Source organism: Periplaneta americana, chromosome 7 (assembly GCF_040183065.1).
Source record: "Periplaneta americana isolate PAMFEO1 chromosome 7, P.americana_PAMFEO1_priV1, whole genome shotgun sequence".
Classification (NCBI taxonomy): domain Eukaryota; kingdom Metazoa; phylum Arthropoda; class Insecta; order Blattodea; family Blattidae; genus Periplaneta; species Periplaneta americana.
Genome location: NC_091123.1, coordinates 131,556,648 through 131,678,543, shown reverse-complemented (window position 1 = coordinate 131,678,543; position 121,896 = coordinate 131,556,648). Strand labels below are relative to the sequence as shown.

The following is a 121,896-nucleotide window of genomic DNA, read 5'->3' as shown; positions in this document are numbered from 1 at the left end:
TGTTACATAAGAGGATTTTCATAATTACAATTTTAAATCTTAGATCATGAGGTATTTTTTAAAACAGCTTTGTACATGTCAACTAAATATAAAATAAAATGATTATATTCGAGAAACACAAAGAAAGCAGTTGAAATCTAAAAGGATCTTTGATTGGAATCCCTGCTCAGCATCACGAAAGCACAAATACTAAGAATGTAGAAAGTTACAAAGTTATACAGTTTTCATCACTTCTTTTGTAACAACTTTAGAGTTCCTATTCCAGACTTGTATCTTTAGCACCAAATCATGAATAATTGCATGTTTTAAGAAAGATCATACCTGTATTATGCAACCGAAAAAAAGAAAAAATGCATTTCAAAGCTCGTCTAAAGAGACATGTATACCGAGTTAAGCTACAAATCTGATATGAAGAGTACATAAATTTTTTCAAGCCACACTTGTTTAGCACGATGATGATGATGATGATGATGATGATGATGATGATGATGATGACGATGAGGATGATGGTGATGGTAAAGACGACAATCAACATCTTGAAAATTCAATTTCAGGAAGAGGATAGGGGTTACCACTAAAATTCAATCTGATGAAACTAAATTTTATACTGATTAACTTTACAAATTTATTTACCGTGATAACTTTTTAGGAAATTACCTGACTGACTAGTTTCGAAGTGCTATTCTTCATTGTCCAAAGCTTAGTCAAGATCCCGTGCTATCTTCTGGTTTCTTGTTGTGTTCATGATTGTGTCGAAAAAGGTGTGTATTTTGAAATTGAGTTGAGTGTTCAGGATGTGCTGGGGGTGTGTTTTTGTATGTTTGTAAATTTCATATTGTTCTAGGGGTCAAGTTTCTGGTTTTTTGGTTGGATGTGTAATATATCTATGCCTGTGTCTATGTTGCTGTAGTTGTGATTGGAGTTTGTGATGTGTTCTGCATAGGTTGAATTGTTATGTAGTTTGGTTATGGCTGTGTTATGTTCCTTGTAACATGTTTGAAATGATCTTCCAGTCTGCCCAATTTAGAAGTTGTTGCAACTATTGCATGATTGTTTATATACTCCTGTTAAGTTGTATTAATTTGTGTGTCTTGTCTGTGTGTTAAGATGTTTTTGTAGTGTGTTCTGTGTTCTGTATACAATGTTGTATTTTAGTTTCTTGAAAGATGATGTAATCTTGTATCTGTTATTGTTTTCGTATGTTAGTGTGATGTATGTGTTTTGTTCTTGTGTTTTCTTGTTTGCGTTTAGTCTTTCTTATGATGTTGTCTATTATATTGAGGTTGTATCCATTTTTCTGTGCTATGTATTTGATTGTATTTCTTTCTTATAGTCTTGTTGGCTCATAGGAATGTTGATGAGTCTGTGTATCATGGATCGAAATGCTGCGTGTTTGTGTAAATGGATATGTGCACTGTAGCTCGTAGTAAGAACCTTATGGTGGGGGTAAGTGAGCTCGCTATCTACAAGTGGGAGCATAGCGAGGGAGGGAAGCATCCCAGTCCACTTTAGTAGTAGTAATAGTAGTAGTAGTAGTAGTAGTAGTAGTAATACACAAATGAGACTGTTATTTTAAATATGATGATTATTTTTTATATCCTTTTTCCGCCTAAAAACATGCACTAGTTTGGTAAAAGAGAACTCCAAATGAAATAGAGGAAATTCTAAACAAAACAAAAACTTACTCTAAGAACAAGTATATCTTATATTTCCTAGATATGTATCATATGACATAGTTATAATTTACATATGACGAAACAATAGAATTACTATATGCACCAGTCATATCAAATACAATAGTTCATCTATTTGAAATATAAACACCTTCACACTCAGTTTATTTCACTCCAATTCAGTAAAATTGTCTTCATAGTGTTTTGGCAGATTCTCTACAATATATACATGTAACAACAGAACTATTTCATGCACACTATTGAAAAAATATACACAGTTCATTCATTGTACTTACACACAAATGTAAAGAGTTGCAGCAAGAGAGAAGCTCCTCAATCAGTTCATATGTATATAAACAAATAGGATGTAATTACAGTAACTATATCACACACTCTGCACTCTTACAAAGAATTCCACTATAATCTTCAATTATTTTACACCAATCATATGGTCTCAAGTTATTAAGAGCAAATGTCTGTAAACTCTTAAGCGTAAGTGACGATGGAAAAATAGTTGGAATGCAGTTTCACGATAAATTACATAAGAAATAACTACGGTATGTTATTAAAAGTAATTTCATGTTATTAATCAGTATCTCTGCGACTCTCAGATTTATAAAATTGCGAGGACTAGCCATTACTGTTTTGTTTAAGTTTTACATGATTTTATTCTTTCTCCAGGAGCAGATAGAGAACGATTATCTAAAAAATTAGTAGGCCTAATGACCATTTCTGAAACTTTCAAGGCATGAAAATTAAGTAATCCCACATAAGTATACAGTGTGGGCCACTAGAATGTACCTAATTTCAATTGTATGTGACTGGTGAACGGCTGAAGATAGAGCCTTACGGTAACGTTTATATGAAAGGAAAACTCAACAAGTTTCGAATTTCTGTTGGTACTGGCTACGGACTGGGAGGTCCGGGGTTCGATCCCAGGTGGTGACAGGATTTTTTCTCGTTGCCAAACTTTCAGAACGGCCCCGAGGTTCACTCAGCCTCCTATAAAATTGAGTACCGGGTCTTTCCCGGGGGTAAAAGGCGGTCAGAGCGTGGTGCCGACCACACCACCTCATTCTAGTGCCGAGGTCATGGAAAGCATGGGGCTCTACCTCCATGCCCCCCAAGTGCCTTCATGGCATGTTACGGGGATACCTTTACCTTTTTTACTGTAGATGGTGCGCAGACACAGTTTCTTTTCGTAGATTGTATCGATTGTCAAAATGGCGACACCTCAAATGAAAGCGCAAACTGTGTTGCATGCAGAGTTTAAATCAATTGTTAGAGTTCAAAGGGAGTATCGGCGAGTGTTTAACCATGATGCTCCAACTGCTAAAAGCATTAAGAAGTGGCACGATACATTTTTAGCTACAGGACCGGTGTTGAAGAAGCATGGTGGTGGTGGTAGAACATCCGACGAAATGGTTGCAAATGTTCAAGCCACGTATGAGTGAAGCCCGCAGAAGTCATTAAGAAGTGTTTCGCAGGAACTTCAAGTACCAAAATCAACATTGCAACGAATTGTCCACAAACATCTCAAACTGTATGCATACAAAGTGCAGTTAATGCAAAGTCTGGAGCCGGATAACAAACCCAAACGAGTGGAATTTGCCAATATGGTGCTAGACCATCTCGGTGCTGATCCTGATTTTATGTCCAAGATTTTCTTCTCGGACGAAGACACGTTCCATGCATCAGGTAAAGTAAAGATAAAGTGTACGCCACTCCAGTCAGAGATCTTCGTGATCTTCAGGAGCACATCATAGAGGCTATTGAGAGCATTCCAAAAGACATGCTCCAATGTGCTTGGCAAGAAACCGTTTATCACCTCGATATCATCACAGTGACAGCTGGAGCTCACGTAGAGATATGGTGATGTGCATATCGAAACTTGTTGAGTTTCCCTTTCATATAAACGTTACTGTAGGTTTCTATCTTCAACCATTTACCAGTCACATACAATTGAATTTAGGTACATTCGAGCGGTCCACCCTGTGCAATTTTTACCAAATAATAGTTCGGAAATTTATAGTTTATTAGATACGATTTTTGTAAATAAAGAAACTATAAACAGATAGCAAATATATTTGCATGAAATGTTCGAGAACGTCATGCCTAATTCTGAGATGCATACAAACATCAATTTTCTATTTATTTTTTTTATTTTCCTACCTTCTTAGCTACAGCTTCATTGAATATCAATGAAGTGTCTTTATATTAAATTTTAATGAATATAATAATAAACTCTGGCAATAGACGTTAATAGCAATTTTTAATCGGAAATATCCATTACGCAATGTTAAAGTGAACTTATGTATCTTTCAAATTTAACAACCTAAACTACCTAAACATTGGGAAACCTGAATTGTATTTTCATCATGTACAAAGGATACTGAAATTCATGCTTTTATTTTATTATTTTATACGATTTACTAAGAGTTCACAGACATGTACAAGACTTAAGAAAATTCTATCAATACCGATAATTAGCTTCGACATGTCACTGAGAATATGGGCAGCATATTTAAATCGAAGATCTCAAATACACATTCGAGAAGCAGTATCTGTAGTAAATGCACAACTGACCATAAAATTGGTGATTTCTTTGAAAAATATTTTATTTTAGGCTATACTACAAAGTTTAACCTTATCATAAATTAATTCTGTAACAGTCTTTCCCATCAAAGACGCAGTTAAATCAATATACCATATACTAGCACAATTCCTAACATTTTAAATAACAGATCATCTAGTGATGAACTTTCCTGTCACATTGAAATTCAGATATTGTATTTTATTATAGAGCACCCAGACTTTCTTTTAGATAGGTATGCTTTTTATAAGAGGGTTCATTACAACAGAACTCATATTCACAAAGTTTTTATTTAAAGTAAACTGCACGACATTCAGATGTGAAGAAAATTTTGTAGAAACTTTATTATCAGAATGATAAGAAAGTCTAATCTGAAAGTTATATTTTCCAGAGCTTCTGACAGCTCACATAAATTCAAATGTGACTTACATCATTCAAAACTGACGGAAAATTCTTCTTCAAAGATTTTATGTTTGTCTTGCGACTTGCTATTTCTTTTCTCAAAATCATTGTGTTGAGAAAGAAAATTCTCAAAATTATAGCAGCTTTAAACAAATTTGAAAATATGCAACAACGCTTATCAAATTACTGACGAATGTTTTGTAGTCTCTATATTAGCCACATTGTGCCATGCATGTATGCATGTAACTATGTATGTATGTATGTATGTATGTAATGTTCTTGATTTAGCAATAAAGCCATTATTCATCATGCTTACCAGTATTCTGATACAAGATCATAATGTGTATGAAGAGCTTGGCAGGTCTCTTGTGCCAAACATAACCCTAATTAATTATCAGTAATTACTATCTGAGGATGTAAATTGTTTTCTATTCTTCATTCACTCCAAGCAAAAAGTTGAAGTAAACACTGAAGTCCCATGACGAATGCTTTGTTTGATTCCTGACTGGAATATCAGTAGAGCTATTCATATATATCGGATTTATAAAATAAAAACCTTCTGCCCTTCAATAAGGGTGACCACAAGGATCCAGAAAACAAATACATATATAAAAGTTTACAATGAAAATACATACAATAATTTTCAAAAGTAAATTAAAGTGAATCATATTACTTGAAATAGAGATGAAATTGCAAAATTTGAATCGAATCCTTTAGAATTTTTCTAAGGATTTTCTCAACAATGTAAAATGTGAATCGCTTTGATTTTAAAAGGTTATAGATGTATTTGGAGATGGCACCACGAACTACAAAAAGAAGTCCGTGTACTGACCAATGATTAGCCATAATGTTATACTGCTTGCTAAAATAAGAAATGCAAGGTTTATAGATGATTCTCTTTTCATCATCAATAAGTTTTGGGTGTTGTGCATCTCTTTCAAACCTGATAATAGGCTCTAGTATTGTTCCTGTGTTCTTTTTTTCTATCAATAACAACAATATCTGCTCGTCTTGTTATCATTATGTTTTAATAAATCTTTTCCAAATGTTAGTTTCATATTTAATTTATATAGCTCACTCTGTTATTTCGAAGGTATTCCTGCACACACTACTGTCAGATACCAGACTATAAGAAATTCATTTACCACATAGTTGTAAGAATTTCATTTACCGCACAGACTATCTATAATGTTCAGGCAGTGACTCAAAGCTTAAGTCCATATTACACACTAGTGACTAGTAAATAGGTGACTTGTAAACTACACACTACGGAGTTTTGGACATGTATGCTTGAAACATGGCCTTCTTCATAGACTATTTTTCTAAAAACCATGACATCACGATGGAGCTCTGAATTAAAAAGGAAGTGTCCCAATGCAGTTTCATTACGGTGGAAAAAATAAAGGCCTAATATATTACAATAATGTTTAAAACATTGTAAAGAAGATACCAACAATGTCAATGTTCAAAGTTAACGTGTTATTCTACATTACATTTACTTTATTTCAGTTCCAAAGCATCTTCAGACATCATAACCCCAATTGCTGATGAGGTATCCATGTTTGTTTAGTGAACAAGTCAGCAATCAAGCAAGCATTTTCGTTTACTAGCTACTAAGGACTTGATTGCTACGCACTATGTAGCTTTGGATCATGACTTCTGATGTAACATCCGACTTATTAGACAACTATCTTCACTTCAGCTGAAAATGTAGCTTTTATATATGGCTTAGATAAAGCCATTATTCATCATGCTTCCCAGTATTTTGATACAAGATCATGGTGTGTTTGAAGGGCTTGGCAAGTCTCTTGTGCCAAACATAACCCTAAATAATTATCAGTAATTATTATCTCTGAATGTAATTGTTCTATTCTTCATCCACTCCAAGCAAAAAGTTGAAGTAAACACTGAAATCTCGTAACAAATGGTATGATTGATTCTTGACTAGAAAATCAGTAGAGCTATTAATTCATAAAATAGTTATCATTACGTATTAATAAATCTTTGCTAACTGTTAGTTTTATATTTAATTTATATAGTTCACTCTGTTATTTCGAAAGTATCTCTGCACACACTACCGTCAAATACCCAGATTGTAAGAATTTCATTTAGCGCATAGTTGTAAGAAGTTCATTTATTGTACAGTCTATCTATAATGTTGTTTAGAGTTCATGGCTGCATGATCACTTAAAATCTGCATTGTGCAACAATACATTACTCAGTTCTTGTAATTAAGACTGATTGTATCTTAAAATTTTAAGCAGATTTTTAGGTTTCATGTAAAAATGAATGATGGTAAAGCAGGGAAGCTTTTTTTTTTTAGTAAGTTATTTTAAGACGCTTTATCAACATCTTAGGTTATTTAGCGTCTGAATGAGATGAAGGTGATAATGCCGGTGAAATGAGTCCGGGGTCCAGCACCGAAAGTTACCCAGCAAGGTAAGCTTTAATTGAGTAACACTAAATAACCAACAATAACAAAACTTTTAAATTAAAAGAAGTGCCTTAATAATGGTACATAGTGTTATCGGAAATAACAGCCGAAATGTGGCAGGGAGACATAGAGTATATTATTGGAGAGAGAGAGAGAATATGGCTGCCTGACAACACTGTTGATCACCCAATTGTGAATGTCAGTACATCATCTTCCAGTACATCTGAGAGTGAGTTTGAATTGGAGAAAAACTCACAGACTGATACTCGAAATAATGTGAGTTACAACAGTGTGTATTCTACAAGAAATTATTTTATATTGTAGCAAATAATTACATGGAAATAAGTCACTGAGTGTATACCTGTACAACAGCTATGTTTATGCAAAAATCCACCATATAATACATTAACACAGAAGGATATGTGAAGTCTTTCTTTACAGCTACTTTCTTCTTGAAGTGAATGGATTTTAGAATAACAATCTAACGCTTTTTATTACGTCTTAAGTCTCTAGTTTAAAAACTCAACCTGAAATTTATAAACAACTCATTAAACATAACAGTAATATTTTTCCATGGCTAGGTCTGAAATAATGTAATTAAAGTATTTTTGTTATCTTTCCTTAAGATCAAACTAAATAATAAGTTGTGCCAAAACACAAAATAACAAAACAGTTTTATGACCCGAAAATAAAGGTATTATAAGTCAGCCACATTCAGGACAAGTAGGGGAAGAGGTCAACCATAACATATAAACAAGAAACGAAAAGCCACTAGTATAGCTCAGTCAGCTGAGGTGCTTTCCTGCCGACCGGGAGTTGCACTCGAACATGGGTTCGATTCTTGCTTGGGCTGACTACTTCACTGAGTTTTTCCGAGGTTTTCCCCAATCGTAAGGAAAATATCAGGTAATCTATGGCCTCATCTTGCCAAATACCATCTTACTATCACTAAAGTTCTTTTTATGAAACACCCTCTAATGATGTAAGTACAAATTAATGAAGCAAATTTATAATGTTACTCATTCCTAACTCTTTGGTTTTGTGTACTCATGAAAGTTTTGAGAAGGGAATGCCAGGATTTGAAACACAATCCAGAGCTAGATGCGTATAATGAAATACAATAATTCTCAACATTACAAAATTTCACACTTTATTATAGTACAAAATATAAATGTGTATGTCACCCTCATGTGTAATATAAATCAATGACATTTCATAAATATTTAATGTTGAATGTAAATAATATCACTGTTCAATATGCATTAAGATGTGAATAACCATAGTCAGAAAACATTCAATATTTTTTATCTGTAAATTCTGAAAATTGTCATCAAAAACATTCAAGAGTATAAAAGACATAGTCTTTTAAACACACCAGAAAGAAATTTCATAATTAGTTTCCATAATTTTATTGCCTAAGTTCATTTTTTATTATAAATTAGAAAGGCTCAATCTTAGCACCTTAAAATCTGCAAGGGAAGTAGATTTATTGGTGTGCTTGCAAGACAAAGTATCACAACCGTGAGTACTCTTTCTCATCGAAACTGACGCCATGAGCTCAAGAAAATTAAGAATATATAAGCACAGTGTATGTTAGAGTTATAATTTTCTTTCATTTAAATTGTAGTTTTGTTATCCACAACAAAACTTGATCAATTTATGTTTATTCGTATTTCACATTTATGTTTACTCGTAGTATGCATGTTTTAAATATTACAGAGTTGATAAGGTGCGTAAGATATGCCATGTCCTGCACCACAAACCCTTAGGCCCGTTTCACACATATATGACAACTGTCCAAACAGCACTGATTATATGGTTAAAGGACGAAAGTTACACAGTGCATTCATTTTATTTTTCCATGCTCACATGTGTGCACTGCAGCTTCTGTTCTCCATCAGAGAGCATGGAAAGATAAAATGTATGCATTATACAAGAGCTTTCACACGCAATGTTGTTATCTATACAGTAACCATCCATCGTGATGTCACCGCCGTGCCTTCCCACCGGTGATGAATTCAGAGGACGACTCAAAGCAGGGGTAGGGGGGGGGGGAATGTCTCCCCTCAATTCCAGATTCCAGAATATTCTCGTCCCTCGAAAATTTCAGACTGTTTTAAACTAAAAAAAAAAAATAATAATAACACAGTCAACTCTAGATATAGTGAACTCGGTTATACTGAACTTTCAGCTATAGTGAACCTAATTGTTGGTCCCAACTCGCATACATTAAAAAGTATATTAATATTTCTGTTTATAGTCAACCCTTCGCTTCAGTTATAGTGAACCTTAAAAATTGAAGTTACAAGAGTTGTATCCTGACAAATTCTTATTTGAAGTTAGACATTCTTGTATAAAATTGAAAGAATGTGTTGAGAACAACATTCTTAGGGTGCTATTCATAGATATTTCGCTAGCCCGCGCTACGAGCATGCTAAACTAGCCCCGGCTATCGACTGATTACTTGTACGGGATTCATATCATATCACATCACTAACACTGGTTTATGAATACGAAAGACGTTAGTTCGCCGATCATCCACCGGAAGCCCGTGCTAAGAATGTCTATGAATACGGCCTTAAGTTTCTTACTCCTTTAGTCAAAGGACAAAGTTAGAATTGGTGATTCCTAGACATTGAGCTGTATTGTAAATCCAGGCAATGCGTGGTGACCTTGTCTCACTCCACCATTGAAGGGTTGCCATTCTGTTCTCAGGCACACTACTGTTATTTCTAATCCTCCACCATCAAAGGGTTGCCTTTTGTTCTCAGAAACATTGCAATTATGACGGACAGGATCGAAACAATAAAAAATGAAATTGCCTTCTCTTATTAAAAGGGGAAGGACGTTATGTCCAGAGCATAAATGAAGGTAAGATTTCGGTGGCTTTCAAACTCCGTCAACCCCACTCCCAGTTTCCATTAAGTGACTCCGGAAATTCCAAGGCTGAGTATGCAGTCACACCGTAACATCGTTTGTCATTTCTACTTATCAGTCTGTTTCTAGTGTTAGAACAGTGAACGTACTGTATAAAAATGTCGAAGCGTAAAGAGTTTTCTTTAGAAGGTAAGGCGAATATAAGTGACATTGAACGTGGTTTTTCGCAAATGGACATGGGTCGACAGCATACCTTAAGTAAATCAACTGTGAGTAACAGTATACAGTGTAATCCATTCCACAAAAATGAAATATTTTAATTACTGTAGGCTATAGGATTTTAGTTTCTTGTCCATAATTTCATTCATTCCTGCCATTTAAAGTTAGGGGAGAGACACTTCGGATTTAGTGAACGAAATATACAAGTCCGCTGAGGTTCACTATATCCGGATTTGACTGTAATTTATAAAATATATTTAAATTTAATGTGACTTTTCAGTAACCAAAATAAATTCTGTTGTGTAGATTTTCAGGTAGTTGTTTCCTTAAATTATTTTTTTTTTTTAGGTTGAACATGAAATCGAAAATAAAAATGATGGGAAACTAAATATAATTGGTTATATTTTGATCATACTCGGGGTGGTGCATTTTGTAAACTGTGTGAAATACACTGAAAAAATGACTTCGAAGTTCTTCAAGAGAAAGGCAGGGTATTCATATCATTGCCATTCAGAAAAGCACTTGGAAAATGCAGTCATCTAATTTAATTGAGGATTAATTACAAAATTTAGGCGTTTGTTTCAAAAGGACATGCAACACCGGCTTTATGTGACAATTTTACACAGAAGGTAGTTCATATTCGCCGTATTTTATATAACAATATTAACAGTTTTAAAAGTAATATCTATACTAACATTTAGTATGTAAAAGAAATAGGAAATCAATGAAAGCTCTATTTCTTTAAATGACCTCATTTTTTATGTTCCCTTTTACAAAGACTGCCTCCATTAGCTAAGATCTGAATTATTGTTTCTCTTACTGTCAGTTCCACTTTCCCCCTGGTATAGTATAAATCTTCCTGGAGGAAAAGCTCTGAATTCAACACCGCTTACCACTACAAGACCCAGTAACATCATCTTATCGATGCAACAAATGGTAATAGCATGTACAGCAACATGACAAATGTAAATGTTGACAATGATAAGCTATTTCTTTAACTGGAGCGAGGACAGTAGCTTAGGACGAAAAAAGTGTTGTGTACAAAGATAAAAATGAAACGGAAAATGCTTGGAGGAAGTTTTAGTAATCTCTAAATTCCGCAAAAAGTACATAAAATGTCCAAAACTCTTTCATTTTCATATTTAATGGGCGAATCTATTGAAACTGTTCCTTGTTCTTTTTTGATGTGCCTGTACATTATCATCAACGCTATGAAGCATCTATAATCCAAACTGGGAAGCAACAAAACCCTAGAATAACAGACTCCGGATATGGTCAGCTGTGTGAAGTGTCCAAGAAAGGTCACCATTCCATTAAACAGTGCTGTTTGGACAGTCGCTGGTCACCGTATATTGTGAAACAACTCTTAGTCTATTCCTTGTTCGATTTTTGTCGAAGACTTCTACATGCGTCCTTCCCCTCCCATTATATTTTGCCACTTTTTGTGATGGTGCAAACAGTGTACACTAGCGTAGCTCAGACAGTAGCACATTTGCCTGTTGAATCAGAACTGCGCTCGGGCGTGGGTTCGATTTCCTTTGGGCTGATTACCTGTTGGGGTTTTTCCGAGGTTTTCCCCAACCGTAAGGAGAATGCCAGGTAATCTATGACAAATCCTCAGCCTCATCTCGCCAAATACCATCTCACTATCACAATTCCACTGATGTTAAATAAGTAGTAGTTGATACAGCGTCACTAAATAACCAAGTAAAATATATAATTCTATTTTCTGAAAGAATTAATGGCTAAACTAGCGCATAGGTACTTTCCATCGTACTCTGCTTATACACCTCCAACAGTTTTACAGCTCTTTCCTCAGTCGTATCAACATAACCTAGGTGACATTACGAAAGTTTCACGCTAGCGTACATTCAAATGTTTTATATTAAAAGTGTTAATTTCACAATATGCACCTTTCGTATGCTTTGCATATATGAATCTGTGACAGGTTAGGTTAGATTAGATTAGTTTAGGCTTTAGTTATGCCTTGCATATACGAATCTGTGACAGGTTAGCTTAAGTTAGTTTTGGCTTTGGTATGCCGTACATATACGAATTTATGACAGGTTAGATTAGGTTAGGTTAGTTTAGGCTTTTGTTATGCCTTGCATATCCTCAAAATTGTGTAAGAATGTGCTCTTTATTGCTGTTCGTCTTCCTTTGTAAAGATTTACCAAAAATGTCAGTAGATTATATGATTGAAATCTTCAAGGTAACATTATTATTATTATTATTATTATTATTATTATTATTATTATGATCATCATCATCATCATCATTTAGGTTAGGTTAGGTTAGCTCAGATGGCGTCTATCCTGATAGTCTACATGAAGGTGAAGATGACAGCAACTGAGTGTAGGATTTTCAAACACTGTGCAGAGGTTGGTGATTTTTGTTAGTGATGTTGTCAGTACTGATCGTAATCAGTGAGAAGCTACTGTAATGGCAGACATACAAACGAAGTCACATTACGAAAACTGTGTGGTTTTTTTTTTTTGTTCATTATTTGTTCTGTTTCACTATTTTTGAGTGCTTGAGTGGTTGAGTGTAAGAGAAGGCCTTAAGGCCTTAACTCTGCCAGGTTAAATAAAGCCATTATTATTATTATTATTATTATTATTATTATTATTATTATTATTGTTATTATTGTTATTATTATTATTCCATTAATACAAGATGTGCGTTCTTCACAGTACATCATATTGTGTGTTTTATATCTCTGCAGTTTCTTCTTTCACTAGAAACCACAACATGGTCACCTTTATTACGATACACTTCTCATTTCAAACATAATTTACTATGTTTTCCAACAATTTTTCTTTCTCCAAACATATCACTATAAAATCCTTCCATTTTCAACTCCATCTCCACAAAAAATCCCTTATGAATTCAACAATTTTCACTATCAAAATCACCAGAATTACCTATGCTCTAGTTTCTCCGAATTAATTATCAATTGAAAAAAATAAAAAAAACTTCCTTTATTTAACTTATTTATGAAGCATGTAGGAATTAAATAGAATCATACCATGAACTCTGAATTTCTTTCTTTAATAATGTTCCATACTGTACTTTTTTGTATTGAACAACATTCAAATGCAGACAGATTCCACCAAATGAAGAAAATCTGACCATTTCGAAATGACAGTCTACAAATTTATTGATATTTATTGACTCGAATTGTTTGTTACTTACTAACAATACATGTAAGTTAAATATAGTTACTTTAAAAAAGAAAATGACGTCTAGAAAAATATTTAATAATGATTTGAACTTATTTGCACTATAATATAAAGTAAAATGAAACAAATTCCCTGAAAACAATCCAACTGGCAGTGCCCCAACCAATGTGCACCGAATTATCACAAAATAATTTGTAGTTACAATTGCTACTACGCATAAACTTGATATTCAATATAATTAATTTCTAGAATTGTTTCATATTGTACCATTTTTCTATGAAAGACTGAATTTTACTTACTCACACAATACTGATACGAAATCTACCAAACTTATAATAATAATAAACAGGGATTCAGCAAACCATCTGAACTTGCAAACATGAAATAAGTGATATTATGTGGAACTTCTGTGCATTATGATTGGTCAAATTAGAACACACAGCCGACAATTTTACATGAAATGAATCACTATGGAACTCAGAACTATTAAATAATTGATTTGACTTTGATATGAAAATATACACCAAAATTATAATGCACAATATATAAAGAAAATAAAATAAATATCAACACGTAAAAAATTCGAGATTTCATTTCATATTATTAATGTCTTATAATAGAAATAACTGGATGCATCTCATCTTTCACAAATCCAGAACTAACGTATGTTAAGAGATATTTATACTGTAACACACAAACTGATATTTTATTGCAGGAAGATAGTAGTCATAAAATATTTTACAATAACGAAGTAATATTTTCTGCTTTAGTTAAATAAAAAATTATCATTAGAGGGATGTTAGAATCTCTCATTCATAATTTCAATTCATTGACTATTAAATGTGTATTATTATTATTATTATTATTATTATTATTATTATTATTATTATTATTACAGAAATTAACTTTTATTTCATCAGATTATCTACTATGAAATTCATTGTCTGCCTTAAAAATCAATTAAAAATCAAAGAGGGCTTTACTGTAAATCGATATGAATACAGATAATATAACCCAAAAGTTAACAAAAGGATTCTGCATCAACATTTCATATACCACCAAGTAACTCACAGACTATAAATCAATTGCAAATGTCTAAGTTTACATATTGGTAATAATTGACATAGAAAAGACGGCTTATATATCTTTAATTTACTGAGCTGTATTGAAACTATCACTTCACATCTGTTCTAATTCAATTCAGAAGAATCAACAAGAGAATTCTTTTAAACGATCAGCGGATAAGCCAGCTGCTATCTCTAAAAGATGCCAACATCGAGATAAACATGAAGAGTACACACAAGGATTTTTAAATAAGTGAAACTCTCTTCATACCTTACGCTGACACTGTTACTCACGCAGTCTGGATATGAGACAATGTCCCAATGTTGAGCGACATCTAAAGAATAAGACCCTCATAAGACAAACGTTCTGACTCAGGAGAATCCATCCTGTTTCGGAGGTGTTCTAGTGTGTTGGTAAAGTGCTTGTTTATTTGTTCCGTTTCTTCATTGGCTTCTAGATTTGGTAACTCTTCTCGGATTTTCGCGATCAGTTGGTTTAACATCTGGACTGTAACCTAAAAACATAAAACATTCATACATTATTTTTAACATAAATGGAATGAAAATAACAATGTCAGCATTCTATTCATGCCTGGTTTATAGAAGCATGAAAATAATGCAACTGTAATAAAAATAATAAGCATGATTTTTGCTCCTTTTTTCAGTTTCCTTTACATTTGATCACAATTGAAGAAGAAGATTTCAAAATGTCCGTAAATCAATTTTTTTAAGATTTCAACTGGATGTAGGTTCAGAATTATTGTTTCATCTGCCATAAGAGTTTACTAAAAATTATTATTTGTTTTGGTCCTACAGAATACATCTGTTATGGTACAGCTGGCGCCAGCATTTTTGGCATGTGTCCTAGAATATAATGCCCAGTTTGTGAGCATGTTGCTGGTGCAGCTGAGAATGGTACCACTTCCTATACACGTCACATCAGCCATTTGCCAAACAGTTGTCAGACTGACTGCGGCAAAGATAAAACACTTGTACTTAACGTTCCCAATACTTATTTCACACGCGGAAAACGGTGACACGGACTGTAACAATTAATATTAGAGGAGAAAAATTCGCTCCGGCGCCGGGAATCGAACCCGGGTTCTTAGTTCTACGAGGGGGATCCAGGAAATAACGACCGTTCGCGCATACCCGCCGCGCAGCTGACTCTCCTTCCTTGTTTGAAGGTCAAATGGCTTCCTTAACATGTGTTCTCATAATGTTGTGAGTACTGGTTGCAACAAGTCGCCATTGTGCATTTTGTGTTACTTGAAAATGAACGACGTGATTGATAATCCCGCCGACTGTGAGGTGAGGAGTGTGATTCGATTTTTGAATGCCCGACATTTGAAACCTGCAGAAATTTACCGGCAATTGAAAGAAGTGTATGGTGATACTGTAATGAATGAAAGAAATGTGAGAAAATGGTGCGAAATGTTCAACAATGGGCGAACAAATGTCCATGATGAAACTCGACCCGGACACCATCACTCATCACAGAAGACCTGAAGACTAAAGTGAACGACAGAATCTTGCAAGACAGGCGCACATCTCTCGACGAATTGCATATTGCCTTTCCTGACATTTCTTGTTCTTTGCTTGGTGAAAATGTGTCGCAACATCTTGGCTACCACAAAATCTGTGCACGATGGGTTCCACGGCAACTGAGTGACCAACACAAAACTCAGAGAATGGCCTCAGCATTGACATTCTTGATGCGATATCACACAGATGGAGACGCCTTTCTTGATCAAATTGTGACTGGTGATGAGACCTGGGTGTCTCACAACACCCCAGAGACCAAGCGCCAATCACGTCAGTGGCATCATCCCTCATCACCCAAGAAACCGAGAAAATTCAAACAGACTCTCTCAACACAAAAAGTCATGGCTACTGTCTTTTGGGATCGCAAAGGTGTTCTTTTGCTGGATTTCATGCCAAAAGGCACTACGATCAATGCAAATCGTTATTGTGAGACTTTACGAAAACTACGGCGAGCCATCCAAAACAAAAGGCGAGGAATGCTTTCGAGAGGAGTTGTGCTTCTTCACGACAACGCCCGCCCGCACACTGCTGCTGGATCAATTCGGTTGGGAAATCTTTGATCATCCGCCCTATAGTCCAGACCTTGCTCCTAGCGATTTTCACCTTTTCACTAAGCTGAAAGACTTTCTGGGTGGTACGCATTTTGGAAGTGATGAAGAGTTGAAGAAGACAGTGAACACCTGGCTTAATGAACTGGCGGCAGAGGAGTATAACACGGTAATTCTAAAGCTAGTGAACAGATACTACAAATGTTTAAATGTAGGTGGTGATTATGTAGAGAAGTAAAGGAAGCTTCAGTTATGTAACAGACTTTTTTTTTTCAAATAAATATTTTTTTTTTTTAATTATTACAACAAAATGGTCGTTATTTCCTGGATCCCCCTCGTACATACCAAGTGCTCTCAACATTGAGCTACGCCGAAGTCCAATCCACAGCACCGGATCGAACTCCCCTCCTCCAGTGTTTTTTCCTTTTGTGGCCTGACTCCAAGTTAGGCATGTATGTTGACCTTTTATTAGGTCAACTGCCATTAGCAACTTTTAGCAACATTGTATATTTCTGTACATATTACTGTGGAATCCCGGCCACCAAGTCACTCAACTGAGTGCGCTCCTTGTATAATTGCAGTTGACTTAATAAAATGTCAACATACATGCCTAACTTGGAGTCAGGCCACAAAAGGGAAAAACATTGGAGGAGGGTAGTTCGATCTGGTGCTGTGGATTGAGCTTCGGTGCAGCTCAATGGTGAGAGCGCTTGGTACGTAGAACCAAGGATTCGGGTTCGATCCCCGGTGCTGGAGCGAATTTTTCTCCTCTAATATTAATTGTTCCATAAGAGGGTTATTCTATAATGCTAAAAAAATCTTAAGTAACATCTGTATAACAAGTATCAGTGACCAAGCCACTTATTTTGAATGATCAGAAATTTTTCAGATTTGGAAACCTTTCAACTTATGTATTTTATCACCACATATCTTTGTGAAACTTCATTTTCTGCCATGACTGTGCTTAAAACGACACAGAGGAACCACCTGCTGCAACTGTATGACTGTCTCTGTTTGGCTATCACTTCAATTCATCCCAGAATTAACAAGTTAATGAAAAGAACACAGCAACAAAAGGCTCACTAGCCCCCTTCAAAGTTTATGTAGCTTAGGTGGAAAAAGTAATTTTGGAGAATTCGTTTATAAGAGTAAATTACTGCATGCAATAGCTGAATAAACTTCTATCCTTGATTAGTTAAATTGTTCTGTTAGACCAGTTTGGAGTACTATAAATGAGTATTACAGTGATAAATTGTATTTTCATCAATATACGAGCAGTTTCAAATAATGCATATACCTTTTAAAATTTTATTTGAATAAATTTTTAAGATTTTGTTTTGTTCTTCAGGACATGGCCAGAAACATCGTTTTTGGGGAGTCTGGCATATCGTCAACTGTGCATGTAAAACATTTATCTTTGCTTTTGTCTGCTACAGAGCACATGGACCAGAGAGTATAATTCTGATACTCTCTGATATGGATATTGTTCCTGGGCAGGGGTGAAGGGAGGCACCAGCTGTTTGTAACATTTTGATTGTTGATTTTAAAAGTACAATGACTGCTGGCTGCCATTGAATTTACGCATGAACGTTCATTCAGTGTTTTACTGTTACAGCAAAATGTGTCTTTTTTGGCAACATGTCAAACTATAATTATTTATTGTAACAATGATCAGTTATATCCATTATTACTTAGGCTATTATATCTTATTTTTATTTGCTCCTCTTAAACACATAAAATAGTAAAACAGGTTTCAGCTAACAAACGAATTTCTTAAAATAATTAATGCTGTAAAATGTTATTTTTAAAAACATTTTTGCTATCTGTTAGACAATGCTTGGAAAGAATGATGAATGAGAGAAAAGTTCAAGACAGAAGAAGATATCAGATGATAGACAACATTAAGATATAAGGATCTATAAGAGAAAGGCAGAAAATAGGAAAGATTGGAGAATGCTGGGTTTGCAGTGAAAGACCTGTCCTTGGTCAGAAAACTATGAATTAAAGAATGAATACAAAATATTAATGCTATTATTTTACACTTCTACTGATTTACAAATTCGCATTATTGCAAAGTTTGTTAATCTGCCCTTCTTTCTTACAAGAATCCTACAGGCCAAATCCCTACTCACTGTGGGAAAAACAGAAACGAAAATAAATCACAGAACATTGGGGGAGAAAAATAAATCACGCTGAAACTAATCATCACAGAACATTGGGAGAGACAAATAAATCACGCTGAAATTAATCAGGAAGACAAAAAGAAATTGGCTGGGTCACTGGCTGAGAAGAAACTGTCTACACAAAGATGCACTGGATGGAATGGTGAATGGGAGAAAAGTTCAGGGCAGAAGAAGATATCACATGATAGACAACATTAAGATATAGGATCACATGCGGAGACTAAGAGGAAGGAAGAAAATAGGGAGGATTGGAGAATGCTGGGTTTGTACTAAAGGACATGTCTTGGGCAAAAAAGAATGAATGAATGGATGGATGGATGAATGAATGAGCACACAGGGACAGTTTCAGTAGCATAATCTTGCATTAAAGTAAGCCATTGTCTCAGTAACTCCATGAAATGCATTACCTGAAATTTTGCATACATTACAAACATTTTAGAACTTGCATAGGTATGAAAGCATTATATTTCTAATCAAAATTAAGTCATTAAGTGTATCCATCTCTTTTACTGGCCAGTGTACTGTAGGGTTCCCATTCATCCCGTTTTTCCCGGGACAGTCCTGTTTTCTGATCATATGTCCCGGTGTCCCGACTTTTTTTCAAATGTCCCACTTTTGAATAGCCTTCCTAAAAAAATGGGTTACGAAAGTTGTTCTTTTTTCAATAAGTAGCGCTCCTGGTGACTAATTCATAGAACATTATTTCTATTGCAATGTTGGTGATACTTAGAGTGATGCTCTTTCCTTCTCTCTCCATGCTTATGTTGGCAGTATTAGTTATAATTTCTGTTTCCGATTACATTCAGTAACATAGCATCATACCGAAATGATAGCATCAAAAGAGAACTCCCATTCATCAAAGGTGCTAAGGAAAATGTGGAATGTACATTGTGCAATGCTAGATTTTGCATTTCACATGGTGATCAGTCAGACATAGTCAACCACGTCCATAAATCTGAGAAATACTTGAATGCATCTTAAAATATTATATTCACTCTTGTTTACAGTACCTATCATCAAGTTGTATTTTAATAATAATAATAATAATTTGAAGAGTTGGCAAATGGGCATTAGAATGTATTTTTATAATTTGATTAAAATGTGATTGTGGCGTATGTTGTGGATTTATTTAAAAACTAGCTGTACCCACGCGCTCCGCTGCACTTTAGAAATAAATATAAAGTAATTACATAATTAAAATAGAACATTGGGTCCAGGGAACATTCGTGTTTGATAGAAGAATAAATCGTTTAATATGGTACTTAATTTAAATTGTATTTAAATAACAAAAATGCTATCATTTTGGTCCAGAGACCGTTCATTTGGTTCAAATATAATTTGTTTAACATTTTTCTAAATTAGTCTTGAATGCATCCTTTAATAAATCACTCCAAATTAATAGAGTTGATTGTGATGGTTAATTAGCTTCTGAGATTACTTCATACAAACACACAAAATATTCTCTGTATATTAATATTGATAAATGTCAAGGCCGCCTTAAATAGACGGAGTCATTTGTTTTGATTTCATTGTAGCCATCGTCGTCGTTCCTGCATTAACACCTATGTCATATATCGATTTTCAGATTTTTGCTCTACTAAATAACTTAATGATGCAGCATATAATACAATCTACTATATATAATCTATACTAATAATAAATCTGTAGCCAAAATTTTTCTGGTAATTTTCGATTTTCCAAAAATAATTGGTCCTAACATATATAATTAACCACCCTGAAACCGAAAATCACTTTTTTGAAATTTTTGTTTGTATGTCTGTCTGTCTGTATGTTTGTTACCTTTTCACGCGATAATGGCTGAACCGATTTCGATGAAAATTGGAATATAAATTAAATTTGTTGTAACTTAGATTTTAGGCTATATGGCATTCAAAATACATTATTTAAAAAGGGGGTTATAAGGTGGTCTGAATTAAATAAATCGAAATATCTCGCTTATTATTGATTTTTGTGAAAAATGTTACATAACAAAAATTTCTTTAAAAATCATTTCTGATAAGTTTTATTCCTTGAAAAATTTTGATAGGACTGATATTTAATGAGATAAATGAGTTTCAAAATTAAAATAACTGCCATCTAAGGCGGTGTAATGAAATAAACAAATGAATTCGTCTATAAGGAGCCTTGGTCAACAATAATCCAAAGCTATGAATCATAGCCTACAGAGAATGTTTGTGTGTTTGTATGAAGTAATATCGGAAGCTAAATTAACCGATTTGTGTAATTAATTATTATTTCACCATTGGACAGTGTAGTTCCTCTATATGGACATAATGCTATAATGTTATTACAGTAACTTCTGAGTGAATTGAGGACAGATAAGATTAAAATAGCTTCTTATGCACAAACAACTTGATAGGCTATTCTGTGTATTCGTTTCCTGTATTTCTTAAAATAATGTTTACCTCAGAGAATTACGAACCACAAGAGTATACTGATTTAGTATTCTGTAATAATATGTTAGCTTAGCATGCCATTATTTTATAATCCAAATTTTAACTATCCTCAATTGAATCGTGTTAAAATACATAAAATACATATGCATTAAATGCAATGCAAAAAAATTGGGTAATGAGCCAAGCAGATTAAGTTGTGCTGTTGTAAAATAAAATTTGTTCCTCCTGAGATTCAAGAGCCCCCATAACAAATTAAAAACTTACTTATCTGTGTACATCCGTTATCAACACATTTTTTATATAATATAATATAATATAATATTGGTATAATATAATATAATATAATATAATTTAAGTTATTTAAGTTATCTGAAGGTTTCAGAACCATAGTGGCCCAAGCGCCATTTACTGAATACGTAGAAAACAAGGGTTAAAATTAAGTTATTATCATAATTCAATGGAAACATATAGCAAGTAAAATAAACTATACACATTAAATCTAAATGATATGTCAGTCTTCATTAAAGTATGGATGCATGTAATAAAAATTAAGAAACATGTTAAAGGAATTGTCATTGCACCAAATGAGTGGTCTCTGGACCAATATGATCGCATTTTAATTATTTAAATACAATTTAAATTAAGTAACATATTAAACGATTTATCCTTCTATCAAACACGAATCTTCCCTGGATCAAATGTCCTATTTTAATTATGTAATAACTTTATATTTATTTCTAACGGGTGCAGCGGAGCGCACAGGTACGGCTAGTTTAATTATATTCCTTTCTTTCGAAAATGTAAGAACTCACGATCTCCTATGCACTACTGCCATAGAATGAATAAATTTGTTTTCTTCCTACTAAAAAATTTAATATTTTGCACCTAGAAGTTACGGAACAACGACACTATAATCTGAGGCGGCGGTGGAAATGTATTGTATTGTTATTTTAAAACTCTTGTATATCCTTAAATATCAGTCCTATCAAAATTTTGCCTGGAATAAAACTTATCAGAAATCATTTTTAAAGAAACTTTTGTTATGTAACATTTTTCACAAAAATCAATAATAAGTGAGATATTTCGGTTTATTTAATTCAGGCCCTCTTATAACCCCCCTTTTAGATAAAGTATTTTGAATGCTATATAGCCTAAAATCTAAGTTACAACGAACTTAATTTATATTCCAATTTTCATCGAAATCCGTTCAGCCATTATTGCGTGAAAAGGTAACAAACATCCAGACAGACAGACAGACAGACAGACTTAAATATCAGTCCTATCAAAATTTTTCCTGGAATAAAACTTATCGGAAATCAGTTTTAAAGAAACTTTTGCTATGTAACATTTTTCACAAAAATCAATAATAAGCGAGATATTTCGATTTATTTAATTCAGGCCCCCTTATAACCCCCCTTTTAAATAAAGTATTTTGAATGCCATATAGCCTAAAATCTAAGTTACAACGAACTTAATTTATGTTCCAATTTTCATCGAAATCCGTTCAGCCATTATCGCATGAAAAGGTAACAAACATACAGACAGACAGACAGACAGACATACAAACAAAAATTTCAAAAAAGCGATTTTCAGTTTCAGGGTGGTTAATTGTATATGTTAGGACCAATTATTTTTGGAAAATCGAAAAATACCAGAAAAGTTTCGGCTACAGATTTATTATTAGTATAGATTAGCAGTTTTCATTGTGTCCCGTTTTTTATAATATGTCCCAGGTTTTTAAGTAAAAAAATTGGAAATGTCCCAGTTTTTTTAAATTACATTATGGGAACCCTAGTGTACTATCATTAATGGCCCCATGTGGAAGCCTACACCTTTGAAAACAAAGCAACAATCGGAACATAACATAGGTTCCGTATGTAATAATTTACTTGAACTAAATAAGTATTAAAACTAGAACAAAGTATAGTTTCAAAATGAAAACTTGTATCTCAACAGAGAAATGATATAGGAATTTCATTCATACTTCAATACCTAATAAGTTATTGAAATAAATAAGTAAAATACTGTACAAGACATTTCAGATGTGTACCTGGTCATTGTACTTCTCATAGAAGTAAATGTAGTGATTCAGGAGTTCTACAAATAGCTGAACTTGTACTGATGGGTCCATACATTGATTTCCTATGCGAACACCTTTCTTCAGACATTCAAGAACACGCTTTCCTTCGTTCATCTATAAGATAAAAATTACAAATGTTATAAAATTCCTTTACAAATATATTTCAATTAGAATATGACACTTTGCTGAAAACAATGATGAAATTAGCTCAAGAAACAAATGAATCGGTTATAGTTGAAAGGAACTAAGTCCACTTTTTAAAGTTTTGAGGTAATCGAAAAAAACTGTTTTGTGGATAATCTGTCGCAGATTAAAGCAAAATATATTGTACACATATATTTCACGTGTACAATATATTTTGGTTTAATCTTCGGTAGATTATTCACAAATCAGTTTTTTTTCGATTATCTCAAAACTTTAAAAAGTGGACTTAGTTCCTTTCAACAATAACCGATTCAAATGTATTTGTGAACAGCATGTGAGGCTGTAACATGAATACTTAACTCATACCCATGTAAGTTTACAATGGTTCACAAATTAAAAGTATGATCATGAAAAGAGGCTGCTATACTGCCAGTAGTTTCAGAGATTCATCAACCGACATGAACCTGAAGTTTTAAAAAGAATTTTTTCAATGATGAAGCAACATGAATCATATGGCCAATCTTCTACACCGGTTCCACTGATTCAGATGTGTACTGTTCCAAAATAGTGTATCCATTTGTCACCCAGCTGAAGATGAGATTGATCATTATTTATTTCAGAAGTGCTGTAGGAAGTAATTTTACTTATTAACTTATTTATTTTTATTTTTCTAATAATTGTAACATAAAATATAATAAATACAGAAAAACTTCAGCTCGTCCCTGAAAGAGTACAACTCGTGCTCAGGGGCGGATTCCTGAATTGACATTAATAAGTGTACAATATAATTTGTCTTATGTCTACTATGCAATTATAATATATAAATTTAAATTTACAATTTTTCAATTTTTATAAAATCCATACATAACTTTCTAAATTTAATACTAGAACTATTAGAATTGACAAGATTAGGATATTTAAATATAAATTTGTTATATATTCTTGGGCCTAAATTACTACTATGATTAAATACTGTAACAGTGTTGCATTTTGGTTCAAACAATTTTAAAGAATTCATACCTTTTGTTTTATAACTATGAGAATACAATTCAAAATTATTTCGATATTTGTGTATGAATTTTATTAATACAATATAATAAATTTGTCTAATGTTAAGTACATTAAAGTCTAGAAACAATTTTTGAGATGGAAAATCAATAGGTTTATGAAGACATATTTTAATTATTTTCTTCTGTAATAAATAAAGTGGATTAAAATTGGATTTAAATGAGCTACCCCATCCTATAATTGCATACATACTTATCGATTGACATAAAGTTAAATATATTGTGCGTAATAAACTTATTGACAAGTAATTCCTCAATAAAACAAAATAATATACTATTTACATCTCAGTATCCTCTCCATATAAAAAGAAACATAAATTACAATAAGCTAATTTCGCTTATAGAAAAAGAAAATTGGGATTCCGTGCTTAACTGTGAAAATGCTGAATTGTGCTTTCAAGTATTCCAAAATTTAATATCTAATTATATAGACATAAGCACAGATGTATCTTACTTTAAAGTATCTTCTAAATTAAGAAAAATAAAACCCTGGATCACCACAGGTATCATTAAGTCAATCCGTATAAGAGACAAATTAGCCAGAAATATTAGAAAAGAACCTGATAATATAAATCTAATAAATTATTACAAAAAATACAGAAATACTTTAACTCTTATTATAAGAAACATGAAAACTCAGTATTATCAATCTCAATTTCAGAAGTATCGAAATAATCCTAGGAAATTTTGGCAAACTATTAATGAAGCCACAGACGTAAATGTGAACCAAAATAGTATCATATCAGAGATTTTAAATGAAGAGGGAGAAATATTTAAAAACAAAAAAGACATAGCTAATGAATTTAATAAGTATTTCTCAAAAGTAGGACATAGCATTGCATCGAACATCAACAAATCGGCATTTAACACGAAAAATTATTGCAGTGGCCATAATAAGCACGCATCTTCCTCCATGTTTTTATCACCAGTAACCGAAGAAGAAATTTATAATATTGTTAAATCCTTAAAAAATAATGTCTCACCGGGAATCGACAAAATTACAAATAACACATTAAAGATTATCATTAAACATATATTAAAACCGCTTGTTTATGTATTCAATCTATGTCTCACCCAAGGAGTTTTCCCAGAATCTCTGAAAAATGCTGTAGTTGTACCGGTCCATAAGTCAGGGGAAAGAAAAAGTCTGAATAACTATAGACCTATATCCTTGCTCTCTAGCTTCTCAAAGATATTAGAAAAATGTTTAAAAAACAGATTAGTAAATTACTTAGAGAAAAATGAAATTCTCTCCAAACATCAGTATGGCTTCAGAAATAAATTATCTACGGATGACGCAATTATTGAAGTCACTGGTAAAATTATGCAGGAGTTGGATAACGGTTCTAAATGTTTAGGGATTTTCTTAGATTTAAGGAAAGCTTTTGACACGGTGAACCATCGTTTACTTCTGGACAAATTATTTGATATAGGAGTCAGGGGTATTGCGCATAAGTTATTTCAAATCATACTTAAACAAAAGAACTCAGGTAACCAAAATTGATGATAATATCAGTGAAAATGTAAATATTGATATAGGTGTCCCTCAGGGAACAATTTTAGGTCCTATTCTATTTTTAATATATATTAATGATTTATTAAACATTGATTTGAAAGTACATAATGGCTCCTGTTATTCTTACGCTGATGATACGGTGGTGATTTTCAGTGGTTTAACTTGGGAGGACACTTATAAACATGCCAATGTAGGTATAAATTTTATCAAAAACTGGCTTGATGCAAATTTGCTATCTCTAAATATAACTAAAACTACTTTGGTGCCATTTTCTTTAACAGTCTCTGGATTGAACAAATTGAAATCACTTTCTCATTTAAAATTAATAATCCACAACTCATTTTGTAAACTCTCTACAACCTGTAAATGCCCTTGCCTGAAAGAATCTGTAGATGTGAAATACCTGGGAATTATTGTTGATCAGCACTTGAAATGGGATAGACAAATCACCTTTTTATGTAACAGAATACGTAAAACAATTTACAAATTTGTAAACCTTCGCCATTACTTGCCTACTCACGTATTACGTTTGGTTTATTTGGCTCTAGTTGAATCTGTTATCCAATATGGTATAATTGGATGGGGAGGCATTACAAAAACTGCTCTTTTTTTTTCTAATTATGTTGCAAAAACGTATAATCAAAATTTGTTTGAAAAGGCGACTGGATTATCCAACAAATTTGATCCATTCTGAATTGAATGTTTTTAGAATTGACCAAATTTATGAATACTCTTTAATGAAATTCTATCATAAAAATAGAACGAAATTTGTAGCTCAGCCACATGCTCATAATACGAGACGAAATGAAATTCTTAAATTAGTTGAACCTAAATATTTCACATCTGCTGCTTTACTACACAGTACAAATTATGGTCCACGGCTATATAATTCGATAATAAAATTTCATCCAGAATTGACTACTTTAAGCAATGAAATTTTCAGATCCAGAATTAAAAAATTTATATGACAGACTTCCCTGTATATATATTATGTACCATGTATTGTAAAACAAGTTTATTTCTATCCTAAGTGTATTTTTCTATTTTATCTTGGTTACTATGTCAACATGACCTGCACTAATTATACTACTAATAATAATTTAATATTAATCCATCAATCTAAACATCGTCTCTTTTTTCACTCAGTTATTATTAGTATTATTATTTACTAATTTTATTACAATCTTTATGTGAGCTTTTTTCTTAAGTATTTTGTCTACAAAGTATGTGTATCTATGTAACGGAACTGTCCCCGAACACGAGCTTTGCTCTTTCGGGGTATTTTAATGTAACGTTTTTATGTATATGTTATTATCAGGGAAAGGATTTATATGTAAATACATATTTACTTATAAAGCTAATATAATTTATATTTTGCATTATCTTTATGTTTCACAATGTGTAGGGTTGAAAAATCCTACTTTTACTTTCCATATTTTTCCATATTTTAGAGTTTAGTACATATTTTCGTTAATTTCCATATATTTTCCATATTTCATATAAAACAGTCCATATTATATTAGGTTTAACAATAAAACAAAACAAAATTCCATTAACTTTTAAAAATACATTTCAACAATAGAGATTTAAACACATGTTCAGTAATCCCTTTAACATCAGAGTTATTTGAAAATTAGCAGTCCTATCAACAATGGGAAAGTAAGTTACAAAACTGTATTAATTTAATTTAAAATTTTTAACAGACTTCAGTTGTGCAGCTCAACAGTTAAATGCCAGTCAGAGTACACATAGGTTCAGTTTTGTAAATCATACTATAAAGACGGTAAATATGCCAAAAGTACGTCATTCAGTCAATTTAAAATCAAAACTAACAAGTTACATTTCAGAATTTAAAGAAGATGGTTTATCAACTGACAATAAAATATTATTTTGTAATTTGTGTCAGTGTGCAGTATCATCTACACAAAAGTTCCTGGTGCAACAACACATTACAACTAGTAAACATCAGGCCAACAAACAACTAAATTCCAAGCAGAGACAATTGTTTTTAACACAACCAACAACATCGAATGTAAGATCTGAGTTTAACATCGACCTGTGCCGTTCTCTCATCTCTGCTGATATTCCTCTCTACAAACTAAAGAATAAGGTCTTCAGGGAATTCCTTGAAAAATATACTCAACATACAATCCCGGATGAGTCAACACTTAGGAAGACGTATGCTCCATCCATCTACGATGAGACAATACAGAAGATAAGAGATGAAATTAAAGATAGTTCAATTTGGGTTTCCATTGATGAGACTCCCGACAAAGAAGGTAGACTTGTTGGTAATGTAGTTATCGGTTTGTTAAGTGAACAATATTCTGAACGAATTCTTTTACATTGTGATGTTCTAGAAAAGTGCAATAACAAAACTATAGTTAAATTGTTCAACGAAGCTATGGGTATCCTGTGGCCAAAGGGTATTATGTACGATAATGTGTTATTCTTTATTAGCGATGCTGCCCCTTATATGGTCAAAGCTGGACAAGCATTATCTGTTGTATATCCTAAATTGACTCATTTTACTTGTGTGGCGCATGCATTTCATCGTGTGGCAGAAGTGGTCAGAGACAATTTCCCTAAAGTAGATTTGTTGATTTCATCAGTGAAAAAAGTATTTCTCAAAGCTCCCAGTAGAGTTAACGTGTTGAAAGAAATGTACCCTGAAATTCCATTGCCACCAAAGCCAATTTTAACTAGATGGGGTACATGGCTAGAAGCAGTTGAATATTATGCCGAACATATAGACTCTATTAACAATGTTCTCCTTGCATTGGACTCTGAAGATGCAGTCTCAATTGATACTGCGAAAACAGTTACCTGTGACATAAGTGTGAAGAATGACTTAGCTCACATTCAGCATACATTTTCATGCATCATAAAAACGCTCAAAAGTCTCCAAAATAGGCACCTTTCACTATCTGAAAGTTTTGAAATTATAAATAGTACTGTGGAACAACTGAATCGTGGTAGAGGTAAAGTTGCAGATGCAGTAAGAGCTAAGGTGGACACTGTACTTTCAAAAAACCCTGGATATGAAGAACTACAAAAGGTTGTTGCTGTGATGAGTGGTGAATCAACAGTGAAGATTAACTTGGACTTATCCCCAGCAGACATTGTGAAATTGAATTATGTACCAGTTACTTCTTGTGACGTCGAACGCTCTTTTAGTCAGTATAAATCTATCCTCAGAGACAATAGAAGAAGATTCACTTTTCAGCACTTGAAAGAAATGTTTGTAACCTATTGTTATGGTAACAGACAATAAAAATTGTGTTTTGTTGAAACTACATTGGAAGATAAGGTACGTCCATTATATTTTTTGTTTAGTTTGATTAAAATGTACCAATATTTAACGTACATAGTCATTTTTTTATAATTTTAAGTCCATATTTAATTCCATATTTTGGTAAAAATCCATATTTAATTCCATATTTTGGTAAAAATAACTACATATATATTTACATATTTCATATATTTTTAGTCCATATAAATCCGTTCCCTGGTTATTATTAAATAAATAAATAAATAATAAAATTTTACGTAATTTATTACAAAGGTAATTAATGTGTTGGTTCCATTTTAAATGATTACCGAAAATTATGCCTAAATACTTAACTTCAGAGGACTCTTTAATAATCGGACATTTACACTGTATAAGACAACAATCAAAATTATGTAATTTAATACTTAATATAGATGTAGGAGGTTTGTTACATTTTTTCAGATAATGAGAATGGAATAATTATGGTTTTATTTTCGTTGATAGAAAGATAGTTTATGTCAAACCATTTTTTTATTAATTTAAGTCCGTTATTTGAATTATTATATGCATCATACCAGGTTTTTCCACCAAAAATTAAAACTGTGTCATCTGCATAAGAATAGTGAACACCATTGTATTGGTGTAAGTCAATTTTTAATAAGTCATTAATATATATTAAAAATAGAATAGGGCCTACAACTGTGCCTTGGGGAACACCTATGTTAATAACTGAAGGTTCACTTGAATAATTGTCAATTTTCATTATTTGAATTCTGTTGCTAATAATTTTTAATTGTTTAATAAACTTTATTACATAAAACAATGACAATGAACATTTAATATACTGTACCCCATAATAAAAGGAGAATTGTCTTATTCAAAGGTTCTTACCTCTTTCCCACCAGTGGCCAAACTCTTGCCTGACCAAAACAAATGTGAGCAGGTTGCAACACCACGGCACTGATCTGGTTTCTTCAGGAGCTTGGAAGCTGCCAAGGCACACTGTGTTCGCAGAGGCTCATGGTTCTCTTCACTGAAGCACGCCATCTGCTCGAAAGTGGCAACAATCAACGTGATTGCTGCCAGTTGCGCCTTGCTGTCCGAAATTTCATCTTCATACAGAGAAAACGCCTAAAACATGCAATCGTTTTGTAATTGGTTTATTTAAGTTATCACTAATATACAAAATAAATGTTTGAGAATGAATTTTTCCTTTTTCACACAATCATAATTACAACTTGTTTATTTTATACTGGCTACCACCTTAATTTAAAACAAGTTTATGGAACTCTAATTAACCAAGTAAGTAATTTCAGGAGCAGGTATTAACTTCAAATAGCAAAATATTTACTTAAAATCTATTTATTTCTGTTTTGTCGCACAGTCCCAGAGAGGAGGCAGTGCGGAAGATCAGACATAGAACGAAACAAAACTAATTTTATTACCCAACTAGTCCTTCTCTTGTGAACCAGGTCGCTCAACCTCTGATCATGCTCACTGCCTCCTTTGTGGGACCTATTTAGTATCTGTGCGAGAAAACTTTTTTCCAAGACTACATAATCGTGCCCCTCATGCCAAAAACTATGAATTTGTATTTTCTTCAACTTCCTATGGCTATATCATAATACTTATTGAAAATTGTTGGAGAATGAAGAAAAAAATTATTTCTCAATAAATAAATCAATTAAAGAGAAACTATTGTTTTAGTATAAAGTCAACTTATATATTCATGAGCTCTAAAAAACACATCTGTCTAGTTTCAAATGTTTTCGAGAAAATGTCCTTTATGCAATATATAATATAACACTGCCAAGAATTCTGTATCCCCTTAAAAAGTTAGGTTAGATGAAGTTACTACAGAAACGAAGCTAATGTATAGTAGCAAGGCTAGTGGTTATTTAACTTATGATTTACCGTAATTTAATTCAGCAAAAGCTCTTACTTCTGAACTAATGTTTTGTGTTGGTCTTGAAAGTCACATTTTAGTATTTTAGAGCACTATTGTATTGAATTCTGTATTGATGTTGAGCTTATTAATAGTACTATTCCATTCCTTAAAATGCACAACACACAACCAGTAATTTAGTGAAAGAACTGATCAAAATAATAAAAATGCATTACAAATAGAATCTAATTTTTGCACTACTAATATTTATTTTATATGTTGTAGAGTGCAAAACGAAATTATATCTTAATATTACAACACATTTAAAGTAATATCACACATGTCTAGTAAACTTATAATATTATATGTTTCACAAACCTGTGACATAAATTCATAAGCAACTGTTTCGTGGTTCTCAAACTCCATCAATCCAACCGCAATAGCACCTTGCAGAAATAGTCTTAACGGAAGTTCTGCCAACTCTGCTTTGATAAGTGCAGTTATAGTTTGATGACAAAATTGGAAAATTTTTTGGCATTTCTTTTCCCACATCTCATCCTGAAAAAACGCAGTATTTTATCACTGTTGTACATAAGAATGTAATAAAAAATATTCATCCATAACATTCAGTTATCCTCTGATTGAGGTTCTGGCTGATATGTACATTATCAGGCAGTACATCTCACTTAACGAAATGTGACAGAGGAAGAACAATTGAAGCGTCCAATTCAAAAACTGTCTAAATCCATTTTTTTTTTAAATTGAGATAATGGCAGTTTCGTCATCTACCTAAATGTCTCTAGCAATTTTCTAATGAATGTTGTGCCTAAATTCCCTCTTTTCTTCCATAAATAAGCTTCAAATATGACGAACACTGCAAACAATTAGGAAAAAAGTTATCAGTTTTTGGCGTTTCCTGAAAATTGTTAAGAATGGATGTAGACAGTTTTGGAATTGGAGGCTTCATGCATCTGAAGTCTGACTAGTGGAATATGTAGCTAGTCAACGATGTATGCAATGGAGGGAGAAAGGAACTAGCCACCCCGCCCCATTATCTCCTAGTCTAGTTGCCTTACAAGTGGTGCCTTCTTGGTTATCACTTGTGAGGTTCAGACCTGTCTTCGGACAGTTGACTAAACAACAACATTCAGTTATGCGTGAAATAATTTGGATTTTGTCACTAGTATGGTAAAACTGTCTTGAATTGCTTCTGTGAAGTATATAGGTCTCGCCAGCTATAGATATATTTTTATTCCTCCAAAACACGGAAGACATATATATTCTTCAGAAAGTTATTAATACACTACATAGATTATTTATATAGCCAGCTTTCAGTGTAGATAATGCAGTCTGGTACCTATTTTCTTTGCTTTATTTAACTTATATCCGTCCAACAAAAGTTGAACTGTTTTCTACAGACAGATGGGACAAATATCTGTGGCTGGCAGGAAAAAGGTCTTAACTCAATTTTTTTGTGAAAATGAGATTTTTATAAATTCTGAAAGCGGAAACAATTCTCTACAATCTGGTAAAACAGCTAAAGTCAAATAAGATTCCTGACCGGATTTATAGAGCGTTACCAAATGTCCTAAGTACTTTTTGAATCGAGCACACACAGAATAAAGGACTTAAGAACATTTAATACATACTTTATTCCTTGCAAACCATCACATGCTTACTTTCCATGCTTCCCTATTAAAAAGGTCTAACTTGTATTTTAGCCATTTTATCACATACTGATGCCCTTTCCTTTTAAAACTTTAAGCACCAGAGTAAACAGTCCGATAATTATTTAAAACCCATTTTGCATTCCTAATAATTTACATTTCTCATTTATTTTGACATGAAAAAGGTCTTATGTTCAATAGTCCCTTCTACTCAGTTTGCCTTCTAGTCTTAAAAGGGCTTAAGTGCGGCTATTTTTGGAAATAATCAAGAAAATTGTTAAATGAGCAACATTATCTATTTTAGAAGAAATATAAACAAATAATATCCAGGAAAAACTTCTTAATTAAAAAAAACTCTATAATTGACACAAATTTCAATCTTTCTACTCTTCTCCTGAAAAGTATAACAATTTTACTTAAGACCTTTTTCCTCCTGACCACAGATATAATGAACACATAAAAGAGGTATTTCTAGATTATATGATATATACACAAACACATCTAAAAGTGGTTTTGCACTACTTACCTCATTCCTGAGTGCTTTATATTTAAATGCAAGTTGATATGCTTGGAAAATAATGGGAGGTAAAGTGTATTTGATGCGGCGATTGCCTCCCGCTCCAAAATGTTTCCGTGCTGTGCTCAGGATTAGATACTGCTGGTCAGGAGTGTCCGAACGTAAATGGTGAATAAACCTGAAAAATGAAACATAAAGCAATGGAGGGGGGAAAGGACTATGTGTTCTACTGAATTAGTACGAACACTAAATTCAAACCTCCCAGAATAACTCCTTGTCTTATATAATTTATTCTTGATTTTTAATGTACCCAAAAATTATAATGTACAAGGTGTTCAAAAAGTTCCGCATCATAGGCAATTGCATAAAATTTTCAATATCACTTTCAAGTTACAGACAAACATATCGAGGTCTACCTCAGGGCGCTGTCCTCAGCACAACTTTATTCAATACTTCTATAAATGACTTACCCTCCCTATTAGAGGAATCAAACATGAAAACAGCACTATTTGCAGATGATATAGTTTTGTGGACTTCCGGATCTTACAGACATAGAGGCAAAATTAAAAATTCTGCTCTTAAAGCTCTAGCTCAACTACATGAATGGAATACATCAAATTTGATGACATCAATTTAAGCAAAAGTAACTACCAAATTTTTCACTTGGTAAAAAAGAAAGAGAATTCAATATCCAATACAATGGCCAACACCTTCCTAGGACTTATGAATCCAAATATCTTGAAGTTATTTTCGATAATAAATTAACATGGAGCAACCATTTGAAATAATACATTTTTGAAAAAGCTCGTAAAAGATTCTCCCTTCTAAAAAGATTAGCAGGAAAGAAATGGGGATGCTCTAGGAATACTTTGAACACTACATACAAAATGTTTATACAGCCAGTGCTGACATACTGCGGAGAAATTTTAATTACTTCACCTTTCATAAACGAAATAGAATATGTCCAAAACCAAGCTCTCAGGCTCATTACTGGTGGAATCAAAACAACTCCAATAGATTCTATGAGATTCCTCAATAATATTAACAGCATCAAAATGACAATAGAAGAAAAAGCACTGATTCAATATGAAAAACTTATCAGATTACCAGGAAACAATTGGCATTCATACAGTCCTCTCTGTAGATTGAAAACTCAAAAAAGTTTCATATCCATGGTTCAAGAATTAAAACAGAAAATCAATATCCCGAATTTATAAGAAAACTTACAAATTAAACCAAACCCTTTAACTCTATTAAATATAGAATATAATCTAAATTTAACAGAAGAAATACTGAAATCAGAAGTAAACACTGAAATACTGAAACAATTGTCTTTAGAGACAATTAATATTAGGTACCCTCCACAAAACTGGCTTCATTTATACACCGACGGATCCTTGATCTCCAGAGAACAACGTGCCGGTGCAGGTGTTACGTGCTGTCTCTTCTTACTTTATAGATCTCTTGGAAATTGAACAACAAGTTTTGATGCAGAAATCGTTGCAATAAGTGAAAGTCTCAGGAATCTTCTATTTCACATCAATAAATTTAAGAATGCAGTTACATTGTCAGACTCCAAAGCAGCTATTCTATCAATAGTCTCTAAACACACATCTTCATCTCAAACAGCAGAAATAACTAAAATCATCTCTCAATTAATATCACTCAATAAAAGAATTGTATTTCAATGGATACCATTCCATTGTGGAATCCTAGGAAACGAGAATGCGGATGCATTAGCAAAGAAGGGCAGCACTACTACTTACAGACCTGTTACTAATCTACAAATTACTCTGTGAAAAGATTTATTAAATCTACATACTTAGACTTCAACAAACAAAATTTGATAACACAATCCCAAGGGAAAAAATGGAACTCTCTGCATCATAATCTACAGTTAATTCCCGATTTACCACGAAAATCGTCTGTAGCTGCATTTAGATTGGCAACAGGCCATGATTGTTTGGCCAAACACCTGCATATAATTGGAATATATCAGTCCCCTAACTGCCCATTGTGCAACTCAAACCAAGAAATGGATTCGGAACACCTCAAAATCTGTGCTTCAGTGGCTGACCATGATAATATCTTTGAAAAATATTGGAGTGCAAGAGGTCAAATGACTTTATTGTCAAACGCCTGGCATTAGAAAACAACAACAACATATCATAAAATTTGTAGTGTGCAGAGGTGGCGCGATGAGAACTTACATAATTGGTGGATAGGACGTAGAAGACCCAGAGAATGATCTCCAAGGTCGCCAGACTTAAATCCCCTTGACTTTGCCTTATGGGGGTGTACGAAGTGAAGATTCGTGATCTGCAACATCTATGAACATGGATCGTGGAAAAGTGTCGTGAAATCACCGCTGATATGTTACACCACATTCTCAATAGCATGAAGTTTCGCCTCCAGACATGTTATGAACTTGGAGGTGCTCAAATTGAGCACATATTATAATTTACCCTATGATGCAGAACTTGTCAGACACCTTGCAGATTAGAATATCAAATAAGATGCATTCAAATGCCTTTAAAGCTTCCTTCTACACAAAGACAGAAAATGAATCAGATTCAATCGAAACTTTCTTTCTTTACTTCAGTTGTTGTTAGGGATGTACAATATTTTTATCTGCCACTTTGTCCATTGTGCAGTCTTCAAGAAGAAATGGATCAAACCATCTTCAGCGATGTCCAGCCCTTTTCTCGAAACCCACTGTGTGTGAGAAATATTGGAAAGCAAGAGAGTTAATGGCCAAGAACTCAGCATTAGTTGACAACAACATCATATTTTTATTTGCAAAAATTGTAGTGGAGCACAAATGGGTGCTATTCATATTCACTTATAACAAAGTGCTCCATAAAATGTATCTTTCGAAGTGCAGCAAACAGTGAAGAACTTCAAATATTTCCAAGTGCTTTTAACAAAATGTTCCACGAAAAATAACAACAGGATAAAAAGAGTCTTCATAAAATAAATATTCAAATTCGACTTTGATCTTCATTACCAATTTTCATAGATGATGTAATCACAGTCTAGTATATACAGTCACGAAGCTTAATACTTACTAAATATGCAAACATAGACAGTTGAAATATGCATCCATAGATAGTTGCTCACCACCAGGATCACTACTATCACCTGATCACAGACTCTTTCCCTAGCAGACCATAAAATATATTGTACTTTCGATATCGTGTTCTTTTGAAAAAATTAGCATCTTCCTTCGACTATTGAAATACGAAATACACAAGGTTTATATATTATTTTCATAAAGTATATATTATATTCTATAAACTCACCTTCATAGATCTTTTGGAAGAAGGATAACTCTAACCTATTTTTTTACAATTTATAGTACTACAAACGTCTCCTTGTCCCATATTATTATTCAAATGACTGTATTTTTAGCCATTTACAGTTATTACAACCGATAACGAACATTTCACAGTTTACATAGGTATTCACAAAAATGCGAAATACGGCACAGTCAATGCTTTTTCGATCTAGACCAGGCCGTAATGTTTGTTCGGGTTTTCTTTTTCAGTGTATGGAGCTCAGTGAAATATTATAACTTTATTGCTTATCATTGCTATGCTTTATTCAGTGTAATGTGTCCATAAGTTCCGTTTACTTCTTGTTGCATAATATGTTGCAGAAATAATTACAAAACTGTGTTATTTTAATGTGAAGAGAATTTTACATGTTAACATAATCTGTTCGCATCAACATTTCAAGTATAGAATGGAAACTATTTTGAGGTTTAATAAAAAAGAATTTATATTGTGATTTCAATTTAGCACATCTACCTTCCTTAATTTTAGACAAAACATTTATCATACCACTCCAGTGAAATTAGTTTACGTACAATTGTGTTACTTCGTCTCTTAAGTAGTAGATAAATACAATAATTCAGTACCGTACTCAATTGTAGTATTAAAATACAGACAAATTGAATGTCCGGGGTGTCATATATGACATTATGCTTAATTATAATGTATGATTGCGAATTTAGGAATATAAGTTAAATATAGTAAACATAATCTATAATATACATATGAATGGCGAGGCATTGGAGATCACGAAATTTAGACAGAAAGGGGCAACTGGTACAGTAAACATAACCTATAATTTCAACATATCTAAATATCCGTGCGGTGCAATTGAAAATTATTGAATCGTGCATAAATTAATGTACAAGAATTTCGCAATATTTAATCGAAATAAAGGCAAGTATTACACATACGAACAACGTAATTTTCACACCAAAAATAATATTACACCTTAACTCGCAAAGAATTATGTCTGAAGTGTCCCCTAATCATTTTTTTTCAATTTATTAACGCAATTACACTACATTATAGAGAAATATGCATTTCAATTAATTTATATGGTTGAAATACTGCCCTTCGTGATCGGGTTAAGCGAGTCACATGGTCTGCCTTACGGCCTGTATTAGATCACGATGGCAGTGACACAGTCTATTGTTCCTAGTACTCACAGTGCTCCAAGTGGCTAGCAACTATCGCGAGAAATGCAACTCGTTGGCAAAAAATCATCCCAAGCTTCGTGACTGTATATAGTAGACTGTGATGTAATGTTAATAGCAATTTCTTAACTATATATATAGTTGAATATACACTTAAAGGTACAGTCACATGTCGCTACTTTTGCAGCACTGCATTACAAAATACTGCGGAACTCCCATACTGCGACGTGTGAACAACAGTGCAACCCAAAAATCAGCAACTGCCAAACCAGCTGCCCACTACTTTTTCATGCTGCGCACAGTTTAAAAGTAGCGATGTGTGAACGGGGTTCAGAGGGTTGCAGTCGCAGCATTTTTTATATCAGTTTTGTTTAAACTTCTGCAGTGGTTGCAAACAGTGTTACCACCCAAACGTGCCAATGATATTTTGTATTGTTTAGATAAATTCTAATGTTTGATGTGATGAACATAAATGATGTGTAACAGTTACTAAATGTACAGAGTTAAAAAAGAGAATTTCAAACTTAGCAAGTAAAGAAGTTTGAATGTTTAAAATAAATGTGATAAGGTGAAAACTTGCACTAAAACCAGAAGTAAGTGTAAGTTAAACCAACATAAATTTAATAGTTATATGATAGAAAATTGTTATTAAATTGTATATTTATTGTGTATATTGTGTTTATGTACTTTTGAAATATTAATAAATAATACCAATACTAATACTAAATGTACAACACAGAGTATATTTTTTGATTATATACTTCATTTTTTTAATTTCCCGTAGCGTAGTTTCAAACAGAAGGGTTGCCAATATTGCTTACGAGAATATGCTATTTGTTATCATGAAGTAAGGGGGGAGGGGGTACAAAAACCGAGGATGACCGAAGTACAGATGGTTGGATGAAGTGATGGAAGACTTAGCAAGGATTGGTATTCGGAATTGGAGAAGGAAAGCACAGGAGCAAGAGAATCTGGAGAAGAACTGTTGAAGATGTCAAGGCTCACCTCGGATTGTAGGGCAGATGATGATGATGATGATGATTAAGACTCTCCTAGATTCCACTAGTCTGATGGTGTGAATTCCATTTTTGAGATGGAAGCATGCACGAAGTGGAATCACTAGTCCCAAATAACAGGGTTTACAAACAATAATAATGTAATGACTAGCAAAGTCGAATTTTGACAGGGCGAGAAACTGTTAGAAAATTCTGAACTGAACTTGAGTGAATGTAAATGTTCAAAATTTAATCACATAAGTTAATAGTATTCCACAAAGTCAAGACAATAATTTCTTAACACTAACATAATTTATATATTATTATGATGTACCGAAGTACATATGATATTTCCATGCAGATATTCTGCGTCATCATACGATGAAAGAGTAATGGAACGGAGAAAAATTCTCTCCGGCGCCGGGATTTGAACCCGGGTTTTCAGCTCTATGTGCTGACGCTTTATCCACTAAGCCACACCGGATTCTACCCCACCGTCGGAAGAATCGTCTCAGATTAAGCTCCAACTCTTGGGTTCCCTCTGGTGGCCGCCCTCTGCACTACATCATAGATATCTATGAACCTAGGACCGGATCCCGGCCAACTAGTCACTCATTACGAGTGCACCTCAACACATGTGTGGAATTCGGTCCTAGGTTCATAGATATCTATGACGTAGTGCAGAGGGCGGCCACCAGAGGGAACCCAAGAGTTGGAGCTTAATCTGAGACGATTCTTCCGACGCCAGGGTAGAATCCGGTGTGGCTTAATGGATAAAGCGTCAGTACGTAGAGCTGAAAACCCAGGTTCAAATCCCGGTGCCGGAGAGAATTTTTCTCCGTTCCATTACTCTTTCGACTAACATAATTACTTCTAATATACTAACCTTCCCAATAAACCTTGCTCTTCTGCAAAGTCTTCAGGATCTTCTTCTCCAGGAGGTTGATCAGACTGATCTTGTATTAATGGCGAGAGCATTGTGAGTACAGCATCCACCTGGAGTGGAAGTAAGAACATATTCACGGATTATTGCAATAAACACATTCATCAGAAAGTAACAAACAACGAAACAAAGAGATAAAATAAGCCCATACTTATAATACCAAGATGTTTGAATGACACAATGTAGCAAAACAATACTTAAGAAGTAAACTAAAAATAAGTGCTTATGAAACAGTAATAACACTGTGGAAATAGGAGTAGAAACATCCAAAATTAACATTTCAGAATCATTAGAACTGGGTATAGTAAAAGAGATAAAAGTCAAAACAAAACCAGAGCAAATTAAAAATAAGGGCATAAGACATACATACAAACATACATACATACATACGTAAGTATTCTACCCAAGGGCAGGTCTTTCACTACAAATCCAGCACTCTCCAATCTTTTCTACTTTTTGCCTTACTCTTAGTCTCCGCATATGATCCCTATATCTTAATGTCCTAAATCATCTGATATCACCTCCTGCCCTGAACTCTTCTCCCGTTCACCATTCCTTCCAGTGCATCCCTCAGTAGGCAGTTTCTTCTCAGCCAATGACCCAACGAATTGCTTTTCCTCTTTCTGATCAGTTTAGCATCATTCTTTCTTCACCCACTCTTTCCAACACAGTTTCATTTCTTATTCTGTCTGTCCATTTCACATGCTTCATTCTCTCCATATCCACATTTCAAATGCTTCTAGTCACTTCTCTTCACTTCGCCGTAATGTCCATGTTTCTGCCCCCATACAATGCCATACTCCACACAAAGCACTTCATTAGTCTCTTCCTTAGTTCTTTCTCGGAAAGAGTGGGTGAAGAAAGAATGATGCTGAAACTGATCAGGAAGAGGAAAAGGAATTGGTGGGTCACTGGTTGAGAAGAAACTGCCTTCTGAAGGATGCACTGGAAGGAATGGTGAATGGGAGAAAAATTCAAAGCAGAAGAAGATATCAGATGATAGACGACATTAAGATATATGTATCATATGCGGAAACAAAGAGGAAGGCAGAAAATAGGAACTGGAGAATGCTGGGTTTGCAGTGAAAGACCTGCCTTTGGGCAGAACACTATGAATGAATGACTATCCATAAAAACAATAATTAAAAACAGATACAAAGACCAACACAACCAAAAACTACACAACAAAGGCAAGGACAAAAAGTGGAATATCATTATTAATAAATCAAGCAGTTCGCAAAACTACAGTAGCAGAATTCAGACCTGCCACAAAACATGAATGTTTAGCGAAACATTTAAACAAAATAGGATCACAATAACCCAAACTGTCCTCTAAGTGATCAAAAAAAAGAAACCTGTAATGCTCTACTCTACTTGCTGGATCCATAATAGAAAAATGATTGAGAGCAAGAGCGCTAATGGCTTCACTGCCAATGCCAAGCATTAGACAACAACAACATATAACATGTACATGTGGAAACTATCTATATAAATCTAAACATATTTAAAGAAACTTCCTTACCTCCTCTTGAGTTGGGATTTGTGTCTCATTATCGAGAGCATTAGTGACTAGATAGGCTGCCAAGTGTTTTCTACCATGATAATCAAAAAGATCCAGTAGGGGACCATAATGCTGCAACTGAAGGACTGTTAGAAGGTTGTTATAGTTATCAACTGGAATCTTCATCAGTCTCGTTAGTTCTCGAGCCACTGCAGTGTTGTATTCAATTCTGCAAAGAAACAAGAAAATGAAATAATACTGGTGAGCAACATTTTTCCCATGGTGCAGCTGTTAGTAAGCATAATTTTACAAGCTGAACTAAAAGGAGGGGCTACTCATCAATTAGCACTGGTCAGCTTGATGAGTTAATGACCGAATTTGGTATAATTTTTCTCTATTCAATACCTAATTTCAAATTATTTTAGTATTCAATAGTACAGTAACATTAGTAAGTTGGCAACATTGACCCTTTAGAGTCTGAACTATTGTCGTCTGCAGCCCCTCATAGCAATGACCTATTTTCTGCGACGCGCTCAGCAACCACTTTCTCTCTCAGTCTATCCACTGACAAAGTAACTGTCCTTTCTACCTGTGACTTGTTAAAATCTTGTTTCAATTCCTGCCCATAGAACATCTCACTATTCATCCTCTTTTACTGTCTCAGTCCCCTGTGAATGGAATTCTCTACCTCAGAAGATTAGGGGCTGCCAGACAATAACCACTTTCAAGAAAAGGCTAAACGATTTCTTACGGGCACAGTCAAATTGAAGTTATAATTGTGTACGAGTTTAATAATTTAATTTAATTTAGGTATGACTATTATTACTATTACTATTATTATTATTATTATTATTATTATTATTATTACATAATTATTTTATTGGTGTTGTGAAGATAAAAAGAATTGTTATTGTATTATATTAATTATGTATTATATTGTCTTGTATTGTAGTATTGTATTGCTTTAAATTGTATTGTATTGTATTATATTGTATTAATTATGTTATATTCCTAGCAATGTAGTAATTTTCTATCATACTGGTTGAGTGGAAGAGAAGGCCGAATGGCCTTAACTCTACCAGTTAAAATAAACCATTATTATTATTATTATTATTATTAATTCCCTCTTTACCCTTTCCTATCCAGTCCTCTGACTGAACTCTTACTTCTTCGACCTCGATGGTATTAGAGCATTTGAGGCCTAGGGGTTCATTTCACTTTCCTTCCTACCGTTTTTACTTTTCTGTTCCTAGTACTGACCTGCTATGGCACTAAAATCGTCCTCCATTGGCTTAAGGAGGGAAAGCTGGTGATCAACAAGATCTCACAACTAGGTCTAGTAGATGCGTCGACCAACAGCAGCATGTGTGGTCCTCCAGACATTCTGGGGGTTGTGTATGGATGAAGTAGCTACCAAAACGTTAAAATATGGTGTTCACTTAAATCGGCTACAACTTGCCATTTGAATCTTTGAAAAATATTGGAGTGCAAGGGGCCAAATGACTTTATTGTCAAATGCCTGGCATTGGAAAACAACAACAACATTTTTGTTGAATTGATACCAGCACTTCTTCTAACCTAATTTATCTCTGTAAGCTGTAGTTTTTTTTTGCAATTCGACATTCGAATTTTTTACTTTAATGTTAATTTTTCAAAATGCAATTCATCATTTTAGGGTTGGTTATTATCTTGGATATCATCTTGGCGAAGGTATTCTTCATGTATACATAAAAATGTGTAGGTGCATTGTAATGTTTTTTTTTTTTTTTTTTTTTTTTTTTTTTTTTTTTTTTTTTAATCCAATGCCACCAGGTTGTCTTTTCGACATTTCTGGTCTTCTCTCTTGGCTGTGGCTTAATTGTAACCCACTTCTGAGGTTGGGGCGCCTGGAAGGCGGAGTTACATTACCCTGGCATTGTAATGTACATTGTACAGTTTGAAAAGCACTTGTTTCAGGTATTAAACATGGTACCGGTATCCAATATATTAAACAGCATTCTATGGGATAAAGATATCACAAACTGAACATTTAATTCGTATTTCTGGAGCTCTGTATACATCTAATAAAATATTAAACTGGGAAACAAATTTTTTTCTCATTTTCTGTTACATGAGATTTTTCAACTATATATTTTTTGAGAGTTTAAAGAGCAGTATATGGGTTGCAAAAAATAGTGAAGTGCATTCCATAACATCTATTCAAATCCCACCCTCACCCTTCCATAGCGTAACATGATTTTAACAAATGAGGCTATGGAGACCGAGTCACAGAGGTGTAACTGTTCCATAACTGCAGGAAATACCATTTCAGTATGTTGACCTGCCATGGCATGCACAATCTCCTAAGTGGAAGAGAGGTTATGGTCAGTGGAGTTGTCTGACAATCATCTCGGCTAGGTCATATGGATCTACTAACCAATGGCAGGTGTGACCCTCTAAAACAGTTTTGGATATAACTGCCATAATATAAAAATATTTATTTTATTTATTTATTTATTTAACCTGATAGAGAAAGGCCATCAGGCCTTCTCTTCCCCTCTACCAGAGGATTACAACTACAATATTAAGAATACAATTACAATTAATATTAAATTTACAAATACAATAAAAATCAAAGTACTAAAAGATTAACTGATTAATAAAAGCTAGACAGTTTATTGTAAAAGTTAAGAAGAGAGAAGCATTTCTTTTACTGATTAAGTAAAAATTAAACCTTAAGCTTAATAAGTTTGCTTTTGAACGCTACTAAATTCCAACAGTCTCTGATGTCACTGGGTAGGGTATTCCACAAGCGCGAGAGCGAGATTGTGTATGATGATGAATACGATGATGCCTATGATGCCTATATTAAAATGTTTATACTTTTTGCTACTGTGTGGTAGCATGTCTGCCTGCAAACTAGTCGGCCTGGGTTCGATTCCTGGCAGGGTCAGAAATTTTCATACCGAGTTAGGTGTGTGGTAGTGTGTCTGCCTGCAGACTAGCCAGTCTGGGTTCGATTCCTGGCGGGATCAGAAATTGTCATGTAAAATTTCTATCTCGGGATTAAGAGAGATGGTGGTGCACAATTTCTAATCTCTAGATTGTGTACCAATATGCCTGGGTAAAATTCCAAATCTTTCCACAGTACATATGAAGAGAAGGCATATGTCACTGTTGATAGTGATTCATTTGTTGGATGGGGACATTAAGCCTGGCAGCCCCCTTGGTGCTATTCAACAGGAGTAGGCTAAGTGCCAGCACGGGTTTCCCCTTCTTCCTGTTCTTCACAGAGGTATTTTTATTGTAATAGGTTATTTTACGACACTTTATCAACAGCTTAGGTTATTTAGCATCTGAATGAGATGAAAATGATAATGCCGGTGAAATGAGTCAGGGGTCCAACACCGAAAGTTACCCAACATTTGCTCATAGTGGGTTGAGGGAAAACCCAGGAAAAATCCTCAACCAGGTAAATTGCCCCGACCGGGAATCGAACCCAGGCCACCTGGTTTTGCGGCTAGATGCACTAACCGTTACTCCACAGGTGTGGACTTCACAGAGGTATAATTGTTCCATAAAAATGGAGGAAATGCCATTTCAGTATGTTGACCTGCCATGGCATGCACAAGTATCTTCTAAGTGGATGAGAGGTTATGGTCGGTGGAGTTTTCTGACAATCATCTCATACTAACCAAATGCAGGTGTGATCCTCCGAACAGTTTTGGGAGGTTATGTGTAGGTGATATAAATGCCATAACATAAAAATATGATACCTGTAATAAAACGGTTATACTTTTTGCTGCAGTGAGCTGAGATAGCTGTGTGGTAGCATGTCTGCCTGCAGACTAGCCAGCCTGGGTTCGATTCTACCACGGGACTAGGAGAGATGGCAGTGCACAACTTCTAATCTCTAGATTGTGCGTACTTTCTGCTCCAGTAAAAATTATACAGTATATGCAATCATATGACTACAAAATTACCTGTCCACATTCAACTTCTGGAAGATCTGCACTGTAGTAAGCAGAACTTTATCCACGTAATCCACTCGGTCTGGGTAGCACTTGTGAGCCAGATTTACAAGTGACACTTGCAATGATACAATATCCTCTGCTGGCATGTCTTGACGTGACTGTAAAAAGGACAGATATCAGTTTTACTTATTACCAAATTCTCATCATTACAGTCATTATATTTATTATAATCTTTAACAGAACAGACAAAAGCAGTTTTAATAATGAAATATATGTACACGAAAATATACCAACGGTTTATTAAAGTTCACAATAACCCTATAGAACTCCCTTACTTCTGGTAAATAGACGCACAGTGCAATTCGTTATTTTCATTCCTAACAGTACGCTCATTTGTAAATAAATGCTTAGTCACGTCATATGCTAACAAATATTCGAATTTTGTTAATACTCGTGAAGACTATTACAATGAAAAGAAATTCCCTTAGTTAATGAACATGCTAAATTAGTTCTTCCTGTGGAGGAAGTTTGTAATTCACTGTCTTTAATTCTCGTACATTTCAAACATATTTTCTTAGAAGGCTATATAGTATGGCACAGTATATGATTTCGGTATTTGGAGAATTAAATACATTCATGAATTGTATCTTAGAACTGATGAATCTGACGTTATAAATGAATTCAAAGAAAGAATAGTTAAGGTACGGTCACACGTTGCTACTTTTTCTGTGCAACTTTTGTACTGCAGCTGCAAAAGTTGCGTGTCATATTCACACGTAAGCCAAAAGTATGTGCTGCACGCTACTTTTCGTGCTGCACAACCCAAGTACTCCAAAAGTTGCAAGTCTGTTCACACACAAGGCGCTACTTCTGCAACCGCAGTCTTGCTGCAGGTTTCCAGCTCCATGTTGACTTCTCAATATACATTTTGTGGTTATGTTCGCATTATTATGAAACTCATGCGATAGCTTACTTATCTATTATTTGCTTTTCTATCCTAACTAGTATTCAGAAATTGGCATTATTTTTACTATAAAGCTATTAAAACGCCCATATACTTAAATGATAACCAACAGCATTTTCACGGAATCAATGTTGGCAACCCTCTTGTTTGAAACTATGCTACCGTATGGAAATAAAAAAAAAGAATTATATCAGCAGCAAATATACTCAGATTATGTTGTACATTTAGTAACTGTTACAAATAACTTATTTTCATCACATATAACTTTAAAATATATCCAAACAGTAAAAGTATCATTGGCACATTTGGGTGGCAACATTGGTCGCAACTGCAACAAAAGTTTCAACAAAACCGAAATAAAAAATTCTGCAGCTGCAACCCTGAGAACCCTGTTCACACATCGCTACTTCTAAGCTGTACACAGCATGAAAAAGTAGTGGGCAGCAGGTTCAGCAGCACTACTTTTCGGGTAGAACTGTTGTTCACACGTCACAGTACGAGAGTTGCGCAGTATTTTGTACTCCAGCGCTGCAAAAGTAGCAACAAGTGACCGTACCTTTAGTTGGCTGGGACAGGTCATGAGGAAGGATTAAAATGACCTTTGTGAAGAGCTAACCCTCACTCTTCCAACTCCCCAAGATGCAACAAGAACAGTTAGAGACACCCACTAAGATGGCTGGAAGAGGTTGAAAAAAGCTCTTTAAATCTGCAAGTGTCAGAGGATGGAAAGAGGGGACGCTGAGGAGAGGTGAATGGTGGAAAATCATCAGGGCAGTCAAGACTGGAAACAGGCTCTAAAATTACTTACTTACTTACTTATTGGTTTTTAAGGAACCCGGAGGTTCATTACCACCCTCACATAAGCCCGCCATTGGTCCCTATTCTGAACAAGATTAATCCAGTCTCTACCATCATATCCCACCTCCCTCAAATCTATTTTAATATTATCTTCCCATCTACAGCTCGGCCTCCCCAAAGGTCTTTTTCCCTCCGGCCTCCCAACTAACACTCTATATGCATTTCTGGATTCGCCCATACGTGCTACATGTCCTGCCCATCTCAAACGTCTGGATTTTATGTTCCTAATTATCTCAGGTGAAGAAGACAATGCGTGCAGCTCTGCGTTGTGTAACTTTCTCCATTCTCCTGTAACTTCATCTCTCTTAGCCCCAAATATTTTCCTAAGAACCTTATTCTCAAACACCCTTAATCTCTGTTCCTCTCTCAAAGTGAGAGTCCAAGTTTCACAACCATACAGAACAACCGGTAATATAACTGTTTTATAAATTCTAACTTTCAGATTTTTTGACAGAAGACTAGATGACAAAAGCTTCTCAACTGAATAATAACACGCATTTCCCATATTTATTCTGCGTTTAATTTCCTCCCGAGTGTCATTTATATTTGTTACTGTTACTCCAAGATATTTGAATTTATCCACCTCTTCGAAAGATAAATCTCCAATTTTTATAGTTCCATTTCGTACAATATTCTGGTCACGAGACATAATCATATACTTAGTCTTTTCCGGATTTACTTCCAACCCTATCGCTTTACTTGCTTCTACTAGAATTTCCACGTTTTCCCTAATCGTTTGTAGATTTTCTCCTAGCATATTCACGTCATCCGCATAGACAAGAAGCTGATGTAACCTAACAGTAAGCCTCAGAATGGGACTGATTCTCCGGCACGACCACAGCAAAGGAAAAAGGCTGTAAAATTACATGAAGAAAAACTCTGTTCACGCAATCATGCACACAAAGCAGTTGTTTGTCAATGATGAACACTACAACTATAATATAATGCAATCCAAGACTCAAAAGAAGGACAGAGCTGTATGGTTCAGTCCACGAAATAACTCAAGAATGTGCTATTAATTTTGGGATTATTAATTAGGACTTTTAGGTTGCATTCTTACCTGAATAATTGTGGCAACTTGATCTGAAAACACATCAAAAAGCCGTACATCACTGGGAATTCCACCTGCTCCTACAGCAGCATCTGCTCTCTGAGAGAATGTGGCCAGTCTGTCTATGAGTGAGATGATAATGTTCTTTACATTGACTCCTGTCTGAAGCTCCGCACACGACTTCAAAAACGCGTGCAAAGTCTGTAAGTGGAATTCGTCTGGAAACACCTGCAATATAAAACATTCCGTCACAAACACTAAATAATACAGTAAAACCTGTATTAAACGATCACTGCTGGTTCCATGAAAAATTGGTCTTTCAGAGGGGTGGTCCCTCAATAGGGGGAGTTATTTTATACAGATAACAGGTTAAAACGTTTCTATGTTAATCAAATAAAAACGTGGAAAGTATTGCTAACAATAAAAGCTTGAAATCAGAACTTTATTTTTTTTTTATTTTACGTTATTTTTCCTATTTTCTCCTTTGATTCCCCTTCACAAAATCATAAATTGAGCTCTGTTTAATTTTTTTACATTTCCTTTTTACAATCTCATTTTCAAAACTATTCTTTAACATGTTAAGAAGTTCATTTATATGTTCTCGATTCATACAGTCTTTTAGTGGTGCCGATTGTTGAATCTCAATATTACATAAGGCTTGTTCTAGTCACATTTTCTCGGACTGAAACTCTCTCTTGGCTTCAACCTGGCAATCCCCAGCATTCCTTAAGGGATTAAAGAGAGAGGTGAGCATTCAACGAAAATACGATATCACTTAACAATGCTACAGTAATGCAATAAAATACTAAATTGTAAATTTTTAAAAGACAGTATGGTCTTTTAAAAGGGGTAAAATTAAGGAAATGGCTATTCAATCACTGGTCGGTGGTCGGGGAGAGAGGTGGTCTCTTAAAAGGGGTGTGATTTACATTGGTTTTATGGACAACATCGAACAACTAATGTAGTTGAAGGATGGAAAAATCACTTTCAAAAACACATCATCACACAACTCTCATCAATCTGCAAATTCATGGAATTCAATAAGGACTAGAAGAACAATGAAATTATTAAATAACCCGATTGCTTGGTAGTACCTGATAAACTTAAGAAACGCAGACCAGATTGCTCAGATTTACAACTACTACAAGGAAGAGGGTAACACTGCAACATAGCTTAAAGCTCTTAGATATTGTTTCAATATATATGTTGTTGTTTTCTAATGCCAGGCATTTGACAATAAAGTCATTTGACCTCTTGCACTCCAATATTTTTCGAAGATATTGTCATGGTTAGCCAGTGACACACAGATTTTGAGATGTTCTGAATCCATTTCTTGATTTGAGTTGCACAATGGACGGTTAGGAGACTGATATATTCCAATTCTATGCAGATGCTTGGCCAAACAGTCATGGCCTGTTGCCAATCTAAATGCAGCTACAGACAATTTGTGTGGTAAATCGGGAATCAACTGAGGATTATGATGCAGAGAGTTCCATTTTTTCCCATGGGATTGTGTTATCAAATTTTGTTTGTTGAAGTCTAGGTATGTAGATTTAATAAATCTTTTCACAGAGGAAAACGTAGATTTAGTAACAGGTCTGTAAGTGGCAGTGCTGCCCTTCTTTGCTAAAGCATCCGCATTCTCGTTTCCCAGGATTCCACAATGGGATGGTATCCATTGGAATACAATTCTTTTATTGAGTGTTATTAGTTGAGAGAGCATTTTATTTATTTCTGCTATTTGAGATGAAGGTGTGTGTCTAGAGACTATTGATAGAATAGCTGCTTTGGAGTCTGACAATATAACTACATTTTTAAATTTATTGATGTGGCAGAGAAGATTCCTGAGACTTTCACTTATTGCAGTGATTTCTCCATCAAAATTTGTTGTTCCATATCCAAGAGATCTATAAAGTGAGAAGAGACACCACGTAACACCTGCACCTTGTTCCCTGGAGATCAAGAATCCATCGGTGTATAAATGAAGCCAATTTTGTGGAGGGTGCCTAATATTAATTGTCTCTAAAGACAAATGTTTCATTATTTTAGTGTTTACTTCTGATTTCAGTATTTCTTGTGTTAAATTTAGATTATACTCTATATTTAATAGTGTTAAAGGGTTTGGTGTAAGTTTCAATATATATTAAAATGAAGAAGCAGCAAAAGACGACAAGTAGCTAATTGGTTAAGTGGACATAAAATTTGTAGATGGACATAATGTATTGGACATTCATACAGTGAACGTAAAAATTTGGACATAAAATTTGTGTTTTGGACTAAAATAACGTGGACCAATAATTCAATGGTCATAATTTAGTGGATGTTTATGTAATGGACATAAAGGGGACATTCAATTCTTGGTCATAATTCAGTGGACTTTTATGTAATGGACATAACAAAGGGGATATTAAAATTTTGGACATCAGACAATAGACCTCGTGTCTGTGTTTCCTCCAGACAGCATAGGAAATGAAAAGTCAGTTTTATGACTCCTCTGAAAGTTTGAAATAGCATGCATCACATCTTACCTGTATAATACACTCCATGAGGTATTCCTGTGCAATAGCATCCCTGCAACTGACTACTTGTTCCAGAATTCCAGGCAAAACCAACTGAAAAGATAAAGTTAAGAGTTGTTGCAGAGCAAACCATACTTTCCAACCACAAAGGTTAAGTACAGGTTGGAGCAACTATTAGGTGCTTATGCTAGGTATCTTTACTCCATTTCAGTTAACCGAAGTTCGATTAAGCGGGATTTTACTGTATTGTATTTTCAATACTAGAGTTGCATTGAAACTTCAGACGGTAATTTTAAGTAGAAATACGTATTTCATAATGAAAGTTCATATTCTAGAGACAGCAAGTATGCATTTCAGTTATTTTGAAGATTACAGTTACCTATTCCTTTACCTATAACATGCAGGTGAATTCTACTGCATGATTCAGTCTCTGAAGATATGTATGTATTCATTCACACTGCAATGGGTATATACCCGGTGGCAGTGGTAACTAATTACACTCAATAATGACAATAATAAACTTATTAATTAAAAATACAATTAATAATAATACTAATAATTAATACTAATAATAATAACAGAGAATATCCTAAATTAAATGAAGCATGATCACTAAAAATAACATTTAAAATAAATCTAATTTGTATCTTAAACCTAAGTTCGAACTAAAATCCACGAGTATGATATGTTCATATATGCACAAGTACCTTTCAACATTACACTCATTTCGCTGTCAACTCACTCACTGCACTGGAACTACGACACATTTCACTGATTCTATCCTGATTTCACTGACACTTCAACAACATTTCACTGTTCAAATACTTTGCACTGCCAATATAAACTATAAAGCTTCACTGACAGGAACACGTTTCACTTACACAACACACTTCACTGACACAACATAATTCTTCACTGATACAACACTTCAATAACAAAATATCATTTACACCCTTTAACTACTGTGTATAATTACCTTCTATTAGTAAAGTCCTTAAGCCTATTTTTAAATACATTTTTGGTTGTTGGTAGAGCCTTTAGTAACTCTGCAGGTAAAGCATTCCAGTCCCTGATAGTACGATTGAGAAAAGAAAACTTTCCAGTGTCTGTCCTCTGTCTTCTTTCCCTCAATTTATATGACTTACGACATTACAGGATGGGATGGAATCTCCATTAAGTAGTAAAGTTCAAGTAGGCTTATTATATTCCGTATTTTCTCGAATACCCCGCACACTTTTCTTTTTCAGAAATATAAAAGTAAAAAATATGGGTACGCGTCTTATTTAAAATGAAGTTGGCAACATTGCCTGATTATCCTCATAAGGTGATAGCACATGTTATTTATCTTCCAGCATGGGCATTTCTTTCTTTTTATTTGGTTATTTAACGACGCTGTATCAACTACTAGGTTATTTAGCGTCGATGAGATTGGTGATAGTGAGATGGTATTTGGCAAGATGAGGCCGAGGATTCGTCATAGACTACCTGGTATTCACCTTACGGTTGGGGAAAACCTCGGAAAAACCAAACCTGGTAATCAGCCCAAGCAGGGATCGAACCCGCGTCCGTGCACAACTTCAGACCGGCAGGCAAGCGGCTTAACCGACGAGCCACGCCAGTGGCTGCATGGGTATTTCAATTGTTAACACTGTTCAATGGTAAAAACATCGAAGAATGAAGAAGTTAATAGTGATAGCAGGTATTTATTATAACACACAACGTAGTATCACACAAAATAAAGGTAGTCAATTTACTAACATGTGCTATTAATGTTGCAGTATATTGTGTAAACGGCCAAATAAGCAAGACAGCTGACGTGTGCAGTGGGTGCGCACAGGATGGGTTTGAAATGCATCCTGTTCCAGGATAACATTTATTGTCAAGTGAACTGTATTTGTATTTATTGTTTTTAATTTGTAGTGAATACATTTGTTGAAATTTTATTTTTGTAATTTGTCTTTTCTTTTTTGCCTTTCAAAAGTGAGGTGCACAGCTTATTCGAGGACATGGGGTATTTAAGAAAATACAATATCTGTATCGGATCAGTTGCATGCCAATTATGCATTACTGGCTACCTAGTTCGACCATATAAATCCACAGCATGTGTTCCTTTCCAAAAAACCGTTCCCTAGATAATAGAACTTCGTCCCAAATCTCTGAATCACAGAGACGAACCAGGGGAAGGGCTTCCATCCCTCAGATCTCTGAGTCATCTGCAAGTGTCACTAGTGCCATCTACCATATTTGGATTTACTAAGAGGACACACGACTTCTAACTAAAAAGCGGCTGAGACAAGGATACTCTCTATCATATCTACTGTTTAATCTGGCTCTGGAAAAAGTAATAAGGGATGCGGGCATCCAAAAAAGAGAGATCACTTTTTATAAGTACTAGGTACTAGCTTATGCAGATGACATCGACATTATTGGCAGGTCGGAGAGAGACATAAAGAGAACGTTTGTGGCACTACAAAAACTCAGAGGAGAGAATGGGATTGGAAATAAATGAAGGAAAAACGAAACATATGATAGTTAATGACAAGAAGAAACACACAAATGAAGATTTCCTAAAAACAGAAGATCAAAAATTTGTTGTTGTTTTCTAATGCCAGGTGTTTGACAATAAAGTCATTTGATCTCTTGCACTCCAATATTTTTCAAAGATATTATCATGGCCAGCCACTGAAGCACAGATTTTGAGGTGTTCCGAATCCATTTCTTTGTTTTGAGTTGCACAATGGGCAGTTAGGGGACTGATATATTCCAATTCTAGCAGATGTTTGGCCAAACAGTCATGGCCTGTTGCCAATCTAAATGCAGCTACAAACGATTTTCATGGTAAATCGGGATTTAACTGTGGATTATGATGCAGAGAGTTCCATTTTTTCCCTTGAGATTGTATTATGAAATTTTGTTTGTTGAAGTCTAAGTATGTAGATTTAATAAATCTTTTCACAGAGTAATACGTAGATTTAGTAACAGGTCTGTAAGTAGCAGTGCTGCCCTTCTTTGCTAAAGCATCCACATTCTTGTTTCCCAGGATTCCACAATGGGATGGTATCCATTGGAATACAATTCTTTTACTGAGTGATATTAATTGAGAAAGCATTTTAGTTATTTCTGCTGTTTGAGATAAAGGTGTGTGTTTAGAGACTATTGATAGAATAGCTGCTTTGGAGTCTGACAATATAACTGCATTCTTAAATTTATTGATGTGGCATAGAAGATTCCTGAGACTTTCACTTATTGCAATGATTTCTCCATCAAAACTTGTTGTTCCATATCCAAGAAATCTATAAAGTGAGAAGAGACAGCACGTAACACCTGCACCGGCACCTTGTTCTCTGGAGATCAAGGATCCGTCGGTGTATAAATGAAGCCAGTTTTGTGGAGGGTACCTAATATTAATTGTCTCTAAAGACAATTGTTTCATTATTTCAGTGTTCACGATAAAAAATTTGAGAAAGTAGATAGTTTCGTATACTTAGGATCCTTAATGAATAATACTAATGATATTAAAGAAGAAATAAATAGATGAATACAGAGTGCCAATAGATGTTACTTTACGCTACTAAAGTATTTCAAATCCAAAATACTCACAAGAGAAACGAAGGTAAGAATCTATAAGACATTAATAAAACCTGTACTGACATATGGGGCAGAGACATGGGTATTGTCTGTGGGCGATATGGCTAGACTTCGGGTGTTTGAAAGGAAGATTCTAAGGAAGATCTATGGGCCGACCAATGAAAACGGAGAGTGGCGAATAAGATACAACAGAGAACTCTGCCAACTATAGTTTGACAACTTCAAGTGAAATCCCGTAAAACACGCCAACTTCTGGAATCTCTCTCTTTTTTTTTCTCTCTCCCTCAACCCGAGTCATTCAGTCACCAATCCCCCGTTAGTATCTGAGAGGGTGTGTGTGTGGGCATCACAACCAATAGAAGAACCACTCTCCAGTATTACCACAATAACAGATTCTTCATTTTTGCCTCGACTGTCGGCTAGGTAGGTTCCATTATGCTAGCATTGCAGGCAACTAGTCAACCTTTTAATACTTTTCTTAGCAAGTTTGACAAACTGTGAGTGGACCTGCAAGTACAATACAACTGCGATCACAACGTTGCCGATTTAAGTCTAACTGATTGTGAGTTGTGTTGTGTCCGTGCATGCATGTATAAAGGTTCCTAAGCTACAGTATTATCAAATATTTAATTGACACTGATGGAGACAGGCAAGAATAAAGTTGTACATAGTGAAGGAAGAAGTATTGTTGCCAAGGTAATTGAGTTGTTTGATGCTGAGAAGAATAGGAATTAATTTAATTTGCCACTTCTCAAGCAACAAAACGAGCTACAACAGCAACTGGAAAATAGGAATCATTCATTAAAAAAATTAGGAGAGAAATGAAAGTAGCTGACAGTAACCAAACCAAATTATCCACACTGGGTAAAAACAGAAAAGTGAGCAAAAAATTCATATTGGATGACATGGATAGGTGCATTATAAGGTGAAAAATACAAGAGTACTACACAGTAAAACATGAAGTACCTACATTAAAGAAACTCCGTGCTACACTGCAAGATGACATAGGTTATAAGGGTAGTTGAGAGTGCCTCAGACGAGCATTGCATTCTATACTAATAAATACTACTTCTATAATAATAGTAATAATAATAATAATAATAATAATAATAATAATAACAATGTTATGTATCCCTGTTACTAAATGTGGCAACGCTGAGTTCATAGTGCTCTCTCCCTTCCTCCCGTGCTTTCTCACCTGCTCACCCCAAGACAGCCAGCGCTCACGTAGTAACTTGGTCAGGGTTTCAGTTTGATTTGTCAATCTATATATGATTTCTCAGATATTATTACGGATATTAGAGTGGCAAGACTAAGATGGGCTGGACAGGTTCAGAGGAAGGAGAGAGGGGATATGGTGAGGAGGATAATGGAAAGCAGAGTGGAGAATAGAAGAAATGTTGGGAGACCGAGACTGAGATAGATGGATGGATGGATGGATGGGGTCGAGGAGGATGTGAAACGGTTGGGGATCAGGAATTGGTGGCAGGTCGCCAGAGATAGGGACATCTGGAAATCAGTTTTGAGAGAGGCCATGGCCCGCTTTGGGCTGTTAAGCCGATGATGATAATGATGATGAAGAGGACACACGTGTTATAGCAGGTGAACTAGTCAGCACAGACAACACACGAATGCTATATTTTATGACCAGAGATGTGGACTGTGTTGACGGAATGAAGGGAGAAAAACAGAGAACACTGAGAAAAATCCTCATAACTTGGCTTCGTCCATAAAAAAGTCATGTTCAGAACTGGTGACTGCAACCAGATCTGCTTATAAGACAATCCCCCAAACTGGCAGTAAGTCACTAAGCCATGTACGAATGTGCTACCAAAGCTTTCATGTAGCATTGGTGATGGGACTGCATCTTTCGCTACCAGTCAATGTTATTTCAACCACCTCACCAAGCAATGTTCTGCTAACTATGTATAATTACCTTTTTGTACTTGTCCAAGTTGACATTTTCCAACTGAGAAAGTCGAACAAGGTTAGTGCCTACAAGAATACGTAGTTCTTCACGCTCACGTTCCCGTCGCTCCTTATCACGTGAATGTCCCTGATGTTGCATTCGAACCCATAACTTGTTCATTTCTGCAAAATTCATAAGCACGAAGTCGATGGAATCTCGCACCTGAAACAAAAAAAACTATTAATTTCAACTACCAGTGAAGAAAGTGAAGATATCACATGTGATAGAGGTTCTAAAATAGATCGCCAGGCATCTGAATATCCGGTGGAAGCAAAAAAAAATTATACATTCGTGAAATTTGTTTTGAAGAATAGTGCTTGTCACTAAGTAGGGAAAGTGCTCAAGAAATATAAAGTTTCGAATTCATTCATTCATTCATTCATTGTCATAGTTTTCTGCAAAAGGACAGGTCTTTCACTGCACACACAGCATTCTCCAATCTTTCTTATTTTCTACCTTCCTCTTTGTCTCCTCATATGATCCATATATCTTAATGTCGTCAATCATCTGATATCTTCTTCCATCCCAAATTCTTCTTCCGTTGACTATTTCTTCCAGTGCATCCTTCAGTAGGCAGTTTCATCTCAGCCAGTGAATCAACCAATTCCTTTTCCTCTTCCTGATCAGCTTCAGTATCATTCTTTCTTCACCCACTCTCTCCAACACAGCTTCATTTCTTATTCTGTCTGTCCACTTCACATGTTCCATTCTTCTCCATATCCACATTTCAAATGCTTCTATTTGCTTCTCTTCACTTCATCGTAATGTCCATGTTTCTTCCCATACAATGCCACATTCCATACAAAGCATTTCACTAGTCTCTTCCTTAGTTCTTTTTCCAGAGATCCGCAGCAGATGCTCCTTTTTCTATTAAAAGCTTCCTTTACCACTGCTATTCTCCTTTTGACTTCTTGGCAACAGCTCACGTTACTGCTTACAGTACACCTCAAGTATATTTAAAGCTGTCGACTTGGTCTAGTGTCTCATTTAGAATTCGCAAGTTTACCTTCTTTATTTTTCTTCCAATAACAATGGTCTTCGTCTAGTTTGTATTTATCATACTGCTCACAGATAATAAAACTGGTCTTGCTATTACATAAGTCAATTTTTACAAAAATCAAATTATAAAGTTTGTTTTAAAATTAGTAGAAGCTATTACAAGATCAGTGTATTTTTTTTATGTTGCATTTCTTATTAAGCAGGACAAAACATTTATAGCACAGGTCAAATCTCCAACACATGAGGAGGGATGATCCATTTCCATTTCAGTGTTAAAACAAATATTCCTACTGAAAAGTGTTAAATATCCAAAGTTTCATAATTTTGCCATATAAAGATGGCTCATTAAAACCATTACTTCGACTCAACAATGCTAAAAATATTTATTTCTGTAAAAATCTCATCGCCAAATTATTTCAAGATAAGTTGTATTATCAAGGTCAGTGGAATTAATACAAAATACCGTTTGTAAAGGAGAGATAACACAAAAATTTTGTGTTAGAAGTCCTACAACTCAAGTAACTTTAATTTAGTTAAAATCTGTAAAAGGTAAAGGTATCCCCGTCACATGCCATGAAGGCACTTGGGCGGGCATGGAGGTAGAGCCCCATGCTTTCCATGACCTTGGCACTACAATGAGGTAGTGTGGTCGGCACCACACACAGACCGCCTTTTACCCCCGGGAAAGACCCAGTACTCAATTTTTTTATAAGAGGCTGAGTGAACCTCGAGGCCGTTCTGGAAGTGTGGCAACGAGAAAAATCCAGTCACCACTTGGGATCGAACCCTCGAACCGCGGACCTTTCAGTCCACAGCCAGCTGCTCTACCAACTGGGCTACCCGGCGATAAGTTAAAATCTGTAGTTTTAAAATTGGTTAACTGTTGGTTTTCAATCAGCATTATTATTTGGAGTGGTGCAGCACCTAACAAAATTCGGATACAATCTTTTCAAAACAAAGTAGTACGAACTGCTATTAATGCACCATGGTTTGTCCGAAATTCACAACTATATAGAGAACTGGGATTATACATTGTACAAGAATTCATCCTTACGCAGGCAAAAACATTCTTCTCCCGCCTTAACAATATCTCAGGGGCAGCCTTCTTTTCCCTCGGAAAAAGATCCATTCAACCGTTAAGAATCAAGAGTTATCTTCCATAGTACTTTCTACTAGACCCTTCAGATTCATTCACTTCATCTGATGAAGAATATATAATTTTATTAATTTAACACAGGCCTAATTGTTTTCAAACCTTTTTTTTTTTTTCTGTCAGAGAGAGACCTAAAAATTGGCTGACCTCCTTCTTGTTAATTAATTATTGTTAGGTATGTTACTTCTTTTTCCACAAATCTGTATAGTGCTACAGCGCTGAACAATCAATAAAATCTATTTTTAAAAATCGGCATTACTGATATCATGATTAAAATTTCTAACGCAAATGTATGTTATGTTAATTATCACATTTTTCCCGCTACTACAAAAACTTCAGCTATATTATAAATTCGTAAATGATGAGTAATTTTGTACCAATAATAATATAAATTATAGCTTTAACACAGATCCGAGAAGTCCGTAATATTTCTCTATTTTTTTTAAACTTACAAAACTGAAATCTCAATAAAATACTAACTAATGCATAAAATAAAAAAAAAAAAATCCTACATCGTATTACTACATTTCTGAGAGCTGTCAAAACCTCCCAAATCTCTGTTCTTACCTGAAATTGTTCACATTTAAATAATTACGTTACAACACACTTTTGTTACTATTAATGAACTATTACATTATCACAATTCCATCAAATATCTTGTAATTATCTCAAAATGATCAAAATCTCTTGAAAGTTAGACTGCTAGCCGTCTTACAATCAGTTGTCATTGAGACCACCATATTGCATAAACAGTTGAACTCATTATAGGCAGCTTATCTTGATTTGTTTCAAAGTTCAGAGAGCTTACAATAATACAGTCCAGGTCTAATAACACTGCAAACTTATATAGTGCAGGGTCAAAATGGGTCAATGGTATGTAGAAGTTAACACTAGTGCAGTTCGCATATTAATGAATTGCTGATTCTTAAAAGCACTGTTTTATAAGTCTATTTGATGAGCAAAGTGTTTCTGCTCACTATCAGTGACAGCATGGATGGTTTTATCAGTAATTATCATGCACTCTCGTATTATCTATAGTTATTTTCCACAACTTAATTGGGAGTGTACTGAGATATCTTGCGTTCGTATATATGCAAAATAAAACGGCCATATTTTTCTTGGAACTTTCAGTGACAGCCATTCTAAAATCGCTTTGGAAATATAAATTGTTGAGTTACAGCATGTCTGACTGTGAAACAAGTGGGTCCAGATTCAAATCCTTGTTGGGACAAGTTAGCTGATTGAGGTTTTTTCCAGGGTTTCCCCCTCAACTCAGCAAGACTAAAAGCATATGCTCGATAACTTTTGCCACTGGACCAATTTCGCTGGCATTATCACCTTTATTTCACTCAGATGCTAGATAACCATGGCACATGATATCTCGTAAATATTTTTATTGTTATTTATCCATCTGTATGAGAGTAATACCAAGCTTGTATTAACTTTCTATTGTTACACATGTATTGTGAATGCATCTGTTTCGTGTCCATATCAAAGCACAACTGAATAACATTATAACCCCTCTCTCGTGATTATAATGAACTCTTCCAAGTAGGTTATATATATGCAGACTCCAAATGTGTCTAGGAATAGGTTTATTCACAGTAATGAGTTTGTCGAATATGGCATAAGCATTTTCATGGCGACCAGTATTAATTTCTTTTCCACCAAATCCTTTCAGCTTTTCTAATAATCAGAGCAAATATGTTGTAGTTGTTGTTTTCTAATGCCAGGCGTTTGACAATAAAGTCATTTGACCTCTTGCACTCCAATATTTTTCAAAGATATTATCATGACCAGCCAATGAAGCACAGATTTTGAGGTGTTCCGAATCCATTTCTTGGTTTGAGTTGCACAATGGACATCAGAGCAAATATAGACATTACACATCCAAAAAGAATATCTAATGATTATTTACCGACAACTATAATTTTGTTTGATGTCACTAACCTTCAAATAATGAATTATTATATAATACACATGGGCAATTACTCTGAAAAACAAATTTTAAGTGAAAGTGTGTAAATTTTACGATTTTGAATTTTTTGTGTTTATTGTAGTATAAAATGATAAAATATAATCATCCTCAAAAATATTTAGCTCTAGATTTAAAAAAAAAGTAATCTATATCTTTGTATCAAGAACTCACTAAATAAATATAGGCCTATATTTATGTTCCAAGATTCAGTCAAAACAATAAATTTTAAGTGAATAATTACTTGAATTGTGTGACATCATAGGCATTGATACATCTACTATTATCAGGCAGTACATCTCACTTGACGATGTGTGTCAGAGGAAGGACAATTGTTTGTATGCATCTGAAGTCTGATTAGTGTAACATGTAACTAGCCAGTACTGTATGCACTACTTTCAACATACAACAAAATCTTTAACATCTTCCATGTCGTCAGAGGAATCATATATGTTTTTCATTACAGAAAAGATGGGTAATGACCTTGGGTTTCCCATCCTCATTCTTTTGATACTTGGAATCTTCACGAAAGACACTCTTGATGGAAAAATAAGTGTCCAATTTTATTTAATGTATGAGGGGGAAAAAATGCAAGGAAAATAAAATTCTCAAAAGCATGTCGTACAAATCTTGGGGAGGGACAGAAAAATATGCGGGGAGGAGTGGAATTACGTGAGTAAATATGGTATATACTGTATATACGACAATAAATTTGTACAATAGATGGCAAACAAGCAACTGCCAGGAAGATAAGATATACTAAAAAAAAAAATGCTGGGTACTTATTCGGTATTCCAGTCCAGACACTAGAAACATAGCATTAAACGTTGTTGTACTGATCTGGTTTTCTCTCTCTGCAGTTCGACTGATTGTGAAAATGGACAGATTATGTTTCCTTTTCTGGTAATTGTGATTCTATTTTGTGTTCATTCTTGGTCATTTTATTAGAGATATAATTCGTGTTTGTGGACAGTAGCCATCATGTTACTATGGGTATATTGTTAAGGTGGATCATAGGAGATTAGGCCTAAGTCATATAGAGAGTGTATATGTTTGTATGGAGGTTTCTTTTTTGTAACTCGTTCATTTGAGACAATGCAAGTGATTTGTGCAGAATGTTTTAATGATGTGGAAGCTGCAATGTAACTTTATGCTACTTTGTGTGCATTTGTTACGATTTTGACTCCTTACAAAAATTTTGTGTTAGTTCATGGTGTGCTGTGAGTGTGTCATGTTAATTTTTGGAAACTATGGAAATATTTTGAATGTGAATGATCTGAAAATAGGACTAAGTGTAAGAAGAGTGTAGTAATTAATAAGAAGGGCAAACAGTGCTGTTTTTCATATACTGTACATGAAAATACAGGTATTCTACATGACGTGGGCACATGTGCTGATAGCTAAGTAACAGGAGGCCAAGGAGTGTGACAAGGTAAAGAGTGATTTAGATGAGGGGATAGCTAAGTGACATGTAGGTTATATTGCATCATTACTTCTTCCAATTTTTTTGACCGATTCTAGTAACACAAATATATATTTATAAATACTGCATAAACCCTTACATTTCAAACATCATGCCACTAAAAAAATCATGCTTTTAGGCAATTTCTTTCTTCCAAAAACACACTGTGTTTGTATCATACAGAATTCCCGAAAATACTTTTTTTCAGTTCTGTTCACATTGTCAGAAAGTATATTTAATATACTTACTTATTTACAAATGAGTTTTAGAAACATTGGAGGTTCATTGCCGCCCTCACATAAGCCCGCCATCAGTCCCTATCCTGAGCAAGATTAATCCAGTCTCTATCATCATATCCATTTTAATATTATCCTCCCATTTACGTCTTGGCCTCCCCAAAGGTCTTTTTCCCTCAGGTCTTCCAACTAACACTCTATAATTACGCATTTCTGGATTCAACTATATGTGCTATATGCCCTGCCCATCTCAAATGTCTGGATTTAATGTTCCTAATTATGTTACATGAAGAATACAATGCGTGCAGTTCTGTGTTGTGTAACTTCCTCCATTCTCCTGGAACTTCATCCCTATTAGCCTCAAATATTTTCCTAAGCACCTTATTCTCGAACACCCTTAATCGCTATTCCTCTCTCAAAGTGAGAGTCCAAGTTTCACAACCTTATAAAACAACCAGTAATGTAACTGTTTTACAAATTCTAACTTTCAGTTTTTTTGAAAGCAGACTAGATGACAAATGCTTCTCAACCGAATTATAGCAGGAATTTGCCATATTTATTCTGCATTTAATTTCCTCTCGAGTGTCATTTATATTTGTTACTGTTGCTCCAAGATATTTGAATTTTTTCACCTCTTCAAAGGATAAATTGCCAATTTTTAAATTTCCATTTATTTATACATTTATATTTAATACGCTGTAATTATTTTGTTGTGCCACAATCCTTCATGGCAACTGTTCATTCAAAAGTAACTGGGTGTCTTAGGTTACTTTGGTATAGATTTGAATATAGTATTTTTGGATACAAATGAAAAATTTATGTACACATATTAAGCTTTTCTAACTAATTTTTAAGAATTGATGAGGTTTCTGACAAAATCTAATGTTTTTATCGTGTTCAGGAGGTAAAAATACAACGAAGATCGTTTATTACATACCTGAAAGACGAATTTCTAATTAGTTGCAATGAAATCTCCATATTGGTTTCTGTTTAATGACGGCAACTTCGGAAAACCAAAATATCTTTCTTCAACATTGTTGCTATAAAATGTTTTCTGTGTTTACTATACTCCAGCAGGCAGTGATATACGTCTGTCTTTTTTTTCCCCCAGTCTATAAATGCGAACTTAAAACAAACAGTAAGGTTATGTAATGATTTATTTTTCATTTTAATATTTTAACAATATTATTTATATAACATATTGCAGTAATAACATCGGCATCTGGAATCTTGTTGATTTTTTCACGGCTTCCTTAATGTTATTTGCATCAGGAATGCAATAAGTTTCGTGGAGTAGTAAACTTTACTTAATTTTTGCAAATATTTAAAAACAATAATTAACATTGCAATTTAGGTGAAATTGCAGTGGTAAGTTTCCAATTTATAATTATTACTAGACTTCGATGAATTGCCACACGCAGCATGCTATCAGGTTGCCGATGTACGGTAGTATAGAGGAGGTGAGTGACCGCCCGGTCTCGTAGTATAAGCAGTTCATGTTAAGAGTTGTGACCGGTCCAAATAGAAAGAGCAGCTACAGTTAATGTATACCTATGTAAGCACTTGTTTTTGCATTACTTTGTTTGAAATAGTCAAAGCTTAACATTTGTTCAGTGCAGACAAGAATTCAATCAAACATACTACAATGAGAGTGTTGCTGTTCCAAACAATTTCCTGGAATACCCTTACCCTCGAAACCAGTACAACTCTCAGAAGCCCTTAATATAGTGTATAATGTATCACAAACCGTTATCCAAAATAACAATTCACTAATTTCAGAAAAAGTGAAATGTAAGTTGAGAAACAATATTGCTGAAAATTCTACCTATTCACAACTTCGTATTATAAATGATGTACTATCAGGTCACGACAAGATGTCTGAAGTTGGTGTACTAAAAAGTAGTGACTTTCCATTCTTCAAATATGTACCTATTACATCGTGTGATGTTGAACGTACATTTTCCCAATACAAAAACTGTTTGAGTGACCATCGGAGGTTCACTTTGCAGTCACTCAAAATGTACATAACTTTTCACTGCAATAAACATATTCAAGGATGATGTGAGTATATTACATTAAATTTTAAGAGTTAATATATCTCACTACAAAATAATTGTGTATTTACATGTTTAGTCATTTCCTACTTCAATGATCAATCATTATATTTCTTGACTGCAGGAAACAGGTTTTATTGTAACCGCAACATACTGCCCAGTGTTTACATCAGAGGCTTACTCCATCCGTTGCACGTCCCCTTCTCATACAGTCTATATCGCGTGCGTAGTAAACCTTACGATTCTCGTGGCAATTCCACGAAGTCTAATTATTACTATGTTAAACGTCTCTAAAAATAATATGTTAAAAGCCTAAAGCAGTAAAATGAATGTTGTGCTTAAGCGGTAAGAAGAGGGAAATTGTTATGTGTGTTACGTTGGGAATACTGAATGTGGTATTTCACACTTACCGCGTATTGGTTCTGTGCGGAAAACAAGCAAATACGCACGATCTCGCACGAAATACTATATTGAGAAGTTTCGGAAAGTGTCCACCTCTCGTAAATTTTTACAGTAACACAGCAATGAGATATCATTCCGAGTCATGTGCTCTTTTATACTTTTGCATTTCACCAACAAACACAAAAGTTACTAAAATTTTCCTATACATATAAGATTTATCATAATTCCTACCAAGAATCAGTTTTCGACGAAAATAAAATGCATGCACGTTTCGTATTATCCTACTCTGACAGTTCATAATATCTCAATTTTGTTGTTATTGATCCAATGTCTTGGCACTCGACAATAAAGTCATTCGTCGTCTTGCACTCTAGTATTTTTGTACTATGTTATCTTCTTGTAGCAATGCTCTGCATCTTTTGATGTGTTCCATGTTCATCTCTTTATTTGAGTCACACAATACACTGACAGGTGTATGAAAAACTCCTATCCTGTGAGGTGACTTGTCAAACAATTATGTTGTTTTCTAATGCCAGGCGTTTGACAATAAAGTCATTTGACCTCTTGCACTCCAATATTTTTCAAAGATATTATCATGGCCAGCCAATGAAGCACAGATTTTGAGGTGTTCCGAATCCATTTCTTGGTTTGAGTTGCACAATGGACAGTTAGGGGACTGATATATTCCAATTCTATGTAGGTGTTTGGCCAAACAATCATGGTCTGTTGCCAATCTAAATGCAGCTACAGACTATTTTCTTGGTAAATCGGGAATTAACTGTAGATTTTGATGCAGAGTTTTCCATTTTTTCCCTTGGGATTGTGTTATCAAATTTTGTTTGTTGAAGTCTAAGTATGTAGATTTAATAAATCTTTTCACAGAATAATACGTAGATTTAGTAACAGGTCTGTAAGTAGCGGTGCTGCCCTTCTTTGCTAAAGCATCCGCATTCTCGTTTCCCCAGGCTTCCACAATGGGATGGTATCCATTAGAATACAATTCTTTTATTGAGTGATATTAATTGAGAGAGCATTTTAGTTATTTCTGCTGTTTGAGATGAAGGTGTGTGTTTAGAGACGATTGATAGAATAGCTGCTTTGGAGTCTGACAATGTAACTGCATTCTTAAATTTATTGATGTGGCATAGAAGATTCCTGAGACTTTCACTTATTGCAATGATTTCTCCATCAAAACTTGTTGTTCCATACCCAAGAGATCTATAAAGTGAGAAGAGACAGCAGGTAACACCTGCACCGGCACCTTGTTCTCTGGAGATCAAGGATCCGTCGGTGTATAAATGAAGCCAGTTTTGTGGAGGGTACCTAATATTAATTGTCTCTAAAGACAATTGTTTTAGTATTTCAGTGTTTACTTCTGATTTTAGTATTTCTTCTGTTAAATTTAGATTATATTCTATATTTAATAGAGTTAAAGGGTTTGGTTTAATTTGTAGGTTTTCTTTTAAATTTGGGATATTGATTTTCTGTTTTAATTCTTGAACAATGGATATGAAACTTTTTTGAGTTTTCAATCTACAGAGAGGACTGTATGAATGCCAATTGTTTCCTGGTAATCTGATAAGTTTTTCATATTGAATCAGTGCTTTTTCTTCTATTGTTATTTTGATGCTGTTAATATTAGTGAGGAATCTCATAGAATCTATGGGAGTTGTTTTGATTCCACCAGTAATGAGTCTGAGAGCTTGGTTTTGAACATATTCTATTTCGTTTATGAAAGGTGAAGTAATTAAAATTTCTCTGCAGTATGTCAGCACTGGCTGTATAAATATTTTGTATGTAGTGTTCAAAGTATTCCTAGAGCATCCCCATTTCTTTCCTGCTAGTGTTTTTAGAAGGGAGAATCTTTTACGAGCTTTTTCAGAAATGTATTTCAAATGGTTGCTCCATGTTAACTTACTATCGAAAATAACTCCAAGATATTTGGATTCATAAGTCCTAGGAAGGTGTTGGCCATTGTATTGGATATTGAATTCTCTTTCTTTTTTACCGAGTGAAAATATTTGGTAGTTACTTTTGCTAAACAACTTTTGTCAAACAATTATGACCCATTAACTTATCAACCTGAACATCCAACAGCAGATTCACGTGGCTGTTGGAGAATTATCTCAGGATTAGTCATTAAAATTTCCCAGGTTTTATCATTTCCTCCATTCGAATTTTTTTTTTGGGCAGATCTGAATTTACTTTTGATTAGTTGTTTTGCAGAACAAAATGGAAGTCCGTTATAAGGTGAATGTAAAATGTCAGTACCCTAGACAAAAAGTCTGCCGTTTCATTTTCCTCTGTATCACAATGGGAAGGAATCCACTGCACGTTATTAATGAAGCCATTATTGGTAATTTCTAGAGATGAGGGAAAAAAAAATAACACAACAGTTATTTTGGAACTGTTCCGGTCTCGGAACTGTTGCAAAAATGAACAGTAGATCGGAACCTCCTGTTCCAAAATAACACTGTTCCGACTCCGAGCTGCTCACTTGTCCAGCTGTTGCGGGCCTGCAGTACTGCGTTGCGCAAGGCATGTTCCGACTCCGAGACAACAGAGAACAGTCGGAACCCATTTCGTCGACCCGTGATAGCTCCGGCTACATTATTCTCATTGTTCTTTATGTTGTACTTGGAACTTCGTTGGAACTTGGAACTCTCAAGTGGATGGATGGGAAGCATGGAAATTGAAATCCTTGGAATGTGGTCATGAGTAATGACACTAATGAAACAGAGTGAGATGTGATGCAAAGTTTAAATTATTACATAGGTACAGATGCATTTCTAACATTTTACTAAGCCAGTGTGGGGGTTTCAGGTTTTACTACTGCTAATATATAAATATATAGTTATATCTTTTTATTATTTATGAAATTATAATGTAATTATTATTATAACTAAGCATTAAGAAAAGTAAAAATAAGTATTAAAGATTTTAGTTTTTTTTTTTTACTACATAACACTGAGAACAAAAATTATATGCTACACATTTTAAATGTCACGTCAAATTTTTTAATTGGTTAATGTGTCATTATGATTTTATGTACCAAACCTAAGTGTTGCATTCTGACCTTGTATTCAACAGCTGTTTATCTACTAAACATGAAGCTTCTGCCCGCATACACAGCAAGTTTCCAAAACCAATTCGAATGTGCGTTGGAATGTCATCTATTGAGAAGCATGTGTTATGCCATGCCGACAACATATTTCAAGAGTAGTCCAAGTGATGAGTGCTCCAACGCTATGTGAAAGCTGCTTGGGGAAGAGGGAGGGTACTCTTTTGAATTCCTCAAAAGGAGCGAGAGTCAAAGAAATGGCTTGCATCAATGAACGATTCGGACTCATCTCTACTTGTAACTGTTATTTCGGAACTATTGTTTGCAACATAGCATTTTTCCTGAACTGCAACAGTCGGAACTGTTCCGAGAAAAGAACAACTTTGTCCATCACTAGACTAATTTCCTAGGAGGCGGGCAAAATCCAAAATGGCGGGCGAAAACTGCCACAATAAAGTACTACCAACTATGACTTCAAATGCCACTAAACACTCCAAAATCCAAGATGGAAAATTATAAATATATTGATATTTTAAAGAAGGTATTAAAACATAATATAAAATATTGTAATTGCTCAACTTACCAAATAAAGTGAATCCATTATAGAGTTAATATTAGTGAAGATTTCAGAAGCAGCTGCTTCTAAAATTAAATCATGCAGCCGACAAAGAACTAAACCAATACTCTGATGTACAGTCAATTTCGCATAATTAAACCATGTATTTACACAAAATGAAGTCCTCTTTGAACTCTTATGACACCTTAACCTATAAGGAAAATTCAGCAAATCATTCTTTGAAGTTACAGAAACAGAGTTTTCTCCTCTACAATCGACATAATTCTTATTCTTCAGCGAAGGAATTAAATCGAAATTGACACAAGATTTAATGCTCTATTCTGTATTTGGACATCTTTCACAAATACGGTAAAATGAAAAGTTTCAATTGCTTCAGCCATCAGAGAAAATATAGCCTATGATCACACATATCAAACCAACTACAACATATTATATTATCCATTCAAAATGAACGAAAATTCTGACGACACCTGGTATGAAAACCTACAACTAACAAAAAACTCACTAAAATATAACTAAAAAAAAAAAAGTTGGTAATAGTTACTAGATCCAACAGAAGCCTGTCTATTAGGAATTTTCCCAATTATTATACTGTCATGACCTAATATTTTATATTAAATAATTTCTTAAATTTTAAAATCTTTGAAACATAATTCGAACATCACATGAATTGAAATGGAAATAAAAATACAACATACCGATCCTTCAGATTCATCTTCTGGTTCTGCCACATCTGGTAGTACATTACGTGTGCATTGCAACAGATAGTTTCTCAAGAAGAGGCCTCGTAGAGGGTGCTGCACCCCTCGACACATCTCTACCATGTCCTTCAACAAGTTTCGTTTAAGGCAAGTGTTGGTCTTGATGTACACCAACCCAACAGTGATTAGCAGGTATCTGGCAACCATAAAAAATTCATAATTAACACTTACAAAGTTCGTTTATTTTTATTTTATGCTGGTCCAGGACGAATGCTAAGGAAATGGTCAGTTTCCCTAATATTGCGTCCTGTAACTCTCCAGTGTTATATTAGCAGGGTGCGAATTAACTTGGGGGGATCCCCCCCCTGTTGGAAAGTTATTCCCCTCTCATTAATTCATATAAGCATCCCTGCCAGGGATAACTTCTATCCCCCCTCACAAAATATAACTGTTTTAATTCGAGTATATTTTATAAAGTACAGTATAAAGTAAGCAAAAAAATAATACTAATGTAATATCATCACCGGCAAGTTTTAACAACAATCAGTAACTTAGGAATTAGACTACATATCTTAACTTAAGTCTGCTCATGGATATAATTATTATTATTATGAACAAGATGCAAGACAAGCAACTCAGTATGACCAAGCGTTGAGCCATATCAAATGAGAATAATAATAATTTTACGTATGATATTCTCCATCTAGGATTCTATCCCTCCTCATCAGAAATCTTAATTCGCACCCTGTGTATTGGTAATAAGTAGGGAGGGGCGAATTACAACAGTGCATTAGAATATAGAATATACAAATATTAAACGATTTTTATGTTGAAAATATTTGTGGTTGCAAACTAAAACCACGTGTTTTATCACTATAGCTATACATCTCAAAGAAGCCACTGAAGCAAGAAACAATTGTGCCTTCTTCAGTGTAGCTTTTCTGAAGAATTACCATTACATTAACTGCAAGTCTTATTCAATTTTGTTCGCATGCGTTATTAAATTTTTCTAAAACTTCAGCCAAATCTGCCACTTAAGTAGGACATTTAAAAATAGCTACAGCTCTGATATAGTCATTTTAAATGTGAACACCACTTAAAATGAAATGTTGGCTTAAATACAAAAGAATGTTATTGCATCTCGATTTGTCTTAGATCGTTTACAAATAAGCCTACCTTTAGCCTAAAAATGTCCGGGTCTATATGACTATAGGATATCGGTAGTGTGTTTATGAGAATATATGTTGGCTATATTGGAGAATGGGGTGATGTCATGTGGTCGACGTATGTGAGAAAGTTAGTGGGTTAGTTGAGGTGATATCTCAGTAACATGAGGTCGACGTATGTGAGAAAGTTAGTGTTCTGACGTCATCGTTTGTCAAACTTGACGAAAATTAAGCGATATCCTATAATAAAAGAATCCCAAATGTCCTACTGCATTTTTAGGCAGAGATGTGAGAATTAGTTCTAAAATAAACACAAGTCTGTAGCAATATGTTTAAATATTTAAACAATATTATTACGTAGGCCTAGTTTAATAAGTCGACCCATTTACAGAATAAAAGTTGAGTCCTTTGCCTCCTTGATTGCACACATATGAACTACGTACTTGTAACATCGATAATTACCTAAAATATCTTATTTAAAAACATAAAAAAATATTATTTACAGTCTATGGATAACCCAAACGATTTGGCATATGCCTCAATATTCTATTAATGCTGCAATCATACTTACAATCTTGGTACTATATTTCCAGCATACTGTACTAGTTCATACAAATCTGCTACTTTTCGTCCTTTCTGAAACTCATCAAATAAGTACAATTCCAAATGACGAAGTTCATCCGTTATTGCCATATCTTACATTTCGGTTAAGGGCAATACCCAGAATAAATAATTATTCATAAAGTTAAATACTACACTTCTAGATTAAATTAATGGCTACATACAAAATGTCAGAATATTCACATTATTAACCCATTTTCCACGCCATAGTTTCTGTAAATTACTGGTACTGTCAGAATCAAAAACGTCTAACGAACAATTACTATTACACGAGTGTCAAAATCAAGGTTGTCTTTCAGAATACACCATCTACGTATAATTCAGTTCTGATCTACTGAAGAGCAGTAGGCCACTTACTGAGAGTTAAAGAATGACAGATTCTTTAAATACGTATATTAAAAAGTTATAAAGGATACAGAGTTCATAATAGCTCTTTGGTGACAATAACGACGTGCGCAGTTCTCCAAGCATTGTTGATGCATGTTTGAGACCGTCCATAAGCTTGCTCTTGTCAAGACATCTCTTCATTTGAAATGCTTGAATTTTGACAACGCTTAAAGCCTCATCCAAGAGCCTTTCTTGCTCTTCGACGGGTGAAAGCTGTGGCGTCATCGGCTGGAAAAAGGTTCATTAAAATTATAAACGTACAACAGTAATATTTTTTTTTCATAAAATCATATAACATAACCTAACTCAGAGTTGACACAACTTCAATTTAACTTCCTAAAGGAATTGATATCATAACGACTATCATGAAGTGGGTAGCATACTCTGAAAGTTACTGATACAGCAGTAAAACAATTCAATCTCGAATATCTAAGTTAAAGCTTACCATCTTCGAGGTACTGGAGTGGTAAACAGACACTTCTCCAACGACAGACCCTGCATCAGTACTTCTACTTCCGGTCTTCAAAGTATCATTTACGCCCCTTCCGTTCAATTGCCATATTGCTGCCACCTATTATCAAAGTGGTGAACTACACTCACGTGATCATGATTGATGAAACAATTGAAGTACTGTACCTAATTCAATGAAATAGTAAATAGTGATACATCGCAACTGCGTTTGTAAATTTTATGTTAATAGTCTGAGAAGTCAAAACTACATACAATGGAGAGTTAAAATGATTAAAACAACAATATATATATATATATATATATATATATATATATATATATATATATATATATATATATATATATAAAACATACGGTGCATTTGTAACTAAGAGTAAATAAATTGTCCGAAACTGTGTAACAATGTACATTATGACCAGCCTGCAAAAATCAACCGAGCCTACATTGAGGAACATTTTAGCAAACCTTTCATGGGCCCCCTAAATACTCGAATACGCTCGCATTCTAGGCCTGGCCTGAAGGGCTGTACTCCAGTATTACGTCACTTGTGTTATAATCGTGGCCACGTGTGATAAAAGTAGACTGTGATACAAGTATAGGAAGTGCATTATAACAGAATGGAGGAAAAAACGAGCGGAGCGAGTTTTTTCAATTTCCGAGATTCTGTTGTGTACTTCACATGCATGTTTTGAATACTGTTTTTTGGACGGTCGTTAATTTAGATTAATTAAATATTTAATAATAAGTTTTTAATGTTATATTGATTTTAGAAAAAGATTTATTTTGTGTCTTTTGGATATATATTTTAACGGGGCTTAGGATTTTATTGCTATCATAGTGCTGTTGGTATGTGCAGTACATACAATTTCATTATTGTGTTTTGTCTTTGTGTATAAGTTGTAATTTTCTGCCAGTTTTGATATTAATCGTAGAATTTATGGCAGAAATGACTGTAGATAACGATTGTGCTGATGCCATGAAATGTAGTGAAATAGAAGAGGCGTGGAAAGTAGGTTGTGCTTGTATATGTACCATATTATTATGATTTTACTTCCCCTGCGTGCAGGAAAATTTCTTAACAGTATTGTTTTTTCTTTGTTGCTACAGTTACAGGGAATCGTGTGGGAATTTGAAGTTCCGTGCCATGGCAATACTAACGGTAAGTAACCAACAACGCACGATCGTCCAAAATGGAACCTTTCACAACTTGAGAGTAAGGAGTGATGGGTTAAATTTCGTTTTCTACCATTATTAAGGTGTAAGATACTTCATCCTCTCTCTATAAGTAGGCTATTAATTAATTAATTCATTCATTCATTCATTCATTCATTCAGAGTTTCCTGCCCAAAGGCAGGTCTTTTTCTTAATTGGAATAAAAGCTTCTTAAGATTAAAATTGCGTGTGTTCATTTATTCGCACTTACGTCATATTAACAGCAAATGTATAAGTCAGATAAGAAGTTAAAACTAGGCCTATTTGTGGAAATGGGAATACATAAGTGGGATAAATTCGAACATAAATAAATGAATAGGCTACTATATACCTGTTTTTTTAAAAGGTGGGACATGACATTAGCGTTTCGAACGGAAAAACAATTGAAAGTCACATAGCGTAGTAGGCCTGTTGCTGTGGTAACAGCGATTGAGTTGCCAACGTTACAGTTCCCACGTGGTGAGTGCTCTTGGCTACATTTTTTGTGCACACAATGTTAGCATTGATACGTTTCGCCTTTCATTCTTTGTCGATTTTTGTATTTTTTTTTTACCTTCGCGTAAATTGTCAATAAATGTTTTAACGTCAGCCTAACGTTAACCCTATCAGCTGACAGCGTGGTAGTCCATATTGGCAACATAGCACTGTAGTTCCAAGCTCGGCCGCTAAACTGTCACGTTCCATCTAAAAAAAAAAAAAAAAAAAAAAAAAAAAAAAAAAAAAAAACAGGTCTAGCCATGAGTTATATCCCTTTGTACTGATATACTCAGCTTATACTCCTTCAAGTATTTAAAGCTCTCTCCTCAGTCATACCTACATAATTTGGTGACATTACAAAAGTTTCACTCTATGGTACACTCTCACTATGCCTTGCATTACGAATCTGTGGCAGGTTAGGCTAGGTTGGTTTAGGCTTTTGTTATGCCTTGCATATACGAAATCCGTTACAGGTTAGGTTAGGTTAAGTTAGTTCAAGCTTTTTGCATGCCTTGCATATACGAATTTGTGCAAGATTTTCAAGCGCTGGGTAAAGCTGGTGTTTTGTGATGTTATTACGGGTCTGTAATAAGTAGAATCCTGCGTTTTATTACTTTCGATAGAAGTTAGGTGTACGTCGAGCATACTATATAGCTTCCTTGGTACGCAAAACAAGTTGGGAGTCAACAGTTTACGCTACGATCTCTCCTCGCACGCTCCGGTACTACCGGTATGTGTTTACATCTTTAATCGTGTACCTTTGTGTGTAGATCGGTGAACAACAGAAATAGTACTCTTGTACAAAATACCACTTGGATTTAATAACAATATTAAGGAAGTATTTATTTAAAGGTAGCAATAAAAAGTAATTTTTACCAGGGATAAACAAAAATAAAAAATTTTCAGGAACCAGCCTCTTTATTTTCGGGAGCCAACACATTTTTCCCGCACATGCAATGAGAAAACCGTTAGAGCTAAGATAAAGATACATTTACCGAGAGGTATTAAACATCTATGCAATGCAAACATACGCTTTCAAAAGGCTCTGAGTAACATAGGGCAATAACATGAAATGCGCAACAAATGTAACAGTATGAATGTAAAAAGCACATTCGAAATTCTTCTACAACCATTTTTTTTAACATTATGTATTAGTTGTAGTGATATAAAAGAAATCGAAGTCTTAAAATTTAAAACTTAAAAAAAAATTTAAACTAAAGAAACAATTCAAGCACCACATAAAAATTTTTAATTGTACATGCTGACCAGAATTGTTTACCCCTGATTTTTATAACAAGTAAAACGCATTAAGATACTTTAGATTTAATTAAAGGCTGAAATTAACAAATGAAAAAATATAAATATCAGAACAAACTTGAAATAAAATGAATTATGACTACGTGCTTTACGAGTATCTACACATTACAATGAATGATTGTAAACATTTTAAGTGTTTAAAATGAACAATTTCTCATTTTTCTGATAAAATGCATGTTATTCTTTCCTAATGAAGTGCTGGCTACTAAATTCTTCTATTAGAGCATTGATCTCCAAGCGCTCATCTTTGTTTTGTTTTCGCATGTTCACTGAACAGTAGACCTGAACTGTGCGCTAGGGTCGGATGCCGTCGATCTATACTCCATACATACCTACACTGTTGCGGGCCGCTTGGAGGCTTTAGGTAACCAAACGCAGGACTCTAGTTAGTAATAAGGTAGTGTAATGGCGGATTTTCACTTCCAAAATAACCAGCCACCACTAACTCAGCACTAGTTTCCCCACTAAATAAATAAACACGTAAGGTAATAAATAAATAAATAAATAAACATTTAAGTAAAACGAATCAGTGAATAAATAAATAAGTGAATAAGTAAATAAATAATTAAATAAATAAGTAAACAAATCAATAAATAAACAAACGAAGAAATAAATAAGCAAATAAACGAATAAATAAATAAATAAATAAGTAAATAAATAAATAATTAAATAATTACATAAATAAATAAACAATTCAATAAATAAACGAATAAGTAAACAAACGAAAAAACAAATAAGTAAATAAATAAATAAATAAATAAATAAATAAATAAATAAATAAACATTTAAGTAAAAAATAAGCGAATAAGTGAATAAATAAATGAATAGGTAAATAAATAACTAATAAATAAATAAGTGAATAAGTAAATACATAATTAAATAAATAAATAAATAAATAAATAAGCAACCAAATCAATAAATAATAATAAATAAATAAACGAAGAAACAAATAAGTAAATGAACACATAAATAGATAAATAAACATTTAATTTAAAAAAATCAGTGAATAAGTGATTAACTCAACGCTAGTTTCTCCATTAAATAAATAAACACGTAAGGTAGCAAATAAATAAATAAACATTTAAGTAAAAAAAATCAGTGAATAAGTGAATAAATAAATAAGTGAATAAGTAAAGAAATAATTAAATAAATAAGTAAGCAAATCAATAAATAAACGAATAAATAAACAAACGAAGAAACAAATAAGCAAATAAACACAAAAATAAATAAATAAATAAATAAATAAACATTTAAGTAAAAATTAGTGAATAAGTGAATAAATAAATAAGTGAATAAGTAAATAAATAACTAATAAATAAGTGAATAACTAAATAAATAATTAAATAAAGAAATAAATAAGTAAACAAATCATTAAATAAAGGAATAAATAAATAAACGAAGAAACAAGTAAGTAAATAAACACATAAATAAATAAACATTTAATTAAAGAAATCAGTGAATGAGTGAATAAGTAAATAAATAATTAAATAAAGAAATAAATATGTAAACAAATTATTAAATAAAGGAATAAATAAATAAACGAAGAAACAAATAAGTAAATAAACACATAAGTAAATAAACATTTAATTTAAAAATCAGTGAATAAGTAAATAAATAAATAAATAATTAAATAAATAAGTAAAGAAATCATTAAATAAACGAATAAATAAATAAATAAATAGACAAAGAAACAAATAAATAAATAATTAAACAAATAAATAAATAAATAAAGAAGAGGCAAACAAAAGAACAACTTGATAGAAGAGTAAGTTAAAAAGATAAATAACTACATAATTTAATTAACACACCTCCACTTATAATAATGCTGGGAACAGAGCAAGGAACTCATGAAAATAAGCAAAGTAGAAATAATTAATAACACTATTTATTGTTTTGCAGATTAAGAACACTACTATTGATTCATTTAGAATCCAAACAAGAAAGGAAAGCGGAGATAGTCCCAACTGAACTAAGAGAGGGTATGTGTCACTATTTTTTAATCGTTTATTTAACAAAGCTATATCAACTACGATGTTTTCTAGCACGAATAAATAATTGGTAATAGCGAAATAGTATTTGCTGAAAAGAGTCCGAGATTTCGTAATAATATCACCTGACAATCGTCTTAAGGTTTGAGAGAAACCCCTGAAAATATCCAACCAGCTATCAACTCAAGCGAGATTCGAAGTCACGTCCAAATGCAGCCTCGAATCAGTAGGTAAACGCTCTACCACCCTTGCAACACCTGTGCCCTTGTGATGTGTTAATCGATCACTGGTTTTGTGCTATTCTGATGACATGGTGATGGAGTCCACTTAATTATGCATATCTGATGTCAGTTCATAATCATCACAGGACTGAGGACGAAGCAGTTCAAATGGCTCAGTCCTCGAAGACATATAATGATAATATTGTGAAGTTAATACTATATTTGATATATTGGTAGATATGATGTAAAATTTCCGCGTAAATGTATTTTCTAAACCAGTGCAATTAAAATAATATTGTACATACCAGAGTGTCCATTAATAAAATGCACAATCCTCAGTCTTCCACAGACGTAGCATTAAGTTAAACATAGCTGTGTTTAACATTTACTGTTATACCTAGCTAAGTGACGTCAGTAGACGATCAAATATGCGGCCACAAGAAGCAAGTTAAGACTGTGGCGATAATATCATCGACTGTTGGACTGCTCTAGACTTGCTGGTCATACTGTCAATAAATACAGTACACTTCCTCCATAACAGAAACATAAGGGAATATGGTTCAAACTACGTATTTATTATTTCGAATGTAATAATAATAATAATAATAATAATAATAATAATAATGTTCATAATTGTTACACATATACCTAATAATTATAATTACGGAAATTCATAATAATTAACTTACTTTATTATTTTGTTACCATTATTATTATTATTATTATTATTATTATTATTATTAGGTTATTTTACGACATTTTACCAATATCTTAGGTCAGCGTTTCTCAAACTTTTTAGAAGTGGGGACCACTTTTTTAAGTCAGAACAGTTCCGCGGACCGCCTTACACTTGTTCCCTTCGAAAGAAAATGTATCATTTTTGTAACATATTTTAATACCCGTATACTTGTATTTTAAAACAGAATTAATTAATTAAAATTAATTTAATTCAATTAATTTTATACATACTAGGTTCAAAAAGTTCCCGGAATTTGCTAGCATCATAGAAACAACGTACCTTAAACACTATTCTACAGCATTCCCTTCAAAATAGTTGCCTTCCGCAACAACACACTTTTGCCAACGCGTGTAGAGTTCCTGGAAGCAGGCCTGGAAGCCATTTTGTGAAACCCGTCTTAGTGCTCTCGTCGCGTTTGCGATAACCTCTTCAGCATTGAATCTCCGTCCTTTCAGATGACTTTTCAGACGGGGAAACAGAAAGTAATCAGGTGGTGAGAGATCAGGAGAGTATGGTGAGTGATCCAAAGCAGTTATGTTGTGCCTGGCAAGAAAATTCTTTACAATAATTGCGCGATGAGCAGGTGCATTGTCATGCATAAGGAACCAGTTGTTTTCTACCCACTTTTCTGGACGTTTCCTTCTCACTGCGTCCCAGAGGCGACGGAGGGTTTCTACGTACAATTCTTTCGTTACAGTACGACCTTCTGGAATGAACTCATGGTGCATGAGACCCTGAGAGTCGAAGAAAACTTCCAAAATAACTTTGCTTTAAGTGTGCTTAAATGCGACAGGCTCATGTCAGTAGATTTACTGGCATATGAAAGAACTCCTGCGTGACAAAATTCCGGCACATCCGGCGATGCTGATATAACCTCTGCAGTTGCGAGCGTCGTTAAATAAAACATAACATTTAAAATAACTTTGCCTTTGGAAGTGTCCCTAGGAAATTTTTGCTTCCGAGGAGATGTTTTCGATTTCCACTCAGATGACTGTCGTTTAGGGACTGGGTCGTACAAGTAGCACCAGTTTCATTTTGTTTAAGAAATCACCATCTTCATCAGCCATACTGATCATGTCCCCAGCAAAACACAGAACTTGATGTTTGTACTTTGCTCTGTGGACATAATTACAAAATGCGACGAACAAACAAAACACTATGATAAACAAATGCCTACAACTCAAAACCAATAATTGCCATTATCAACAAACTTTAAGGAAATGACATCATGAATGTTACCAACAAAACAAATGTATAATATCCCTTGTTACATATTAATACGAAAAATGGTAGTAAAATTCCGGGAACTTTTTGAACCTAGTAGTATTATTAACTAATTAAGTTAATGTTATTAGAAGAAAATTCATTTTTGTTTTTTTAATAATTCAAGGCTATTAGAGTTTGATAATCTTTAACTTATTAACTAAACAAAATAAATAAATGTTGGTACTCACATTAATGAGATGGATGAGCCTGCCGATTCTTGTACAACTGTTGTATATTTGGATGTGTGCTGGTAAGCTTAAGTCGGAGATCGTCACATACATTGAGTCGATCTCGGTACTTTGTTTTTATTACAGTTAGTGATGAAAAAATCTTTCCTCACACAGATACGTAGAAGCAAACTGAATTATAGTCTATAAAGCACCATTGTACAGTTCACTATATTCTCTTTTCACTTGTGACGAGGTCCACAAATTAACCATATCTTCCGCTTGGAATTTCATTTTAAGTCCTGTGTCATTCGAGAGTTCAATTAACTGTTCTCTTTCACTCAATGAAAGTTTGTTAGTTTCAATATCGCAATAAAAGGGATTACGAACCCATGAAAATTCATCATATTTACTTGGAAAATAAGTTTCAATTTGTGACCTCAGAGTTTCAAAATGCGAACATAGTATGTCACTGCATAATTATTTTCCAATAACGAAATAATTTTCAACCAAGAAAGACTCTAGGGCTGGAAATGATGGAAAAGTCCTCTGTTTTACGCAACTGACCCACAAACCAAATTTTCTCTCGAACCCCTATATTTTCTCATGCGCATTGAGAACATTCAAATAATTACCTTGTAGACAGAGATTTAGTTCGATTAGTTTTGAGAATACCTCTGAAAGATATGCCAATGTACTTAGTCACATGTCATCAACTGATGTGCAGGGAAAAGATGGCGAGAAACACTACGTTCATAGCGCTTTAAATCCCTCTTTTGTTGCTGAGAGTAGAGTGGGAAGTCGGTAGACGAGTAGGGTAATAAATTTAATAAAATTCAGTAGGTACTGGGAGAAAAAGTGAAAGGCAATTGCCATGTGTCATTTCCAAACTCAGAGATTTTCAACTATAGTGTGATACGCAATTCGTTTGAATTTTATTTTTTTTCTCTTCTTTTTGAAGGACCACAAGGGCAGACCTCGAGGACCACAGGTGGTCCCCGGACCATAGTTTGAGAAACGGTGGCTTAGGTTATTTAGCGTCTGAAATGAAGGTGATAATGCCGGTGAAATGAATCAAAACAGGCCTATTTTATATGTAGTACAATATCCCCCAATTAAAAGTACGATAATTTGGAATTCGCGAATCAGTCAAGCCTCAGGGTTGACAACGCTGTTACGAAGTAACCTCCTTTCCGCACAATGACAGAGCAGCAACTGATTGCGTCAATTTGCTCTTGAGTGTCTTCCCGATATCGTAGCGCAGTCGAGTTGATTTATAAACACGCCGCCGGTAAAGATAGTTGTCCCGAGTAGTACTAAAAATGATGTTAGATAGACAGGCTACGGTGCGACATTCCTAGTCTCGACATGACCGACATTGAACAAGTTTATATATAAATTCACGTTTAACATGAATTTAATGTATAAATTTCTTTGTTCTTTAGAACTTTGAACATGTTTATTTATTTACATTAGGAGATTGTTACGATGGCCATGATTAGACCGAGGTAACCACGTAACCCCGATTCGCTTCGTAGCCTAAATTAGTTGCATCGTGCAAAAAATATGTATAGAATTTTTTAAATAAAAAAACAGCCCTAAATAATGGTTCGAATAGATCGGCCTACTAATCAATTCATAAAGAATAATCATTAAAACCAATTGTGTGACAATTTGAAAGGAAAAAGAAAACATTAAGATAGCTAAATGATACGAAAACATAGGAAATCATTTACAATAAAAGTTTGTTGAGTACAAATGATTACTAATTATAGCTAAGGATGATTTTAACACATGAGATCCTATGGTATCAATCGTTGCATCAGAAATTTAAAATTGTTTAAGTTGATTTAAAGTTTCTCGTGGGATCGTGCCACGGGCACCGAACATGAGCCCAAAAACTGTCCAATGTGTGATGTGGTATTGTGCTCCAAGATGCTGACAACAAGGCTCATATATGACTTGTTTTTCACGACACACCTCTTGTGGCTGTTGCTCATGCATCTCGAAACGGATTGTGGGATCAAGAATGACAACCTTATCCTTCTGCTGATCAATTATGATATCAGCACGTCTAGTAGAGCCATCAGAAGAGACGCAACCAACCTCCTCATAAACCTCATAGGAAGCATTCTGACGGATTGAAGATGCGACGAGAGAACGAACCGTATTATGTCTGTTTATTCGGAGCAATTCTCCATGATGGCAGAAACCCAAGACGTGAGGAAGCGTTTCTTGCCCGTCGCATCTTCTTAATCTTACATTATTTAATACCAGAACTGTTGGGAGGATCGTTGAATTTTCAATATTATTTTGTTTGTTGCTATGCGATTGTTGAACGAAACATATTTTCACTTAGGCCTACTTCCCTATACTTCATTCAATAATGTCTGACAGACAATATAAATATTGCCGGCGTAGGAGAAGAGAAGTATAATTGCTAACCAACAAATGGCAGAAGTCTCATTCCATGCTTGTCATGAAGTTTGTTTGACGGCAGTAGAACACTTCAGACCGTCCAACTTCAAGATAAGCGTGGAATGACACCTCTGCCATTGGTTCAATAGCAATTACTATTATCTCGCTTTCTGCCGGCAATATTTACAAGGTCTGTCAGACATTATTGAACGAAGTATAGATAAGTCAAATGACTTACGTCCCGTCGTCAATAGCAACCAACATTATCATGGTAAAATCCATTTCCCTAAAACAAGCTAATAACAGCATACTTACGGCAGTGGTGGACTGGAATACAAATATGTGATGGCCCATCATAACGTAGGCCTACCGTTGGATTGAAAATAAATATAAATATCAATACCTACTATTTATGGCTGTTTTTACTTTCATCTTGTCTTGTACACCTTTTTTTTTTTCCACAGCCATAAGGAAGATCAAGATTTCCTATGGAAGTAAAGACAGGGAGTCAACATTTGAACATGTAAAATAATTATATAAAACATTATACATTATTTAATATTATTATACATTTATATATTAACAGTTGCAGAACTAGCAGGAACGAAATTTTTATGCATCGATCACTTTATATCAGACACGTAAGTGCTGCCATCTGAAGAACTGTAACAGAAGTAAGTTGATGAGAATCGTGATTAATGCTGCCATCTCTACGGCAAACCAAAGAACAGAAAAAGCAACAATATTGGGACAAAATAATGTAGCACAGAATGAACATCAAAATTTCGTGATTGTGATGACACTACTGACAAGATACGCCCTCCGCAATTCACGCAACAACTACTATTCCTTTCTTTAAGAACATGATGATGAGATCGAATCTCGCCTAAGGCATGGATGTTTGTTCGCTGTCAATGTGATGTACTGCGATGTATTTGGAGGCTCGATGTGATATCACAGTTTAGTATATACAGGTTGCGAAGCTCAATACTTACTAAATATGCAAACATAGACAGTTGAAATATGCATCCATAGATAGTTGCTAGCCACCAGGATCGCTACTATCGCCTCATCACAGACTCTTTCCCTAGCAGACGATAAAATGTATTGTACTTTTGATATCGTGTTCTTTTGAAAAATTAACACCATCCTTCCACTATTGAAATACGAAATACATAAGATGTATATATTATTTTCATAAAGTATATATTATATTTTATAAACTCACCTTCCTGGATCTTTCGGAAGAAGGATAACTCTGACCTCTTTTTCTTAGAATTTATAGTGCTACAAACGTCTCCTTGCCCCATATTATTATTCAAATTATTGTATTTTAGCCATTTACATTTATTACAACCGATAACGAACATTTCACAGTTTACACAACTTTTCACAAAAATGCGAAATACGGCACAATCAATGCCTTTTCGATCTAGACCAGGCCGTAATGTATGTTCGGGTTTTCTATTTCAGTGTATGGAGCTCAGTGAAATATTATATTATAACTTTATTGCGTATCATAGCTAAGTTTTATTTAGTGTAATGTGTCCATAAGTTCCCTTTACTTTTTGTTGCATAATAGCCTATGTTGCAGAAATAATTACAAAACTGTGTTATTTTAATGTTAAGAGAATTTTACATGTTAACATAATCTTTTCGCATCAACATTTTAAGTTTAGAATGGAAGCTATTTTGAGGTTTAATAAAAAAGAATTTATATTGTGATTTAATATAGGACATCTACCTTCCTTAATAAAGACAGAAAATTTATCATACCACTCCTAGTGTACGTATGATTGTTACTTCTTCTCTTAGGAAGTAGATAAATACAATAATTCAATACTCAATTGTGGTATTAAAATACAGACAAATTGAATGTGCGGAGTATCATACATGGAATTATGCTTAATTATAATGTATAATTGCGAATTTAGGAATATAAGATATAGTAAACATAACCTGTAATATTTCCATATGAATGGCAGGGCATTGGAGACCACTAAAATTAGACAGAAAGGGGCAGCTGGGACAGAAAATATAACCTATAATTTCAACATATCTAAATATCTGTACGGTGCAACTGAAAATTATTGAATCGTGCATAAATGAATGTACAAGAATTTCGCAATATTTAATCGAAATAAAGGCAAGTATTACACATACGAACAACGTAATTTTCACACCAAAAATAATATTTCATCTTAACTCGCAAGTGATTTATGTCTGAAGTGTCTCATAATCATTGTTTTAAATTTTACATTTTAGAGAAATATATGTTACTGTTTATGCATTCCAACTAATTTATATGGTTGAAACGCCGCCCTTCGTGATCAGGTTAAGCGAGTTACATGGTCAGCCTTACGGCCTGTATTAGATCACGATGGCAGTGACACAGTCTATTGTTCCTAGTATTCACAGCGCTCCAAGCGGCTAGCAACTATCGCGAGAAATGCAAAAAAAAAAAAACACCCCAAGCTTCGCAACTGTATATACTAAACTGTGGTGATATCACGATAGTTTCGGCGAAGCATGTCAATTTATCTTTAGCGTGTAGGTAAAATGAAAAAGCAGGTGTTAGCGCTGTAAGGCAGAGAAAAGCAACAAACATAATATTCAGATAGATGTATTTACTCGTATCTTACAACTGAAATATATTCGTGTGTCTATTTTTTTATTATACCGATTTACTTCATTATTTCCAGTTTTTGGTCTTGATATGTCATTATTTCTTTACATCCCTGTTGTAATAATAACATGTGTTAAAGTTGTGTTGCTTACATGCTTGCTAGTAACTTTTACTCTGCAAAATTTATTAGATAAATAATTGAATATAGCAGAATTAACTGTTTGTATAGTATAGTATAGTATAGTATAGTATAGTACAGTACAGTACAGTACAGTACAGTACAGTACAGTACAGTACAGTACAGTACAGTACAGTACAGTACAGTACAGCACAGCATAGCATAGCATAGCATAGTATAGTATAGTATAGTATAGTATAGTATAGTATAGTATTAGTAAAGCATAGTATAGTATAGTATAATATAGTAAAGTATAGTACAGTACAGTACAGTACTGTATGTATGTATGTATGTATGTATGTATGTATGTATGTATGTATGTATGTATGTATGTATGTATGTATGTATGTATGTATTGTTCTTTTGATGTGAGAAGATATGATGTAAGCGAAGGCAATAATTATTCTGGTCTCAGTTGTATCTGTCCGTATTGAATTTTATCTATATATGCCGGTATATACAGGGTGATTCACGAGGATTTACCGTCCCTTACGGAGCTTATTTCCGAAGAATTCTGAGCAAAATGGCATATAAACATTTGTCCTAATCTCAATATTTTGAGAGTTACACTAATTTGAATCTGTTTGTAAAATACCACTATCCTTGAGTTTTAAGGATAAAAAATATTACAGATAAAGAATGAACTATTCACTAGTGTCATTTCTTTAATTAGCTGAGATTATGAAGCTAAAAATGTGTCTTGAATTCCATAGTTTCTTCGTACAGATTTTTATTTTTTCGATTTTTAACCACAAAATTTCATTTTCTTACGCATTTATTACAACAATTGTTACAAATCACGCCACTCTTGTAAATTCTTCAAGACTGTACATTAAGATGCATAATTCTGTGGTGTTCGGGTAAAGGGGTATAAGCCATTCTTTTGTCCAGGTGGAATTTTGTTCCCCAGATGAACACAGAAGTTAAATTATACAAGTGGGTTTGCAAAAATCAAAGAATACAAGCAGTTGATGTGTTTTATTTGTGTAGAAATTTATTTGTAGTAAGGGTTCCAAGTTTAATTTTCGTTTATCTCCGAACTCATTTTTATGACTTATCTCCATTTACCCAGACACCACAGAATTAAACTGTAAAGAATAAAGTTCCTAAAGTCGCATGATTTGTAACAATTTTTGTGATAAGTGCGTAAGAATGATGTCATTTTTAGTTAAAAGTTGGAAAACAAAATCTGTACAAAGCAACTGACAACACATTTTTAGCTTCAGAATACTAGCGGATTAAAGTAATGATACTTCTGAAGAGTTCTTTCTCTATTTGTAATATTCTTTTACCCTTACAAACAACTTCAAATAAATGTAACGCTGAAAATATTGAGATTAGCACAAATGTTTATATGACAATTTATTTTTGCTCAGAATGTTTTCGGAAATAAACTCCGAAAGTGACGGTAAATCCTCGTGAATATCCCTGTATAAATTTAAACATAATTTTTTATATAGTAATTAAAGTAAAAACAATGCACATAGAAGATCTTAATCACCGCTTAAAATATTCTTATGCGATCCATTATAAATCTGCAAAAATTGCATTAAGTTGTATCTTTAACTTTTTGTGTATTTTCAGCAAGCACCAGCACATTTAGATTTAGAACGATATTTTCGTACTTTCACGTACTGTGGATTTAATGTAACTGTAATCGGGATCATAGTCTGGGGTGTGTACATAGGCCTATTTATTGGACACGAGGATCAATTTGAATCAGCATCATTGTCGTGGACAACATATAATCATTTCACCATTATCATAATTATGTCATCAATATCACCAGCACTTCACTATCACTTCTCGCACACCCACATAACCATCGCGATTGTCACCGATTTTAACATCTTCATAATAATTTTTCTCATTCCATGTTTATTTTCGAAGTATTTATCGTTCGAGATCAGCGTCTTATCGGTTATCCGATACTCTGTGTTCTTATTTCATTACATTTTATCACAGTTTGATTTACTTGGAGTAATTGTAATTTTTTGTATTCTTTAGTTTTCAAAGTATGTACTTGTAATTATTTTGCGGAAAACTAGTTTCATTTTTATGTGCTATTTTATACCATGCAATACCTCTCAAGTACCTCATTCCATTTGTCTGCAGTTATAGCTTGATTCTTTCTTTCAACACTCAAGTTTCCGCTTCCATATATCAAAAAGAGTATTGACGTTGAATTGTGAAATTTTATGATTGTGCCTCAACTTTTGCACGAAGTGAAAGTCCATTGCTATCTGTATCTCTCTCTGTTGTGACGCTGGAAAACTGATTGTACTGCAGCAGGAAAGCCATCTCATTTGTCTACGTATATGTGATGGGAGAATAGGACAGAATTGTTCAAAATAGCAACTAATCTCCCAGAGTATTTCTGAACCAATACTTGGAAGCCGTACTTCAAAGATACAAATCGTATTTATGGAACGTTGGAAAAACACATTTACAAAATTAAAGCGGGTTGAGTAAAAGTTTGAAATTGAAATATACGCTACAATACATATCGAAAGAGAATGTTTGTGTTGAATGAAGACAGAAAATCTAAAAACGGAGGCGGATGGGATTGGACAGAGATAAATTTGTGATCTTTCACTGGCGGATTATTCCTCGACTTCTTCTTCTTCTTCTCTAAGTACTACATCTTCATGTTTAATGCAAACATAAAATATGTATACTCTCACGCTGGCAGGAGTAGAAAATATTTCATACTTTGGATATATCGTAATAAATAAATTAATTAAAAGATACATGAATGAATAAAAAAGAGTGGATTATTGAAAATGGATGATCGAATGTAAAAGTAAATAAATCAAAAGATGAATAGTGAACAAAACGCAAACGAACGAATTAGTTAAACATATAAAATAATGATCTAGTCAATCTACATAATTCTAAACTAATCAATTGGTGAATCAGCATATTATGAGATAATTAACTAGAAACCAACATGTAAACTAATAAACTGGTGAATGCATATATATAATAATAATCTAGAATTGAACACATAAACGGCGAACTATTGAATTAATATATAAAATAATGAACTAGTGAATGAATATGTATAGCAATAATCTAGAATTCAACACATAAACTGACGAACTACTGAATTAACATATAAAATAATGAATTAGTGAATGAATATGTAAAGTAATAATCTAAAATTAAACACAAACTGCGAACTATTTAATTAATATACAGGGACATCATTTTATTTTTACTTCAATTTTTATTGTACCTGAGTTTTTTAATGTACTTCACTCCCACCCCTTCTACTAAGGAAGTTCCAACTCCACACAGAACCAAGACCGCATATAGTAAAGAGCACTGAGTTAGTGAGTATAGTACGTTCCAGAAATATGTTCGCGTTTTCCAGTGACGAAAGAGCTTTCAATATTGAATCATATTTTCGCACAGGTACTGTCCGTTTGCCTACGTCGCATCCCGATTTCCCCCACCTGCTTCTGCTCGCCCCTCTATAATATCTGGGCTGTCTTAGCTCTTTTCTGAAAACATTAATTTCTCTTAGGAATTGGAAGTTTACGTAATATTATACAGCTGTTTAATTTAACTTAAATAAAAGGGCCTCGTTAAGTAATTAACTGTCACGTGATTTCCTCCCTTTCTACAATCCTGCGGCATAACCACTTGGATGGATAGTAGATAGCATGTCTGAGTAATTTTATATTTTCGGGACGGGCAGAAGTGAAGATTGAATTTACAGTACGTAGAGTAGGTACAGAATTATTTCAACATGAGTAACTAGTACGAAGGACGAAACTGGCAATTGGAATTAGATGCAATAGTCTATAGTGCGATAATACGCACAAAAGAACTGAAGCCTGTATCGAAATGAACGGCCACCATTTTCAAAATTGTGTTTAAATATTCATATTATGATTATTTTTCAATTTAATTTCTTTCTCTATATTGTACGCTAATGTGCTGTAGACAGTATGATATATACTGCATAATGAATACGTTCGCATGGATAACTGACTTCGTGAATAAAAACACTTATTCTTAATACAGTACTGTACTTTGATTAAAGAAAAACCTAATGAAAATTATCAAACTCAAAATCGCGATATTTCCTAGTTTACTTAAATGGATGAACTACTTTTCTTCCTTCCTAGACCTAGTAGAGTGATTTGTGTTTTACGCCAGTATCATCGAACTCCAGTCTTGGAGGGGGGAGCAAGCGGTGTTTCCGGTTCTCTAAAGGTATAGGCAGGTTAATATTAAAAATGTTAGTAAAAATAAAATGATGTCCCTGTATAAAACTAGTGGATGAATATGTAAAGTAACAATCTAGAATTAAACACATAAACTGGCGAACTATTGAATTGATATATAAAATAATAAACTAGTGAATGAATATGTAAAGCAATAACCTAGAATTCAACACATAAACTGACGGACTATTGAATGAACATATAAAATAATGAACTAGTGAATGAATATGTAGAGTAATAATATACAATTCAACACAAACTGACGAACTATTGAATTATCATATAAAATAATGAACTAGTGAATCAACATGTAAAACAATGAACTAGTGAACGAACACATAAACAATGAACTAGTGAATCAACATATACAACAATGAACTAGTGAACGAACATAAACAATAATTAACTAGTGAATGAAAATGTAAAGTAATAGGCCTAATCTAGAATTCAACACATAAACTGACGAAATGTTGAATGAACATATAAAATAATGAACCAATGAATGAATATATGCAGTAATAACCTAGAATTCGACACATGAACTGGCGAACTATTGAATTACCATTATAAATAATGAATTAGTGAAAGATGTAAAGTACTAATATAGAATTCAACACAAACTGACGAACTATTGAATGAACATAACATAATTAACTAGTGAATGAATGTATAAAGTAATTAGATTATTACTTTCAACACATAAACTGACGAACTATTGAAAGAACATATAAAATAATGAACTACTGAATAAATATATAAAGTAATAATCTAGAATTCATCATATAAACTGACGAACTATTGATTGAGCATATAAAATAATGAACTGGTGAATAAATTAATACATAAGGTAATAACCTAGAATTCAGCATATAAACTGACGAACTATTGAATAAACGTATAAAATAACGAACTAGTGAATGAATATGTAAAGTAATAATCTAGAATTCAACACATAAAATATCACATAAACTGACGAACTATTGAATGGGCATATAAAATAATGAACTAGTGAATAAATATATAAACTAATGAATCAGCGAATTAACATATTAAATAATAAATCAGTGTATGAACATATAAAATAATGAACTAATAAAATAACGTACACATAATGAACTAGTGAATCAATATATAAACAAATGAACTCTTAAGTTGACGTATAAACTAATTAACTAATTAATAAACAAATAAAATTAATTGGAAATCAATATATTATAAACCGTATGGGTGAATTAATATGTAAAATAATGAACTATTGAATCAATATAAAAAGTAATGAACTAGTGAAAGAAGATATGAAAGAATGAACTAGTGAATGAGTATACAAAATAGTGAAGTAATAAATGGATACATACTTTAATGAACTGGTGAATGAATATGTAAAATAATGAACTAATGAATGAATATAAATTAATGGACTGGTCGAAGCAAAAGTATTGAACTAGGGAATTTACATACGTATTAATGAACTAGTGAATGTACATATAAACTAATGAACTAGTGAATGAATATATAAATTAATGAACTTGTGAATAACATATAATTTATTGAAACAGTTAATGAAGAAATTAAAGAAATAGCTAATGAATGATTAAATTAAGTAATATATCTATAAATCATAAGAAGAGTGAATTAGTGAATGATCGAATTAAATATTAACTAGTGAAGAGATGAATTGAGTTATGGATTAATGACAAAGGAAACTAAAAGAAAACTGGTGGATAAACATATTAATGAATGAGCAAAGATAATGAAAAAAATTACGTAGCGAAGTAAAGAATGAATTTATGAATCAAGAAATGAGAGAAGACGCTAGTAGAAGGACAAATTAAACATCGAACTAATTAATAAATATCTGTAATAAGAAGAAAGAATCGAAATTATGTGCGGACAAACAAAAATACATTCATAGGTAGTGAGTAAAAGAGAAACAGATTTTATTCGAATTAATTAATGAATTTACAAGTGATGTTAGATTAAACAAATTAATAATTAATGAGCACAAAACAAAAGCCATGAAGAAGTAAATAAATGGAAGGAGGAGTGAATGAGTAACTCATAAAAACAAGTGAAATATTCCTGAATCCATAAATGGAAAAATAACTTCTTTTTAATGCTGTTATGATTTATTGACAATGAAGACGGAAATTAAACACATTTTTTGTCGTTTAAAAATATTGTGTTTCAACTGAAGCCGTACCTGGGCACTTAAAATGGAAGTTATCTCCCAGCATTCAGGGAGGATATTTCCGCTTTATAACTAAAGCTCGGATTTTTATGTTTCTACCAACTCAAATCCAATATTTTCTAGCTATTGAAAGAGCCTTTTTAAGGCATTTTATTTAGAATATTAGAATTACTTTACTCAGTAACAAACTGTTATCCGTTCTAGGTACTTAAGATCGTTAAGTTATCAGATTAGATTCCCAAGTATAGAAATTGTTTTAATAAGTATTTCTACAGGATGATCCGTTTGTGTATGGATAAAAAAAACACCATAAAACTTTTACTACTGAACTATATTTGTTGAAACTTTGTGCATACAACACTGTAAGATGGGAGATTCCTCAGAGCTCAACATGACCCCATTGCGCACCCTGCACAACTCATGACGGTGATGCAATTCAGCCCATGTCCGTTGTTAAATAAGAGGGGTGATTTATTAAAAAAACTTGAGTAAATTTTTACTCTCAGATCATAAATGTTCCTGGGTTTGTATGAACAGACAATGTCTTTAACAAAACTCCACACGAAGAAGTCAGGAGATGTTAGATCTAGGGAGTTTGGAGACCAAGCCAAGAGATAGCTGCTTCTCGTACTGGGTTTCGCCTGCGACCTCCTGCATGTTTTTTTTAAACACAGAACCTGTTTCTACAAATGATCGATACCACAACATTTTGGAATCGTACAAGATAAAATGAAAACGCCTTATTAACATAAATTTATTGTGTATTCAGAAACATAAACAACGATGAACATGAAAATCGTGAATTTTTACTTTTTAAGTTACAGTAACGAGTATCGAAGCTCTAAGACAAATATCGGTATCAAACATCGATTGTAGAGAAATTTTGTTCTTGATCTACCTCTACTTACTACTATCGAGGTACCAAATTCAAACTTATTCTAAAGGAAAAACCACTGAGTAGACGTTATCTTATTTGCATTTATCTTCATCCCATACTGGTCACAGCTGTCATTTAGCTCCAGCAGCATAAACCTTAGTATCATATGCTCTTCTGCTAACAACACCATAACATTAGCAAGTCTTGTGCACTTTATTCTTATTTTTTGTAATAATGTAATAAATATGTTTTCATCTGTGGGAACAGATATAAAAATAAATGAGGAGCATAGTATCAAAGTTACAGAAATCCATTTTTTGCGATATCGAGATATCGATTGTTTCTCATAGAATTTTGTGTGCTAAATGTGATTCTGGAACTGTTCAGCTTCAAAAACGGACAGAACAGAGCGAAAATAGCACTTAATTGTGCGCTTTAGAATCAAAATGTAGACAACTCCACTGTGGCTTGGTTTCAAATTAGGACAATTCCTTCAGTAGCCAATGAGAAGCCCACATTCGTACCACCTTTTCACATCACGCATCGCGAATCCAACATGGCTGATTGTTTATATAATCGGTTTGTGGATTAATAAGTACTGTTTTACGTAAATTTGCTTTGAAACTGAATTACAAGAGACAGATTCAAAAGTAGACAATTTCGTTTGGTTTCAAAAACAGACAACTCCACTTTAAATATAGTTTCATTTGGTTTCAAAAGCGGACAACTCCATGACTTAGTTTTAGAAATGGACAACTCCACTTTTTAAACTTTAATTTCGACCTGAATATTAGTTTTAATCACATTTTGGGACTTAAAAAAATATTTCTATGACTCATGAGAATGTTTTTAAAAAATGTACGTATAACGGTGATATTGGTTGCCAAGGATCTAGTTTTTCGCCTCTCCTTAAAAAAAACACACACACACAAAAGTGGAATTGTCCAACTTTGATATCAAGGTCCTCATATGTATTTGAAAAAATAACTATCATATTATGATAGACTTTTATACGCTATGTTAGCAAGTTGTTGACAGAAATCATCCTACCAATGCGAGGGAGTAGGTATACAGGTATTTGTTGACATTAGGATTAAAAGTAAAGTAAACACACTGTAGTTTCAAATATTATGCGCATGATTTATGTTTCATTTAAAAACTATACTATCGCTTACGGACAGAAATACTTGGATATTTACCTCCCTTCTCTCAATATACCTATAATATGTAATATGAATACCTGTTACACCTACATATCTTCCGAGCTGAAATTTATATCTCGAATGCTTAATACTACTTTAGCAATTTTTAATAAAATAATGTTGTTGTCAATATTGTACCATTGGATAGCCAGTCGATCTTGTACAGAGGAATTCCCCTAACTCACAAAGATCTAGTACGTTGTTTTGATCCATATAGTGAAATAATGAATAAGCATAATTAAAAACGTAATTCTTTTGTCTTCCGCAGTGTTGACAGGATCGTATTTTTCAGGGTGGCGCTACTGTATTACACGGAGGATTCGGTGTGAGAGGCATGACAAACTACTACACTACATTATTGGATGGATGTCCCTGGGGAAATTACAGTCCTTGTGATGAATAAAAAATAAGGAGATTTAGCGAGGTATGGTACAGACTTCAAAAGACTTCACAACATTATAAAACAAATACAATCGGGAAGCCTTCAATTAATATTACCTCTTTTTTCAGTTCTATACTATATTTTAATTGTCAGTCTAACAACACGAAAATTTCGTCTCCAGGAAATAATTTAGTTATATTTTAATCGACTGTGGGACGAATATATTTTCCTGTCGCTTGGGGGGGGGTTGTGTGTGTGTGTGCGTGCGTGCGTGCGTGCGTGTGTGTGTGTGTGTGTGTGTGTGTGTGTAGGCCTACCGGAGTTACACACGTGAAAGTTTTAATTTTTAGTTGGTTATTTAGCGGCACTGTTGGTATTGCTTTATTATACTATAGCACGAATATAAGTTATTATTAAGCTAATTTATAATACTCTTGCTGCATGCCTTGATATGTTTGATTCCACATTGAGTATCGTTTTTTAATGAAATTAGTAGGAACGGAATTCAGCAACACTTTATAACTCCATATCTATCTAATGACAGATGTTATAGCACAGTCTAGTATATACAGTCACGAAGCTCAATACGTAGTAAATATGCATCTATAGATAGTTGCTAACCACTAGGATTGCTAATATCGCCTCATTACAGACAATGCGAAATAGTACCGGCACAGTCTATTGTTCCTAGCAACCTCACAACTCAAGCTTCGTGACTGTATATACTAGACTGTGGTTATAGGCAACTGCTAGTCAATGAGTCTAATTTCTTATTGTTCAAACTGCGACCTGAGTATCCATTTCAAAGACTGAGAAACAAATTCAAGTCATAGGCGCTTAGGTAAGTGTAGGGCCGGAAATCATTTTCTTTCGCTAGTAGTAATACAATCAAAACCGGTTATGACTCCGAAGGGACCGCCAGTTTACGGTCGTTATAGCCGATAGTCGCACAAACCGGTTTTTGTTTTCTTTTGCTAAAAATTTCATATCTGTAAATTTTAGGCTGCACACTTACAAGGTTAATGAAAAGTAACATAATATGGCGATTAGAAAATAGATAAACAAACGTCAGCATCGCGAAGGAATAGGGTGTATTAAATTCAACGATTTCTATAAAGCATGTGAAACTGGCTTGTTTACAATATGACCCCAGATAAGACACTGAAGTTTAAAGGTGAACAGACGAGTGGCTATCTGAGAAGTGGCCTGCTTTGTGTGAAGGTTACAAATCCGCGAGTTTTCTTAAGGTTGAGGGTCAGTGACAGGTTATATATTTGGTTTTTTCAGCTTTTGGTATGCGGTATGCCTTATATAGCCTATACTCTTTTTGGTAGCTAGATAGATAGATAGAAAGTGATTCGCTATCTCGCGTATGCAAAACGATAGTGGTACCACTGGGTTTTGTCATTAAAGTCATTATTGTCTGAGAAAATAATCCGTCAGTAATGCAAGAAACAAAGGTATTTGGGATGAATTTACAGTGAATTGGCTATATTTCCTTTTGCGACATCTTCCCAGCGATGCTTGCCTTAACTGTTTAACACAGGCATGTCAAAACCCTGCACATTGTGCAGTCGCGCACATTGTGCACTTGTCTCTGTGCAATGTGCAGTTCCTATTCTCCTACCTGGAGGGAGTGAATCAGCTTGGAGGGGAACGCGACAGGGCTGTACATTACCTGCAGTAGCAGAACAGCTTTGGTTTCAATAACACAGATCAGTACGGGTGCTCATTGAGCTGTGATTGTGAATGCGTTATGAAAAATAAAGTGAGGAGTCCACAGATATAACGAAGAAGAGAAATCACGAATCATATAACATAATTGTTATAATGTTTTCCTCAGCCAACAGTAATTATTTTAAAATGAAAGGCTTTCATCATATCATGTGGACCTAATAGTGATGTGAGAATTTAAATCAGATTAGTAAAGTTATCTTCTTCTTCTTCTTTCTCTCAGTTTAACCTCTCCCTTCTAGGTACATTTACACGACCCACGCCACCCGGGCCTTACAGGGCCGCGACCTGTCGGGAGAGGTATTAAGCTATGGATCACATACATACTTTTTTTTTTACCACACAAGGATATGGAGGGCCTCCCCGGATGAGGGATCAGCTCAATGCCAGAGCCACCTCCGATACAACACAAACATTTAAGACATTTCACAGCATTCACTCACACATATGAAAGGATTAAGGGAAGGATCGCCGTCCATGGCCGGACTTTCAAGAGGTACAATCCCGGCATTTACCTGGAAATAACTGAGGAAACCATGGAAAACCTCAGTTAGGATTGCCGCCCCCTGGGATCGAACCCCGGACCTCCCGAATGCAAGGCCAGCCCTCTACCACGCCTCTAGCCGCTCGGTTAGTAAAGTCATCAAAATATGATATTCGCCAGCCCTTATTTCTTAATCAGTACTCTCACGGCAAAAACAAACATAACAATGATGTTGTTTTGGAGTCTGTACTAACACAGCCATCAATGGTTAGACGACTTACAACTTTTATTTGATAAGCTGATAAGTGATGAGAATATTGAGTGAGGAATACATGTGAGGGTCTTGAGGTTGTAAGGGAAGGAAGAAAGCAACTATTTGTAAGGCAGAAAAATTTTATGGAAAAATAATACATAATGGCGAATTTTCCATCTCACGTTACTATATTATCTTAATATACTTACCAGTGGCGTAGCGTCAATGTAAGCTAAAAAGCTTAGCTTCCCCAGTTAATAATAATTTCATAATAAACCTGCAGTTTATGGACAAAATTATTTATTAATTTTAATAGAATTTATATTTACGCGTTAAATATTGTGATGCGGCAGCTCAGGATGATTTGTGATGCAGCAGTAAACAAGAAGCCTGCACACACCAGCTTCCAAGCAGACTGGTTTCTTCTGTGTAATCCATCCCGCAGATTTTCCATCCCTTTATAACTAAACTACCCTAGTCGCAAGGCTACCAAGAAGCTAGCTTTAACATTGAAAATAAGTAGTTTCCGAGTTATCCCTTTTCGGCAGTTGTGTTCAGTTGAAGTGTTAGTGTGCATTGTGGCTGATATAATAAATAATGAGCGAAATAACAGTTCCTGACACTAATTTACTTGAATTTGTTTAGGACAATTGCATTATCAAGACTGACTTACGAACAAAAGTGTGATTTAAAAAACAAATGACCGACTCCCTTGCTGTCAATGAAGGACACAACCAAAAGACAGACGCATACTTACGTAATGATACTAATATTGTGATTTCTCTAAGTATGACAGGGAGTGAGCTAATGTTATACGTATACGTGTCTATTTGTTAGAGATATGTGTAAACCGTGAAATCATATTTTACTACGTATCATTTGAGGTCATGCCTTATTGATGTTACTTACGATGTCCCAACCAATCTTCGACTGCTGACTTGACATTGACTACTAGGCCTATTTATTTTATGACTGTATTTTTGTAATACGTTTTCTCATATTGCATGAAAGACAACTTGAGTTAGCTTCCCCTGCTCAAAATTTCATGCTACGCCTCTGATACTTACGTTAATAAATCTTTAAACCTGACATAAAGAAAATGTCCTCCCTTCACAGCTTGTGAAGTACTCTTTTAACTCAATTCAGTAACGCTCCCAACTTGCTGATACTTGTTCTCAACGTTTTCCAAATAGACTATAATATAAATTTAAATCCAAGCTTAATTTATCCAATTTATTAATAATGATGTGAATTTATATTAATATACAGCAAGGAAATGATTCCAGTGTAAAAACCTCACAATGTCCTATTGCATGTAATTAGGAGTAAAATATTTCTTCAACATTTGTGCACCAATGGTCCCAATAATGCTTGAGGAACAATGAAAGAGTATTACTTTGAAATAATCAGTACCTACTACGTAAAATGAAATATTGTGTTCGTTTTTTGTTGTCTCGAAATTACTGCAATATTTATATTTTCTTCAAATACTGTATACAAATCATGTAAATAAATTATTCTTTACAAACGACTGCTTTGTGAATTGTAATTGAGTAAATCAATTGTTTCTTGTGTTACAATTATTGCCAAATATAGACACGGATAATAATTGTGTTGTTTCCTTCTACAAAGTTTGTTTATAACGTCCAAATGTCAATTTAATTGAACACTAGAAGCGCAGAATAGATTCTTGTACTTCCCTCCTGCTAAGAACTGGTAAGAGCAACACGTGAATGACGCAATCTGCACAGACCGGCATTCCGCGCACATACACCACACTTTCAGTGGCTGATTTCTGACATGCCTGGTTTAACAGATGTACTGATTTGAAATCTACAATCTAACTAAAAACAAGAGTTTGAAAATAAGCGCTACAGTGTTGTCGGTAATCCCCAAATACGTAACAGACAAAAATAAACATTGGACGTTATACTCGATAAATTTCTCCGAAAATGTGAAAAAATACGTCCTTTTTTTACGTTACGTCGTAATAAGCGATGTCATACTAAGCAATTTTTTTAATACAGTGTTTATATAGGATTTAGACGGAACCGTTAGATTTCGATTGTTATAGCCAATACGTCGTTTAAAGCGATGTTGCTATAAACAGTTTCGATTGTATACGAGTCGAAGTAAATTAGTGAAGGTGTGTGCATTTCATTTAATATATATATATTTTCGATTGAATGAAGTGATTTCGTCTGTGGTTTCCGTCTGTGTTGGCTTTAAATATAATAAAGAGATGAAAATTTCCTAAGACATATGTCCGAAATTTTTATATTATTTGATATGTGTATAAATATTTCGTGGTAATACTCTGCATCATCTGATTGGTCATTAATTCCGCCTTCATAATCAACAGCACCGTTTCCAAGAAAATAACAGAGCGTTCCTGTTCGTAAAAACGTCCATTTCCAGCCCTGCTCCTCCCGTATGATATGATGAGATATTGTCGGCACCACGCTATGACCTCCTTTTACTCCCAGGACAGACGTGGTAATCAATTTGACAGGAGCTGACTCGACCTAGGGCAGTTCTGAAAATTTTTATAAAGAGAAAATCCCTTCACCACGTGGGACTCAACCCAGGAACTTCCAGTCCGTAGACAGTTTCCCTACCAATTGAGCTACCCGGCCTTATGGAATCGTCCTATACTTTTATTTTTTCAATGCATGGTGTCACCGTCTCTTGTTACATAGTCCGACAGCAATGCTACTTCGGGTGTGTTATTGTCCTATCACTGCATGACGTCACTGCATGATTTTTCCTGTTTATACGTTAAATAAAAAAGGAGCGTGAATATGACATTCGTTGGGCCGTCACCAGGGTGCGAGTTAAGATTTCTGATGAGGGGGAATAGAATCCTCGATAGAGAATACCATAAAATTATGATGATGATGGTTATTATTATTATTATTATTATTATTATTACTATCATTATAGCTCAACGCTTGGTCGGAATAAGTTACTTGCCTTGAATTATATCCATGAGCAGGCTTAAGATAAGATGTATAATTCCTAAGTACGTTATTGATTGATGTGAATTTGCTGGTTATGATAATAGGCCTACATCAGTATTATTTCCTTTGCTTACTTTATACTTTATAAAGTATACTTGTATTAAAACAATTATATTTTGTGAGGGTGTTATTGGTGATACAACCTGATTCATAATAAGATAATAATAGCGAGAAATACTGTGCTCAACAAAACATCTTAAGAACCATATTAATGAAACCGAGCATAATTCGTGATACATGGCACATTCATTTTCTAGCCTTTCGGACATATTTAAGTCCAAATTTCATTATAAATACTATGTATGAACAGCGATAAAACAGTTTTTTTTCGTTTCCTGTAAAATTTGTAATTTGGCGCATAATATGTTTTAACAAATCTTTGATGGGCGATCATAAGAGTACAAGTCAATTTTTGGCGAAATGGAGATATGTACAGTTTTGTCATCATCAGCTCGATATCTATGTCTGGTAAAAAGAGAACAAGTCAAAACCTGCTGTAGAACGCCGCATTCTCTGATGCACATAACAGTATCTTCGAAATCATGTACGATGTTAAACAGTTTTTTTGCTCTCCTGTAAATAAGGTTTTTTGACTTGTACTCTTATGATCGCCCATCAAAGAAATAGCCATCGACATAGAAAACATAGAGAATGAAACTTACCTTGGAAGGTATCTCGAAACCATTCTCGACCTTTCTTCGGAAAACGTCTTCTTCAGGCTGGGTGGGATACACAGAGATAATGATTGGTGAACCTTTGAAGGCAAGTTGTCACTTATAATTTCCTATCAAAATTAAATACATCGGCTGATAGGGCAAGCAATGGCTTCCCTATACTTCGAGTCTGGTTAATGGAACGATTTCTTACGCTTATAATAACATTTACAAATTTTATGTGGAGAAATTTTCGCTCTGAGATGTACTTTAAAAGCATGATTAATTTCCTGGTTTATGTATATACTATATGTATGATATAACCCCATACAGTCACGAAGCTTGAGTTTTGAGAATGCTAGAAACAATACACTGTGACGGTACTATTTTGCATTGCCTGTAATGAGGCGATATTAGCGATCCTAGTGGTGAGCAACTATCTAATGTTTGCATATTTACTACGTATTGAGCTTCGCGACTGTATATACTAGACTGTGATATAACCTACATAGTAGTTAGAACATTTCCTATGCAAACAGAAGCATCACTAGAACTGACTTTAAATAAAAAGTTTTGTTTTACAAAAATGTTCCTTGAGCACTTACGAAGTTGATAGTAAGGAGGTTTTTGCCTCTATATCTTCTTTGAGGTCCAGAAGAGATTTTTATGTAAGACTGCTGAGTATGTAAGTATTGCATCTCGTTTTACAAATGTGCCTTTTTCTCGAAACTGCAGTTTCACCAAATTGAATGAAAATTTTCATAACTATTAATTATCTGAGATCTAACGTTCAGAAATCTTAAGTAGGATAAAGGTTGGTAATACTGTGATATGAGTAACATTGTGATAGTTCATTTTGAGAATTTATTACAATTTTACTGGGCGAGAGAAGGACCGGTTTTGTGCAGCAACTTGTCCACGAACATTCCCTTAATACGTTGACGCAAAAAACCGATCTTCCTCTCGCTCAGTAAAATTGTAATAAATTCTCAAAAACAACTATCACAATATTACTCATATTACAGTTTTACCAACCTTTACCCGATGTTGAAAATCTAGAGCTAAAAATCATTATGTAAATAAAAAACTATGAATAAATAAATTTTACTAGTCACCCTAATTCATTATCTCCTGGCTTAATTGCCTCATGAGTGATGCCTTAGTGGTGTCACTTGCGAGATTCAAATCTGTCTTCGGACAGTTTGACTAAACAACAACAAAACAAATTTCTGATTGCATAAACTAACTAGATATCAAGAATTTCTCAATGTTAAAATAGTGACCTTGAATCAGTGTCCATACAAAGAAATATGAACTTGCTGTTTTTAAATGTAATGAGCCTATAATATTTTGAATTATATCAATAATTTGAATAATTAATTTTAACTTCGAAATTAGAAGTCTGAGTGAACTGAAAATATGTACATATCTTACTGTTAATGCATCTAATAAACAATTAAAAAATTGTAAGAAATAGGATTAAAATTGTAAAAAGAAATTCGAAATTCAGTTCTAGTGCCCCTTAAGAGTAAAACTTAGATAAATGAAATATATTTTGTACGAGTCTTTTTGTTAATAAATTCATACATTTATTCTGGTAAAAAATTCGGAGTTTAAGAATGAAAATACAATGAGATAATTGACTAAATCCTACCCACTAATATAACTTTCAATATAAATCTTCTTGAAACTGACATCAAATTTTTAAAATTACATTATCTTTCTAAATTTATTTCACCTGTAAACTCTAAGGATACTCAGAAATGGAATATAATACATGAATTTTTGTACATTTTTAATAATTGAAAATAATAAGAAATTACAAAAAAAAAAAAAAATGGTAACGTGTTCACGTAATTGTTACTATATCGCCTTCTATGTATATGAACAGTGCTTATAATCATATACTCGTATTTATACACGGGATGGAAGTGATATAACCGTGCTGATTGCTATGCAATAGAAAATATTAAAATTATTTAGGTAGTATCTGTCTGTTTTTTTCCATTTTTAATTTTTAATTTGTATTTACACTTGTATCTTGCATTTGTATCTGTTTTATCTCTTTTTTCATGTTATCTCAAATTTTATGTTATAAGCAATTATATGTACTGTCTATTATAATTGAGGCTTTGCCCTGTTATAGACATAAATAAATGAATACATGAATAAATTAATTAAAAACCTATTTTACTTTTACAATTAATTAGAAAATTAGGTTCAAAATCTGCGAAGTTTGGCAACAGCGCGTCGCAGGTTCACGTATGAAAGCACACAGGCATTCGGTCTGAACAGCTGAGTTCCGTCACTTAGTCACCGTGTTAGGGTTGCCAGACTTTCAAATGATGGGAAATAACAATATGAGTTAATATTTTATTTTATTTGCAAGAAAACCGCCCATTTTATTGAAAAACTGTAAAGGGATAAATCATACCATATCAGTAAGGCTCGTATTTATCGAGTAAAACAGTGTTAATATTTAGGGGAAATTAATTTTTTTCTGAGAAAAGTATTCATTTGAGACTAATATGATATTAGAATATTTTGTTGTACTCTATCCAAGCAATAAGCTGTTAAAATCTGCAGAGTTCTCATCAGACAGCGGATTTTCTGTCCCGATAATGAATGTTAAGTGTACCAAGGGAGTGACGTGTTGTCGCTGTGTAGGGACCGAAAATCCGCTGTCTGGTTATTTCAACGCACAGACGCAGGCGCACACTCGCACAGGTCTACATACAATCTGTTACTTTTACACTGGAAACTGCTTCTTGTTAGATATAATAAAACTGTTAGTAGGAGATAGGACTGACGAGAAATGAGAATTTTTGGGATAAGGTAAACACAAAATAATAAAAAGTTATCACAGAACATGCGCTATAGAGACGCACCGCTTATATTTTCTACTAATACAGAAATTGGAGACAGTACAAAAGTTTTTACAAGAAGTGCAATGATAAGGTAGTGAAGAACAGCTTGGAACAGGATTGGAAATCTTGACTGATATGGAGTTTGGAAGGTACACTTAACGATTGTCATACTTTTTTATGATTAATATACTCCATCACAATCTTCTACCTTCTATTGCATACAACGTTCGGGAAGGTTATGGTCTTGGAAGGCTGGGTACCACGACATATTATAGCATGTTACCGTTATTCTTTACAATTATCAAACCATCTTACTATTCTATGTAACATCATCATGGCATATAGTTTCCGTCACATGAGAAAATATATATTATATATGTTTATATGTATGTTTTTGTAGCATATTTACACATTAAATGGCGAAGAAAGTAACCACAGTTTCAAGACTAGTAGAATAGAAAAATTAAAGTATTTTTGCAATAATCATGTTACTAAATACTAAGTAGTTAATACATGCGTTTCAGAAGGTATAAATCACAATTAGGAATACATAATCTCAATGTATTAGTGACTGCACTGAATTTACTTCTAAGTAGTATCCATAATGATGCAAAAATTTTGCAGTTATTTACAGAGAATGCCAGTTACATTTTTATTCATCATTTACATATCAGTAGGGCTCGAATTTCTATGACACGTCACATTTTTACCCTTATCTCTTTTTGCAAAGTTAAACACATTTATAGATTTTCTGAACACAATGACACGGGTTTTACTAGTATGTAAATGCATATTTTACCATATTTCAGCATAAAATCATATTTGACGAAAAATGGTATAAAAGCATTCGAATCAATCAATTTAACGGTTTGCAAGTATTATTTACATGTTTTGTGTGAACAATGACAAGATATTTTGTTTGCGTTTGGTTATTTATTTTGGATTCATTTTTCTTAGAAATATTTGGTAGGTGAATGAAGTTTGAAGGTAACTAGATTCGCCAGCATTACGTTTTAAAAACACTAAAGACAAAATAACGTTAGGAACATTCTGGTCGGTCTCTCCTTCATCCCTTCACCTCTCCCAAACCTGTGACATTCAAGAGATTCCAACCTCGCTGTTGTCAGGTAGTACTTGATTCATGAGCAGTCAGTGATCCTATTAATACAGCTGTAAAATAGTCACTCAAAGGAGAGACGGAAATTTGTTAGTCCTCTTTTACGCCCTTTATTTTTCTGTTGCCAATACAAAGGTTTAACACTACAATATGTAGAATGGTGCATAAACAGTTTTCTAACTAATATTTAAAAAAATATATATTTAATTTTATTTGCGTTACATTTCCAACTTCTTATGTAATATTTTTATATGTTTTGTATATGAGGGGCTCACAACCAGAGTGCACCAAATCAACCAGTGGTCAGTTTGTGGAGTAATACAATCTCGGATGAAGAAAATTTAGATTTATTCATTGCCATAACAAACAAAGTCCATAACTCATTTGTTACTCCACAGAGGACAGCATTTCCTGTGGAAGGTGAAGGTTGCTAAGCGTGAGCCAGGAACTTTAAGACTCAATATATCAGAACTATTCCAGATGGACTTGGTCCACTCTGGTTGTGAACACCTCATATATAAGTGCATGCATATTTCCAGAGTTTTCAGTTCATAGAAGTCCGAGTCCAACTTATCACTATAACTACATCATTGATATCTCTAAATCCTCAATGCTTGAGAGTATCGAGAGAGATCTATAATTGGGAGTATCGAGAAAGATTGATACCTTTCTGAAAATTACTCCAAACATTTTAGCTTTTATACCTCTTTTGGTTTATGATGGTACAGACGGTTAAAATAGTTTGGTTTTCTCACCAGCAACCTAGTTCCACCGCTACTGAAGCATAACGCGAAACTTTCATTAAGGCTTAGGATATTCAGGAAGAACTAAACGCTGTTATCAGATTATCTTCCTAGCTGCCTCACCGTTTCAATAAGTCAGCTGGTTGTTATCAGTGTTATTGTGAGTTATTTTATTTTTTGAGTTCAAATAGATTTTAAACATCATGAATCGGAAATGTATATATGAGCCGTTCAGAGCAGAAGTGATTTAAGTCAAAAATGAGTAATGAGGGTTAAAGTAAACATTCTGTAAAATACAGCACAAAGTAACAATTAATATTCAATTTATTTAAACTATTAGCCTAGTAGTCAGTGGATAACACGAAGGACATATTAATTGCTACTTTGCGCTCTATTTTACAGTATTTTTACTTTAAACCTCATTACCCAATTTTGACTTATACCACTTCTGCTCTGAACGGCTCATGTGATAGTGAAATAACCTTCCTGACTGAAAGGGACGATAGGGTGCACTTAAATGAATAGAAAACCTGTATTATGTTTTGTGATTAAATGCACGATTAATTAGAAAATTAAGTTTGAAGTTTCAGCAGTTCGGCAACATCGCCGCTAACACACTCTACTCGTGATACAGATGTAAGAGGTCAACGAATTCGGCGTGTCTCGCTTGGTGAGCTGTTCTCTGATGAGATGTTGCAACCTGTTCGCATCGTAAAATGTCTTGAAATTAGAGAATTTTAAAATTAAATTTACGCGAAAACCGACCATGCTATTCAAATACGCCAGAAGGATAAATTATCCTTTATTAGATTTCCTATCGATATGGGCAAAAAATCACGATCCTACTCGCAATAGTTAACGAATATGAGGTTATTAAACATTTGAGAAAAACTTTTTTTTTTTCTGAAAAAAAAAACTGAAATTTCCACCAATATGAAAGTATAGTTTTTTGTTGCATAAAACATGAGCTATTCGCTGTGAATATCTGCAAGGCTATTTCACTTCCACCCTGTACATATAGGCCTGCTGTAAATTTTTATTTAATATCGTGGTTTCATTCGTCTTTTTAATTTTTCAAGTTGGTGTTGGAAAGAAAAAGCCAAAACTTTGCTTCATTCAGAGGCCACATATCAGGGGTTTCCCCTCTCCCTAACACCTTCAGATATTTGCCGAGATGTTACGGCAACGATGTGTGCAAATGAGAGATTTAGTTTTCCCTTATGTTTCTAAAAGTCCTGTGCCAACATAATCCAATTGGACTTTAGGAGATTCTCTTATGTTTGTTTTTTTTCCTGTCTGATTTGACGATGAATTAGACTTTCACTTTAAGAACATTTTTGTAATTACGTAGTATATTCATATAACATTCCGTGTTTTATAAAATGTGTTATTTTTTCACAACTGAAAAATGATTTATAACAGTGGATTGTAAAATAATCTTCACAGTTGATAAGATAAAAGTTTCTATATTCCCAGTTGTGGGATTTGGAAATCCCTCAGCAGCAATGTGTAATAAGAATATCTAGGAAAACAGACATATGGTTAAAGTTTTAGTATTGCGACCGTTCTCCCAGAATGGTTTCGGTCAGGTATAAAGACTAGTTCACAATAAACCGGGAACAGAAACAACGAGAACGAGAACGGAAATATTGTTAAAATAAATGTATTTAAATGTGAGCATCGCAATTAACTTTCACGTTCCCGTTCTCGGGCTCCGGCAAGCTTCTCGTTAATTGTGAATGCTCACATTTATATAGGCTACATTTTTTTCACTTAACAATATTTCCGCTCTCGTCCTTGTTGTTTCCTTCCCGGTTTATTTTGAACCAGCCTTAAGACGTGAACGAACCCTAGGGTGCTATTCATAGACATTTCGCTAGCCCGCGCTACGAGCGTGCTAAACTAGCCCCGGCTATCGACTGGTTACTTGTACGGGATTAATATCATATCGCTAACACTGATTTATGAATACGAAAAATGTTAGTTCGCTGATCATCCACCGGAAGCCCGCGCTAAGAATGTCTATGAATACGGCCCTAAATGTTTAACTAAAATTTGTCAAGGACAAATCCCAAGAATAAAATAATAAAATTTATTCAAACCTAGGAATTCCTTACCTACGTTTTAAACAAAACGTAGCGAGTAAGGCGTGGAGTACATTAGTAAAGTGTAAGAATTGTCAATGCTCTTTGAAGTATTTTAGTTTTTTTGTCGTATTTTATCTTCAATTTTTTACTTTCAAAGTTATAATAATGAGTATCGAAGCTCTAAGACAAATTAGAGAAATTTGGTATTGATCCACCTCAAACTTACTCTAAAAGAAAAGCACTGAGTAAACGTTAAGTACCCAGTCCAGACAACAAAATATTGTATTAGTTTTATGTTATTAATTTGAATCAGTATTATAATTAAAATTTTTATATTAGCTTTTAGTAGTTTCAGGAACGCAGTAATTTTTTTTTCAGTAAATCAAAACCAATTATATAGAATCATTGTGTTGTTCGTACGCAGTTTCTTCACGATTAAAATTGAGACGTCTTTTAAAAAACAGCCGTAGTCTAAAAGTTCACCACCGTTTGCCCCGTTATCGTTCAAACCAGAGATTACATATTTTTATAAGCGACGTGATTTTGTTCTGGATCAAGAATAGTGAAATGTTGCACCTTGTGAACTTTTATTCTGCTGGTTGAGGCGGAAAAATGTATCTGCCAGATAGGCCAATTGGGTAACAGTTCATCAGTGAACATTTAAATTTAAATGTCAGAAAGAAAAATCTGCACTTTTGACCTAGGTTCAAACAGACAGCTCAATACGTTCTCCCTCGACAGCCACCTAACTCCGGTATGAAATAGAGGTAAATCATAGTCAGCATCCATTTCACTGACACAGAATCGAAAATAATTGTGAGTTCGTAGCTCTGGATTTAATGAAGTTGACAATTCTAACACCTTCATTAAAACTGTATTTGATATCAATCGACATATTTTTGTAGCTAAAGTCTAGCGATAAATGCTACAATATAGAAATTTAGTGGATTGCGCAGGGTTTTCAAATTCACTGACATAAAAAAGTATAGTTAAAATGTAATCTCCCGTTATTCTGAGTTTATTTAGTACTAAGCTTTGTTTTACTGATTATTATTGAATTAACACTAACGAAGTCTGGTGAAATTGGCCAATAATTAGACATATTAAAACTCACATTAATGAAATCATTATATACTTCAAACACTCGTTCTTGAAATCATTTTGCTTACTTTTTCATTGTTTAAAACTTTGAAAACAGCTACATGTTTTTATGTTGTATATAAATTCATATTTTTATTTCACATTTTAAGTATCACCCAGTAATAGCTTACGTACTACCAGTGGTACGCGTACCGTAGGTTGAGAATAGCTAGTCTGACTATTTTTATGGATGAAATTAATATCTTAAATTTAATTTAATTAGAGTTCCATTGAAATAATCAAAGCCAAGTCTGGGGACTATTTTATTCCCATACTGAAAGAATTTCATTTCTATCTGTTGTTTTTTATGTAAAAGTCTCTTCTTTTAAAATACATTTATAGAGTTTCAACATGTTAAAGAAATAAATTATGTATTAATTTATTATGTGAACCTTTTGAAAGCGCCTATAAATTCTTTCGTATTTCCTGGGATCTCCATATTTTGCCTTATTTTCGTAAGATCTTCTGTATAACTTATTATTCTGAACCTTTCTCACATTCTGTTAACCGCGTAAAGTAATTACTGGGTGTTATTGTCATAAAAGGTGTTAATGAACATCAAAACAATGTTCTCACAGAGGTCGGCAGCACACTGCGTCAAACATTTGTCCGATGCAATATACTGCAGCGTCATAAGAATGCGTGTAATCGCCGTCACATCGAATGGTCCGAGACAAAACCGTCCTGTATGAGACAGAATGTCCGATGAAATATGCTGCAATCTCATAAGAATGCGTGTAATCGCCGTCACATCGAATGGTCCGAGACAAAACCGTCCTGTATGAGACAGAATGTCCGATGAAATATGCTGCAATCTCATAAGAATGCGTGTAATCGCCGTCACATCGAACGGTCCGAGACAAAACCGTCCTGTCCGAGACAGAACGTCACATGCAGTATGCTGCAGCCAGACGGGTAGTTTGAGATAGGAAACCCATGATCACCGACTTAAAAATAAATACAGGGAATAAAATAATTACAATTTGGTATTCACAAATCAATAATAAAGAAAATAGGGCTACAATTTGTATTAGAATGACTTCACGCTTTCTTGCACTTTCGTAATCGAGAGAAATGTGTTTGCTTATGTAATAACTCATTCAGCAGCATTTTCATTACTTAGCGCTATTATAATCTGAAAAATTACAGACTAATCACATGATTACACGTCACTACATTAGTGTTGTAATCGGAACTTATTTGTTAACAAATGTTGAAATTTTACTTTCTTTCTGGTGTTGCGAGATATCTACCTTGGATTTCTTTATGTAATAATAATAATAATAATAATAATAATAATAATAATAATAATAATAATAATAATAATAATAATAATAATATCTTTTGTTACTTATAAATTATAATATTAAGACGACTCTAACAAAACTGATAGTAAACATGACTTTGACAATGGTTACTGTTGTGCTTAACTTTCCGATATGCAAGGAATCTTTGATAAAATACGAGACTGTTATCTGCGTCGATGACATCTCTGTACTGCTGTTCATGTCGCCAGTTACAGCAATTTCTGTAAAACTGTGCATTTTAATTTTATTGTCATTGTAACTTTGTTTGTGGAATTTCAGTATATTCCATCTTAAATTTCTTACCTGTAACTGCAAACTGTATTTATTTATATGGAGCATTCACAAGCAAAAATAAAAAAATGCTGTGTATTACGAATTATTGTATTTAATTATTTTTATCACGAATTTTAATAGAAACAATTTAAAAAAATGTCAGAAACGAGACTCAAATTAGATACTTATTTTTCATCTATCTACTCTGTAAAAAGAAGTTGCAGAAGTGCACCAGACTCAAATTTAATTCTTTTAATGATGTAGGTATGCCTATTGTATTATTTTATTTATTTATTTATTTAAGGTAAGTTGGGATAAGTGCATCCCCTAAATATGAAAGTTCAACTTTGTTGCATAGTAACACCCGAGCCCTTTGTAATTTTAAAATAAGGTTTTATTGGTATATTAAGTGGTTAATTCTGTGTGTTTTCATCTTGTTAGTTGCGTAAATTGTCGAAGCATGTTTTATGAAACAAATAAATACCATTATAATGTCAAAGGTATGCAGTTGCCCCGTCATATGAGGCAAGAACATCTCCAGGCTGTAACTTTCCGTGGTAATGGATAGAACATAATCAAGGGGCAAGTGTGTATTCTCTGTCCTTTGAGCTACAAATGCACTTTTAATATTTTATTTTATTAATTTTTTCTTATAAGTTATGTATTTGAGCAATAAAGGGTGTTCAGAGAGTAAGATTAACACTTCCCGAGATGGCAGGACGAATCTCAAATTAACTACAGAGATATGGACTGAAGTTGCATTTGCCCCAGAAATGCACTTACCCCAACTCACCTTATTGGTAACGTAATTAACATAAAACAATTTCCAGCAATGTTTCGTATAATTTCAGATGGTAAAAATTAATTATGTACCGTACATACTCTTTGCAGATTTTATGCCATAACATGGAAATATGAATCAATAGACCATGGGTTTCGTATCTCAAGTTACCTTGTCTAGGTCCTTCTATTTTATTATTATTTTATTTTATTGGGTTATTTTACGACGCTGTATTAACATCTCAGGTTATTTAGCGTCTGAATGATGTGAAGGTGATAATGCCGGTGAAATGAGTCAGGAGTCCAGCACCGATAGTTTCCCAGCATTTGCTCATATTGGGTTGAGAGAAAACCCCGGAAAAAACCTCAACCAGGTAACTTGCCCCGACCGGGATTCGAACCCGGGCCACCTGATAGGTCCTTCTATAGCCACTGAAAATACTGAGGCGTTGTTCATTAATACCCTGTAAATTTCTATTAACAATTAGACATCAAGAATTTATATTATAATATATAATTTATAACGAGCTTGATTTGGGGGGGGGGGGAATTAAGGAAATGGGAGTGTCCCAAGAAAAGGACTACATAAGTCTGTTTCTTCTCTGATATGAAGGAGCGCTGGAAGACTGACACTGCACCCTCTACTGGGTTTATTTTGCCTTATCGCTCCTATACTTGGAATGATTTTTTAGGTCCGAACGGTGGCGCAGTTCCTTCTACTCCCCTGAAAGCGACGAGTGGGTAAATCTCACCTTCGGCTCTCTTCACTGCGCATGCGCGGTCTTTTACAAGTTATGTGACAAGGTTAGTGGGTTAGTTGAGGGGATAACTAAGTGACGTGAGACCGAGGAATATGTGAAAAGATTTCAATGATTTAAGATTCTCGGTCTCACGTCACTTAGATATCCCTTCAACTAACCCACTAACCTTGTCACATACCTTGTAAAAGACCGCGCATGCGCAGTGAAAAGAGCCGAGGGTAAGGTTTATCCACTCGTCTGAAAGCGTACTATACCTTCACCTCCTCAAACTAATGCCATCTGTACGCCAGGCGGAATACTATATCACGCTGATTCCGTTTTTGTGTGAATACTATTGACATTATAATGAAGAATATTGAAATGGAGAAATAACGTAGAAAAATTGGAGAATAAACGCCTGCGGAGTAACGGTCAGCGCGTCTGGCCGCGAAACCAGGTGGCCCGGGTTCGAATCCCGGTTGGAGAAAGTTACCTGGTTGAGGTTTTTTCCGGGGTTTTCCCTCAACCCAATATGAGCAAATGCTGGGTAACTTTCGGTGCTTGGCCCCTGACTCATTTCACCGGCATTATCATCTTCATTTCATTCAGACGCTAAATAACCTAGATGTTGATACAGCATCGTAAAATAACCCAATAGAATAAAATAAAACTGGAGAACCCAGAAAAAAAGAAGCGTCTGTTTTGTCCATTACAAATTCCATCACGATCGATTGTCCATTACAAATTCCATCACGATCGAACCAGGGCCAACTGTACGAAAGACCAGCTTGCAGCACTGAGGCATAGACGCGGTCCTATGGTCTCACAGTAATGCCATTGCTATAACCACCGATTTTTAACAAGTGAGACTCGGCATTGCGTTGTTAGGGGAATATACCGCAACAATTAACAAATATGTCTCGTTGCAGGAATAGTATTACATGACTTGTTATAATTCAGATTCTAGGGTATTTAATTGTTCACTTAGTGATTCTGCATGTAACTGGATTCATTGGCGTAATAGGATTAAAGATAGAATTAACACAATATTGCATTTAAACCATATTTGAGAATCAGTAGCGTGACGTTAATTAATTAATCGATAAGTATGTCAATAGGATGAAACATAAAATGTAATTACAAGGCCAGTGAAGGTTAACAAACTTTTTAAAACGCATATTTTACCAAACAAAACTGAACACACTATTTTATATGTACCGATACTCGGTACAGCCCAAATCCACACATATTGCAGAGATCGTAGCCAAAGACCACGTCATATTTTTGTAGTGTAATACGCACATAATTTGCGTCCTAAATTCGCACACATTCTTCATTTTACATAGGCAAAAACTGCCAAGCAGATAATAACCAAATTAACAAAGTATCACATTATGAGAATGCAATCTTGTAAGAACACACAGTGATGAAAACTGTGCTATTTCTGAGAATGAAATTATTTCTTCCCACTTATATCTTGTTTATTGTCTCCTAAGACCAGTGACGGCTTTGTTACAAAGTTGGATATAATTAAATTTTTGTCTGAAAACGATTATTAGCCCAGATTTCGAAAGTACAGCACATAATGCCGTCCGCAAGGTTTTTCCAGCCACAAAAATAGAAGGGTGTAGATTTCATTTGAATCGCTTCATAAAGAAAGGGCATCAGTCATATATATATATATATATATATATATATATATATATATATATATATATATATATATATTGGAAATTGAGTTAACATTGAATTTCCCATCTTGAATGTTCAACACATCATTTTGTCAACAGTAATCTCACTAGAGGTTTTGATTTTATCGATAAACCTGCGAGTGGAACACGAGCAGATTTATGTAGAGAAAATCAAAACTCGAGTGGGATTTAAGCGACTATTACATGATTAGAAGAAAGTATATTAAGATTAGAAGCAACGAAGTACTCCAATACAATAAGATATTAATTGACTTACGAAAATACAAAACTGTCTTCAAATGTATTATTGTACGATCTCTAAATTACAAATATTACGCTAGATGGCAGTAGTGTGTTATGTTTAGCTGTTTTCATGTTATCAGTTGTGCCAACTATGGAATCTTCATAAACCTCTGTGGACGGTTACTAGTCAAGAATTGATTCAGTTTCATTTTTATTATCTGGATTCCAGTAATCAACGTCACTTTACAGATGATTTTCAATAAATCTTAGTATTAAACAATCTCTGATACGTGACTATTCATAATATCATATAGCAGAAGGTATAACATAACCTATTATAAACAAGTGTTAGAAAAGTTTTAATTATGGAGGATGAAATAAACAAGAAAAGTTTTAATTAACGATGTTAAAATAAAAAAATAAACATTAATAATTTTAAAAGGAACAGTTATTGAAAGTACAATTTACAAATTTGAATGTTTTAGTGGTTGGTGGTTCAGTTGAAGTTATATTTGGACGTGTGCGTGAAAGAAGTGAACTCATTGATGCACATGGTGTATTCCTCAACTTATTCAGCATTTCCGAATGGTGCTTTTCATTTATTTGTAAACAGAATTTCAGGGAAGATGCATAGCTATGACCAGTGATCTTTATTAATTCTTGTTCTTGAATGTCAATGCGAGTCATATTTGAAAGTGCTGTGTATCGACTGGAGTGGTTTGTAATTTTCTGTTTTTTTTTTTTTTTTTTGACGTCCAGACCAATACAGTTTGAAATGTTGGCAAACAAAGAAACAAATACTAGGGTAGTGATAAAAATAAACAAATGCTAGGGACGCGATAAAATTAAACAAATGCTAGGGACGCGATAAAACTGTGCGATAAGCAGCCATGATTGGTTGAAAGACGTCCTTTCGTACCGTTTTATTGGTCAAAAGTAGTATGACGTAGTAAAAATGTAACAGTCATGAAAAGAAACCAGTCCAACATTTCTTTCATCGTGATATTGTGTTCGGAATGTGAGCGTTTTGTAAAGGAAGGGGTATCGGTCCGGACAGTTTTTCTTCATTTCCCACAACTTAGCTAAACTGGATTGATGCCCTTTCTTTATGTAGAGATTCATTTATCACAGATATGCTTGCGAAACTCCAAGAGCAACCTTCTTTATGACGGTACAACTGATAATAAAATTGGGGGATGGCTGAAAATAGTTTTAGGTTTAGCATTTTTACCTTAAAATCACGTCTGTGAGGCTTTTACAGATGTCGTATCTATATGCCAATCAGATAATAATTGCTTAACTTTTAGTGACAACAATCTATATACAGTAGAATCTCGATTATCCGAGTTTCAATTAACCGAGGTTCCGTGTTATCCGAACCCCTCTAAAAAAACAAAGGAAAGAAATTACTGTAAATACTGTACAGTACTGCATATTTGTTCCTTTTCTGAATGTATACGTACTGTGTTTTTAAACGCCTAGAGTTCATATTAACCTGATTTGTTCATTCTATTTTGACTACTAAGTAAAGAGTTTGTCTAATTTCTAATCAAAACACAGTTTTTCAATAACCTCCGTTTTGTCCGAGTTTTTGCTTATCCAAGGTAGTCTTGGTCCACATTTACTCGGGTAATCGAGACTGTACTGTAGGCCTAATTATATAAATGATGAAAATTCTCTATTTCCTTTATCAATATGGGCCCAATCAGAGAACTACAGAGAATGCAGAAAGCTTTGAAACTATTTAACTCTCACTTTTATACAGCGAATCCTTCCGTCATTACGTAATAGATATTTTAAAACAAATACAGACTGAAATAGAACTTAAATGAAGACTTTCCATTTGGGGAGGAATGGTGTGATGAAGTCTTCAGAAAGGAAGAAACAAGAATTTTTATGCAGACGTAGGTATGCTTCCTACAAGCAGAGAGAAATTTATGTAATTATAAGCTATTAAAACTCTTCAGCTACAGACTTCAGTTTTAGATAACTTAAACACCGATTCTTATGTGTTTCTTTATCTTGTTATCAAGTGTGCTGTTTTTTGTTCATAGCGTTGCACGTATAGAGTGTGCGGTTTAGAACTACTGCTTATCAGTGTGTGTGGATTTTTCCTTCCCCGCCGATACATTATTTCAAAATAACAGAAGCACAATAAAAATGCAAAAGAATGAATAACAAATAAAGTGGTAAGTAAGTTTAGTTTCATCATCATCATCATCATCATCATCATCATCATTAGTTCATCACTAACATTCGGAAAAGGAACTGTCGCCTGTAGTTTATAAAGTAAAGTGATCTTGAATAATTTCAAGGGAAAATGGTTCCGGGGTCAGACATCGAACCCGGAACCTTTGGCTGAACTCGCCAACGCTCTACCGACTGAGCTACCTAGGAACTCTAGGCTCAATTATTCCCTTTATATTGACATATCTCAAATGTATTGACAAGACGTCAGATACTCAGCGTTGAGTGCACACCAAGTTCTGTGTGACTTAAATTTGGGGTTTTCTGTTAACTAACAGTGGCCTGTATTACATAAATCTGCCTTACAGGTAAAACTGACTTGAATAATTTCAAAGGAAAAATTGTTTGTTAACAGAAAACAATAAATTTAAGTCACACAGAACTTGGTATGCACTCAAAGCTGGGTATCTGACGTCTTGTCAACCCACTTGAGGTATGACGATATAAAGGGGGTAATTGAGCCTGAGTCTGGTAGAGTTCCTGGGTAGCTCAGACGGTAGAGCGTTGGCGAGCTCAGCCAAAGATCTCGATTTCGATACCTGGCCCCGGAACAATTTTTTCCTTGAAATTATTCAAGTCAGTTTCATACCTGAAAGCTAGATTTGTATAAAGTGATCTTGTTGAATCCAACGACGTATCGATCTTCTGTTTACCTGTGGTTGATACTGCATTGCTAATTTCGGAAGTATATCTCTTTCCATTCTGATAACATGTTCTTTCAATTCTTTTGGTGTAGTTTAAGATTTCGTCTATTAAGGTATTAACTTTTAATTGTTTTCTAATTTCTGAATTCCTTTTGTGATCCAATGTCGTGAATTCCAGGAGTGGTCTCAGGAATCTCATAATATGTGCTTCTTCTGATCTCGCTGATTTAAGATCCAAACTTCACTGCCATATTTCAGTGTGGGCTTGAAAGTGATGTTATAGTCTTATTTTTGTTTAGTTTCGTATTCCTTTTCTTATTTTGTTTCTTCTTTAATTTTAATGTATCGGTGTAGGTTTTTTTTACAAAGTAATCAACATAATTGAAATGAATTTATTTTATAAACAATTTTAGAACTCAAGATGAACTAAGAGACCGTGGAATATATGAAGAACAGAATTTGGTTATTTCATGCTAAAACAAATAATGTTACCATTCTTATGAAACAACAATTAATCTTTGGAAAGAAACAGAAGTATGTTAGTCATTTGGTTTGTTTATTAAACACATTTTTGAAATTGGAGACAATGGTTTTTAATCTTTAAACTGTAATTGATTTGGTATAGTGATGGAGTAAATAAATTAAATACAGATATATTGATAGTGCAATATATTGCAAACCTAATTTCGATAAACGATATACATCGCAGAAAATATATCGATATATCGAACGATTATCGGTATATCGCTATTCCGTAAGCAAATTGCATTTTCAGGCGTATATTTAGTGTATTACAATAAAATTACTTAAATTTTAATATTCCTTTTACCATTGAAATTAACATCATAACACTCAAAAGCATAAATGTAAAATTGTAACAATAAACAATACATTTTCAATACCATATGATGTAGGTCCTAACCTAAATAAAAATTATGGTGGACGCAAGGAAACTTAAATGACACAGTGGGAAAGAGTTAAGTATTTGATACTGGAACAAGATTCAATTATTCCAATTTGATATAGGATTCAATCCAGGACACAGTTATAATGCTCTTTTCTACCTAACAACGCAATTATTTTTAAATGTAAGTAAACAATACTTGTAATTATTTTAAATTTAATTGAACAGTACTTAGATTGTTACAAGTTTTAATAAAACTTCACAGTTTATTTGATACAATCCTTCTATAGTAAGTTTCCATTGCAAGTTATTGTTACACTCCAACATTCCAAACAACAATGGTGATGATTATAGGGATAGAATTTTTATGCACTAAAAGATATAATAAGAAAACAGATTGTCAGCACTAGGCTGTGCATATAAATCATAGACGTAAACAAATGTCACATCGGTATTAAATCCTTGTTTCTCTTTCCATTTCAGAATATAGAAATAAAAGTTTTGATACCCGTTTTGAGATAAGACGGTTCCCTTTCAGGGTGGGAGTTGCTCCTGCCTTGGAGAACATTAATAACAATATTAAAACAGTAGTAGATAAACCTCCCGTCTGTCTCACGTTCGCACACGCTGCATTTAGAATTTGGTGCTGCATATTAAACAGTTTGAATTCGAATTCCAGTCCAGCCAATTAGAACAAGGTATTGAGTGAGGTTGCACAATTATGTAACTGTCCACCTTCAGTAGCACCATCTCTCGGGAATTATCGGAGTTGTCTAGTGTGAATTTTGTGTTTGTCGATAATGATAAAAATTACACAAAAAATTGATAAATTTATGAGAAAACCGATATATTATACGATACATTTAATAAAAATTTCGATATCGATATATCGCTATATCGAAACGAAAATATCGGTATTTCGTAAAAACCGATATATTGTTCCCATCTCTAATTTGGTACAGTGTTATTATGAAAGTGGTAGAAATTTCACTGCTGGTTCTTCGGTCAAAATATGATATAAATACACTTATATTGAAGAATTATTATAATATCCTAATTTTATTGAAGACATTATTTTATGGCATTAATTCATACTATTATCATTAGCGAACAACTGAATTAAGTAATTATAGACTGAACAAAATTCCGCTATACCGCTATTTAGTAATATTTCTATCAGCAGGAGCGTAGACATAAGAAACGCACAATACAATCTCACATGTTGGTATAGGGCCCATTCACTCTGCTAATGTCATGATCTAGTCAATACAAGCTTATATTATGTGGACAACAAGAAGTTGAGTAACGGTACAGCGAAGTTTTGTCCATATCGTATAATTTTAGAATCATATAGAAATACATGCTGTTGTATTATTGTTGTGTTTACTCTTATGCAATTTCCTGTCTAGAAAAAAGACACAAAATAATTCTGGTGAACGAGGCGTCATCACAAGCACAAAATTGATTTATCATACCTTGAACGACAGTAGGCATACTATTCATCATTCAGGAGACAATATTTTCCAGTTAAACTTATATTAAATCTACTTACTTAAAGTCAAATTCAATTTTAATGCATTCTCTGTTGAAATTAAATACTGGAGATACATTTTAAATGGACAGCGAAATTCTTTATTACCTATCCAAGCAGTCATCTAATACATTATCCGAAATAGTAGGTATCACATTTCTTTATCGGATAACTACAAGAGTTGTAAAAATATTCATTTTACATCTTACACCAGTGATGAGCAAACTTTATCAGTTCATGGGCCATACTCAAAATATGGATCTCGTGAACAAAAATTATCTCTTACTTTCCAGGTACTTTTCTCAAATCTCGACTCATGCCAACTTGTAAGTTACTCAAGAAAATCATAAAATCATTTCGTCTCTCATGAAGAATTGAAGAAACTTTTAGTTATAGCTCCCATTGGTCGGTTTCTAATGAACTAAAGTGTTTTAGACAATAAGTGTTGCTTTTTCAGGAGGGAAGTTTAAGCACGATGATATATTGACGGTAATAGTGCTAGTTATAGTGGTGATAATGATAATCATGTTAACGATAGGGACTGAAAAAATAGTTGATAATGAATGTTTGCAATAGACAATTTATAAGTACTGTCGAAATATTCGAAAACATCTTGAGTTTTCACTATAACAATTACGAATTAACATCGAGAGTTGATTACAGCTAAGTAGGTTTTATAAAAACTTATTTTAGAGTGGAAGAAATTTGATTGCAGCCCTTCCAGATATGCTGAGTGTCTCAGAAGTCTTTTTCTAATAGTAAGAATACAGAGTAATTCAGGAGAAATAGTAAATATTTTAATTGATTCTAGTTCACGTTAACACTTTGTTAAAAACATAAAATTGTTTAGTCACACGTTAAAAAGTGTTAAAATTAAAAAAAAAAAGGTATACCTTGGACAGACGGCCCGTTTCGACGTGATGTTACGTCTTCATCAGTGTCTCCTGAACTACTGGTGACCTTGAATTCTGCGGTGTGCATTTGTCGGTTGTAGGGGTGGGGGTATGTTGTTTGTGTGTTATGACGTACCATGACATCGAATAATGTGTGGGTATTGAACTGTAATTGTGTATTAAGTTATGTTGTGGGTATGTTATTGTACGTTTATATATTTCGTATTTTTCTAAGACGTTTAACTGTGAACTTTTTGGTGTGATGTGTAAAATTTCCATATCTGTTTCTATATCATTGTAGTCATGATTATTGTTGATTATTGTTGTTTGATGTGACGTAGGGTTTGATTATAGTTTTAATATGTTCATTATATCTTGTAAGAAAAGATCTTCCTGTCTGCATTTTAGTTTGTAAACTCCAGTTGAATTATATTTATTTGAATGTTTAATGTGATTATTTAGATATTTCTGTGTTGTGTTATTTGTTTTGTATGCTATCTTGTATTTTAGTTTTCTGAATGAAGTTGCAATTTTGTGAGTATTGGTATTGTGATATGTTATGTATTTATTCTCACGTGGTGTTTGTGTTGGTTTGTTCTGTTTAAAATATTTTAAGGGATGGTAGTCAATTTTATATATTTTTCGTGAAATAACAATTCGAATTTGACGGTAGAGTTTGACTGTATTATTTTTCATACAGTCAGGAAGATGTGTGTTTGGTTTACAATCTTTCCTACCCTCAGCATGTAGATGATTTTTCTCCATGTTTAGTTTTACAGCATTTTACAACACTAATGTTAACACAAAGTGCACCTAAAATTGAGATATTTTCATCATTCTTGCACCAAAATGAAACTGATTAACGTAGCTAAGTGCCAAACTACAAACCGTGTCCTACCGCTTGAGAAAGTTAATTTAGAACTCGAAGATCTTAAATTTTTATTTTTATGTTTGAAATTTTCAAAAAATAAAGTGACATTTTTTCTTAATAGAATCTGTTATTGTTGAAAGGAACTAGGTCCACTTTTTAAAGTTTGAAGGTAATCGAAAAAAACTGTTTTGTGAATAATCTATCGAAGATTAAACCACAATATATTGTACATATTTAATCTTCGATAGTTTATTCACAAAACAGTTTTTTTTCGATTATCTCAAAACTTTAAAAAGTGGACTTAGTTCCTTTCAACAATAACCGATTCAATTGGATAACATAGTGAAAAAATTGTTTTCACAGCTTATTCTGCGTTCTTTTAGGACTAAGACAGTAACATAAATTTTATTCTAACACACAAACTGTGGGACAAGGACTAAAACAAATTTCAATTTTTTGTTTCAAAAAATCCCCCCCGGCCTCCCAGAAATATTTGAGGGGTTTATTTTGTGTGAAAATCCTTGATTATGTGTCAAGTAATCAGAAATAAAAGGCTTTTAAATTTTGAATAAAAACTGCAAATTTTACTCCCAAGGATAGATAAGTACTATACCGATTAAGGCATTTCAATATCGATGTTTCAGCTGGAAGGCACAGCTTTCCGCTTCGCTTAACGAGGGCCACGAAGTTCACAAAAGTCACTACCAGAGTCGAGCGGCAACTTGTAACACTTTGCTACGAAAACATTCTGGAGTCCATAAAGCAACGAGCGATAACACTGTTCTTTGAAACTACAATACCAATAAAGTTGAACCAATATTATTATGTAATAAGTTACGCCTACCGAGAAAGTTATGAAGCACTTCATCCAGACGTCAACTTTGGTGTTCACCACATGCTTCAGATCCACTGTGATAAGCAGACAGGTCGACTGTTGCCACGTGTCCCTCCTACAAGAAGTGTTAATATTTAAGTATTTTTAATCAGCCAGCAGTAAAATTATACCGATATTCTCTATACATGATGAATTTAAAAATAAATTTTCGTTTTGATTAATTTTTTCCTCCAATATTCTGTATAATATCTGCAGTGCTTGGGAAAAGTGACACAAGTCAGTTTCCACAAACCTTTTTGATAATTTATTGACAACTTACGGAACATCTGTTCGCTTGGGAAAAAATACATAGGCATTTCTCCCATTACAATAATTCATACAGAAAAAAATCAAATCGACATAAACCAGTGTAAGTTGTCAATAAATTATCAAAAAAGGTTTGTGGAAACTGACTTATGTCACTTTTCCCAACCACTGCAGATATGATAAGTCATACTTTCAAGCAGTTATAAAAAGAGTAAAATATCGGGTTATTATTATTATTACTATTATCACAATGGTACCAATTATGTGTTAGGGATTGCCAGTAATTATAACGGATTTTCCCTATTATTACGGAATTTCCTTATAATGCAGGAAAAAATATTTTTTACTTTATTCCGCAGATAGAAAACGAGAGAAAATATATCACCATTGCTTACTTTTAGTTCTATGCTCACTTTTAGTTCTGGTTGTATGGGTGAAATCGTCTCTTCCATCTGTTACAACAGCTGAAATTGTGTTTTCTTTCTGTTAACGGCCCCTGGAGAACTTATTTTTTACGGCCCTTGTAATTGCGGTCGAGTGATCAAAATTTGTGTAAGCACTTCTTTTGACATTATTCACACGGTGGAAGAAAAAATGTAACTTTTTTATCTGCCCCCCCATCATAATGTTTGCCTGCAAGCCGAAAAAAAGCTTCATGTCCATTTTTGGTGCAAGTAGATCCCCTCGACAATAACTAAATGAGTTGAGACAATGTGCATACTCCTTCTGATTGGTTGGATCCAACCAAGACCTTCATTAATATGCAATTGATAAATCTCGGTATACATATGTATTCAAAAATAAATTGGGTCGATGAAATAATAAATCCCCCATTATCTGTAATTTGTAGACTCTAAGAGTACCTTTACAATGAAAGTTGTGACATTGATCCTATCGACAATTTTATTGAAATATGTAAGGACTTGATATCACTGAGAAGTAAAAGCAAAATCTATATACTGTTTACAGATATTAAACAAATTTGATACGTATTATTATATTATATCCATGTATGGTGGGTCCCTATCACCACGGCATGGCGCGTCCTCAGGTTGCGGATAGAGGAGACGGCCTCCAGATATGGAGGGTAGCTGCGAATATATTGAATAAGCAGTCGTGGACAGCCGATAAGGGGTGGTCCTCCAGCTTGGGGGTTGGGCGAAGGGCTAACAACCCATCACCGTAAAAAACAGCTTGTTACGAATTCCTACAGTAAGCCTCGGAATAGGACTGATTCTCTGGCACGACCACAGCAAAGGAATAAGGTTTTGAGATTTGGCACTTGGAACGTAACTAGTCTTTATAGAACAGGAGGGGTAACATTAGTAGCAAAAGAACTAGCTAGATATAGAATAGACTTTGTGGGAGTACAAGAGGTTAGGTTAGATGGGAATGGCATATCACAAATAGGAGATTACTTGTTGTATTATGGGGAAGGAAACAATAATCACCAATTAGGAACAGGATTCTTTGTACATAAAAGAATAAACTCAGCAGTAAAAAAGGTCGAATTTATCAGTGACAGGTTATCGTATTTAGTACTTAAGGGTAGATGGTGCGACATCATAGTTATAAATGCTCACGCCCCTACAGAAGAGAAAGACGACTATCTAAAGGATAGCTTCTATGAGGAATTGGAACATACTTTTGATCAGTTCCCT

At 34.0% G+C, this 121,896-nt stretch overlaps 1 protein-coding gene and 1 non-coding gene across 4 annotated transcripts; both read right to left on the bottom strand.

Moving 5' to 3' along the window:
• Positions 1–1,681: 1,681 nt before the first annotated feature.
• On the bottom strand, positions 1,682–71,472 carry Vps35 (Vacuolar protein sorting 35). Of its 3 annotated transcripts, none has more exons than XR_011333171.1 (16): positions 71,354–71,472; positions 70,938–71,136; positions 70,472–70,595; positions 68,732–68,930; positions 56,082–56,276; positions 50,567–50,650; positions 48,048–48,266; positions 45,175–45,323; positions 41,234–41,441; positions 39,655–39,764; positions 33,294–33,462; positions 31,479–31,658; positions 30,107–30,346; positions 23,188–23,331; positions 14,716–14,959; positions 1,682–9,223 (listed from the first exon to the last, which is right to left on the bottom strand). XR_011333171.1 is itself a non-coding variant. In XM_069831318.1 (16 exons), the coding sequence occupies exons 1-15, from the start codon at positions 71,354–71,356 to the stop codon at positions 14,780–14,782; spliced, it is 2,403 nt and encodes an 800-aa protein (XP_069687419.1). In that variant the 5' UTR covers positions 71,357–71,472; the 3' UTR covers positions 1,682–9,223; positions 14,739–14,779. The 3 variants fall into 3 exon arrangements, 2 of the variants coding, with proteins under 2 accessions (XP_069687419.1, XP_069687418.1); XM_069831318.1 differs by having other exon boundaries at positions 14,739–14,959; XM_069831317.1 differs by having other exon boundaries at positions 1,682–14,959.
• TRNAY-AUA (transfer RNA tyrosine (anticodon AUA)) lies at positions 39,181–39,252 on the bottom strand. Its single transcript has one exon. It is a non-coding gene; the product is annotated as a tRNA-Tyr (tRNA).
• Positions 71,473–121,896: the final 50,424 nt, after the last annotated feature.

Bases quoted from the DNA above. Each gene is read 5' to 3' on its own strand.
- Vps35 (XM_069831317.1), bottom strand. The intron at 23,332-30,106 runs GTAAGAACCTTT...TTTATCTTATAG, and splicing joins TGGCCACTGGTGGGAAAGAG to ATGAACGAAGGAAAGCGTGT. The intron at 14,960-23,187 runs GTACACATCTGA...TTATGTTTTTAG, and splicing joins ATGAGAAGTACAATGACCAG to GTTACAGTCCAGATGTTAAA.